This window comes from Aotus nancymaae, unplaced genomic scaffold, assembly GCF_030222135.1.
Source record: "Aotus nancymaae isolate 86718 unplaced genomic scaffold, 86718_ANA_hifiasm-v0.15.2.pri h1tg000059l, whole genome shotgun sequence".
NCBI classification, from domain to species: Eukaryota; Metazoa; Chordata; class Mammalia; order Primates; family Aotidae; genus Aotus; species Aotus nancymaae.
This window is the reverse complement of record NW_026988473.1, coordinates 14,108,277-14,224,221: the sequence shown is the minus strand read 5'-3', so window position 1 is coordinate 14,224,221 and position 115,945 is coordinate 14,108,277. Positions and strand designations below refer to the sequence as shown.

General features: G+C 43.9%; 4 protein-coding genes across 9 annotated transcripts; 2 read left to right on the top strand and 2 right to left on the bottom strand.

Annotated features, from left to right (window-relative positions):
- Window positions 1–1,825: 1,825 nt before the first annotated feature.
- AGBL2 (AGBL carboxypeptidase 2) lies at window positions 1,826–49,863 on the bottom strand. 5 transcript variants are annotated; one of them, XM_064364885.1, is made up of 18 exons: window positions 49,816–49,863; window positions 49,115–49,250; window positions 48,799–48,868; window positions 45,942–46,076; window positions 41,750–41,935; window positions 37,759–37,866; window positions 30,262–30,415; window positions 27,456–28,238; window positions 24,687–24,843; window positions 21,671–21,797; window positions 20,332–20,432; window positions 15,407–15,537; window positions 11,869–11,935; window positions 11,530–11,652; window positions 10,917–11,024; window positions 7,344–7,430; window positions 4,975–5,061; window positions 1,826–2,644 (listed from the first exon to the last, which is right to left on the bottom strand). In XM_064364885.1, exons 2-18 carry the CDS (start codon window positions 49,148–49,150, stop codon window positions 2,471–2,473), a joined length of 2,634 nt encoding a protein of 877 aa, XP_064220955.1. In that variant the 5' UTR covers window positions 49,151–49,250; window positions 49,816–49,863; the 3' UTR covers window positions 1,826–2,470. The 5 variants fall into 5 exon arrangements, with proteins under 5 accessions (XP_064220955.1, XP_064220954.1, XP_064220956.1 ...); XM_064364884.1 differs by lacking the exon at window positions 49,816–49,863 and adding an exon at window positions 49,392–49,800; XM_064364886.1 differs by lacking the exons at window positions 10,917–11,024; window positions 49,816–49,863 and adding an exon at window positions 49,392–49,800.
- Window positions 49,864–51,024: 1,161 nt separating this feature from the next.
- On the bottom strand, window positions 51,025–105,213 carry FNBP4 (formin binding protein 4). Of its 2 annotated transcripts, none has more exons than XM_012452584.3 (17): window positions 104,929–105,213; window positions 103,144–103,236; window positions 93,437–93,573; window positions 89,929–90,115; window positions 88,295–88,442; window positions 88,071–88,188; window positions 85,273–85,611; window positions 83,873–84,083; window positions 78,300–78,424; window positions 76,009–76,113; window positions 74,569–74,702; window positions 73,406–73,593; window positions 65,838–66,148; window positions 65,398–65,542; window positions 64,392–64,732; window positions 54,659–54,816; window positions 51,025–52,010 (listed from the first exon to the last, which is right to left on the bottom strand). In XM_012452584.3, the coding sequence occupies exons 1-17, from the start codon at window positions 105,158–105,160 to the stop codon at window positions 51,920–51,922; spliced, it is 3,063 nt and encodes a 1,020-aa protein (XP_012308007.2). In that variant the 5' UTR covers window positions 105,161–105,213; the 3' UTR covers window positions 51,025–51,919. The 2 variants fall into 2 exon arrangements, with proteins under 2 accessions (XP_012308007.2, XP_012308008.2); XM_012452585.3 differs by having other exon boundaries at window positions 104,935–105,213.
- On the top strand, window positions 57,910–58,279 carry LOC105717365 (large ribosomal subunit protein eL42-like). The gene has a single exon (XM_012452587.2). It carries the CDS (start codon window positions 57,922–57,924, stop codon window positions 58,234–58,236), a length of 315 nt encoding a protein of 104 aa, XP_012308010.1. The 5' UTR covers window positions 57,910–57,921; the 3' UTR covers window positions 58,237–58,279.
- On the top strand, window positions 94,968–95,292 carry LOC105717366 (cyclin-dependent kinases regulatory subunit 1-like). The gene has a single exon (XM_064364883.1). The coding sequence runs from the start codon at window positions 94,968–94,970 to the stop codon at window positions 95,205–95,207; it is 240 nt and encodes a 79-aa protein (XP_064220953.1). The 3' UTR covers window positions 95,208–95,292.
- Window positions 105,214–115,945: the final 10,732 nt, after the last annotated feature.

Sequence of the window (115,945 nt, the reverse complement as noted above, 5' to 3'; positions counted from 1 at the left end):
CTAAGAGTTGTTAAGCAACTGCCTCATGCCTCCCTGACCCCAGCCTGCGTGGGATTCAAACTCAGGTGTTTTAAATCTCATGTTGGTGGCTCTTTAACCCACTACAATGTTCTGAACCTACCAAAATGTCTGACTGGTTTGTTTTGCCTACTAGTCTTTGTTCTCCATCCAGATTTTAAGCACAGGGACAGGAGTGAAATCTTATGCATCACTGCATGCATTCTCCATAGTTCCTAAGTCAGTCACTGCTCAATGCATCTTTTTTTTTTTAAGACAGAGTCTCACTCTGTCACCCAGGCTGGAGTACAGTGATACGATCTCAGCTCACTGCAACCTCTGCCTCCTGAGCTAAAACGATCCTCCCACCCCGGCCTCCAGGGTAGCTGGGACTACAGGCATGTGCCACCATACCCAGCTAATTTATGTATTTTTTTTTTTGTTAGAGACAGGGTTTCACCACATTGCCCAGGCTGGTCTAATATTCCTGGGCTCAAGGGATCTATCTGCCTCAGCCCCGCAAAGTGCTGGGATTACAGGCATGAGCCACCATCCTGGCCTATCTCAGTTTCAAGAGGTGTTGTCAGCTCTCCAAAAACAGACAGATATGCTGCCACCAGATGGTGACAGGACCTTCATTAGGCCCTGTGGTCCAAAGAGTAAGGCTTCTTAAGAAACCATGTTCACAGGCCTGGCGGCTCACTGCAACCTCCGCCTCCTGGGTTCAAGCTATTCTCCTGCCTCAGCCTCCCGATTAGCTGGGATTACAGGCACATGCCACCATGCCCCGCTAATTTTTGTATTTTTACTAGAGATGGGGTTTTGCCATGTAGGGCAGGCTGGTTTTGAACTCCTGGCCTCAAGGGATCCACTCGCCTTGGCCCCCCAAAGGCATGAGCCACCGCACCGGGCTGAATTTCTGAACAACTTTCAAACAAGGTTTGCTTTTGCGATTAGTCTTTTAAAGATATCCTTTTAGGGATAGTAAGTGGAGTTTTGGCTGCTTTCTGGATACTTAAAATGCTGACTAATAGTTTTAGGAAGTAAGGTGTGGCATTGAAGAAGGCCATTTGCAAACCCCCTGTGTAAAGAGCATGGGCTGACATTTCCCTTAAAAAGACTCACGCATTGAGGGTAGCTGCATCTAGGAACTCTCTGTACTCTCTGCTCATTTTTCTGTAAAGCTAAAACTGTTCTAAAATACTTTTTAAATACTCAAACACTAGGATTGCAATAAAATTTGTGTTGTCATGTGGTTCTAATCACTAGTAATCCAGGTGGCTGAAAGTTTAAAAGTGATAATGAAAAATGTGCTAGAGGCCGGGCGCGGTGGCTCAAGCCTGTAATCCCAGCACTTTGGGAGGCCGAGGCGGGTGGATCACGAGGTCAGGAGATCGAGACCATCCTGGTCAACATGGTGAAACCCCGTCTCTACTAATACAAAAAAATTAGCTGGGCATGGTGGCGCGTGCCTGTAATCCCAGCTACTCAGGAGGCTGAGGAAGGAGAATTGCCTGAACCCAGGAGGCGGAGGTTGCGGTGAGCCGAGATCGCGCCATTGCACTCCAGCCTGGGTATCAAGAGCGAAACTCCGTCTCAAAAAAAAAAAAAAAAAAAAATGTGCTAGAAAACTTTCAATCCCATGTGATAGAAAACCTGGCATGAGCTGGAGTGACCCTCCTCTAAATGACTCCAGCGTGTTGACATGACAGGCTGTAGCTGGCAGACTATGCTTGGTGCTCAGGAGGGACTATTGGAAAGAAAAGGTGGATATAAAATATCTGTTCACATAAAATTATGCAGTTAGCCAATCAAAGGAAACAACTGGTTAGAGAGAAAGAATTTTCTTTTTTTTTTTTTGCTCACCTTCAACTGTCTTGATAGAGTTATAGAGAGAAAGAATTTTAATCAGCAGGTTAAAAAATTTACAAAACCTTGAACATAAGATATGCAACATTAAATTGTGAATAATACATGCATTGTTATTTCCATGTAGGAATACCTCATTCTGAGCAAACCTGACATATAGCAGTCAGACTGACCATTCATCACTGGAAAGCTTTGACACAAGACTTTTTTTTTAATATAGCACTTTCCCAAAATGTGTTTAACACAGAGTTTGATTTTTAAAAATTGATTTGTACATAATTTTAGAGAGAATAGCTATTGGTTAAAATGAGGAATATCTGTGCTGCCACAAGGTGTGCCATGAGAGCACACTTCAGTTCCTGATAAAGCATTTTTACACATCATAATGAAATTTTACTTTATGAAAAAACAGTTGAATTCATGAGGTATGCATCTTGATCACAACACAGAATGTAAGTACAAAGTGTAAGGTCAGTGCATGATGAGTACACAACACAGTACACCACTAGGAAATGCAGTTCCCAATCACACATCCCCCCCATTACAAAATGTGTCTAATCTCCAACACCCCGAGAAGTGCCTGTGTGGCATAGCCCAGGCTCACCTACGGGTATGTGTATATGTGCAAGGATGGGTATGCTGCCATGGCCACGCAGCCTCTCTTTGTGGCAGGATATCTGCTCCTTGGCCAGTTTGGCTTCACACCTGGAGCTGGCTCCTGGCTGGAGTTCATGGTTCTCTTTGGAGAGCGTGATACTGTAAAGCCTGGCTTCTTATTCTGTGCAAATAAGATTTTTAAAAAGTTGAATTCACTTTATTTCGCCATTTCTAAAGATGTAGTTAGGTTTGGGATTGGCTTTACAAGGAGTTGGTGAGAAGTATTTGCATTTCTTCCCCAAATATCAAAGTAGTTGACACTATTATAGAACAGAGGTGAACTGAGCATTTGTCCTGATCCTCAGCCAAATCACAGTCAACATGAGCAACACTTTTTTTTTTTTTGAGACGGAGTCTTGCTCTGTCACCCAAGCTGGAGTGCAATGGTGCAATCTCAGCTCACTGCAATCTCTGCCACCTGGGTTCAAGCAATTCTCCTGCCTCAGCCTCCTGAGTAGCTGGGACTATAGGCATGTGCCACCATGCCTGGCTATTTTTTTTTTTTTTGTATTTTTAGTAGAGACGAGGTTTCACCATATTGCCCAGGCTGCCCTCAAACTCCTGATGTCAAGTGATACTCCAGCCTCAGCCTCCCAAAGTGCTGGAATTACAGGCATGAGCCACCACACCTGGCCAACATGGGCAATATTTTAATTGCCCCAAGAAGCAGAAAGACTGCATTTTATAAGCTGTCTAGAAACATTAGAAAAACGGTCTATGAAGGTAGCAGACTGCCTCATTTTCTTCAATTCTGTTTATCTGACACGTTATAGAAGTTAAATACCCACATTTCTGTTACACAAATATCACACCAGAAAGAAAATACGAGGCAGGAGAATCTTGAGCCCAGCAGGTGGAGGCTACAGTGAGCCGAAATTGTGCCACTGCACTCCAGCCTAGCGATAGAGCAAGTCCCTGTCTCAAAAGAAAAAAAAAAAAAATTAAGAAAATGAAGTAGAGATAAAGGTTTGGATGACATTCATCCACTACACTGGATTTAATTGAATTCATGGTTATATGTTACAACCTAATTAGTATGTTGCAGTTCCGGGATATGGTTTTTGCTACTCATAGGCTTCCAGCAATGAATACTAAGTGAAGAAAGAGGACAAGCTCATTATTTATTAGTTTGTCAGGACTGAAACTCTTTAATTTGACTTTATTTAAGCCCATCTTTTCACTGCTCTTCATTTTCTGTTATACTATGGTGACTGGACTATCAGTCTTGTCACTCCTAGAGGATCTTATCTTCGTGTCTTTTAAGGGCCCTGCCCATCGTAGACAGTAGCTGACACTGATAGGTAAATGAGAGCATCAGTGCAAGAATTCCCAAGTAAGAGACTTGGAAAGACAGCAGGGACTCAGTCCATTGGGAGAACCATCCATTCTTTATCTAGTACACCTAACTCAATCCACTGATTCTCAACCTGGGTTTCACCCAGACACATGTGAATAAAACCATCCTGTAAACATACTCTGGGCTATTAGAAACAACAGCTTACTGGCTGTTTCTCCACCTCTTTTTTCCTCCCTTTCAGGGAATGCAAATGAGTATGACAAATGTTATTATATGGATAAATATGAATTCATTCAAACTTATTCTTTTTATTTTTCATATTTATTTATTTATTTATTTTTGAGACAGAGTCTCACTCTGCTGCCCAGGCTAAAGTGCAGTGGCACAACCTCAGCTCATTGCAACCTCTGCCTCCTGGGTTCAAGCGATTCTCCTGCCTCAGCCTCCCAAGTAGCTGGGATTACTAGTGTGTACCATCACACCCAGCCAATTTTTGCATTTTTAGTCTAGATGGGGTTTGGCCATGTTGGCCAGGCTGGTCTCAAACTCCTGACCTCAGGTGATCCACTCACCTCAGCCTCTTAAAGTGCTGGGATTACAGATGTGAGCCACCAAGCCCAGCCTAGACTTACTAAGTTTTTTTTTTTTTTTTTGAGATGGAGTTTTGCTCTTGTTGCCCAGGATGGAGTGCAATGCTGTGATCTCGGCTCACCACAACATCCGCCTCCTGGGTACAAGCAATTCTCCTGCCTCAGCCTCTCAAATAGCTGGGACTACAGCCATGTGCCACCATGCCTGGCTAGTAGAGACAGGGTTTCTCCATGTTGGCCAGGGTAGTCTCAAGCTCCTGACCCCAAATGATCCACCCACCTTGGCTTCTCAAAGTGCTGGGATTACAGGCATGAGCCACCGTGCCTGGCCTAAAACTTAGTCTTTTAAAAAAGCAAGTATTTCACAAATCTTGGTACTGAATGGTCAGTGGTAACTATAGCCTGAGGGTGCAAAATGCCTTAGATGTTCACCTGAGCAGAATAAATCTGAGAAGGTAAAACTGGACTGTGGATCACCACCCCTCCAAATCACATAATACACTTGAGAACTAATTAAAATTAATAGCTGGCCAATAAGTATATACAGTATACTAGGTAAAGTACCTGCATTTTCTCTTTATTCTTAGGCAGAATCAGGGTGGTCATTGATGGGTCCAGGGGGGTGTCTTTGTCTCTTCTATTGAAATTTGTCTAAAATAAATGAACATATCTTCAGTAAATTTTCCACGTGAACAAGTATGATTATAATGAATATGCATTATTTGCTTCTTTTTTTTGTTTGTTTGTTTTTTGAGACAGAGTTTCACTCTTGTTACCCAGGCTGGAGTGCAATGGCGTGATCTTGGCTCACCGCAACCTCCGCCTCCTAGGTTCAGGCAATTCTCCTGCCTCAGCCTCCTAAGTAGCTGGGATTACAGGCACGCGCCACCATGCCCAGCTAATTTTTTGTATTTTTAGTAGAGACGGGGTTTCACCATGTTGACCAGGATGGTCTCGATTTCTTGACCTCGTGATCCACCCGCCTCGGCCTCCCAAAGTACTGGGATTACAGGCATGAGCCACTGCGCCCGGCCTATTTGCTTATTTATATATGTTAATTCATTATGATAATCTCACACAAGAAGGCAGGCAAAACATAATTCAAAGAAGGAAAAATGATTCAAAGGGGGAAAAGTGACTAATTTACAAAGTGCCTATGATATGCCAGGTGCTTTGTACTTTCACACAAATTCATGAACCTTAGGATGTAGATATTATCATCTCAATATTTTAGATGCAAAAACTTAGTCTCAGGGTGGTCAGATGACTCACAGAATATTAAACAGTGAGGCAAGACAGACTTCAAAATTTGTGCTCTTGTCACCAGCTGTGCTCTGTGGAGATTCCCCAGTATCACACAGTGAGACTTCATTAATAGCACTGTTAACCATAGGGTAGTGTTTCACACAAGGAGGGTCCATTTTGCACCCTATCACCTGAGAATCAGCTACTATTGTACAAAACCTTTTAACCTTAAACTCCTGAACTCAAGTGATTCTACCACCTCAGCCTCCCAAGTACTAGGACTACAGGGGCAGGTTACCACATCCAGCCAAGTTTTAAAATTTTTTGTAGAGACAGGATCTTGCTATGTTGCTTAGGCTGGCCTCGACCTCCTGGCCTCAAGTGATGATCCTCCCACCTCAGTCTCCCAAAGTGCTGGGATTACAGGCGTGAGCTACTGTACCTGACCTCAAACCCCCCTGCCCACTTTTTTTTTTTTTTTTTATACAGGGTCTTGCTCTGTCACCCAGGCTGGGGTGCAGTGGCAGGATTACAGCTCACTGCAGCCTTGACCTTTCAGGCTCAATCAATCCTCCTACCTCAGTCTCCCAAGTAGCTAGGACTATAAGCATGCGCCACCATGTCTAGCTAATTTTTTTTTTTTTTTTGAGACAGAGTCTCACTCTGTCACCTAAGCTGGAGTGCAATGGCAAAATCTCAGCTCACTACAACCTCTGCCTCCTGGGTTCAAAAATTCTTGTGACTCAGCTTCCTGAGTAGCTGGGACTACATGCATGCATCACCACACCCAGCTAATTTTTATATTTTTAGTAGAGATGGGGTTTCACCATGTTGGCCAGGCTGGTCTCCTGGCCTCATGTGATCCGCCCACCTTGTCCTCCCAAAGCGTTGGAATTACAGGCGTGAGCCACTGTGCCTGATCAAACTTATTCTTTTAAAAAAGCAAATAACTGGTTGGGTGCGGTGGCTCACGCCTGTAATCCCAGCACTTTGGGAGGCTGAGGTGGGAGGATCACCTGAGGTCAGGAGTTCCAGGCCAGCCTGGTCAACGTGGAGAAACTCCGTCTTTACTAAAAATGCAAAATTAGCTGGGTGTGGTGGTGCATGCCTTTAATCCCAGCTACTCGGGAGGCTGAGGCAGGAGAATCGCCTGAACCCTGGAGGCAGAGGTTGCAGTGAGCCGAGATCGCGCCATTGCACTCCAGCCTGTGCAACAAGAGTGAAACTCTGTGAAAAAAACCCAGCAAATAATTCACAAACCTTGGTACTGAATGGTCAGTGGTAGCACTGCATGTGAAGCACACCTTACAATTCATGGCAACACTCGATGTGTTGTTAACCTCCTAAGGCTGAGAACAAGTGCCTCATTCCCTGTTACTTTCTTACATGACATGTTGCCATGGCATTTCAAAATAATGGCTGCCTAAAAAAATGTTCATTGAAATGAAATGTTCAATGGCAAGCTTTTAACTCTAGATGGGCTCCCTCCAGCCCTGGTATGTCCCAGGGGCCAGGTAGTTTGTAGCCTGAGGCTGCAAAATGCCTTAGATGTTCACCTGAGCAGAACAAATCTGTGAAGGTAAAACTGGACTGTGGATCACCGCCCCTCCAAATCATATAATACATTTGAGAACTAATTAAAATTAATTGCTGGCACATAAGTATATACAGTATATTGGGTCAAGTACCTGTATTCTCTCTTTATTCTTAGGCAGAATCAGGGTGACCATTGATGAGTCCAGGGGGGTGTCTTTGTCTCTTCTATTGAAATTTGTCTAAAATAAATGAACATATCCTCACTAAATTTTCCACTTGAACAAGTGTGATTACAGTGAATATACATTATTTGTTTGCTTCTTATTCATACATGTTGATTCATTATGATATTCTCACACAAGAGGACAGGCAAAACATAATTTAAAGAAGTAACAATTCGGAGAAAAAATGACTAATTTACTGAGTGCCTACCATATGCCAGGTGCTTTACACTTTCACACACTAATTCTTTCAACAACCACAGAATACAGATATTACCATCTCAGTATTTCAGATGCAGAAACTTAGTCCCAGGGTGGTCAGATCATGCACAGAATATTAAACAGTGGGGCTCAAATTTGAACTCAAGACAGTCTTCAAAATTTGTGCTTTTGCCACCAGCTGTGCTCTGTGGAGATTCCCCAGTATCGCATGGTGAGACCTCATTATAGTACTGTTTTTTGTTGTTTGTTTTTTTGAGACAGAGTCTCGCTCTGTCGGCCAGGCTGGAGTGCAGTGGCACGATTTGGCTCACTGCAATCTCTGTCTCCAGGCTCAAGCAATTCTCCTGCCTCAGCCTCCAAAGTAGCTGGGATTACAGGCATGTGCCACCATGCCCAGCTAATTTTTGTATTTTTAGTAGAGACGGGTTTCACTATGTTAGCCAGGTTGGTCTCAAACTCCTGACCTCAGGCAATCCGCTCGCCTCGGCCTCCCAAAGTGCTGGAATTATAGGCATGAGCCACTGCATCTGGCCCTGTTTTTTTTTGTTTTTTTTTTTGAGACGGAGTTTCACTCTTGTCACCCAGGCTAAAGTGCAATGGTGCGATCTCGGCTCACTGCAACCTCCACCTCTTGGACTCAAGTGATTCTCCCACCTCAGCCTCCCAAGTAGCTAAGACTACAGGGGTAAGCTACCACATGCAGGTAAGTTTTAAAATTTTTTGTAGAGATAGGATCTTGCTATGTTGCTTAGGCTGGTCTCGACCTCCTGTCCTCATGTGATCCTCCCACCTCAGCCTCCCAAAGTGCTGGGATTACAGGTGTGAGCTACAGTGTCTGACCTTGAACACCTTTTTTTTTTTTTTGAGATGTGGTCTTGCTCTGTTCCCAGGCTGGGGTGCAGTGGTAGGATCACAGCTCACTGCAGCCTTGACTTCTCAGGCTCAAGAGAGCCTCCTACCTTAGCCTCTCAAGTAGCTAGGACTATAAGCATGCACCACCATGTCTAGCTAATTTTCTTTTTTTTTTTATGTTTTATTTTTATTACTTTTTTAAACTCATGATATAAAGAATTTTTTTTTTCGAGATACAGTCTCGCTCTGTTACCCAGACTGGAGTGCAATGGTACAATCTCAGCTCACTGCAACCTCTGCCTCTTGGGTTCAAGCAATTCTTGTGACTCAGCTTCCTGAGTAGCTGGGACTACAGGCATGCAACACCACACCCAGCTAATTTTTGTATTTTTAGTAGAGATGGTTTTCACCATGTTAGCCAGGCTGGTCTTGAACTCCTGGCCTCATGTGATCTGCCTGCCTTGTCCTCCCAAAGTGCTGAGATTACATGTGTGAGCCACTGTGCCCAGTCATGTCTCGCTAATTTTTAAAAAAAATTTGTGTGGGCCGGGCGCGGTGGCTCAAGCCTGTAATCCCAGCACTTTGGGAGGCCGAGGCGGGTGGATCACGAGGTCAAGAGATCGAGACCATCCTGGTCAACATGGTGAAACCCCATCTCTACTAATACAAAAAATTAGCTGGGCATGGTGGCGCGTGCCTGTAATCCCAGCTACTCAGGAGGCTGAGGCAGGAGAATTGCCTGAACCCAGGAGGCGGAGGTTGCGGTGAGCCGAGATCGTGCCATTGCACTCCAGCCTGGGTAACAAGAGCGAAACTCTGTCTCAAAAAAAAAAAAAAAAAATTTGTGTGGAGATGGGGGTCTTGCTATATTGCCAGGGCTAGTCTCGAACTCCTAGACTCAAGTGATCCTCCTGCTTCAGCCTCCCAAAGTGCTGGGATTACAGGTTTGAGCCACCATGCCTGGACATCCAGGCTGGAGTACAGTGGTATGATCATGGCTCACTGCTGTCTCCAACTCTGGGCTTATGTGATCTGCCCACCTCAGTGTCCCAAGTAGGTGGGACTACAGGCATGCACCACCATGCCTAGCTAATTTTTATTGTTTGTAGAGATGAGATCTCACTATGTTGTACAGGGTGGCCTTGAACTCCTGGGGTCAAACAATCCTCCTGCCTCAGCCTTCTAAAGTATTGGGTTTGGCCAGGCATGGTGGCTAACACATGCAATCCCAGCACTTTGGGAGGCTGAGGCGGGCGGATCACCTGAGGTCAGGAGTTCGAAACCAGCCTGGCCAACATGGTGAAACTCCATCCACACTAAAAATACAAAAATTAGCCAGGTGTGGTGGCGGGTGCCTGTAATCCCAGCTAGTCAGGAGGCTGAGGCGGGAGAATCACTTGAACCTGGGAGGTGGAGGCTGTAGTGAGCTGATGAGATAGCACCACTTCACTCCAGCCTGGGTGACAGAGTGATACTCTGTCTCAAAAAAAAGAAACAAACAAATAAGAAAACACACAAAGTGTTAGGTTTACAGGCATCAGCCACCATGCCCGGCCAACCTATTTTTTTACATTAAAAAATCAAGGATTTTCTCCGGGAATGGTAGCTCATGCCTATAATCTCGGTACTTTGAGAAGCAGAGGTGGACATATTACTTGAATTTAGGAGTTTGAGACCAGCAGCCTGGGCAACATGGTGAAACCCTGTCTCTACTAAAAATACAAAAATTAGCCAAGCATGGTGATGGGCACCTGTAATCTCAGCTACTCCAGAAACTGAGGCACAAGAATCACTTGAACCCAGGAGGGAGAAGTTGCAGTAAGCCAAGATTGTGCCATTGCACTCCAGCCTGGGTAACAGAGCAAGACTCTGTCCCCAAAAAAAAAAAAAAAAATCAAGGATTTTATAGTCATAAAACTATAAAGTACTAAACATTGGTGGAGTGTCTCTTCTCTGTGTTGTCACTGCAACCTACTCTGTGATATAATTTCCTAATTACTTGTTGAAATCTCCACTGGAGTCTGAAGTCCCTGAGGCAGGGATAGTTATTTTGTTCAAGGTTGCATTCTTAGCATCCAGTAAAGGGACTGGCAGGCAGTAGGTACCCAGTAAAATTCATTTATTTATTTTAAAATAAAATTTGCTGATTGAATGGATGGGTGGGTAGATGGATAAAGAGATGGTAAGTCAGCCTATTCTTATGGCCTTGGTGTAAAATCACAAATCACCAATATTTGATTCCAGACTTCAGTCATGTCTAATCCAAAGCATTGTCAATGTCTTCCCCAATTTTAATGTTTTCTTGCTCCCAGTGGCACTGTCAGGTTAGGGTAACATAAATGGCTATAATATTTGTCACCCTGTGGGAGAGAGGTGCTAATTTCAGAAATTAGAGAATCTGTGTGACAAAGAGTTAAACAAAAATACTACCTCATTTAATCTCAGGTTTTCATTTTTCACTGGTAAAGAACTGGAATTCTCTGAGTTTTTGAAAAAGGTTGGCTGCTTTTGGAGAGTAGAAGCAAATCCTGCCCTTTCCTAGAAGGATTGAGTGAAAAGAGAATCTTTTTTTCAATTGATCTATTCAAAATTGATTTACTCAACAGCAAAACTTCTAGCTCTGAAAGCATTTTTGTCTTTAGAAAGCAGAGGGTATGGTGTGAGTGTGGCAGCTTGGAGAAAGATTGATGAGCTATCCAGGTGTCTTAGTCTGGACCAGGCCTGGCCCCCAGCCACCCATCTACTCCAGACTAGCTCTTGCCACTACCATTCCAGTACTTTGTCTTTCCTCTGGAAATTCAGACTTGGCTAAAACCCAGACTCCTATGCCAGAGTGTAGGAGAGCATCAGTAGGCCAAGGCCGAAACCTGCTCAGAGACATCCAGAGGGCCCTTGGAAGGGTTCTGAGGCCAAAACACAAAGTCTCCCCCTGCCCCAATCTCCATCCCCTTTTTGGTTTAGAGTAAACTTAACCCCCTTTCCTTCTCCCTCTATGGAATACTCTGTAACCAGAAAGTAGAAATAGCCAGCAAGTCTTTCTTACGGCGGTATCTTCCGTTAACTTTAACTTCTGCATCAAATTTTTTCTCTGATACTGCTCATTTCGCTGTTTCCTAGTCTGAAGTGACTTCTTTTTTTTCCTCTTAAGCATCTTCTTCTGATTCAGCTATTCCAGAAAGTAGACACTGGTCACTGAGGATTCCAGAACTAGGCCCACCCACAAGTGGCACTCTTCATACAACACTCAAGACACAGGCTAACTCAGTATGCAGCCTCGTGGTGTTGGTTTGGAGTGCTGGGATTACAGGCGTGAGCCACCGTGCCCAGCCATGTCATGATTTTTTTAAGGCTGCTATTTCTTGGGTATAAGAGTTCAGCTTACTTCATCTGCTATGTTTGCTAGGTGAACAGGAAGTCCATCTGAGAGAGAACTGTCAGAGCCACTGGTGCTGTTTCCAAAAGAAAAAAAGAAGAGGAAATTGCTGTCATTGATATGTCTAGAAAACATAACATTTACCACAGTAGCTGTATGGGACTAGGATTAAGAGATCTTCTAGTCTACTATATTATTTTCTTCCTTTTTTATATTTTTGGGATAGGGTCTCACTCTGTCACCCAGGCTGAAGTGCAGTATTGTGATCATAGCTCACTGGAGTCTTGAGCTCCTGGGCTCAAGAGATCCTCCCACCTCAATCTTCTGAGGAGCTGGGACTACAGGCTTGCACCGCCATGGCTGGCTAATTTTTAAAATTCTTGTAGACAAGAGATTGCCTGTGTTGTTTCCTAGGCTGGTCTTGAACTTTTGTGTTCAAGTGATCTTCTTGCCTCAGCCTCCTAAACTGCTGAGATTACAGGTATGAGCAACTGCAACTGCACCCAAACAATTACTAAGAATTCTTGATGGTCGGGCATGGTGGTGCATGCCTGTAATTTCAGCACTTTGGGAGGTCAAGATGAGTGGATCAGCTGAGGTCAGGAGTTTGAGACCACCCTGACTACATGGTGAAACCCCATCTCCACTAAATACAAAAAAATTAGCCAGGTGTGGTGACACGTGCCTGTAGTCCCAGCTACTTGGGAGGCTGAGGCAGGAGAATAGCTTAAACCTGGGAGGCAGAGATTGCAGTGAGTGGAGATCATGCCATTGCACTCCATCCTGGGCAACAAAAGTGAAACTCTGTCTCAAAATCTATATGGCAAAGCAAATACTGGCCAGATGGGCAAAATCACCCTTGGTGGAGGTTGTGAGAGGCCACAGGATTCTCAATGTGCAGGCCTACAGAACAGCAGAGGACTGTGATTTGTTTGAAAACGAGGGATCTTTCTGATTCACTCCTCTGTGGCTGGTACCAATTCAGAAAGTAATCCCAGCATTTTGGGAGGCCGAGATGGGTGAATCACAGGTAAGGAGTTCAAGACCAGCCTGGCCAACATGGTGAAACCCCATTTCTACTAAAAATTCAAAAATTAGCCGGGTATGGTGGTGGATGCCTATAATCCCAGTTACTCGGGAGGCTGAGGCAGGAGAATTGCCTGAACCCAGGAGGCGGACGTTGCAGTGAGCCGAGATCGTGCCATTGCACTCCAGCCTGGGTAACAAGAGCGAAACTCCGTCTCCAAAAAAAAAAAATAAAGTTGTATTGTCCAGCTGAAACCTCAGACTTGGACTTCTTCTCTATCTGCACTAACTTCCTTGAGATCCCACCCAGTTGTTGTTGTTGTTGTTTTTTGTCTAACTCTGTAGCCCAGGTTGGTGTGTAGTAGTGTAGCCATAGCTCACTGCAACCTTGAACTCCTGAGCTCAGCAATCCTCCTGCCTCAGCTTCTTGAGTAGCTAGGACTACAGATGCATGCCCCTACCCCTGCTAAGTTTTTTTTTTTTTTTTTTTTTTTTTGAGACAGAGTCTCACTTTGTCACTTAGACTGAAATGCAGTGGTGCAATCCTGGCACGTGGCAACCTCCACCTCTGGGGTTCAGGCGATCCTCCCTCCCTCCTCAGCCTCTAGAGTAGCTGGGATTACAGGCATGTGCCACCACATCCAGCTAATTTTTATATTTTTAGTAGAATGGGGTTTCACCATGTTGGCCAAGCTGGTCTTGAACTCCTGACCTCAAGTGATCCGCCTGCCTCGGCTTCCCAAAGTGCTGGGATTACAGGTGTGAGCCACCATGCCTGGCCCTCTGTTAAAGTTGAAATATCTACCTGGCTGGGCATGGTGGCTTCCGGTTGTAATCCCAGCAATTTGGGAGGCTGAGGTAGGTGGATCCCTTGAGTCCAGTAGTTAGAGACCAGCCTGGGCAACATGGCAAAACCTGTTCTCTATTAAAAAAATACAAAAATCAACTGGGTGTGATGGTACACACCTGCAGTCTCAGCTATTTGGGGAGCTGAGGCAGGAGGATTGCTTGAGCTCAGTAAGTTGAGGATGCAGTGAGCAGAGATTGCACCACTGCACTTCAGCCTGAGTGGAGAGCAAGACTCTGTCTCAAGAAAAAAAAGAAATCATCTATCCAATGATGACTCTCTCCACTGATCCACTGGACCTCTCCACTGACCTCCAGACCTATATATCCTACTGTTTGTTCAATAACTCCACTAAATATAAAATGGGCATTACAAACTTAACAAGCCTAATGTCAGACTCCTGATCTTCACTACCTCCCTATTTGCACTCCTTTAATCTTTCCCATCTCAGTTAAAGGCAACTCCATCCAACCAATCATGGAGTCATTCTCTTCTTCTTCTTTTTCTTTTTTGAGACGGAGTTTCGCTCTTGTTACCCAGGCTGGAGTGCAATGGCGCGATCTCGGCTCACTGCAACCTCTGCCTCCTGGGTTCAGGCAATTCTCCTGCCTCAGCCTCCCGAGTAGCTGGGATTACAGGCATGCGCCACCATGCCCAGCTAATTTTTTGTATTTTTAGTAGAGACGGGGTTTCACCATGTTGACCAGGATGGTCTTGATCTCTTGACCTCGTGATCTCCCTGCCTTGGCCTCCCAAAGTGCTGGGATTACATTTTTTTTTTTTTTCAATTATGGAGTCTTACTCTGTCGCCCAGGCTAAAGTGCAGTGGCGCCATCTTGGCTCACTGCAACCTCCACCTCCCGGGTTCAAGCAATTCTCCTGCCTCAGCCTCCTGAGTAGCTGGAATTACAGGCACGCGCCAATACATCCGGCTAATTTTTGTATTTTTAGTAAAGATGGGGTTTCACCATGTTGGTCAGGTTGGTCTTGAACTCTTGACCTCATGATCTGCCCGCCTCAGCCTCCCAAAGTGCTGGGAATACAGGCGTGAGCCACCGTGCCTGGCCCATTCTATTCTTTTCTCATGCCCCATATCCAATCATAGGCAAATCCTAATGTTTATAATTTCAAAATATAGCTAGAATCCAACCAATTCACACATCCCCCTGCAACTACTACTGGTATTCCAGTCTAAGCTGCTATTACCTTTTACCTGTATTATTGCAAGAGCCTCCTATGGACTCTCCCTGATTAGAACTTTCCTCTTTATGATGTATTTTTCACACAACAGCCAGTGTTCCTGTTGAAACTAAAACCTGTCACACCAGTTGCCTACAAGGCCCTACACAAACTGCCTGCCCAACTCCCTACTCCTTTCTAATGCCTAAAACAGAGGCTGGCAAAGAATATGCACTGTTTTGTTGTTGTTGATGTTTCTGAGCCTGTCCACAGGCTAGAGTGCAGTGGCATGATCTTGGCTCACTGTAGTCTTAACTTCCTGGGCTCAGGTGATCCTCCCACCTCAGCCTCTCCAGTAGCTGGGACTACAGGTGTGCACCACCAAGCCCAGCTAATTTTTAATTTTTTATAAAGACAAGATCTCACTATATCACCCAGGCTAACAACAAAGTATTAAAAATAAAATAAAATAAAACACTGGTTTTTCTTTGTTACCTGGATTCAATGTCAGACAAAGAGATACCACTCCAACTTCCTTCTAAATCTTTATCTTGTCCAAGTTTATTGAATTTCTTGTGGATTTTCTGTCGTAAAAGCTCCTTAAGCTCTGCTAGACACTGAGTGAACTATAAAAGTGAAAAAAAGAACTATTTTGACAATTCATTTTATTTATTTAATTTTTTTTTTTTTGAGATGGAGTTTCGCTCTTGTTGCCCAGGCTGGAGTGCAATGGTGCGATCTTGACTCACTGCAACCTCTGCCTCCTGGGTTCAAGCGATTCTCCTGCCTCAGCCTCCTACACAGCTGAAATTACAGGCATGTGCCACCACACCCAGCTAATTTTGTATTTTTAGTAGAGATGGGGTTTCACTATATTGGTCAGGCTGGTCTCGAATTCCTTACCTCAGGTGATCCATCCGCCTCGGCCTCCCAAATTGCTTGGATTACAGGGGTGAGCCATCGTGCCTGGTCCATTTTATTTATTCATCAAGTATTTACTAAGTAATGCTGAAAGGCATTTTATTTATTGCTGGGAACAAAAATATGAATAATCTGCATTCCTGCTATTAAGAACATGTTAACAGATAAATTACATAAGCTGGAGGAACAGATAAACATTTTTTTAGGGCAGAACATCAATGAGCACCTCTGTAGCCACTTTTCTCTGGCTATAGCCAACTTCTTTTTCTTTTTTCTGAGACAGAGTCTCACTCTGTTGCCAGGCTGGAGTACAGTGGCGCGATCTTGGTTCACTGCAACCTCCGCCTCCTGGGTTCAAGCGATTCTCCTGCCTCAGCCTCCCGAATAGCTGGGACTACAGTTGTGCACCATGATGATGCCCACCTAATTTTATTTTCTTTTTTTTGAGACAGAGTCTCGATCTTTTGCCCAGGCTGGAGTGCAGTGATGTGGTCTTAGCTCACTGCAACCTCTGCCTCCAGGGTTCAAGCAATTTTGCTTCAGCCTCCTGGGTAGCTGGGAATACAGGCACCTACCACCATGCCTGGCTACTTTTTTTTTTTTTTTGAGACAGAGTCTCCCTTTGTGGCCAGGTGCCAGGCTGGAGTGCAGTGGTGCAATCTCGGCTCACTGCAACCTCCACCTCTTGAGTTCAAGCAATTCTCCTGCCTTAGCCTCCCAAGTAGCTGGGACTACAGGCGTGCCACCATACCCAGCTAATTTTTGTATTTTTTTAGTACAGACGGGGTTTCACCATGTTGGCCAGGATGGTCTCGATCTCTTGACCTCGTGATCTGCCCGCCTTGGCCTCCCAAAGTGCTGGGATTACAGACGTAAGCCACCGTGCCTGGCCTATTTTATTTTTTTATTAATTAATTTTATTAGAGATGGGGTTTCATCGTGTTGGTCAGCTTATTTTCTTTTTTTTTAGAGACAGGATGTCACCCAGGCTGAAGTGCAGTGGCACAATCATGGCTCACTGCAGCCTTAACCTCCCAGGCTCAACCTCCCACCCCAGCCTCCCCAGTAGCTGGGATTACAAGCACATGCCACCACTTCTGGCTAATTTTTGCATTTTTTTGTAGAGACAGTCTCACTTTGTTGCTCAAGCTAATTTCCAACTTTTGGGCTCAAGTGATCACCTGCCTCAGCCTCCCAAAGTGCTGGGATTATAGGCATGAGCCACTGTACCCTACTCATTTTTATTTTTTTGCTTTTTGTTGCCTTTCAAAAGCATACCCTACTTATTTTATTTTATTTTTTGATGTAACAAGGAAGGAAAACTTAGAATGAGGTTGTTCAGATTTTGACCCATGGAAAATATGGTTTAACAGACTGTGCTGTGGTTAAATTTTCCTTTGAATATTTTCATTAAACAGTTGCATCTAGGGTAGAGCATATCCAGTGTTCTTGGGGTCAGCATTTCAGAAGGGGTATGAGAGATGAATTAGAGACCATGAGTACAGACTACCCCCCCTACTTTTTTTTTTATTTGAGACGGGATCTTGCTCTGTTGCTTAGGCTGGGGAGTTCACAGCTCACTGCAGTCTCTCAACCTCCTTGGCTCAGGTGATCCTTCCACCTCACTCTCCCGAATAACTGGGACTATAAGCATGTACTACCATGCTTGGCTAATTTTTTAAAATTCTTTTGTAGAGACTGGGTCCTAGTATGTTTCCCTGTCTGGTCTTGAACTCCTGTGTTCATGCGATTCTCCTGCCTCAGCTTCCCTAAGTGCTGGGATTATAACCAGCCCATACCCCTTTTTAAGAAGGCATGAGGCCAGGTGCAGTGGCTCATGCCTCCCAACAATTTGGGAGGCTGAGGTGGGAGGATGCTTGATCCCAGGAGTCCAAGACCAGCCTGCGGAACAGAGCAAGGCCACATCTCTACAAAAAATACAAAAATTAGCTTGGTATGGTGGTGTGCACCTGTGGTCCTAGCTTCTTGGGAGACTGAGGCAGGAGGATCACTTGGGTCCAGCAATTCCAAGTCTGCAGTAAGCTATGATCATGCCACTGTACTTTAGTCTGGGCAAGAGTGAGACCCTGTCTAAGACAAAAAAAAAAAAAAAAGAGAGAATGATAAAGGGAGACAGAAATAACCTGCTGGAGGCTGGGCGTGGTGGTTCATGCCTGTAATCCCAGCACTTTGGGAGGCTGAGGTGAGGTGGGGCGATCACCTGAGGAGTTTGAGATCAGCCTGGCCAACATGGTGAAACCCCGTCTCTACTAAAAATACAAACATTAGGGCTGAGCGTGGTGGCTCATGCCTGTAAACCCAGCACTTTGGGAGGCCAAGGCAGCTGGATTGCTTGAGGCCAGGAGTTCAAGACCAGCCTGGCCAATGTGGTGAAACCCCATCTCTACTAAAAATACAAAAATTAGCCAGGCAGGGTGGTGCACACCTGCAATCCCAGCTATGCAGGAGGCTGAGGTGGGAGAATTGCCTGAACCCTCTACTGCGCTCCAGCCTGGGTGACAGAATGAGACTCTATCAAAAAAACAAAACAAAACAAAACAAAAAAACAGAACGGAAAAAAGAATCTGCTGGAGAAACAAAGCTAAAGGAAACTTTTGTTTTGTTTGTGTTTAGGATAGGGGTAGCTGAGAACACCTGTAGCTGAGGGAAAGCAAAGAGAGAAAAAAATTGAGGATATAGATAAGAGAAGAAATGATAATAATCATGATTAGTTTTTTGTTTGTTTTTCAGGAAGACATAATTAATGAAGTGAGACCTCAGAAAAGCCGTAGGGGAAGTTGACAAGTACACACAGAGCAGGGCTAATTTTGGAGAAGAGAAAAGACACCTGTCTGGGCACAGTGGCTCACGCCTGTAATCCCAGAACTTTGGGAGGCCGAGGCTGATGGATCATCTAGGTCAGAAGTTCCAGCCCAGCCTGACCAATATGGTGAAACCCCACCTCTACTAAAAAAAAATCCAAAAATTAGCCGGTCGTGATAGCACACACATGTAATCCCAGCTAATCAGGAGGCTGAGGAGGGAGAATCCCATGAACCTGGCAGGCAGAGATTGCAGTGAGCTGAGATTACACCACTGCACTCCAGCCTAGAAGACAGAGGGAGACCCAGTCTCAAAAAAAAAAAAGAGAAAAGAAAAGACACCTGATTTTTTAAAATAAGAGAAAGGAAAGATAATTGGTGTTGTAGCTAGGCACAGTGGTTCATGCTTGTAATCCCAGCACTTTGAGAGGCTGAGGCAGGAGGATTACAAATCCAGGAGTTGGAGACCAGCCTGATAACAGAGAGAAACCCTGTCTCTATAAAAACTTAAAAATTAGCTGTGGGGCCGGGCGCGGTGGCTCACGCCTGTAATCCCAGCACTTTGGGAGGCCGAGGCGGGTGGATCACGAGGTCAAGAGATCGAGACCATCCTGGTCAACATGGTGAAACCCCATCTCTACTAAAAATACAAAAAATTAGCTGGGCACGGTGGCGCATGCCTGTAATCCCAGCTACTCAGGAGGCTGAGGCAGGAGAATTGCTTGAACCCAGGAGGCGGAGGTTGCGGTGAGCCGAGATTGTGCCATTGCACTCCAGCCTGGGTAACAAGAGCAAAACTCCGTCTCAAAAAAAAAAAAAAAATTAGCTGTGTGTGGTGGTGCACACTTGTGGTCTCAACTACTTGGGAGGCTAAGGTGTTGAGGCTGCAATAAACCATGATCATGCCATTGCACTTCAGCTTGGGTGACAGAGTGAAACCCTGTCTCAAAAAAAAAAAGAGGCAGCCGTGGTGGCTCACGCCTGTAATCCAAGCACTTTGGAGGCCAAGGCGGGTGGATCACCTGAGGTTGGGAGTTCAAGACCAGCCTGACCAACATGGTGAAACCCCGTCTTAAAAAAAAAAAATAAGAGTAAGTGTTGCCATAGGTAAGCTCAGAAGTGAGGGAGATGTGTTCTAAAGGACTGTCTCTATCTCCTTGGTGAATTATGAGGTCTTACCATTTGCAGACAGTGAGTAGGGTGGGGGCTTTCTTATTTTCTTTGATTATAAAAACTTCAGAAAACTAGTAAGAGGAAAATAAAGATTGCCTATAATTCCACTGGGCTCACTTTGGACCCATGTGAAACTGATCACAGCAGCATCACATTTTTTTTCTTTCTTTCTTTTTTTATTTTTCTGAGACAGAATCTCAGTCTTGCTCTGTCATCCAGGCTGGAGTGCAGTGGCTCGATATCAGCTCAGTGTAATCTCCGCCTCCCAGGTTCAAGCGATTCTCATGCCTCAGCCTCCTGAGAGCTGGATTACATGCATACATCACCATGCCCAGCTAATTTTTTGTGTTTTTATTAGAGATGGGGTTTTGCCATGTTGCCCAGGTTGGTCTTGAACTCCTGAGCTCAGGCAATCTGCCCTCCTCAGCCTCCCAAAGTGCTAGGATTACAGGCATGAGCCACCTTGCCTGGCCTGCACCCCATTTCTTGAAACCCCATTTTTACCTTGGTTTGGTCAGGATCACAAAGGTCCAGAAGGGTGTCACAGACATGATAACCTAAGGACTTTAGATCTTCAGTGGTAAAGTGGGTGCCTTTTTTACTACCTGGAAAAAAAAAACCCATAAAAATTTCCAATTAAATCTTAATGACTGAATGCAAATCTAATTTATGATTATCTTTTTAAAAATACCATCGCTGGCCGGACACAGTGGCTCACGCCTGTAACCCAGCACTTTGAGAGACCAAGGTAGGCCCTTTGTGGGAGCCTAGGAGCTCAAGACCAGCCTGGGCAACACAGTGAGACCTTGTCTCTACAAAAAATACAAAAATTAGCCTGACGCTGTGGCATGTGCCTATAGTCCCAGCTACTCAGAAGGCTGAGGCCGGAGGCTAAGGCAGGAGTATCACCTGAGCCAGGGAGGTAGAGGTTGCAGTGAGCTGAGATTGTGCCACTGTGATCCAGCCTGGGTAACAGAGGGAGACCCTGTCTCAAACAAACAAAACACCTCTGATTCTAGAATATTATGCTTCAGGAGAGTGTAGCTGTCCTAATTTTAGTTTGGTTCAGAAGAATCTTTGGCAACGAAAAAAATTACAATCATGATGGTTCTAATTACTGAGGTTTTTACTTTGTGTTAGGCACTATGGCAAGTGCTCTCCAAGCACCATCTCACTAGGTAGTAACTACAATGCAAGTACTATTATTACTGCCAGTAAAAGAAAAGTGAGGCTGGGCATGGTGGCTCATGCCTGTTGTCCCAGAACTTTGAGAGGCTGAGGCAGGAGGATTGCTTGAGCCAGGGAGTTTGAGACCAGCTTGGGCAACATAGGGAGATTTGTCTCTACAAAAAATTAAAAAATTAGCTAGGCACAGTAATGTGCACCTGAGTCCCAGCTACACGGGAGGCTGAGGTAGGAGAATCATTTGAGCCGGGGAGGTTGAGACTGCAGAGAGCCATGATCATGCCACTGTACTCTACCCTGGGTGAAAGAAACCCTGTCTCAGAAAAAAAGAAAAAGGAAGGAAGGAAGGAAAGAAGGAAGGAAGGAAGTTAGTTCAAAAAGGTTAGATAATTTACCCAAGAACACAAAACTTGTTAATGGAGCTGAAACTCAACCCCCTATCAGCCTGATTCCAGGTATTTAGCAACCACTATTCCATATGGCCCCATCAAATATTATATTTCACCTTCATATTTTATGCACTCAAATGTAGCATGTCTAGACAAAGAAATCCTCTAGATCCGTTATCTCCCCAGCATTCAAAGGCATTTCATCTCCCTGATGCTTTGCTTGGCTTTCTCTTGCCACGCTGGTCTAGGATACACAAAGGAGAACGTACCCAGGGTGGAGCCGCCAAAGGTAGACTCCATGGTGTAGCTGTTTAGGATTCCCATCCGCCACATCACAACTCGTCCTGTTCCTTCTTTGCATTTTTGGACCTTAAAATTACAACTGTGAAAAGAGAACTAAAAAGAAATCCAAATTTTCTGTTAATCATAAATTGGCCAATATGAAAGTCTAAGATTCATTAATATGATACAAGAATAGTTTCCTTGGGGTCCATGTATTATTTCTTAAAGCATGTTCCACAAAATACTAATTTGGAGGGATGTTAACAGGTATTACGGGGGAAAAAGGAGTTCTGTGGTCACATTAGGGAGATGAAGGGTTAACAAAACTAAACAGGCTTTCTCTGCAAGCCCTCTCAGCGTGTTTAATATGTGGACTGTAATCTTCCAAAGGGAAGAGAGTATATTTGCAAATTTATTTTCCAAACTTTTTTGCCCACGAACCCTTCCTTCCTGTTGTCCCCACCCCACTTCCCCAAGGAGAATTTTGCAGGACTAGGTTTCCTAGAATATCTGTTTGGCATTCAAGGCACTAGCCAACCTTTCTAACACTTATTTTCTGCCCCTCCCCAACTTGAACCCCTAAAACTAGTTGTGCTTATCTTCTCTCTATATGTGTATTCCTTACCCCTGTAATCTCTGCCTGGAACTCTCTCCCCCTTACACTAACCTTATCACTCGGAGTTTGATATCCTCCGTTATCTTTTATGATCCCTCAGCCCTTGTGTCTCACTTGGAGTTTGTAATATACACTTGGCACCTCTCCCTATTCACCCTATCCTGCTAAAAAGATTTTGCAGTTGGAAGGTATCTCATTGTCCAGTGATTTTTAAATTGTGCTCTGTGGAACCTAGGGTTCTATTGAGGAGCCTCAGGGCTTTTTTGCTTCAAAGAGTGAAGGAGCAAGAGGAGACAGGGTTCCCTGTTTCAGTTAGTTTGTTTTAGATATGGGTTCTGGCTGTCATTTCCCAAACAAAAAGATAACAGGGAAGAGAAAGAAACGAAGAAAAGGAAAAAAGAAAAGAAAGCAAGCGGCCGGGTGCGGTGGCTCAAGCCTGTAATCCCAGCACTTTGGGAGGCCGAGGCGGGTGGATCACGAGGTCAAGAGATCGAGACCGTCCCGGTCAACATGGTGAAACCCCGTCTCTACTAATACAAAAAAATTAGCTGGGCATGGTGGCACGTGCCTGTAATCCCAGCTACTCAGGAGGCTGTGGCAGAAGAATTGCCTGAACCCAGGAGGCGGAGGTTGCAGTGAGCCGAGATCACGCCATTGCCCTCCAGCCTGGGTAACAAGAGCGAAACTCCGTCTCAAAAAAAAAAAAAAACAAAAAAAAAAAAAAGAAAAGAAAGCAAGCAAGCAAGAAAGAGAGAAGAAAGCAAAAATGTAAGAAAGAAAGATGGCTGGGGGCGGTGGCTCACGCCTGTAATCCCAGCACTTTGGGAGGTGGAGGTGGGCGGATCACAAGGTCAGGATTTTGAGACCAGCCTGGCCAAGGTGGTGAAATCCCCTCTCTACTAAAAGTACAAAAAATAGCCGGGCATGGTGGCGCCTGCCTGTAGTCCCAGCTACTCAGGAGGCTAAGGCAGGAAAATCGTTTGAACCCGGGAGGTGGACGTTGCAGTGAGCCGAGCTCACACCACTGCACTCCGGCCTGGGCAACAGAGGGAGACAACAACAACAACAACAACAACAACAACAAAGGGCTGGGCGCGGTGGCTCACGCCTGTAATCACAACACTCTGGGAGGCCGAGGCGGCCAGATCACGAGGTCAAGAGATCGAGACCATCCTGGCCAACATCTTGAAACCCTGTCTCTACTAAAAAATACAAAAATTAGCTGGGCATGGTGGCACGTGCCTGTAGTCTCAGCTACTCGGGAGGCTGAGGCAGGAGAACTGCTTGAACCTGGGAGGCCGAGGTTGCAGTGAGCCGAGATGGCGCCACTGCACTCCAGCCTGGAGCCTGGCGACAAAGTGAGACTCTGTCGCAAAAAAAAAAAAAAAAAAAAGGAAGGAAAGAAAGATAAAGAAAGAAAGAGACACAGGGCGGGCATAGTGGCTCACGCCTGTAATCCCAGCTACTCAGGAGGCTGAGGCAGGAGACTAGCTTGAACCCAGGGGGCAGAGCTTGCAGTGAGCTGAGATCACGCCACTGCATTCTATCTTGGGTGACAGAGGGAGACTGTCTCAAAAAAAAAAAAAAAAAAAGAAAGAAAGAAAAGAGGAAGGAAGAAAAGCTTCCTCTTTTCTTTTTTTAAACAAATAAGAATGACAATACAAAATGTTAGTCTCATATATCTTTATGTTAAAAAACTTGTATTATCATTTAAATACTTTTCTAAGGCCAGGTGCAGTGGCTTGCACCTGTAATCCCAGCATGTTAGAAGGCTGAGGTGGAAGGGTTGCTTGAACCCAGGAGTTCAAGACCAGCCTGGGTAACATAGTGGGACCCCATCTCTGTGGGGGAAAAAAAACAACTTAAAAATATCCAAACTAGGCCAGGCAGGGTATGATGGCTCACTGCACCCAGCCTCACAGCAATTCTTAAAACCACGCTTTTCACCAGGCACGGTAGCTCACGCTTGTAATCCCAGCACTTTGGGAGGCAGAAATGGGTGGATCAAGAGGTCAGGAGTTCGAGACCAGACTGACCAACATGGTGAAACCCCATCTCTACTAAAAATACAAAATTAGCTGGGCATGATGGTATGCACCTGTAATCCCAGCTACTGGGGAGGCTGAGGCAGAAGACTAGCTTGAACCCAGGAGGCAGAAGTTGCAGTGAGCTATCTTGCCATTGCACTCCAGCCTGGACAACAGAGTGTGACTCCATGTCAAAACAAAACAAAACGTGATTTTCTAAATTCTTGAAGTCTAGGTTGCTGGGATTTACCAAAGATAATAAAAAAGAGATACAAAGTGCCAAATAAAACACTACATATAGGAAGTAGCGAGTTCCCTTTTCCCTAACTCAATGAACAGAAAATTACATTATGTGCTTACCTTATCTGGTGCATTTTTGCTTAACATTAAAGGAAAAACTCGTTCATGAAGCCAGTACTTGTGATTCTTGTTATTACAGCCATACAGGAAGATATTATTCTTACGACTGTGGCCATGGAAATCACAATACAACAGAACCTCTCTTTCTTCACGAAGTCTATTGAGGGGGCAAACAAAGGACTTAGTGGACACCCAAATGCACGCAAATAATTAAGGATCATGTGGCATCTCTGCCGTAAGGACAGTTGTTGATACCTTCCCTCCTAAGAAAATCTCAACTCCAATGGCCTTCAATGGACCCTATCTCCATTCTCAGCCATTGCAGAAAACATGTCACCAGCCTGCCTTGTCAGTCAGAAGGACTTGAAATGAAAAAATTTTTTTTTTCTTTTTTGAGACAGGGTCTTGCTCTGTTGCTCAGGCTGGAGTGTAGTGGCCTGACCATGCCTCACTTAGCCTTAATCTCCTGGGCTCAAGTCATCCGCCCACCCCCACTATCCAAATACCTCTTGGTAGGCCCCAGAGGGGATTATATCTCAACATGAGATTTGGACAGGGAAAAACACCCAAACTATATCACCCTGTGTCTACAAAAAACAAACAACAAAAAAAAGAAAGCTTGGTGTAGTGGCGTGTGCCTCTAGTCCCAGCTACTCTTGACCTCAAGTGATTCACCTGCCTTAGCCTCCCAAAGTGCTTGGATTACAGACATGAACCACCATGCCCAGCCAGGTATTTCTTTATAGCAATGCAAGTACAACCTAATACACAGGTCTCACTATGTTCCCCAGCTTGGTCTCCATCCCCTGGGCTCAAGTGATCCTCCCGCCTCGGCCTCTCAAAGTGCTGGGATTACAGGCATGAGTCACTGTGCCTGACCAGAAATGGCAATTTCTGATGTGGAAGGGGGTGGTGGGTAGCCTTGTGTAAGTTGACAAGGAAGTGGAAAAACAACCTATTGAGAAAAAGCCCACCATGGTGCAGACCTGTGAAGAAAGAGAAGGAGACAGAGAGTGGGCAGTTGCAGGAAAGAAAAAGAACCAAAGAAAGCCATGGTTCCTGACTTTTGAGGGCTCATTCCTACAAGGCTCAGCTCTTCTTTGTCTCATGATCACCCAGGACACCTATTCCAACTTTCCAAACATGTTCACTTTCTCCATGACGAGTATAATAACAACAATGCTACACATTTATAACGTGCCGCATAATACAGTAAATAGATCTTGTGATTATCTCAGTCCTCACAGTTACCACCCAAGGCAGGTATTATTATTCCCATTCTACAGATAGAAAAGCTGAAGCTCAAACACATTAAATAACTTAGCCAAGGTCGTAGAACCAACCAGCAGTAAAAACAAGTCTCAAACTGTAAAAACAAAAGTAAAAATAGTAAAAACGGAAGTCTCGAAGCAGTAGAAACAGCAGTCTCAAACTCACGCCTGACTCTGAAACATGTGCTCTTAGCTATTGTGCTTGCCATGGTGCGATCTCGGCTCACTGCAACGTCTGCCTCCCAGGTTCAAGTGAGTCTCCTGCCTCAGCCTCCCAAGTAGCTGGGATTACGGGCACCCACTACCATGCCTGGCTAATTTTTGTATTTTTAGTAGAGACAGGGTTTCACCATGTTGGCTAGGCTGGTCTTGAACTCCAGATCTCAGGTGATCTGCCCACCTTGTCCTCCCAAAGTGCTGGGATTACAAGTGTGAGCCACCACACCGGGCTCACATATTTTTATATGCTGTATTTTCATTTCCAGTGGGATGAAAGTTCCTTCAGTGTGGGCACTATTACATTACAGACTTCAATGCTTTTGTACAGGCTTGAAAACTGCTGACTGATTTTATGATTCTTTCTTTGTGATAGGCAATATAAGATGGTAAAAGGAATTTAGACTCTGGAACCAGAGAGCCTGCATTTAAATATCTATTCTTACTAGCATTATGACCTTAGGCAAATTACTTAACATATCCAGTTCTCAATTTTTTTTGAGACAGAGTCTCGCTCTGTCACCCAGGCTGAAGTGCAGTGGTGCGATCTCTGCTCACTGTAACCCTTACCTCCCTGGTTCAAGTGATTCTCCTGCCTCAGCCTCTTGAGTAGTTAGGATTACAGGCACCGCACCACGTCCAGCTAATATTTGTATTCTTAGTAGAGACTGGGTTTTGCCATGTTAGCCAGGCTGGTCTCGAACTCCTGACCCCAGGTGATCCACCCACCACAGCCTCCCAAAGTGCTGGGATTACAGGTGTGAGCCACCAAACCTAGCCTCGGTTCTCAATTTCTTTATCACACAACATGCAATATTGACTGTGCCTACCTCACAGGGTTAATGTGAAGATTAAATGAGTCATGTGTGTAATGTACCTAGCATACACCTTGCCCCTTCATGTGTATGCACTTACTAATTTTTAGTACTATTAATATTACACAAATCTCATCATGAAGACCTAAGAAATCCCCTGATCTCTGACTGTTTCCATTCAATTATTTCACTTACAAGTGAAATGACTCTTGCTGAAATGTTCCATGTCCAGTTTCAACCTAAAGATGAGACACGATTTAAAACTCTGAAAATTAAGAAAGCCACTTGACTACAAAGAGACTGGTAAGGGCTCTGTCTCCAAAGTCATACTCCATTCCTATAACAATAGAAGAGACCTCATACCCCATCAGGTAGGGATATCCGGTGCTAGCACTCATAACAGTCACAGAAAGATCAACAGATAAGAAGTCTCACCTTTTGAAAAGAAAAAAAAAAAAAAGTCTCACCTTTTGATCATGTTCCTGGTGTACCAAATACAAGGGAAAGACTCCTTCAGAATGGTTTTATAACGCCTGTTCAAATCCCTTCCAGCCAAGGAGCACCGATAATTCCCCACAATCACACCATCTGGATTTAACATGGGAAGCACCTTGAAGACAAAAATATCTCTGAGGAGCTGGGCATCTGGGGAGTTGCTAAGGATGAAGTCCAAAAAGCCTTTCATAACCCAGGAGCCATTACTTTCCCCAGGGTGGACTCTGGCACTCAAGACCACAGCTTTTTTTGCAGCTGCCTCTTGAGGGGTCTGGGATGGGTTGGTGATGGTGAGCAGGTAAACAGTATTTCCTGCTAGGCTCCTGCATAAAGTTCGGAGCTTGCAGAACTGGGACTGGATGGGGTTGTTCGCCACTGACAGGAGGTAGCATTGCAAATCAGTGTATGTATATGGGTAGAAGTGTGCAAAGAAGCAAGTGTCTTGGTCATATGGAAACTGAATGGTCCATGTGAGACAGTAGAAGGGCTGCTGCCCATCATCCGTGTTGTTTTTGTAGTACTTGATTTCATTTCCTTCTCTCCTCCAGCCAATATTGCGGGTGACGGCATCGAATTGGGAATACAAGAGTGGCTTCATTCCTACAGTATAAAGACTCTTGGGTTTTAGCAAGTTGACAATGGTGAAGCGATAGGTGGTGTCTTTTCTGGTGTTCTGAACACGAAAATAAAACCACTGAGTGTGTTTGTTTGTGTAGAGGTCGGTTCGCAAGGTAAGTTCATACTCATAGGTGTCTCTGTAATGGAGAAAATAGAACAATTCAGTAACCTTACACCCCGCCTTAAAAAACAAATTGGGAAAATGTTGTTTTCTCCTGGTAAAAACAGGTCTTATTACAACAGAAAAACCTGCTGTGTTAATCATTTATTCTCTGTATTCCCAGCACTTTGGGAGGCTGAGGTTGGTGGATCACGTGAGGTCAGGAATTCAAGACCAGCCTGGCTGACATAGTGAAACCCCATCACTACTAAAAATACACACACACACACACACACACACACACACACACACACACACAAAATTAGCCAGGCATGGTGTGGGCGCCTATAATCCCAGCTACTCGGGAGGCTGAGGCAGGAGAATCACTTGAACCCTGGAGACGGAGGTTGCAGTGAGCCGAGACCACACTATTGCACTCCAGCCTGGGCAACAAGAGCGAAACTCTGTCTCAAAAAAACAAACAAACAAAACAGTAAGGAGGTAAGCCAGTATGGTGATACACCCCTGAAGTCCCAGTTACTCTTGAGACTCAGGTGGGAAGATCATGTGAGGTCAGGAGTTCGAGGCTGTAGTGTACGATGATTGTACCTGTGAATAGCCAGTGAACTCTAGCATGGGCAACATAGTGAGACACTGTTGCTAAAAACAAATAAAATAAATAAGGAGGTATACCTGTGGTACAGCGATAGAAAAACACCTGAAATTTATGAAGTGGAAAAAAAAAACAATTTGACAATTTGCAAAACAATATGTACGTACCCCATTAACCAATTTTTACTTTAAAAATATATGATTTATATATATTACACATACACACACAGGAAAAAATTAAGGCATATATACCAAACTTAGTATTTGCTGCATCTGGCCAGGCGAGCTGGCTCACGCCTGTTATCCCAGAACTTTGGGAGGCCAAGGTGGGTGGATCATGAGGCCAGGAGATTGAGACCAGCCTGGTCAACATGATGAAACCCCGTCTCTGCTAAAAATACAAAAATTAGGTCAGGCTCGGTGGCTCATGCCTGTAATCCCAGCACTTTGGGAGGCTGAGGTGGGTGGATCACAAGGTCTGGAGTTCCAGAGGAGCCTGGCTAATGTGGTGAAACCCTGTCTCTACTAAAAATACAAAAAAAAATTAGCCAGGTGTGGTGGCACATGCCTGTAATCCCAGCTACTCCGGAGGCTGAGGCAGAAGAATTGCTTGAACCCGGGAGGCAGAGGTTTCAGTGAGCCGAGATTGCACCACTGCACTCCAGCCTGGGTGATACAGCAAGACTCTGTCTCAAAAAAAAAAAAAAAAATTTGCTGGGTGTGGTTGCGCGTGCCTGTAATCCCAGCTATTCGGGAGGCTGAGGCGGGACAATCACTTGAACCAGGGAGTCGGAGGTTGCAGTGAGCCGAGATCGTGCCACTGCACTCCAATCTGGAAAGAGCAAAAAAAAATTTTTTTGCTGCATCTAGGAAGTATTACTATAAGACTTTTTATGTGGGCCGGGCACGGTGGCTCAAGCCTGTAATCCCAGCACTTTGGGAGGCCGAGGCAGGTGGATCACGAGGTCAAGAGATCGAGACCATCCTGGTCAACATGGTGAAACCCCGTCTCTACTAATACAAAAAATTAGCTGGGCATGGTGGCGTGTGCCTGTAATCCCAGCTACTCAGGAGGCTGAGGCAGGAGAATTGCCTGAACCCAGGAGGCGGAGGTTGCGGTGAGCCGAGATTGCGCCATTGCACTCCAGCCTGGGTAACGAGCGAAACTCCGTCTCAAAAAAAAAAAAAAAAAAAAGACTTTTTATGTTACATATTTTTACTGATACAAATTTTAGGTGAGTTCTCATTTCCTTAATAAGCAAATAATTTAGAAAATATTTGCTTATTGGGGAAAAACATGAGTCATAATTACTCAATTTTTCTTCATCCCCATAACCATATCCCATCACTTCTTTCTTTTTTGCAAATACTCCTGATTCCTAATATCATTCCTGAAGGTTACCTTTTAGTCACTCCAATCATTATCCTTTTGGGAAACTGTTACTTACACTCTGACAGCTTTTTGCAGATTCCCACTCTCAAACCTTGATTCAAACAGTAGAGTATTATCTTCTGGTCCTTGCAACGTGACAGCAAGTTGCTTGATAATTCCTCGTTTGCCTCCCACTCTGGAACTGGTGAAATAGGAACCTTCTGTGGGCACTGTAGATAAAAGAGACATATTTAGGCTAGGTTCTACTTAGAATCTACTCATTCAGCAAATACTTACTGAGCCCCTCTACGTGGACAACACTATTCCAGATTAACAACAGTGAATTTTCTAATTTTCAACTATCTTTGTGGAGACTTTTAATTTTCAGTAAGTATTTCTTGGTCGGGCACAGTGGCTCATGCCTGTAATCCCAGCACTTTGGGAGGCCAAAGCAGGTGGATCACCTGAGGTCAGGAGTTTAAGAAGCCCCATCTCTACTAAAAATATAAAAATTAGCTGAGCATGGTGGCACAAGCCTGTAGTCCCAGCTACTTGGGAGGCTGAGGCAGGAGAATTGCTTGAACCTGGGAGGCAGAGGTTGCAGTGAGCCGAGATTATGCCACTGCACTCCAGCCTGGGCGACAAGAGTGAGACTTGGTCCCCACATCAAAAAAAATATTTCTTTGAAGTCCTTAGGTGTTTTAAAGCATTTCTTTTTTTTTTTTTTTTTTGAGACCAAGTTTCACTCCGTCGCCCAGGATGGAGCGCAGTGGCACAATCTCCACTCACTGCAACCTCTGCCTCCCAGGTTCGAGCAATTCTCCTGCCTCAGCCTCCCAAGTAGCTGGAACTACAGGCTTGTGCCACCACGCTCAGCTAATTTTTGTATTTTTAGTAGAGACGGGGCTTTGCCATGTTGGCCAGGCTGGTCTTGAACTCCTGACCTCAGGAGATCTGCCCACCTCAGCCTCCCAAAGTGCTGGGATTACAGTTGTGAGCCACTGCGCCTGGCCCAAAGCACTTCCTTTTGCTTCACAGCTACCCTCAGCATTTCAGATACTGCTTGTGCCCATCTAAACGCTAATTTAAGAGGCTGGGCATGGTGGCTCATGCCTGTAATTCCAGCAATTTGGGGGCTCAGGCAGGCAAATCACTTGAGCTCTGGAGTTTCAGACCAGCCTAGGCATCATAGTAAAACCCTGTCTTTACTAAAAATATGAAAAATTGGCCAGGCATGGTGGCACGTGCCTGTGGTCCCAGCTACCTGGGAGGCTGAGGTAGGAGGATCTCTTTAACCTGAGAGGTGGAGGTTGCAGTGAGGTGAGATCGTGCCACTGCACTCCAACCTGGGCAACAGAGTGAGATCCTGTCAAAAAAAAAGAAAAGAAAAGAAAACAAAGGGCCGGGCATGGTGGCTCATGCTGTAATCCCAGCACTTTGGGAGGCCGAGGTGAATGGATCATTTGAGGTCAGGAGTTCGAGGCCAACCTGGCCAACATGGTAAAAGCCTGTCTCTACTAAAAATACAAAATTAGCCGGGTGTGGTGGCACACGCCTGTAATCCCAGATACTTGGGAAGCTGAAGCAGAAGAATCCCTTGAGCCTGGGAGGTGAAAGTTGCGACAGGCTGAGAATGTGCCACTGAACTCCAACCTGGGCGACAAAGTGAGACCCTGATTCAAAAAACAAACAAAAAAAAAAGAGAGAAAAGAAAACAAAGAAATAAATAGACCCTCAATTAAAAGGACGTTGGCCGGCGCGGTGGCTCATGCCTGTAATTCTAGCACTTTGGGAGGCCAAGGCAGGTGGATCACAAGTTTAAGAGATCGAGACCATCCTGGCCAACATGGTGAAACCCTGTCTCTACTAAAAATACAAAAATTAGCTTGTGGTGCATGCCTGTAATCCCAGCTACTTGGGAGCCTGAGGCAGGAGAATCACTTGAACCCGGAGGTGGAGGCTGCAGTGAGCCGAGATCGCGCCACTGCAATCCGGCCTGGCAACAGAGCGAGACTCCATCTTAAAAAAAAATAAATACATAAAAAATTAAAAAATAAAAGGATGTGGAGGCCAGGCATGGTGGCTCATGCCTATAATCCCAACACTTTGAGAGGCTGAGGCAGGAGGAATGCTTGACGTCAGGAGTTCAAGACCAGCCTGGGCATAATGGTGAAACCCTGTCTCTACCAACAAATTTAAAAATTAGCCAGGCATGGTGGCACATGACTATAGTCTTAGCTATTCAGGAGGCTGAAGCAAGATGATCCCTTGAGCCCAGGAGTTTGAGGATACAATAAGCTATGATCCACCACTGTACTCTAGCCTGTGTAACAGAGCAACACCCTATCTGTTTGTTATTTTTTGAGACAGAGTCACGCTCTGTTGCCAGGCTGCATGATCTCAACTTACTGCAACCTCCACCTCCTGGCTTCAAGCAATTCTCCTGCCTCAGCCTCCTGAGCAGCTGGGACTACAGGTGCCCACCACCTCACCTGGCTAAGTTTTGTATTTTAGTAAAGATGAGGTTTTACCATGCTGGACAGGCTGATCTCGAACTCCGGACCTCAAGTTATCTGCCCACCTTCACCTCCCAAAGTGCCGGGATTACAGGTGTGAGCCACTGTGTCCGGCCTTTTTTTTATTTTTTGAGATGTTGTTTTGCTCTTATTGCCCAGGCTGGAGTGCAATGGTGCAATCTTGGCTCACCACAACCTCTACCTCCTGGGTTCAAGTGATTCTCCTGCCTCAGCCTCCTTAGTAGCTGGGACTACAGGCACGTGCCACCACATCTGGATAATTTTTGTATTTTTAGTAGAGACGGGGTTTCTCCATGTTGGTTGGGGTGGTCTCGAACTCCTGATCTCAGGTGATCTGTCTGCCTTGGCGTCCCATAGTGCTGGGATTACAGGTGTGAGCCACTAGGCCTGGCCAGGTTAATTTTTAAATATGGTATGAAGTAGGGATTCAACTTCATTCTTTTGAGTGTGGCTATACAGTTATCCCAACAGTATTTGTTAAAGAGACCATTCTTTCCCCAGTGAACAGTCTTGGCATCCTTGTCAAAAATGAATTGACCAAAAATATATGAATTTATTTTTGGACTCTCAGTTCTATTTCAGTGATCTATATGCCTACCCCTGTGCCAGGATTATACTGTTTGGATTCCTGTATGTTTGTAGTGTTTTGAAATTTAAAAATGTACGTATTCCAATTTTGTACTTCTTTTTCTGTATTGGCTATTCAGGGCCCTTTACAATTCCATATAAATTTGAGAATCAGCTTTTCAATTTCTGCATAAAAGATTTTTGGAAGTTGCTCTTTCAGAGCCATTAGAATTTAGATAGGGTCTGGGCATGGTGGCTCATGCCTGTAATCCCAGTACTTTGGGAGGTCAATGCAGGAGGATCACTTGAGACTTGAGGCCAGGAGTTCAAGACCACTCCGGGAAACACAGCAAGACCCTGTCTCCACAGAATTAAAAACAAAGAAACAAACAACAACAACAACAACAACAAAATGCCAGGCATGGTGGCAAACACCTGTAGTCCTAGCTACTCAGGAGGCTGAGGCAGGAGGATTCCTGAGCCTGGGGGGTCGAGGCTGTAGTGAGCCATGTTTGCGCCACTGCACTCTAGCCTGGATGACAAAGCAAGACCCTGTCTCAAAAAAAAAAAAGAAAGATAAAGACAAAGAATTAAAAAAAAAAAAAAATTTGGATAGGGACTGCATTTTAATCTGTAGATTTTCAGGTAATATTGCCATCTCCACAAAGTTAAATATTCTTGGCCAGATGTGATGGCTCACGCCTATAATCCCAGCACTTTGGGAGGCTAAGGCAGGTGGATCACCTGAGGTCAGGAGTTCGATAACAGCCTGGCCAACATGATAAAACACTGTCTCTACTAAAAATACAAAAATTAGCTAGGCATGGTGGTGGACGCCTGTAATCCCAGCTACTCAGGAGGTTGAAGCAGGAGAATCGCTAGAACCTGGGAGAAGGGGGTTGCAGTGAGCCGAGATTGCGCCATTGCACTTCAGCCTGGGTGACAAGAGTAAAACTCCGTCTCAAAAAAAATTAATTAAAAAAAAATTCTATCAATTCTAAATCTTCTGGGAAAATTAAAAAAACAAAACAAAACTAACTCTAACCCATGAACATGGAATGCTTTTCCATTTATCTAGGTCTTTAATTTCTTTCAGTGGTGGCTCATGCCTATAATCCCAGCACTTTGGGAGGCCAATGTGGGCGGATCATGAGGTCAGGAGTTCAAGACCAGCCTGGCCAACATGGTGAACCCCTACCTCTACTAAAGATACAAAAAAATAATCTGGGCATGGTAGTGTGAGCCTGTAATCCCAGCCACTTGAGACACAGAGGCAGGAGAATTGATTGACCCCAGGAGGTGGAGGTTGCAGTGAGCTGAGATCGTGCCACTGCACTCCAGCCTGGGCGACAAAAGTGAAACTCTGTCTCAAAAATAAAAATAAAAATAAAAATAAAAAACAGAGTTGAGGAGACAGGCATGGTGACTCATGCCTGTAATCCTAGCACTTCAGGAGGTCAAAGTGGGTAAATTGCTTGAGCACAGGAATTTGAGATCAGCCTGGGCAATGGTCAAACCCTTTCTCTACTAAAAATACAAACAATTAGCCGGGCATGGTGGTACACGCCTGTAGCCCCAGCTACTCAGGAGGCTAAGGTGGGATGATTCACTTGAGCCTGGAAGGTGGAGGCTACAATGAGCCATGTTCATTCTACCACACCCTAGCCTGGGTGACAGAGGGAGACCTGTCTAAACATTTAAAAAAAGAGTTGGGAAACATTCTTTCCTCTTCTGTTTTCAGAGTTGGTGAAATATTGGTATTGTTGGTATTATTATTAATTGGTAATATTATTAATATTACCAATATTGGTAATATTGGTATTATTTCATCTTTAAATGTTTAAATGTTTAACAGAATTCAAACAAACCAGCTGGGTGTGGTAAGCCCAGTACCGTGGGAGGCTGAGGGAGGCAGATCACTTGAGGCCAGAAGTTTGAGACTAGTCAACATGGTAAAACTCTGTCTGTACTAAAAATACAAAAAAAAAAAAAAAAAAAAAAAAGATTAGCTGGGCATGGTGGCACACACCTATAATCCCAGATACTCTGGAGGCTGAGCCACGAGAATTGCTTGAACCCAGAAGGTGGAGGTTGTAGTGAGTCCAGATCCTGTCACTGCACTCCAGCCTGGGTGACAGAGTGAGTGAGACCCTGACTCAAAAAAAAAAAAACAACAAAAAACAAAACAGAATTCAGACAAACCTTGTCAAGTCATTTGGGCCTGGGCCTGGGCCTGGCTTTTGTTTTGTTTTTTGAGATGGAGTCTCACTCTGTCACCCATGCTGGAGTGTAGTGGAACGACTTCGGCTCACTGTAACCTCTGCCTCCTAGGTTAAAGCGATTCTCCTGCCTCAGCCTCTTGAGTATCTGGGATTACAGGCGCACACCACCAGGCCTGGCTAAATTTTGTATTTTTAGTAGAGACAGGATTTCACCATGTTGCCCAGGCTGGTCTCGAACTCCTGACCTCAGGTGATCCACCTCCCTCAGCCTCTCAAAGTGCGGGGATTACAGGTGTAAGCCACCTTGCCAGGCCTACATTCCTATTTTATTTTATTTATTTATTTTGAGATGGGGTCTCACTCTGTGGTTCAGGCTGGAGTGCAGTAGCACGATCTTGGCTCACTGCAACCTCCACCTCCCAGGTTCAAGCGATTCTCTTGCCTCAGCTTCGAGAGTAGCTGGGACTACAGGCACGTGCCACCACATCCGGCTAATTTTTGTATTTTTAGTAGAGATGGGGTTTCACCATGTTAGCCAGGATGGTTTTGATCTCCTGACCTTGTGATCTGCCCGCTTGGCCTCCCAAAGTGCTGGGATTACAGGTGTGAGCCACCGTGCCAGGCCCTACATTCTCTCATTAATTACTACTTTCCTTCTGCTTGTTTTGGGTTTAGTTGGCTCTTATTTTTCCAATTTACTAAGGTAGAAGCTTAAGTAATTGATAAGCATTTTTTGTTTTAAAATATAGGCACTTAAAGCCATAAATATCCATAAATATCCCTGGCACTGGTTCATTTTGTTTTTGCATCCTATGACTTTTGATATGTTGTGGTTTTATTTTCGCAACATTCAAAATATTTTTGAAGTCTACTTGTGATTTCTTTAACCCACAGGCTATTTAGAAAGATGTTATTCAGTTTCCAAATATTTGTGGATATCTCAGATTTCATTCTGTTGTTGATTTCTAGCTTAATTTTATTTGGTCAGAGAATGTACTTTGTATGATTTTAATCCTTTTACAGGTATGAAGACTTGCTTTATGGCCTAGCATATGGTTTATCCTGGGGAATTGAACAGGTGCCCTTAGAAAGAATGTGTATGACTTCAGGGCCAGGCGCAGTGGCTCACACCTGTAATCCCAGCAGTTTGGGAGGCTGATGCAGGCGGATCACCTGACGTCATGAGTTTAAGACCAGCCTGGCCAACATGGTTGAAACCCTGTCTCTACTTAAAAAAAAATACGAAAATTAGCCAGGTGTGGTGGCAGGCACCTGTAATCCCAGCTACTCAGGAGGCTGAGGCAGGAGAATCGCTTGAACCCTGGAGGTGGAGGTTGCAGTGAACCGAGATCACACCACTATATTTCAGCCTGGGCGACAGAGCGAGACTCCATCTCAAAAAAAAAAAAAATGTGTGTGACTTCAGTAGGATTGGCGAAAAGAAAAGTGTGTATTTTGTTGTTGTTGGGTATGTTGTTCTGCATATTTCTATAAAAGACATATATTCAACCTCTAGAAGCTTAAAACTCAACGCAAGAAACTGAATTACTAAATGACAGTCATATGCACACAGAACAAAGTACTCACTAAAAGTACATTCAGGAGGTGGAGAAAAGAATAATAATCTCCCCAAAGATGATTCAACATCTGATTTTCAGGAGGGAGAATAACAAGGGAGAAGCTATCAAATGGACTTAGAACTATTAAGAATAATGTACTTTGATTTTAGAAAATTTTGGAAATTTTACAGCAGACTAGTTATGACTCCTCCTCCAGGCTCCCACTCAGGTTGGCCTGGAAATGAGTTTATCACTAAACCATGGATTTTTTAAATTTTATTTTATTATTTATTTATTTTTTTATTTTTTGAGTCGTAGTTTTACTCTTGTTATCCACGCTGGAGTGCAATGGCACGATCTCAGCTCACTGCAACCTCAACCTCTGCCTCCCGGGTTCAAGCAATTCTCCTGCCTCAGCCTCCCGAGTAGCTGGGACTACAGGCGCACGCCACCATGCCCAGCTAATTTTTTTTGTATTTTCAGTAGAGACGGGTTTCACCATGTTGACCAAGATGGTCTCGATCTCCTGACCTCATGATCCACTTGCCTCAGCCTCCCAAAGCGTTGGGATTATAGGCATGAGCCACCGCGCCCAGCCAACCATGGATTTTTAATTTTTATTATGGAAAATATGTTTATTATAACTTTGTCATGATTAACCACTCAGTGTTCAGCGTAATGACAATACCTGAATCTAATTGATAGACAACTGTTCCTTTTTTCTCTCCTACGATCTCTGGTAACTTTTCATTTCCTGTAGGTTGATATAAATATTCTGGTTGAGGTGGAGCCCACTCTGAAAGAAAACATTTTAAAGAGTACAAAATAAGAAATAATGTAAAAGGCACTATCAGAACTAACATAAAATAATAATAATAATAATTTTTCAAATGGCTAGTTTGGTTGAATCAAACCAAATTCCCACCCTAAATTTCCTGCTTGTTTATAAAATAATTATGTCCTGTTTCTTTCCATAAAGACTTATGAGGACACTTTTAACAAGAAGTATATAAAATGAAATAATAAACTATACGTAGAAGACCTAAAAATAAGTCAGAAAGGTCAAGATAGCTGCTGCGACAGATCTTGAAAATTTGGTCTTGAGCTTCCTTAAAGTCAGAAAAATATGTTTCAGCTATATAATTTTAATTACTATAGAGGAATAAGTCTATCAATTGTTTCAGAGGAAGTACAAGGCTTTTTTCTTAACATCAAATTAAAAAAAATTTCTTTGGCTGGGTGTGGTGGCTCATGCCCGTAATCCCAGCACTTTGAGAGGACAAAGTGGGTTGGATTACCTGACGTCAGGAGTTCGAGACCAGCCTGGCCAACATAGTGAAACCTCATCTTTACTAAAAATGCAAAAATTAGCTGGGTGTGGTGTGTGTCTGTAGTCCCAGATACCCGGGAGGCTGAGGCAGGAGAATAGCTTGAACTCAGGAGGCAGAGGTTGCAGTGAACTGAGATCATGCCACTACAATCAGCCTGGGTGACAGAGCAAGAATCTGTCCTTAAATAATTAATGAATTAATTATTTAAAAAAAGATTTCTTTTATGGAAATTGAACAACTTTTCAATATCATTTTTAATACAGCATCCACTGATGAATTCCAAGAGCATATAAAGATACAACTCAGTAAAACATTATATGAATTTCTTTTCTGAAAGATTATGGGAAGTGATGAAGTTTTGACAATTTAAACAATAAGGTGCTTGTTGTTAAGTTTCTCTGAAAAATTTTTAAAAATTGCTTTTTTTTTTTTTTTGAGATGGAGTTTCGCTCTTGTTACCCAGGCTGGAGTGCAATGGAGCGATCTCGGCTCGCCACAACCTCTGTCTCCTGGGTTCAGGCAATTCTCCTGCCTCAGCCTCCTGAGTAGCTGGGATTACAGGCACGCGCCACCATGCCCAGCTAATTTTTTGTATTTTTAGTAGAGACGGGGTTTCACCATGTTGACCAGGATGATCTCGATCTCTTGACCTCGTGATCCACCCGCCTCGGCCTCCCAAAGTGCTGGGATTACAGGTGTGAGCCACCGTGCCCGACCCCTAAAAATTGCTTTTTAAAAGACCTTATAGTTTAGTTAATTACCACAGCATTAACTTGGTTATTAAATTTCAGTTTCCTTTCTGTGGGTGGCCGCTCACACCTGTAATCTCAGCACTTTAGGAAGCCAGGAGGATCATTTGAGGCCAGGAGTCTGGCAGTAGTCTGGGCAACATAGTGAGACCATGTGTCTCTACAAAAAAACTTTTTAACGTGGTGGCGGGTGCCTATAATCCCAGCTACTTGGGAGGCTGAGGCAGGAGAATCGCTTGAACCCAGGAGGCGGAGGTTGCAGTGAGCTGAGACCCAGCAATTACACTCCAGCCTAGGCAACGAAGCGAGACTTCGTCTCAAAAGCAAAAAAAAACCCAAAAACCGAAAAACAAAACCAAAACCAAAAAACTTTTCAAAAATTAGCCAGGTGACTGGGTGCAGTAGGTCATATCTGTAATGACTTGAGGTCAGGAGTTCGAGACCACCCTGGGCAACATAGTAAAACCCTCTCTCTACTGAAAATACAAAAATTAGCCAGGCATGGTGGCACATGCCTGTAATCCCAGCTACTTGGAAGATTGAGGTAAGAGAACAGCTTGAGCCCAGGAAGTGGAGGTTGCAGTGAGCCAAGATCATGCCACTGCACGCCAGCCTGGGCAACTCCATTTTTTAGAATGGAGCAGACTCTTTTCATTCTAAAAAAAAAAAAAAAAAATTAGTGGCGCAAGCCTATAGTCCTAGCTACTCAGCAGGCTGAGTGGGGAGGATGCTTTGTGCCCAGGAGTTCAAGGCTGCGGTGAGCTATGATTGTACCACTGCACTCCAGTCTGAGTGACAAAGCAAGATCCTGTCTCAAAAACAAAATATTAAATTGATTCAAAATAAAATGTAAAGTAAAATAAACTCCACTTTTATTTTTTCCCTATGTTTTCACACTTGTCTCTTGTTTTGAATGCCCAATGTTCTAGGGTTGCCCAAGCATGCCATGCCCTTTTTTCTGTTTCTTCCAACTGAAATACTTTTCTTTGACCCTCTCAACTGGATCATTTCGAACTCATCCTTTAGATCTCAGCTTACATGTGAACTTCTTTTGAAAACCTATGCTGATCTCTAAGCTGGATTAGGTGTGCTCAGAGGGACCAAGCACTATGCAATTGTCTGGTAAAATGTTTAATTTCCCCACTAGTTTGTGAACTCTGGGTCCACAAACTCTCCACTTTGTTCATCACTATTATCTCTAGCACCAAGCACTGTACTTAGGATATGACAACGCATATGAATGAATACTATAAGCAGGGAGACAAGAAAATGAGGAACATCCAGTTGTTTATCCAGCAGTATAAAGGAGAGACATACATGATGTTTGCTAGACTTAATTGTTCTGGTAATTAGAGAAGTCCCCACTTTCTAATGCAACCACTTCCATAAATGCTTAATCCATAAAATGGATGCAGTACATTGTACCTGCTCCAAGAGCTCACAGATATGACTCACAATGTCATAAAAAAGTCTCCAAAATTCCAAAAAGAAAACTCCAATAAACTCAAATTATAATTTAAAACAGTAAAAACTATGTTATGGTATATGTAGTCTTCAATTATACCAAGGCTGATAAAACTACAACTCAACCAAATACATTAATACTGAGACAGGGTAGCTCCAATGGTTTTTTGTTTTTGTTTTCGTTTTTTTTTGAGATGGAGTCTCACTCTGTCACCAGGCTGGAGTGCAGTGGTGCAATCTTGGCTCACTGCAACCTCCGCCTCCCAGGTTCAAGCGATTCTCCTGCCTCAGCCTCCCAAGTAGCTGGGACTACAGGTGTGCACCACCATGCCTGGCTAATTTTTTGTATTTTTGGTAGAGACACGGTTTCACCGTGTTAGCCAGGATGGTCTTGATCTCCTGACCTCGTAATCCCCCTGCCTTGGCCTCTCAAAGTGCTGGGATTACAGGCGTGAGCCACTGTGCCCAGCCGCTCCTCTGTATTTTTAGATGAGATGTTATGATCTCCCCCCAAAAATAGAAAAAGGGGGAAAAAAAGCACTGAAACAGGTTAATCTAGAAAATAGATTTCAGTATTTTATATATTTGGCCTCTAGGAAGGTATCCTCCCGTTCCGAAAAACTTAGAAGTATTCTAGTTTACATTAGTGTAACTTGATTTGGTGAGTGTATATCACTTTCTCACAGTTCAATTTTTTCAGGGTGAATTAATAAATGTTGACCTAGGCCAGGTGCAGTGCTTCATGCCTATAATCCCAGCACTTTGGGAGGCCAAGGCGGATGAATCACTGAGTGTCAGGAGTTTGAGACCAGCCTGGCCATCATGGCGAAAACCCGACTCTACTAAAAAGACAAAAACTAGCTGGGCGTGGTGGTAGGTGCCTGTAATCCCAGCTACTTTGGAGGCTGAGGCAGGAGAATTGCTTAAACCTGGGAGGTGGGGGTTGCAGTGAGCAGAGATTTTTTCCACTGCACTCCAGTGTGGGTGACAGAGCGAGACTGTCTCAAATGAACAAATGAATGAATGAATGTTGACTCTGTCCTGCTTTATACTTAAGCACACAGGACTTAACATTCTCAGGTCTTGTAATAAAGTCAGGTAGAATGGCAAAACCACTACATATAAGTCATATTACCAATATGATGAATGTTTTCCTTGATGACCTCACATTCAGTTGGCCATCTTGGACCCTGCAGTGGCCTCTTGGTAGACAAAATGGAAAAGAGCTCTCGGGGTTCTCGAAGACGTGGGTTTACTTCATCCAACTCATCATAAAGAAGCTGTCTGCTCCTAAGACGTGGCGAACTCAGCATGTGTGAATCTGCCAAAGGGAAAGAGTAAGTAAACATCTACCTTTTCCTCCTTGGGAACTTTACTGCTCATCTATAACAATGAAACTACTTTAAGCATTATATTAAAATATTAGCACAGGTATACGATTCTATGACATGTTTCTCCTTCAAGAAGATTTAGTCCAGAATAACAGGTTCAAAATTATACAATGTTAAAATTCTGCACAGTCTATTATTAAATATTTAAATATAAAACTTAAGAGTAAATTAAAAACCTTTCTTTTTAAATTAAAGTTTATGGTCCAAGACATTTCAATAGTGGGTTACAATGAATAAAAAGTTACTTAATGTGTTTTATTACTTTTGTTTAGCTAGTGGCAAGAGAGGAAATTTCTTTTTATTTATTTATTTATTTATTTATTTATTTTTTTGAGATGGGGTTTCACCATGTTAGCCAGGATGGTCTTGATCTCCTGACCTGGTGATCCGCCCACCTCGGCCTTCCAAAGTGCTAGGATTACAGGCGTGAGCCACCACGCCCGGCCGAGAGGTAATTTCAATATATCCATTAGCATTTTAGAAAAAAATATATAGGCCGGGCGCGGTGGCTCAAGCCTGTAATCCCAGCACTTTGGGAGGCCGAGGCGGGTGGATCACGAGGTCAAGAGATCAAGACCATCCTGGTCAACACGGTGAAACCCCGTCTCTACTAAAAATACAAAAAATTAGCTGGGCATGGTGGCGCGTGCCTGTAATCCCAGCTACTCAGGAGGCTGAGGCAGGAGAATTGCCTGAACCCAGGAGGCGGAGGTTGCAGTGAGCCGAGATCGCGCCATTGCACTCCAGCCTGGGTAACAAGAGCGAAACTCCGTCTCAAAAAAAAAAAAAAAAAAGAAAAAAATATATGAAACTTTATCAACTATAGTGAGATAATCTACAGATTAAATTTCAGGGCCATAATATAACCATACAAAGGAACGACAGACATTAAACAAAGATGGAAAGAGGAAGGGGAGAGAAAGAGTGACATGGGGCAGAACAGAGGAGGAGAGCTCTTGGGAAAGAAAGAATGAGAAAAAAACAAAAGAAAGGCTTTCAGGGAGATGAAAAAGAAAGGAGGCTAGGCACGGTGGCTCACGCCTGTAATCCCAGCACTTTAGGAGGCTGAGGTGGGCGGATCACCTGACATCAGGAGTTCGAGACCAGCCTGGCCAACACGGTAAAACCCTGTCTCTACTAAAAATACAAAAATCAGGCTGGGCGCGGTGGCTCACGCCTGTAATCCCAGCACTTTGGGAGGCCGAGGCGGGTGGATCACGAGGTCAAGAGATCGAGACCATCCTGGTCAACATGGTGAAACCCCGTCTCTACTAAAAATACAAAAAATTAGCTGGGCATGGTGGTGCGTGCCTGTAATCCCAGCTACTCAGGAGGCTGAGGCAGGAGAATTGCCTGAACCCAGGAGGCGGAAGTTGTGGTGAGCCGAGATTATGCCATTGCACTCCAGCCTGGGTAACGAGAGTGAAACTCCGTCTCAAAAAAAAAAAAAAAATCAGCCAGGCGTGGTGGCGTATGCCTGTAATCCCAGCTACTCGGGAGGCTGAGGCAGGAGAATCACTTGAACCCGAGGTAGTGGTTACAGTGAGCTGAGGCTGGGCCATTGCACTCCAACCTGAGCAACAGAGTGAGATCCCGTCTCAAAAAAAAATTTACCTTAAAGATTTTCTCACAAAAGCTTGTCAAGATAGACATATAAAGCTGTTCATCACAGCAACGGTCAAATAATAAAAAAGTATCCTTGCAACAAAGATGACAGAAAAGAAAAAAGCAAGAAAAAATGCTCAGAAAACAAAAAGTGGAAACAGTCAAGACATCCATCAAAAATGGAGTTAAAATAATTGTGAAGGCTGGGCACAGTTGTTCACACTTGTAATCCTTCACTTTTCGAAGCTGAGGCAGGCGGACTGTCTGAGGTCAGGAGTTCGAGACTAGCCTGACCAACATGGTGAAACCCCATCTCTAAAAATAAACCTGTATTTTGGCATGCACCTGCAGTCCCAGCTATTCAGGAGCTGAGACAGGAGAATCGTGTGGACCTGGGAGGCAGAGGTTGCAGTGAGCCAAGACCAGGCCATTGCATTCTAGCCTGGGCAACAAGAGCAAAACTCCATCTCAAAAAAATAAAAATAAAAATAAATAATTGTGGGATGGGCGTAGCGGCTCACACCTGTAATCCAGCACTTTGTGAGGCCAAGGCAGGCAGATCACAAGGTCGGGAGTTCAAGACCAGCCTGGCCAGCATGGTAAAACACCGTCTCTACTAAAAATACAAAAAAATTGGCCAGGCTCGGTGGCTCACACCTGCAATACTAGCACTTTGGGAGGCCTAGGCAGGTGGATCACGAGGTCAGGAGACTGAGACCATCCTGGCCAACATGGTGAAACCCCATCTCTACTAAAAATACAAAAATTAGCTGGGCGTGGTGGCGCGCACCTATAGTCCCAGTTATTCAGGAGGCTGAGGCAGGAGAATTGCTTGAACCCAAGAGGTGGAGGTGGAGGTAAGCTGAGATCGTGCCACTGCACTCCAGCCTGGCGCCTGGCGACAGAGCGAGACTCTGTCTCAAAAAAAAAAAAAAATTTTGGGAAGCTGAGGCAGGAGAATTGTTTGAACCCAGGTGGCGGAGGCGGATTCAAACGTGAGACGAGATCACTCCATTGCAATCCAGCCTGGGTGACAGAGCAAGACTATCTCAAGGAAAAAAAGAAAAAAGAAAAATAAATAAAAATTGTGGAATACAATAGGTGCCCTTAAAAAGAATGGGATAAAGGCAAGAGAGCAAGATGCTGTCTCAAAAAAAAAAAAAAAAAAAAAGAACTGCTATGTGGAAAATTGGGGAGGGGGCAGCACAGAACAAGAAAAGCTAGGAGACAAATTAGGAGGCTCAATAATGGTAGCTTGGATGGGAGGTGGTAGGGCTGGGAGGATCGGGGGTGGAGGTTGGGGATAAGCAGGGGGTTGGTGGGGAATGTAGAGAAAAGAGGGATGGATCAATGTTTGGTTTGAGGGAGAAGTTCAACTGTATTTCTCCCCTTGGATTTTAGAAGAAACCTGTGTCTCTGCAGAAAAATTATTTTTGTGTAAGCTAGCTAGAACTGTTTTCCACTGCTCTTATGCAAAGAGCCTTAGTAAGCACATCCATCAAAACTGTGAAAATCCATGTATTACTTCTTCTTTTTTTTTTTTTTTTTTGAGACAGGGTCTTACTCTGTTGCCCAGGCTGGAATGCAGTGGCATAATCTAAGCTCACTGCAACCTCTGCCTCCTGGGTTCATACAATTCTCCTGCCTCAGCCTCCTGAGTAGCTGAGACCACAGGTGCCTGCTACCATGCCCAGCTAATTTTTGTATATTTTTGTAGAGACAGAGTTTTGCCATGTTGCTCAGACTGTTCTCAAGCTCCTGTGCTCAAGTGATCTGCCTGCCTCAGCTACCCAAACTGCTGGGATTACAGGTGTGAGCCACTATGCCAGGTGTATTACTCTTTTTTTATTTTTTTTTGAGACAGAATCTCATTTTGTCACCTAGGCTCCAGTGCAATTGCCCAGTCTTGGCTCACTGCAACCTCCGCCTCCTGGGTTCAAGGAATCCTCCTGCCTCAGCCTCCCAAGTAGCTGGTATTATAGGTGTGCGCCACCACACCCAGCTAATTTTTATATTTTTAGTAGATCTAGGGTTTTGCCCTGTTGGTCAGACTGGTCTCAAACTCCTGACCTCAAGTGATCCACCCACCTTAGCCTCCCAAAGTGCTGGGATTACAGGTATGAGCCACCATGCCTAGCCAGAAAATACAGTATTTTAATTTAAACCTGTAACCCAAATTAGATTTAGAGAGAAGTTTTGAATGGGGTGTTAGAAACAGAGGCCAAGGTTGCTCCCCGGCCTCTCCAATGTTAGACCAGGTTCTTCTGAATACTCAGGGGAGTTACTAGGCAGTGAGGTTCTAGGGGATCACACATACTGATTATTACTCACATAGAAGCTTCTCCTTTTGCAGGGTGTCTGGTATCAAATCATCTTTTTCCCCAAGAGAGCCATTCAACAGGTATCGAGGGTTATTCTTCTGAATATGCTGATTTGTTGCAGAGTTTGGTAAACTGCCTCTTTGAGCTAAAAATAGGCAATTTAATTAAAGTTATTGTAAGATTGACTCATCACTTCTAACATCTAGGTCAATACCAAGCCACTACTCCTTTTATCACCACCTACTACCACAGGCCTTTGCAATGAATACGTTGCATTTTTCAAAGAGCTTTCACATTCCAACTTATGTAAGTGAAGCATAATTATCCCCACCTTATGGCTGGCGAAATGCATGTAAAGAGGAGACTTGAGAGGTAGCCTGGTGTAGTAGAGTGAGAAAAAGCTTGGGAGGCAGAAAAATCCTGAAGCTACAAGGGCTTTGTTGGAACTCAGATAATGATAGCCCAGGGGTGGAAGGGTTGCTTGAGCCTCAAGTGGAGGCCACTGCCCTCCAGCCTGAGTGCAGAGCGAGATCCTGTCTTAAAAAAAAAAAAAAAAAAATTTGGCCCAAAGGTTTGGAACACTGGCATACTCAACACTGAACTAAATATAGAAAGGGTTCCAAGCCTCAACAACATAAAATTTACCCATGTAACAAACCTGCACATGTACCCTCTAATCTATAATAAAATTGAAAAAACAAAACAGAAAAGTCTTAGAAGCTGCCTCAGAATCAAGGACTTGCTGACCTCTCCTGTCTCCCCACTGCCCCAAGAGCAGGAAGGGACTCTCTCTGGAATTCCTTATTTGACTAAGGAAACTTCTTTCCAAAAGAAGAGCAGTTGTTTTAAGTTCCCTTCCCTAGGACATCAAATAACCAGTAAAGATGAACCACCAAAGAGGAGACTAAAAATTGGCACCACATCCAGAGAGACTTTTCATCAATTCTGAGGGCAACTCTGAGAGATTACCTGGGCAACTATTTGCATAAGACAATCTTTCTTCAGTGAAGCTCCTCCCCTCACTTTCTTGCCACCCCTCCCGGGAGCTCAGAGGAACTTTGTCCCAGGACATGGTTCTTGGAGCTCATTCCTTTCTCCTGAAAATCATTTACTACCCTTCACAATTGCCTGCACACCCCCCTCCCTGAATTTCTCTCTCCTTATTAAGAGGGTATTTAAACTTCAACAATCTGGCCCTACTTTGAGTCTCCTATTTGTGGGAATCACATGTCCACATACACATAAATTTGTATGCCTTTTTCTATTCGTCTGTCCATTACCGGTCAGTCAAACTTTCAGAGACACTGGAAGGAAAGCCTTCCCTCTGCCCCTACAGCTGCCAAGAGAGCCAAACCCAGGTGAAAGCAAGTATCAAAGTGGCAGTGGAGCAATGAAACCCAAAGCCACTTTATCCTAAGGGTATCTGCTGAATCTGGCAAACTAGAAATTTAATTTTCTTTTTCTTTTTCTGACACAGAGTCTCGTTTTGTCGCCGAGGCTAGAGTACAGTGGCGCAATCTTAGCTCACTGCAACCTCCACCTCCCGGCTTCAAGCAATTCTCTGCCTCAGCCTCTTGAGTAGCTGGGATTGCAGGTGTCTGTCACCATGCCCAACTAATTTTTTGTATTTTTTAGTAGAGATGGGGTTTCACCATCTTGGCCAGGCTGGTCTTGAACTCCTGACCTTGTGATCCATCTGCCTTGGCCTCCCAAAGTGCTGGGATTATAGGTGCATGCCACCACATCCAGCTAATTTTTTGTATTTTTAGTAGAGGTAGGGTTTCGCCATTGTTGGCCAGGCAGGTCTGGAACCCCTGGCTTCAAGTCATCTGCCCACTTAAGCCTCCGAAAGTGCTGAGATTACAGGTGTGAGCCATCGCGCGGTATCCCAGCATTTTGGGAGGCTGAGGCAGGAGGATCACTTGAGGTCAGGAGTTTGACCAGCCTGGCCAACAGGTGAAATCCTTTGTCTACTAAAAATACAAAAATTAGGACAGGCACGGTGGCCCATACCTGTAATCCCAGCACTTTGGGAGGCCAAGGGGGTGGATCACCTGAGGTCAGGAGTTGGAGACCAGCCTGACCCAACATGGCAAAACCTTGTCTCTAGTAAAACTACACAAAAAATGAGCCGGGCGTGGTGGTGGGCACCTGTAATCCCAGCTACTTGGGAGGCTGAGGCAGGAGAATTGCTTGAACCTGGGAGGTGGAGGTTGCAGTGAGCCGAAATTGTGCCACTGCACTCCAGCCTGGGCGAAAAGAGTGAGACTCCACCTCGGGAAAAAAAAAGGAGAAACAAAAATTAGCCGGGCATGGTGGCATGTGCCTGTAATCCCAGCTACTCAGGAGGCTGAGGCAGGATGATCGCTTGAACCTGGGAGGCAGAGGTTGCAATGAGCCAAGAGCACGCCACTGCACTCCATCCCGGGCAACAGAATGAGACTGCATCTCACAATAAAATAAAATGTCATAAGCTAATTGCAAAATGTATATAGGAAGGCAAAGACTCAAGAACAGCTGACGCTTTGGAAGAACAAGGTGGGAAGACATGTCTTTCCAGATACCAAAACTATTTTAAGGCCATATAGTAATTAAGAGACAGTGATACTGGTAAAGGATAGACAAACAGATCATTGGACTAGAGATTCCAGAAAGAGACCTTTGTATTAAGTGGTTCTGTCTACTTGACAGAGGTGACCCTGCAGATCAATGGGGAAAGGAAGTACTTTTCACTAAGGTAGAGGAAAAAGTATTTGTCAATTCAAAGTATTTATTAGTCTATCCAAGTGCAACCCTCCCAGTTAACAAAGCAATTTTCTCCTTGAGCCCAGGAAAAGTGATACTAGATAAGAACATGGTATTATTACCTTTAAAGTAGCCATAATATTGGAGGTGACGGTACATAAAGTCTTCATAGGGATCAGGAAGTCTGTGAGTCTGTGAAAGGAAGGGCCACTTCAATCAAGATGTTTTAAAACGATAAGACTCAACAAAAAGTACATGAGCGTTGTTTCAGAGGACTAAACTACACCCAGCGAACCACATTCCATACGAATTATTCTATCGTAGGGATCAAAATCTTCAGCTAGGAAAAGATGCCACCAGAACATCCCTTCTCATCTAGTATGGGATTTCTGTGGAGTTCCCTGAAGAAATTTGTGGCTTTCTGTGTTGTGTACCGACCTCCTGCTTTAGCTGTGTTTCCAAGGCTGGGAACATGTTACTTCTGCATGATGGGCTGAAGATTAGTCAGTGACGTTAGCATCCAGCTGCAAACGCTGCCCAATTTCCAAATAGGCAGGTGATTACACAGGAGAAGCTACAAAGCCAGAACATGACAAGTGAAAAAACTGCCAATACCTCCCTGCAACCCCCCAGCTCCCGCTTGACTTCAGAAAACCCTGCAAGCCCAGCTTCTCTTCAGCCAAACAAGGTGGTCACGTCGAGGCCGGAAGTGTACCTGAGACAGGGAGGACGGCAGGTCTTCCTGCCTCTTCTTCCCAGGTGCTGGTCTCATGCTTTCTTCTCCCTGAGAAGGGAGATGCTCGCCACAGCGAGTGAAAGAAATGGGGATGGGAGCACGCGGCAGAGTCGTCTCGGAGTAGATGGAAAAAGGTCAGGGGATCGGGAGAGTGGGCCCTGAAAACTCAATTTAAGGTTTAGAGGAACCTGGTCCGGGGCAGGTGGTGAGGGGGTTTCCAAAGGGTAGGAGGGAGAGGGGGAGCAGAAATTTCCCAAGAAGATGGGTGCTACCGCCTTCGCGCCCCGGCCTGTCCCGAGCAGCACGGATGGGTGCGGCAGAGAAGCCCGAGCGAGGCATGCGGCTACCACACTTAGGTACAAAGGCCAAGCCTTGTGCGGGAAAGGGGACAAATTCGCCTCACCTGTCTACCACCGCTTTCTGTGAGGGCCCAGGTAGCCTAGCAACCGCGAGCGGGAAGCGGAAGGAGGGCGGGGCTGCCGGGCGCTTCCGGGGAGCTAGGCCCCTCCTCCAGGGAGGGAGCGGGCAACCCCGGGAAAGTCAGCAATAAGCTTGGCGGGTGGCGGCGACTCGGACTCATTCTTCCCCTCATACATTACAGTCCCAGCTTGGGAATCGAAACCGCATTGATGAGTACAGTGCCAGCAGCCCTCAACATATTTCCAAGCTCGTTTCCTGTTGCTTAGCTTTAGATCATTCTTATGCATACTTTGCTCTAAGAGGGCTGCTGCTCCTCTCCTTTCACTTTATATTCTCTCCACTCTATAGCCAGAACGCAAAAATTACCTTCTACACTGAAAAACTTAAGAAACAAAGCTAGCAAATTCAAATCACACATTTTGGTTTTAAAAATTACATGCATAGAAATATACTACAATAAAATTCAGGCCGGGCGCGGTGGCTCAAGCCTGTAATCCCAGCACTTTGGGAGGCCGAGGCAGGTGGATCACGAGGTCAAGAAATCGAGACCATCCTGGTCAACATGGTTAAACCCCGTCTCTACTAAAAATACAAAAAATTAGCTGGGCATAGTGGCGCGTGCCTGTAATCCCAGCTACTCAGGAGGCTGAGGCAGAATTGCCTGAACCCGGGAGGCGGAGGTTGCGGTGAGCCGAGATCGTGCCATTCCAGCCTGGGTAACGAGCGAAACTCCGTCTCAAAAAAAATAAAAAATAAAATTCAAACACGTGTCTTTGGTTATCTTTTTACGAATATTAACCTGTTACTTTTGTCATCAGTGAGGAAAAAGCTATAAAGCACCTTTTATTCAAAATGTTAACCATATTACATCATTGCCAGCAATTAAGTAGGTCAAATATTATCTAACATAGCTATTGGATAATATGGCTATTATCCAATCTAGGTATTAGATAATATAGATATTATAAATGATATTAGACCCCAAAACTTAGGTCACAGAGCACCATCTGGTATTAGAAGCCTGTTTGTCTAAACTGGCCCCACCATTCCCCTACTCCCGACTCAAGATCTGCTGCTCTTTTCCCTGAAAGCACACACCTTACAATGTACATGCTTAGAAAAAAAAAAAACAAGTCCTGGTTACATAATGGGAATAACAGGCTTTGATGAGCAAAAGGATAACCCAACAGAATTATAAAAAAAAGCTTTATTAGTGCATATATACAAATTTACAAGGTCAGAAACTGGAGAAATACAAAGAGCTTTAAAACACAATTTGCCTTTTCCTCAGTTTAAAGTGACTTTTACCTGATTGTGATACAATACAAAGTACAGAATGGTAAACCACTTTTTAAATACTGGAATTTTATGGAGAATACATTCACATAAAGGAGGTGAATTTTGTTTTGAAACAGGGTTAAGACAATGGAGACATTAATACATAGAATGTCTTGTTACACCTACTGCCACATACTTGAGGGGAAATTCTCAAAATCAAGGATCTGAACACCTGCTGCCAATGCTGCTGTTTGTATGCCACCTAGTGTGCGAAATGAGCTACCAGTTCTAGAATTTACGAGAACTACTCTAAAGAGTGTGGCCATCTATCAGCACAAGGTAAACCACTTAGACCTCAGCATTTCAGGGGTGGCTGACTAGAGGAAGAGGCCAGAAAGAGATCCAGATAATCCCAGTCAAGCAAGGTAGAATGCAGAGCTGCCTTCTGAATTGCACTTGTTCTGGAGGAGAAGTTAATCCTTCACTTTTAAAAGTCAGGGAGTCCTCTACAGAGGTGTCATATTCATGAGCCACATGTTCTTCAAGACTGATGAGGTTAATGTACCTATGCTAAGTTTGCCAGTGTGAGAATAAATGCAGCATGGTCAAAGCAATTCCAATCACCTCACCCTTTAGCAAAACAGAAAAATTACATTTCACAGAAGTGAAATTTTGTATGCATACACTCTTGCCCAGGAAACTCATATGGTCTCCCCCATCACATTTGTAGTTTATTTGACAACAATAAAACTGGTTAAGACTTTGAACATAAAACAAATAATACAAAAAAAGTTTTAAAAACTTAAGAACTATGTGTTTGGAGCCATTTTCCTTCTCTTTAGTCTTGCTCTCCAATCTTCAGGAAGGGCTTCAAAATTAGCATTTCTCTCTGCCATGCCACTGTGAAAACAACACACAGATTATTTCACTGAAAAGAAAAATTAACAAAAGTATTCATTTCCTAACAAATAAACACCGAACTGAAACTGAAAACCTGATCATATGTTTATTAAACTGTTGTTTCTCAGCCAAATATCAGTATATTCTTCAATTTCTTCATTTTGATAGGTCAACCAAACACTTCCCCAATTTTATGTATATGTGTATGTGCTTTTTATTTATTTATTTAGAGATGGAGTTTCACTCTTGTTGCCCAGGCTGGAGTGCAATGGTGTGATCTCAGCTCACGGCAACCTCTGCCTCTTGGGTTCAAGCCATTCTCCTGCCTCAGCCTCCCAAGTAGCTGAAATTACAGGCATATGCTACCACACCCAGCTAATTTTGTATTTTTTTTAGTAGAGACAGGTTTCTCCATGTTGTGTCAAGCTGGTCTCAAACTCCTAACCTCAGGTGATCTGCCTGGCCTCCCAAAGTGTTGGGATTACAGGTGTGAGCCACCACACCCAGACTTAATTTATATAAATATATCTCCAGTAACCATTAAAGGCACACTGAAGGGATAAAATACATTCTATTTAAGTTTTTTCTTAGCCCACAGGAGTTAACACGATTCTTCAAGGCAGATATATCTAACCCTCAATCTACCATCAGAGACCTCTGGATCTAATGTTTTTGAGTTTCTCTTTCAAGTAGTATTATTTGTAAGGATTGAAATTCAAATTCTATCTTGCAATTAGCAGAATGAATGCACTAGATCTTTTAATAAAAAATAAGCTAGAACCTATCAGATATGAATTTGAAATCCAGTATTAGACAGCCATGTTCTAGGTTACACACTGACAACTAGATGTGTACAGTGAGTTGCAAAGAACGCTGACCATTTCATAATGTATACCTTCAAAACAGGGAAAACATGAAATAAAAAACTGTATTTGCTGGGTCTTAAGTCTTTAAAATTTCTAGAATTTTTGAGAAAGCCATCTTCCTGTCACAGCCTCCCAAGCATCTAAGACTACAGGTGTGAGCCACACAGTGCCCAGCCAACATGTGTTTTTTTTTATTTATTTTATTGAGACGGAGTCTTACCCTGTTGCAAAGGTTAGAGTGCAATGGCATGATCTCAGCTCATTGCAGCCTCCATCTCCCAGGTTCAAACGATTCTCCTGCCTCAGCCTTCTGAGTAGCTGGGATTAAAGGCACCCACTACTATGCCCAGCTAATTTTTATATTTTTAGTAGAGATGGAGTTTCACCATATCAGCCAGGCTGGTCTCAAACTCCTGACCTCGTGATCCTCCCACCTTGGCCTCCCAAAGTTCTGGGATTATGGGCAGGAGCCACCGCAACTAGCCCAACATGTGCTTTTATTGTAAAAAAATATTGGTGAGCTGGATGTGCTGATTCACACCTGTAATCCCAACACCCTGGGAGGCTGAGTAACAAGGATTACTTGAGGCCAGTTCTCCCTATCCTTTTTTTTTTTGAGACGGAGTTTCGCTCTTGTTACCCAGGCTGGAGTGCAATGGCGCGATCTCGGCTCACCGCAACCTCTGCCTCCCGGGTTCAGCCAATTCTCCTGCCTCAGCCTCCTGAGCAGCTGGGATTACAGGCACGCGCCACCATGCCCAGCTAATTTTTTGTATTTTTAGTAGAGACGGGGTTTCACCATGTTGACCAGGATGGTCTCGATCTCTTGACCTCGTGATCCACCCGCCTCGGCCTCCCAAAGTGCTGGGATTACAGGCGTGAGCCACTGCGCCCGGCCCTCCCTATCCTTTTTTTTTTGGAGTCTCGCTCTGTCGCCAGGTTGAAGTGCAGTGGTGTGATCTCCAGTCACTGCAACTTCAACCTCCCAAGGTTCAAGCGATTCTCTTGCCTCATCCTCCCAACTAGCTGGGACTACAGACATGTGCCACCACGCCCAGCTAATTTTTGTATTTTTAGTAGAGATGGGGTTTCACCATGTTGGCCAGGATGGTCTTGATCTCTTGACCACATGATCTGTCCACCTCGGCCTCCCAAAGTGCTAGGATTACAGGCATGAGCTACCTTGCCCGGACCTATCCTTTTATTTTAGTCAAACAAGGTAAAGAAGGATTTTTTTACCTAGTAGAGGTTCATTTAGTTCCTAGTGTGGTGTGCTCTCTCATTAACTTCTATTCTAGAACAAGTGCAATTCAAAGGCAGCTCTGTATTCTACCTTGCCTGACTGAGAAACAGGGATAGGGAAAAGACTTTAATTCTGAAAACTGTTTGTAAAAATTATTTGTAAATTTGTAAAATAAGTTAGTATGTATGTATGTGTGTATGTCTGCGTGTGTATGTCTATGAAAAAGCGTCCACTAGGGGGTGGGGAAGGGGGCAAAGAAAAAAGAAAAAGGGTCCACTGGATCTAGATGTAAATAATATACTGAGAGTTAAGACAGGCCTTTGCCTTAGACCAACAATCAACAGGACAAAGTTTTACAACTCTGGTATTTCTGATTTTGAAAAAAAGGCTAGACCATGATTTTTATAATGCAATAAAACATGTTTATAAATTAAAAACTTTTAGATAAATTTACAAGCTGTAATTTTAAGAGCATCTATTCTACTGTATCTTTAACAACCACAACCTACTCTACCCATCTGTGTTCCCTTTTCTTTTACCTAACCAGCTGCTGCTGTTTCCACTCTTCAATTCGCTTCTGTGCAGTTGATTCCCGATCCTCTTCACTGGAACTAGAATTGTCCTCTTCATCTAACTCACGCTGGATACTTTGCCACTTCTTTACCAAAGATGGCATTTTGGTCTTACTCTTCTTTGCCTATAACAAAGGTTAATGGTCAAAAGGAACAGAAAACATAAAATAAGGATAAGAGTCCTCTATAATGGAGGTCAGGATCCTTTTCCCAGTTCTAAGGAACATGCAGACTTTAAAATTAAAAGAAAGTAAATACCATTCTAAGGTTCTTGCCATAAACTTCTTACCAACTATAAATGAAAAGGCTTGGTTAAAAATCCATAAAGCTGGCTGGGCGCAGTGGCTCACGCCTATAATCCCAGCACTCTGGGAGGCCGAGGTGGGTGGATCACGAGGTCAAGAGATCGAGACCATCCTGGTCAACATGGTGAAACCCCGTCTCTACTAAAAATACAAAAACTAGCGGGTATGGTGGCGCATGCCTGTAGTCCCAGCTACTCGGGAGGCTGAGGCAGGAGAATTGCTTGAACCCGGGAGGCGGAGGTTGCGGTGAGCCGAGATCACGCCATTGCACTCCATCTAGCCTGGGTAACGAGCAAAACTCCGTCTCAAAAAAAAGAAATATATCACATTTACAAAGCTTTATGGATTTTTTTTTTTTTTGAGATGGAGTTTCGCTCGTTACCCAGGCTGGATGGAGTGCAATGGCGTGATCTCGGCTCACCGCAACCTCCGCTTCCCGGGTTCAAGCAATTCTCCTGCCTCAGCCTCCCAAGTAGCTGGGACTACAGGCGCGCGCCACCATGCCCAGCTAATTTTTTGTATTTTTAGTAGAGATGGGGTTTCACCTTGTTGACCAGGATGGTCTCGATCTCTTGACCTCGTGATCCACCCGCCTCGGCCTCCCAGAGTGCTGGGATTATAGGCGTGAGCCACTGTGCCCGGCCTGTAAATGTGATATTTTATAATATCAGGTCATAGAAACTTCCTTTACCTCCCTATCCTCTGCAATTCAAAATACTGCCTTTATTTCATCTTCTCAGAATTATAGTGTTCCTGTTTTCAAGTTTTAAATAGATGCAGTGTTCCTATCAAGTGATTAAAAAAAAAAGCTAAACAATAAAAGCAAAAGGAGCAACAAACTAAATTGCCATATTAACTAGGTGTGGTGGCAGGCATCTGTAGTCCCAGCTACTTAGGAGGCCGAGGCAGGAGAATCGCTTGAACCCAGGAGGCAGAGGTTGCAGTGAGCCAAGATCGCACGCCCCTGCACTCCAGCCTCGGCGACACAGTGGGACTCTGTCTCAAATTGCAACACTTTGGGAGGCCAAGGTGGGTAGATCACTTGAGGCCAGGAACATCCTGGCCAACATGACAAAAACCCAATTCTACTAAAAATATAAAAAATATCGCTGGGTGCATGGCTCATACCTGTAATCCCAGAACTTTGGGAGACCAAAGCAGGCGAATCAGCAGGTCAGGAGTTCGAGACCAGCCTGGCCAGCATGATGAAACCCCATCTCTACTAAAAATACAAAAAATTAGCTGGGTGTGGTGGCAGACGCCTGTAATCCCAGCTATTTGGGAGGCTGAGGCAAGAGAATCACTTGAACCTGGGAGGCAGACGTCGCAGGGAGCCAAGATTGCACTCCTGCACTCCAGCCCCAGTGACAGTGCAAGACTCCATCTCAAAAAAAAAAAAAAAAAAAAAAAGCCGGGCGTGGTGGCTCAAGCCTGTAATCCCAGCACTTTGGGAGGCCGAGGCAGGTGGATCACGAGGTCAAGAGATCGAGACCATCCTGGCCAACGTGGTGAAACCCCGTCTCTACTAGAAATACAAAAAATTAGCTGGGCATGGTGGCGCATGCCTGTAATCCCAGCTACTCAGGAGGCTGAGGCAGGAGAATTGCCTGAACCCGGGAGGCGGAGGTTGCGGTGAGCCGAGATCGCGCCATTGCACTCCAGCCTGGGTAACAGGAGCGAAACTCCGTCTCAAAAAAAAAAAATTAGCCTGGCATGGTGGTGCACATGCCTGTAGTCCCAGCTACTCAGAATGCAGAGGTTGCAGTGAGCCAAGATCATGCCACTGCACTCCAGCCTGGGTGACAGAGACTCTGTCTCCCTTCCCCTCACCAAAAAAAAAAAATCAATGATGCGGTTAGTTCTAAGAGAAGGTATAATGGTATAATATTTTTCTTTTTGCTTCCCTTCATTGTCTACATTGTCTATAATAAACATGCACTTTTTCCCTTTTCTTTGAGACAGTCTCACTCTTTTAGATAAATTTATCTGCAGCCCAGGCTGGAGTGCAGTAGTGTGATCATATCTCACTGCAACCTCCACCTCCCAGATTCAAGCGATTCTCCTGCCTCAGCCTCCGGAGTAGCTGGGATTACAGGCGTGTACCACCATGCTGGTTAATTTTTATAGTTTTAGTAGAGATGGGGTTTCACCGTGTTGGCCAGGCTGGTTTCAAACTCCTGACCTCAGGTAATTTACCCACTTCGGCCGCCCAAACTGCTGGGATTACAGGCATGAGCCACCATGCCTGGCCTTTCCCCAACGTGCTTTTTTTTTTGAGATGGAGTCTCATCCTGTTGCTAGGCTGAAGTGTAGCTGCACGATTTCGGCTCACTGCAACTTCTGCCTCCCAGGTTCAAGCAATTCTCCTGCCTCAGCCTCCAGAGTAGCTAGGACTATAGGCGCACGCTACCATACCTGGCTAATTTTTGTATTAGTAGAGACAGGGTTTCATCATTTTGGCCAGGCTTGTCTTGAATTCCTGACCTCAAATGATACACCCGCCTCAGTCTCCCAAAGTGCTGATATTACAGGCATGAGTCATTGGGCCTGGCCTAACATGTGCTGTCATAGTAAAAAAATATTTGTGAGCTGCGTGTGTGGTGGCTCACGCCTGTAATCCCAACACTTTGGGAAGCTGAGGCACAAGGATCACTTGAGGCCAGGAGTTTGACTAGTCTGGGCAACAAAGCAAATCCCTGTTCCTTCAAAAAAAAATTTTTTTAAGTTAGTTTAGTGTGGTGGCACAGGCTTGTAATCGCAGCTGCTTGGGAGGCTGAGGCAAGAAGATAACTTGAGCCCATGAGTTCGAGGCTGCAATGATTGTGCCACTATTCTCCTGCCTGGATAACAGAGTGAGACTCTGGGAGAAAAAGTGATTCTTTCAAAAATAGAATTGTTTTCCGTGCTGGTAGCACTCACGCAAACATGGTGAACGTTCCTAAAACCCGCCAGACTTTCTGTAAGAAGTGTGGCAAGCACCAACCCCACAAAGTGACACAGTACAAGAAGGGCAAGGATTCTCTGTATGCCCAGGGAAAGTGGCTCTATGACAGGAAGCAGAGTGGCTATGGTGGGCAAACTAAGCTGACTTTCCGGAAAAAGGCTAAAACTACAAAGAAGATCGTGCTAAAGTGCGTTGAGCCCAACTGCAGATCTAAGAGAATGCTGGCAATTAAAAGATGCAAGTATTTTGAATTGGGAGGAGATAAGAAGAGAAAGGGCCAAGTGATCCAGTTCTAAGTGACATCTTTTATGAAGACAATAAAATCTTGAGTTTTTGTTAAAAAAATAGAATTATATATCCAATATCCAACATATTAGCTTGCTTTGTCACTACTGTCACATTTCTGATCAAATAAGGCATCCTAGCAGAGGCTTTATGTTTTTAAAATAAAGAGGGCTTCTTAACTGCCTCACCTGAAATATCACAACCTGCCAAAGATAACAGTCTCTCCTCTTACTCATTTTTCAATTATCTTAAAAATACTTATCATAGGTATATTTTTCCCTTATCTATCTCCCAAGCCACCCCTTGCCAGAAGAAAAGTTCTACAAAAGCATTAAGGGTTTGTTTTTTTTTTTTGGTCTGTTTCATTTACTGCTAAATCCCAAGCCCCTAGGGAGAGCATCTGACAAATACATTACACATTGATAAAACCAATTTCTTTTCACTTTTTTTTTTTTTTTTTTTTGAGATAGAGTTTTACTGTTGTTGCCTAGGTTGGAATGCAGTGGTGCGATCTCAGCTCACTGCAACCTCCACCTCCTGGGTTCAAGCAATTCTCCTGCCTCAGTCTCTTGAAAAGTTTATCCTTATGTTTTTTAAGAGACACAGATGTGTGTTTGAAGACCTATCTGGGTCATGCTGGCTCAACAAGCAGGGACATATTTGAATACTGTACTCATGTGAGGACTGGGTGTGGGGGCCCAAGCTGATTTTCCTTCCAGCACTTGAGACAAACAGATTTCTTGAATAAGGTCCCTGCCCCCCTCAAGAAAATAAGCTGGACATTTCAATTTCTTTTTATATTTACTGACTCCCGGACAGACAGAGCAATATTCGCTGTGTTGCCCAGGCTGGAGTGCAGTGGCATGAGCATAGATCACTGTAGCCTCAAACATCTGGGCTCAAGTGATCCTCCCATCTCAGTCTCCTGAGTAGGTGGTGTGGGGACTACAGGCATGAACCACCTCACCTGGCAACATTGCTTTTTATCTATCTGGTAAGTATGTAAAAATGATGTATTATTTTAGCATTCTGGAATTTTGAAGTATTATTTACAGGACAATAAAAGCATGACTGGCTAAAATATTACTTATTGATTGGAGGTGGAATTACCTCTCTTGGAAGACTGGTGAGAACAGTGCCAGGGAAGGCTTCATAAAGGAAATGATTCTGAGCACTAGTTGTTCCTAATACTTAACTGTGTAAAGAATGAACAGTTGTGAAAACAGTGGAAGTAAAGGCATGGAAGTGGTAAACAGTACGTTAGCTCAGGAGAACTGCATCTGCTACAGTTAATAGCTTGACAATGATCTGTTCAAGACATTGTCCTATTGTCATTCTTGATTTTTATAGCATTTATTTATATCATTTCGAGATAATTTCTGGAACCATGAACCAACTTGGGCAACAAACAAGTGGTTCAATCCAGAAATATCCTATCAGTTTTTCTTTTTTATTTTTATGTTTAATAGAGATGGGGTTTTGCCATGTGGCCCAGGCTGGTCTTGAACTTCTGGCCTCATGTGATCTGCGTGCCTCAGCCTCTCAAAGTGCTGGTTTTATAGGTGTGAGCCACCACACCCAGCCCCTATCCTGTCATTTCTTGTGTAATTCAAGATTTACAGGGGCAAGCATGATGGCTCATGCTTGTAATCCCAGCACTTTGGCAGGCTGAGGTGGGAGGATCCCTTGAGTTCAAGAGTTTGAGACCAGCCTGACCAACATAATGAGACTTCATCTATCCCTATTTAAAAAAAAAAAAAAAAAAAAAAAAGCCAGGCACAGTGGTTCACACCTGTAATCCCAGCACTTTGGGAGGCCGAGGCAAGCGGATCACAAGGTCAGGAGTTTGAGACCAGCATGGCCAACATAGTGAAACACTGTCTCTACTAAAAATACAAAAAATTAGCTGGGTGTTGGGTGGCGGGCACCCGTAATTCCAGCTACTTGGAAGCTAAGGCAAGTGAACTGCTTGAACCGGGAGGCGGAGGTTGCAGTGAACTGAGATCATGCCATTACACTCCAGCTCCAGCAATAGTGTGAGACTCTATCTCAAAAAAAAAAAAAAAAAAATAATAATAATAATAATAATAATAATAAACTTCTGGACACACCACCAAAAATAGCAGAGTAGACAGCTCCATAAGCATCTCTTCAAAGAAACATCGAAAAATCAAGCAAAAACTGTCAGAATCAACTTCGTTAGCACTCTGGAAAACAGGCAAACAGTGGCCAAACTTAAAATACATTTTTTTTTTTTGAGACAGAGCCTCACTCTGTCTTCAGGCTGGAGTGCAGTGGCAAGATCTTGGCTCACTGTAACCTCCGACTCCCTGGTTCAAGGGATTCTCCTGCCTCAGCCTCCTCTCAAGTAGCTGGGACTACAGGCACGTGCCACCACGCCCAGCTAATTTTTGTAATTTTAGTAGAGATGGGGTTTCATCATGTTGGTCAGGATGGTCTTGATCTCCTGACCTCATGATCCACCCACCTCAGCCTCCCAAAGTGCTGGGATTACAGGCATGAGCCACCGGAAATACATTAAGATGGTCTTTTTCCATCAAGGCCAACTTAAAAGTATCAGGAAAGCTATGTGAAACATCCTAAAGCCCTTGAGTCTGTCCCATCCTTTGCTCTAGCTTGATGGTGACACTGAAGACTTCCTGCTTTCCCAGTATAAGCTCATGGCCCAATTCCAGAGTGCACAAAGCAGACCTTTTTAATTAAAGAATTGTTTGGTCAAGGCATGGTGGCTCACACATGTAATCCCAACACTTTGGGAGGCCAAGGTGGGTGGATCACCTGAGATCAGGAGTTTGACACCAAGCCTGCCCAACATGGTGAAACGCCATCTCCACTAAAAATATTTTAGGTTGGGCATGGTGACTCATGTCTGTAATCTCAGTACTTTGGGAGGCCAAGGCGGGTGGATCACCTGAGGTCAGGAGTTTGAGACCAGCCTGGCCAACATGGCGAAACCCTGCCTCTACTAAAAAAAAAAAAAAAATACAAAAATTAGCCAGGTGTGATGGCAGGTGCCTGTAATCCCAGGTATTGGGGAGGCTGAGGCAAGAGAATCGCTTAAACCCAGGAGGCGGAGGTTGTAGTGAGATCACGTCATTGCACTCCAGCCTGGGTGACAAGAGTGAAACTCCTCAAAACACAAACAAAAAAACAAGGAACCCAAATGAAGAGAGTCTAAGTGACTTATTTATGGAACACCATCAAGCAAACCAATATGCACATTACGGCACTTCAAAAAGAAAAAGAGAGGCAAGGAGAAAACTATTTGAAGAAATAATGACCAAAAACTTTCCAAATTTAAGGAAAAATATGGATATACATATCTAAGAACCTCAACAAACCCCAGTAAGATAAATCCAAAAAGGAGCACACCAAGACAGATATTCAAATTGTCAAAAGCCAAAGACAGGCCGGGTGCAGCCTGGGGAACAAGAGCTAAACTTCATCTCAAAAAACTCATGCCTATAATCCCAGCTTTTTCAGAAGCCAAGGCAGGGGGATCATTTGAGCCCAGGAGTTCAAGACCAACCTGGGGCACACGGTGAAACCCTGTTGCTACAAAAAATACAAAAATTAGCTGGACGTGGTGGCATCCTTCTATTCCTAGCTACTCAGGAGGGTGAGATGAGGGGGATCACTTGAACCCTGGAGTTTGAGACCAGCCTGGGCAACATAGTAAACCCTGTCTCGAAAGGCATCCCCTGTTCATGTATTGAAAGGTCTAAATTTTAAGACAGTAATACTACCCAAACAAGATGCAGATTAAACATAATCGCTATCAAAATTCCAATGGCTTTTTTTGCAGAAATAGGTCAGTCAGTCCTCAAATTCATGCGGAATTGCAAGACACCCTTAACTGCTAATATCGAAAAAGAAAAATAAAACTGAAAGACTCACACTTCCCAATTTCAAAACAAACTACAAGGCAGCAATAATCAAAAGACTATAATATTGGCACAGAAACAGGCATATAGATCAATGGCAAAACCCCATCTCTACAAAAAATAGCCAGACATGGAGGCTTGGGCCTGTAGTCCCAGCTGCTTGGGAAGCCAAGGTGGGCGGATTGCTTGAGGTCAGGAGTTCGAGATCAACCTGGGAAAAATGGCAAAACCCGTCTCTACTACAAATACAAAAATTAGCTGGGCGTGTTGGCACACTCCTATAATCCTAGCTACTTGGGAAGCTGAGGCAGGAGAATTGTTTGAACTCAGGAAGCAGAGGTTGCAATGAGCTGAGATCTCACTACTGCACTCCGGCCTGGGCAACAGAGTGAGATTGTCTCAAAAGAAGACACAAAACAATAACAACAACAACAACAACAAAAACCTTTTGTTTTTCAAAAGCCACCAGAAAAAGAAAGGACATACCACAGACTGGGAGAAAATATTTGCAAATCATACATACTATTAAGGTCTTATACCTAGAATATGCATAGAACTCTTACAATTCAACAACAAAAAGTCACACAACCCAATTCAAGAATGGGCAAAGGAACTGATGAGATATTTTTCAAAAGAAAGTAAACAAATGGCTAGTGAGAATTTGAGAAAATGTTCAACATTAAGTCATTGGAGAAATGAAATGAAATTAAATGAAAATCAGCCAGGCACGGTGGCTCACGCCTGTAATCCCAGCACTCTGCGGGGGCTAAAGCAGGAGAATCACTTGAACCCAGGAGGCGGAGGATGCAGTGAGCCGAGACCGTGCCATTGCACTCCAGCCTAGGCAGCAGAGCAAGAATCCGTCTCCAAATAAAAAAAGAGAGAGAGAAATGAAAATCAAAATCACAATGATACCACTTCACACCTAATATAAAAAAATACTGGATTTAAAAAACCAAAAAACAGGGCAGACTCTGTCTCAAAAATAAAAAAGAAGAAATGAAAATCAATATCACAATGAGATACCACTTCACAACCAGTATAAAAAACACTGCAATTAAAAAACCCAAAAAACAGGCCAGGCATGGTGGCTCACGCCTATAATCCCAGCATTTTGGGAGGCCGAGGTTGGCGGATGACCTGAGGTCAGGCATTCGAGACCAGTCTGCCAACATGGTAAAATCCCATCTCTACTAAAAATACAAAAATTAGCTGGGCATGGTAGCAGGCACATGTAGTTCCAACTATTCGGGAGGCTAAGGCATGAGAATTACTTGAAGCCGGGAGGTGGAGTTTGCAGTGAGCTGAGATCATGCCATTACATTCCAGCCTGGGGGACAAAAGCTCCATCTCAAAACAGAAACAAAAACCCAAAAAGAAAACATAAAAATGAGAAACAAATGTATTGGTATATACCCAAAAGAACTCAAAACAGGTAATCAATACTTGTATATGAATGCTCATAGCAGCATTATTCTTAAAAGCCAAAAGGTAGAAACAATCCAAATGTCCATCAACTATTGAATGGTAAATTGTGGTATATACATATACATACAGTAGAATATTACTTAGCATACTGATACATGCTACACAGATGAACCTCAAGAACATTATGCTAAGTGAAAGAGGCCAGGCCCAAAAGGTCATGTACTGCATGACTCCATTTACATGAAGTATTCAGAATCGGTAAATCCAGACACAGCAGATTGGTGTGGTAGTTCCTAAGTGTTGGGAGGAGATAATGGAGAATGACTGCTTAATGGATACAGGGTATTTGTTCTTTTGGGGTGATAAAAATGTATTGTAACTAGACAGAGATGGTGGTTATATAATATTGTGAATGTACTAAAACTGAAAAAGGTTGATTTTTTTTTTTTTTTTTTTTTTTAATTTGAGACAGAGTCTTGCTCTGTTGCCCAGGTTGGAGTGCAGTGGTGTGATCCTGGCTCACTGCAACCTCTACCTCCTGGGTTCAAATGAATTCTCCTGCCTCAGCTTCCTGAGTAGCTGGGATTACAAACGTGCGCCACCAGGACCAGCTAATTTTTGTATTTTTAGTAGAGACAGGGTTTCACCATCTTGAAAAGGCTGGTCTCTAACTCCTGACCTCAAGTGATCCACCTGCCTCAGCCTCCCAAAGTGCTGGGATTACAAGCGTCAGCAAACGTGCCTGGCCTGAAAATGGTTAATTTTATGTTATGTGAATATAACTTCAATAAAATTTTTAAAAATAAATTTTTAAAAAGGGAGATTTATTATACCTTGTCTTTCTTTCCTTTTTTTGTCTTTTCAGGTGGTGGCATTTTGGGAGCTGGTGGTGGTGGTGGAGGAGGAGGAGGTGGAGGTGGTGGTGGTTCTATAATGGCAGTGGTAGGCACAGCACCTCGGGCCTGGACTGGCTGCAACGAGGGAGCAGTCACTCCAATTGGGACAGAACATTCTGCATAACTCATAATTGCAGGTGCTGCCGCTAATCCAAGGTAATTTGACTGCAGGCTCATTCCTCTGGCCTGATGACCCATTCCTGCTGCTGGATGGCTAACTGGTATTGTCTGATGTCCAATTCCTGTCGCCTGGTTTCCAATCCCTGCTGCCTGGAGACCTAACACAGAAAACATAAAATGATACTATAAAAAGGACATCATGACAAGAACAGATCCAATGAATCCAATATACCCTTATCTAAAAAATACGGCCATATTTGCTAGTAGCAAAATATATTAATTTTGAATACCTTGGCATTAAACTACCTAAACATCAAAATCATCAATATACATAAATGTACCAAAGACAATCTGGAAGGATACATGCTGAACATTTTGTGTTTTTAAGACAGGGTCCTGCTCTGTTGCCCAGACTGGATGGAGTGCAGCAGGGTGATCACAGCTCATTGCAGCCACAACCTCCAAGGCTCAAGTGATCCTCCCACCTCAGTCTCCCAAGTAGCTGGGACTACAGGCGTGAAATACCATGCCTGGCTAATTTTTGTATTTTTTGTAGACAGGCTTTTGTCGTATTGCCCAGGCTGGTCTCCAACTCCTGAGCTCAAGCAATCCACTGGCCTCAGCTTCCCAAAATGCTGAGATTATAGATGTGAGCCACTGTGCATGGCCAATTAAACTGTTAAAAGTGTTTTTTTTGGAAGTAACATAAATGCAAACAGTCTTTGCAAAGAACCTTAACATTTCTTTAATTTTTATAGCATCTAATGCTGGGGGAAAAAAGAAACAATACATTGAGGAAAAACCATGCTTTAATCACAATTACCTGTAGCTATAGCTGACTGGCTATAGAGAACTGGAGAACTGCCAATGGTAGCTGACCTCTGAACCACTGCAGTACTAATTTCTGTAGCTTTCCTCTTTATCCCTTTAGTGGAAGAAGAACTAGGGATGGTGGAATCCACTGAACTCTGAAACACAAAAATTTGTGATCAGTGGTTGAAGGCCCTGGTTAAACATACGCCACCCCCTCTCCTTTTTTGAGACAGGGTCTCGTTCTGTTGCACAAGCTGCAGTGGTGAGATCATGACTCACTGTAATCTCCTGGGTTTAAGCAATCCTCCTGCCTTGACCTCTCAAAAGCACTAGGACTACAGGCATGAGCCACCGTGCCCAGCCTTTAAAACATACACTTCTAAAATAAAATATGGTGTCAAGCATGCTCCATCCTCAAAATCATTCAGAATGCCAAAGGATATTACTCACCTGGGTAGTTACAACTGTGGTTTGTACTGAAGGTTTTAAAGGGGTATCCTCCTCTGTTCCTGGGGCAGGGGGCTCCTCACTTCCCTCATCCTCCATCTCTACCTCCTGGATCTCACCATCTTCCACAGGAGGAGGTGGTGGAGGAGGGGGTGGAGGTGATTCTGGAGGTGGAGGTGGGGGTGGTGGCATTTCCAAGGGTAATGGAGGTTGAAGCACAGGAACATTTGACTGAAGGAGGGTCCAGAATGGAGTAAATGGCATGAGTGATGAAGAAGAAACTTGACCAGAAAAGGGTTCTTTACAAAGAGAACCTATGAAAACAGATAACAATCAGGAAAAAAGCAAGACAAAAACTCCCTGGCTTATATTCATAGAAATATTCAGCTGGTCAGTAAGACAAACATCTATAGGAACCTAACACAATGTACAAAATAGTATAGAATGCGGCGTCAAGCAGCAGGGAGTGGCTCCTTCCTAAAAATAAAATGTGGCCCACAGGCATCTATTCTATACTGATGTAACTAAAATATTCAACAACTCGGTTCAGAAATGACATCCATGGAAATATAAATTGATGAACCTCACAGTTGGCACCTTCTCCAACTGTGTTATACCTGTCTTGTCCTTTGGGTCCATATTTATGGACCCAAATATTACATTGACTCAATGAGAAATGCAGTCATCTGAATCTGTAGTTTGAAGTTTTTTATCTTAAACACTCACAAGCTTCAACATATACAAATAAAAGGCAACAGTCTGGAGTCTTTATTTCAAAAGTGAAGGAGTGAGTGAATAATGTACACCTGCAATAATTATTCCACGTACTTTTTTTTTTTTTTTTGAGACGGAGTTTTGCTCTTGTTGTCCAGGCTGGAGTGCAATGGTGCAATCTCGGCTCACTGTAACCTCTGCCTCCCAGGTTCAGGCGATTCTCCTGCCTCAGCCTCCTGAGTAGCTGGGATTACAGGCTCGAGCCACCATGCCTGGCTAATTTTTGCATTTTTTAGTAGAAACAGGGTTTCACCATGTTGATCAGGCTGGTCTTGAACTCCTGACCTCAGGTGATCCACCTGCCCTGGTCTCCCAAAGTGCTGGGATTTATAGGCGAGAGCCACTGCATCCAGCCTCCAAGTACTTTATTTTTTAGTGAGCTAGATAAAGTGAGTGAAGATGACCCAAAGTATTCATTCAAAACTCAGAAAAATTCTACCCATTGTGTTTAATTTGGGTTACTAAGTTTTAAAAATCCATTTGCAAGGTGCCACTGTCAACTATATTATTCCTTCACACCTTTGCATATATTACATTAATTTGTGAAATCACAGAGACACAAGTTAGGTAGGGCAATTTTTACTTTTGTGATGATAAAAGAGAAATGTAGGAAGATAAATCTTCAAAGTAGGAAATTCAGATTTTTAAAACTGCAGAGGTTTTTAAATTGCTGTTGCTGAAGTCTACATTACAAAATTGTAGCTGAAAAGCTGCAGGGTCAGCTTTTCTCAAACTGCAAAAGCCACCATTTTTTACTGTCCTTTCTCTGCTGGGAAAAACTTCAAAGATTAGAGAAAATAGGATATACTTACTTGTAGCCTTCCCCAGCCCTCTTTATCGTCAATAGGGAAGTTTCACAATATATGGGACTATTAGATATATATCCCAGGAATGTTGAAGGGGATTTTTCTCCCTAAAATCATAGAATTTAGGAGTAGAAGAGACATGAGAAATCATCTATTTCAACTTCCTCAATTAAAGGTAATGAAACCCAGGCAGGAACTAACTTGCCCAAGATCATATCAATGTTAGTGGCCAGGCCAGAACCAGAGCTCGAGCTCAAGTCTGATTCCTCATCTAATACTTCCTGTTTTACTAAGATGTCCTAGTGAAATACCAGAAATCCAAGAGCTTTAGACATCTCAGTTAAAAAAAAAAAAAAATCTCACTTCACCTGGAGTAGATACCCAGAAGAAGTCACCTGTTAAATTTCATGGTCAAAAGTGGGAGATTAAATGAAGCTCAATAATGAAAGACGCTAGGGCAAGAAGGCCATTGACACTGCTTGGCTCAAAATACACAATGACACTCAACAAGGTAAAATAAAGCAACATGAGCCATTTGGGTCTTGCTCTGTTGCCCAGGCTGGAGTGTAGGTGGTGCAATCATAGCTCACTCTAACCTCAAACACCTGGCTCAAGCGATCTTCCTGCCTCCTGAATTGCTAGGACTACAGGTGTGTACCACACCTGGCTAATTTTTAATTTTTTTTTAAAAGAGTCTCACTATGTTGCCCAAGCTGGCCACAAATAGAGTACTTCTACTTTTTATGGAACAGATAGACAGTACATTGTGTAAAAGACTCTAACGACATCATTCACATTGTCTCCAATTATTTTAAGATAGCTGCTTACTGCTACTTTTGGAAATGGACATTGAAAACAATTCACCAGAAGCATAAATGCAGTTTTCTGGGTGACTGGGCTTAAATGGCTCATTAAACTTTTCTATTTGGCCATATTTAATATTAAATTATGCATTTACTTTTAGACAAAAGTCGAGTATGGCCAAATAGTCTACATTATATAATAGTACACAAGGACTACATCTGAACTAAGGTAATAAACACTGAGGATTATTAACTTAAAGTAGATAAATATAAGTTTTTCTCTATTTTTTTCTTTCTTTTTAAAGGCTAGTCAAGTGAAGCAGTGGGAATGGAGTAGGAACAAAGTCTGTAACTGGTTGTGATCAATTAGTTGTAAATACCACTGCACTCAGAGCAGCCAGATTTTGAATTATTGTTAGATTATCTATAAGCATAATGCAATACCAACATGTTTATGATGGTGACATGCAGCTATGCAGAGGAACCGAAGGAGACAGAGCAGATTCAAGGTTAATAGTGGTGTATGACCTCCAATATGACCTCCAACAGAGCTAATTAGAATTAAGTAAACTCTGTAAATATGAGATTATAAATTTGATAAATTTAGACTTGATTAATTTAGCCACAAACAAGGAGCATTTTTAGAATATGTGAATCTAGTGTTTTTTTTCCTCTTCTTTTTTTTTGAGATAGTCTCACTCTTGCGGCTGGAGTAGGGTGGCATGATCTCGGCTCACTGCAACCTCCACCTCCCGGGTTCAAGCAGTTTTCCTGCCTCAGCCTCGTGAGTAGCTGGGAGTACAGATGCACACCACCACGCCCGACTAATTTTTGTATTTTTAGTAAGAGATGGGGTTTCGTCATGTTGGCCGGGTTGGTCTCAAACTCCTGACCTCAAGGTGATCTGCGAGTCTTAGTCTCCCAAAGTGTTGGGATTACAGTTGTGAGCTACCATGCCCAGCCTCTGCTTTTATATTTCATAAGCATTTCAAATTCCCATATACAATATGTCTCCCTCAAACCTTGTTATAAGGTCAGCTCATTACCCATCTCACATGAAAATAAATAAAAATACCTCAATCTCCAACTAAACTTATTCAAAACATAAAAGCTATGTCATAGTATTGACAATTATCACCTTTGCCTTACACACAAAGACCATTAGAAAATTCTGGTTTGAATATACATGGATGTCATATTACAATGATGCTCCTCCTTGCTTTTAAATTTAACCTAGTTGGTATTTTTGCTGTTTAAAAGAATATTTAAGTCTGAAGTCCAAGGAGAGATTAAAATGGTATACAAAGTTTTTATTATGTGCTAAAAGATTTAAAAGTTACAAGCTTAAAACTGAGTATGTTACGAGGATACAAATTATTATTATTTTTTTTTTCAGATAGAGTCTCACTCTGTTGCCCAGGCTGGAGTGCAGAGTGCAATCTCAGTTCACTGCAATTTCTGCCTACTGGGTTCAAGTGATTCTCCTGCCTCAGCCTCTCAAATAGCTGGGATTACAGGCATCCGCCACCACGAGTAGCTAATTTTTGTATTTTTAGTAGAGATGGGGTGTCACCATGCTGGCTGGTCTCGAACTCTTGACCTCAAGTGATCTGCGCACCTTGGCCTCCCAAAGTGCTGGGATTAGAGGCGTGAACTACCATGCCTAGCCAAAATTCTTAATTTTTTAAGACTCCCATTTTTCCTTTCTCTGTTTGAGATAGGATCTCATCTCACTTTGTTGTTCAAACTAGAGTACAGCAGTGTAAATATAGTTTACTGCAGCTTCAACTTCTCAGGCTCAAGTGATCCTTCCTACCTCAGCCTTCCAAGTAACTAGGATCACATACTCATGCCACCAAGCCAGGCCAATGGTTTGTAAAGATGGGGTCTTACCATGTTGCCAAGGCTGGTTTTGGATTCCTAAGCTCAAGTGATCCTCCTGCCTCAAACTCCCAAAGTACGGTGACATGAGTCACCGCATCTGCCTAAGAACCTTGTTTCTCTGGGCATCTTTTCTCTTTTCCTTTTTTTTTTTTTTCTTTGAGAGTTTCGCTCTGCCGTCCAGGCTGGAGTGCAATGGTGCAATCTTGGCTCACTGCAACCTCCACCTCCCAGGTTCAAGCAATTCTTGTGCCTCAGCCTCCCAAGTAGCTGCAATTACAGGCACCCACCACTGCACCCAGCTAATTTTTGTACTTTTAGTAGAGATGAGGTTTCACCACGTTGCCCAGGCTGGCCTTGAACTCCTGACTACAGGTGATCCACCCGCCTCAGCCTCCCAAAGTACTGGGATTACAGGCACGAACCACCGCACTAGCCTAAGCATCTTATTTCTACGTATAGAAAGCCTTCTTGAACCTGAAAGGTGGTGGTTGCAATGAGCCAATATCATGCCACTGCACTCCAGCCTAGGCAATGAGAGTGAAACTCCATCTCAAAAAGAAGAAGGCCTTCTTTAATTTCTCCCTCAAAGAGAAATTATTGTTTATTACTTTGAATCAAGAGCTCAGTTTAGCAATTTAAAGCAAGAAATTATACAAATTGTTCCATAGAGATTAAAAAGAAAATGCAGTTAAATTTCACCTAAGTGACATAACCTCAACATAATAGATATGTTGGGTATCTTGAGCCCAATTCATCTTTAGAATCCACTCCATCTTTAGACATATAATGTTAAATTCAAACACTGAGACAATAAATAAGGATTTAGAAAAATAATTACAACTTTGAAATTTCCTTGGCTTCTCACTAATTTTGCACCTCTTCCCCTGCTTTATTTTTGAGACAGGGTCTTGCTGTCGCTCAGGCTGGAGTGCAGTGGTACAATCATGGCTTACTGCAGCCTCAAAATCTTGGTATCAAGCAATCCTCCCACCTCAGCCTCCCAAACAGCTGGGACTACAGGCATGAGCCACTAACTATGCCTGGTTAATTTCTTAAAACAATTTTCTGAAGAGACAGGACATTGCTGTGTTTTGTTTCATCTTCTTTAAAAGATAGCTGGTTTTAGCCACTATTGTGCTGACTGAGAGCAAATATCATGTAAACTCTCTTTATAGGCTTAGAACAGTGTTGATTATCGCTCTTAAATCTCACGGACCTTAGTATAATAATTGGATTTTACTTTGATCAAGTTTATAATATGATTCTAGAGCTTCTCAATAAAGAGAGGCTTAAGAATATAATCTGTTTTCTCAGTGGCTTTTTCCTACAGTACCACTAGTTTTGTTTTAATTAAATAGGAATGCCTCAAGAGCCACCTTTTGCCAGACAGTACCCACCACCATATGTGTCATAAAGGGAGAAAACAGCTTAATACTTATCTAAAATGTTCAGAGAACATTCAGAATTGATAACAGTAGAATTTTCAACTTTGGAACACATAAGAAAGGGACATTGACAGTGGTCAGGAGTGGAGCCACCTATCCAGAACCACTATTAAGCCTCTTCAGTTCATTAACTACTAAAAAGCAAACAAAAATAACCAATGTATTATTAGATACGTCTATGACTGCTACCAAAAGAGAGGAAAAATATTCAAAAGAAAATCTCTTCATAAAAAAGGGAAGCAAAATACCCTGTAACTTGAGAAAATGCACTTCTAAAATGTGAAGTAGAATAAAATCAGCCTTTCACTATGTTGTAAAATGATCACTGGGGTTGTACATGACCTGCTGATGATTCCTAGGTTATTTAAGAAGTTAACAAAATCAGCTGGCACACAACCAGTTTCATTTGGTACATTACCAGTGCTTTTCTACTATGATCAGGGAGCCAGGAGAGTATAAGCACCAATTCTGGTAAGTATTAGACAAAATAATTAAGCTCTTAACTCTGTTATTGACAAATTTCACTTTTTAAAATTTTCAAAGGTCTATTACTTTAGAAACTACTCATAGACTCCTGCCTTCATATGCCATCAGTTTAACAAATAGCTACCAATTTTTACGATTAAAAGGTGGAAATTTCTTTACACATTGGAAAATTTTTAAAAACTAAAAATTAAAAAGTTGGTTAATTATAGTCTTGAGTATGCTTCATTATTATATTTGTCATTCCAGGAAAGAGAGATTGAGAGGGGGTAAACTTCTTTAATGATGTTGCAATCAAGTCGAGGCTCTTCTGAAGAGCTTTCAGATCCTCAGAGGAACTTTTTTTTGAGAAGGAGTTTCACTTTTTTCTTCTTTTTTTTTTTTGAGATGGAATTTTGCTTTTTTCTTTTTTTTGAGATGGTGTTTTGATTTTTTCCTCTTTTTTTTTGAGATGGAGTTTCACTCTTGTTGCCCAGGCTGGAGAGCAATGGTGCAATCTCAGCTCACGACAACCTCCGCCTCCGACGTTCAAGCGATTCTCCTGCCTCAGCCTCTCGAGTAGCTGCGATTACAGGCATGCACCACAACGCCCTGCTAATTTTGTATTTTTAGTAGAGACGAGGTTTCTCCATGTTGGTCAGGTTGGTCTCAAACTCCCAACCTCACAGGTGATCCGCCTACCTCTACTTCCCAAAGTGCTGGGATTACAAATTACAGGCATGAGCCACTGCGCCCAGCCGAAAGCCTATCTTTTAAAAAAATGTATGTAACAAAATTAAATTCTTCTCAGAGAACCTTAAAAATGGAATGAGCCATCCTATTTCCAATTGTTTTAGCCTAGAAGATTGCTGGTTATTTTTTAATGATCAACTATTTTGCTTTTCTTAAGTACTAATGGTATTTCTTCATATCATTTTGATTCGTACCAACCACACTTTTTGTAAGATTAGCGGAGGTGAGAAATGAGGTTGCAGTATGAATAGACTGTGTTTTACAGAAATGTAGAACAAATCTCAGCATGCCACAGATATTGACAGTTCAACTATCTAGTTCCTTAGCACTAATTAGCATTCCTGTTTTTGGAGACCCACAGCTTAGTCAGTGGCACGATAGAATGGTTATAAAACAATCTTTTAAAATCAAAATCTACTGGCTTATCTTTTCATTTTTGGGCATAGTTTTATACATGATAACACTAAGTATGCTGATTTCCAACCATAATAACTCATGCATTCCTTGTTTTAGTTCAAACCACTATTTCTCAATCGGAAACTTACATTATTATGATATAAAATCTTCTCTTTTAATGCTATAAATTAGTAAGTTTTTTCTCTAAAGTCATTTCTGCCCAATTAGTACAAGGTAAATTATCCCACCTGTGGAATTTTCAGAGGATTCTGTAGAATTTGATTCAGTGCCAGTTTTGTCTTTCAATGTCTGTTTCGCAAGAGTTTCGTCTCTACTTTCTTGTGCTTGGCTTTCATCTTCTTCCTCTTCACCATCTGGAAACTCCCACTGAGACTCGCCCGATTGTTCGTTTACATAGAAATACCGTCTATGATCCCTAAATTACAAGAAAGAAAACACATGTTTTAAAACCCATTCTCCTACAAAGACACTTCCATTCGGTCCTATCCCAGGACAGCAGTCTGCTCTCACAGGGACGAACCTCTTAACGGACTGCTATTCACAAAGGCAACAAAGAGCTTTGACAATTGAGACTGGAGAACCAAGGATAATTCAAAGCTATTTGCACTGCCAGCAACTCTGTGAATACAGCCCTGAACCCTCTCACTCCAACAGATGAGACTTAGAAACATTTTTCTTTTTTTTTTTGTTTTTTTGCCAATGCATAACAGGGCTTCAAGTTTCACTAATGAAGGGACTCAATCTCCTAGAACACTAATTTCCCTTCCAAAGAAGAGAACAACGAAGTTTGTGAAAGGTGACTCTTCCCCTCTTGGACCGTGGAATTCACATTTCATATTCTTGATATCAAACACAGTGAAAGCTAAAGAGAGGGAGAGGATCTGGGAGCTGAAAAATAAAAGAGCAAAGATTTCAAATAACGAAAAAAAAATCAAGAAAAGCCAAATATATAAAGAAATGTTTTCATCTGACCTGCTGGCAGAGGATAGTAATCTTGTTCTTCATTCACATCTTCAGCCACGAAGTTTTCCTTAACTTCACCGATGTTAATCAGGAGTAGTTGCTTCCAGAGGTCCTGTAAAGCGCACAGAGCTCTCGCATGCGCTTAACCCCCAAGCCCGCCCTACTCCGTGCAACACTCTGGAGAGTAAAAACCAGCTTTGTCCGTATCTTGGGAAAAAATCCGTTACATGGAACACTTTAAACATTGCTTTTGTTTCTCCAGTGTGGCTGGCCAAACTTTGTGCTTGCGGTGCTTTGCCTGCCCAGCACCGCTAACTGCAGCTGCTCTCAGTCTCCAGACAGGCTGTCATGTCGTCAGATGGTGGTGATCACAAATCATGTCTGAGATGTCAAAGGTGAAAGGTGAAAAGGGGAGAAGAGTGCGTACCTGTCCCAGTGGCAGGACCAGCCTTTAGGAGTGGCGTTTATTTCATACTGTTTTAGTTGTTCTGCTGCATCCTGAAGTTTTCGTTTAAGGTAGTTTCCATTAAGAGCCCCTTCCCGCCAGTCTGCAATTCGAGTCTGGAATAAACAGAGAAGTAAGTTAAAAACTTATTATATGTTGGGAGACACAGGCAAAGGGAACACAAGCCTTTTGCTCCAAGACTTTCTCCCTATGCTCTGGCAGAAGAGTAGACCAGAGAGGAAAAGAAAGTCCATCTTTAAGTACACAGCAGATTTCTGAAAAACGAAATTGGGCTCCAGTATATTTTTACACTACCAACTCTCCAGTATGTGTGAAAATGAGCAGTAGTAGTTTTGTCTTCCATTTTGGACTTATTAAGACTGGTTTCCCCAGTAGGTTTTTTTTTTTTTTTTGAGATGGAGTTTGGCTCTGTCATCCAGGCTGCAGTACAGTGGAGCAATCTCAGCTTACTGCAACATTTGCCTCCCGGGTTCAAGCAATTCTCCTGCCTCAGCTGCCCAAGTAGCTGAGACAACAGGTATGCACCACCATGCCCAAATAATTTTGTATTTTTTTTTTAATTGCACCTACTACTGAGTTGATTTTTTTAAAATTAATTTTGCATTTTTAGTAGAGATCAGGCTTCACCATATTAGCTAGGCTGGTCTCAAACTCCTGACCTCAGGTGATCCACCTGCCTCAGCCTCCCAAAGTGCTGGGATTATAGGTGTGAGGCACTGTGCCCAGCCGTGGGTTCAGCCTTTTTTCTTTAAGAGATGGAGTTTCACTCGTTGCCCAGGCTGGAGTGCAATGGCGCAATCTTGGCTCACTGCAACCTCTGCCTCTCAGGTTCAAGCGATTCTCCTGCCTCAGCTTCCCGAGTAGCCAAGTAGCTGGAATTACAGGTGACCACCACAACGCTGGCTAATTTTCTGTATTTTAAGTAGAGATGGGGTTTCACCACCATGGTGGCCAGCCTAGTTGCAAACTCAACTCCTAACCTCAGGTGATCCACCCACCTCAGCTTCCCAAAGTGCTGGGACTACAGGCATGAGCCACTGTGCCCAGCCAAGGGTTCAGTTCTTAAGGAAATCAGCCAGCTTCCTACAGGAGCTCCTTACCTCATCCTGCCCTGCCATTTTGTAAAGTATGCAGGTTACAAACAGGACTCAACTTTTCTTTTTAAACAGACTGATCATGCTTTAACAATTACAAAGTACCTTCAATATTACATGGTCTCATCTGACCATCAGAATATAATTTTGATTTGTGAGAAAAAAAGCTATTATTTCCTGGATTATTGGCTCAATTATGCTTCAAGGTTAAAAATTTAAATTTAGGTTTAAAATGTAAGACAGAGTCATAACACATATGGCATTTAATTCACACACTTACTGTTTATACCAAAAAAGGCTAACTTACCTCAGTCTGTAAGAGCAGCACATGAAAGTTGGAGATGGATTGTCTATTAATGCCTAGGAATTCAAATTTACTTGTCAGGGTATTTGCCAGTTCTCCAATCTGAAACTACAATGTAGAAAAGAAAAAAAGTGAAACCAGAATCCATAATATTTTCTGTATTATATACAATCCTTCATTAACACAGACATCAGAAATATGGGCCTGCCTATAAACAGCCTTCCCCCAACAGCTGTATTTAGTTATCCAGAATATAAAATTCTAATTTATAGTAACATAATAAACATAACAAAGTGACAAATAATGACAGAAGGTCCACAGGAATCAAATGCATATCTACATAATCATAATGCATTTTTTTATTATTTAAAATAATTTTTTTTTTAGATGAAGGTGCTGCTATTGCCCAGGATGCTCCTGAACTCCTGGTCTCAAGCCATCCTCCCGCATCAGTCTTCTAAAGTGCTGAGATTACAGATGTGAGCCACTGTGCCCAGCCCATCATAATGCATTCTAATACAACATGGAATTCAACAGTTCCAAATGGATCCCAATTTCGAAAAGCTAAACTCAAAGAGTAGAATTAGAATGGTGGTTGCCAGGGGCTGGAAAGAGGGGGATACGGGGAGATACTGGTCAAAGAATACAAGCTTTCAGTTATAAAATAAATTGTGGGGCCAGGAGTGGTGGCTCACACCTGTAATCCCAGCACTTTGGGAAGCTGATGCAGGAAAGTATGAAGTCAAGAGATGAAAACCATCTTGGCTAACATGGTGAAACCCCATCTTTACTGAAAATACAAAAATTAGCTGGGCATGGTGGCAAGCGCCTGTAGTCCCAGCTATTCGGGAGGCTGAGGCAGAATTGCTTGAACCCGGGAGGCAGAGGTTGCAGAGAGCCAAGGTCATGCTACTGCACTCCACTGCACTCTTGCCTGGAGAAAAAGCAAGACTCTGTCTCAAAAAAATAAATAAAATAAAATAAAATAAATTTGGGGAATCTAAAATACAGCATGGTGACTACAGTTAGCAATACTGTATTGTATACTTGAAATTTGTTAAGAGCATAGATTTTAAGTGTTATCCCCATATACACACACAAGACAACTCTGCAAGGTAAGGTGACATGTAAGTTAATTTACCTGGTCTGTGATAATCATATCATAATATATACATATAACAAATTATCACATAGTACATGGAAGATATTTATGTAGTCAATTACAGCTCAACAAAGCTGCAAAAAATAGATCCTGAATGATATAAATACCAGTATTGTCAAACTGCCATTTATCCATTAATTGCTTATATTAGCCACCTGCTGAAGGCTGAAACAAAATTAATTATCCCAGTCCCTTCTATTTGGTTGTTCCCAACAAGTAACTGGATACTCTTTCAAGTCAAAAGAATACGTTAAGTGGTTCTCCCAACAGACCACCCTTAAATAGCCAATACTTATTTGACCCAACTCTCCCATGAGATTAGGTTAGAAATGCAATTCGGATCTAGGCCCGGTGGCTCATGCCTGTAATCCTAGCACTTTGGGAGGCCGAGGCGGGAGGATCACGAGGTCAGGAGTTCGAGACCAGCCTGGCCAAAGTGAGGAAACCCCATCTCTGAAAGAAAAAAAAAAAAGCAATTCAATCTAAATTTGCCTTTGTGTAAAGGCAAGTATGTCACACAGGAATTAAATCTGTGACTTTTCTCCAAAACTAGAGAAGCCTATAAGCTACTGCTTCTCAAAGAGAGGCTTAATTTGAAGAAAGCATTTAAGCATTTAGAATTTTAAATAATTTCTCAGCATCAAGTCAGCCTTATAAGTCATTATTTCAGACTTAAACATGATCTTTTCACCTAACTAAGTAAACAATTTAGGTTTGGAAACAGTAAAGATTACTTTTACTACTTGCTAACACAAAGCAGTTTAATGACTGGCATTAAAAAAAAAATTGATGTGCCAGGCATGGTGGCTTATACCTTTAATCCCAGTACTGTGGGAGGCTGAGCTGGGTGGGTTACCTGAGGTCAGGAGTTCAAGACCAGCCTAACCAACATGATGAAACTCTGTCTCTACTAAAAACACAAAAAATAAGCCAGGCGTGGTGGCACACACCTGTAATCCCAGGTACCTGGGAGGCTGAGGAAGAAGAATTGCTTAAACCTGGGAGGTGGAGGTTGCAATGAGCCAAGACTGCACCACTGCACTCTGGCCTGGGCAACAGAGTGAGACTTCACCTAAAAAAATATATATAAACTTAAACAAAATTGTAAAGTTGCATTAAGTAATATACATACTTTCAAATCCTGTTCTTCTTCTACTTTTGGTGTTGTCTGTACTTTTATTTTCTCTGGAGATTCTTCTACTTCCACCTCTTTATCTGAATTCTCATCTATTTTTTCTGAATTTTCAGCACCAATTACTGTAAAAGAAAACATGGGAAATTAAACTGAAGTACCAATACTTAAAGAGCACTATATTTATCTTACCCCATAGCAGATACCTGCAAAAGATTATTAGTTCTTTTCCTCTCACCTGTTTTATTTACTTGTTAAAACCCTTGTAGCTAATCAGCCTACTGCCTTTATAAGCAACAAATCCAGGGCCAGGCGTGGTGCCTCATGCCTGTAATCCCAGCACTTTGGGAGGCCGAGGTGGGCGGTTCATGAGGTCAAGAGATCGGGACTGTCCTGGCCAACACAGTGAAACCCCATCTCTACTAAAATTACAAAAAATTAGTTGGGCATGGTGGCACACGCCTGTAGTCCCCGGCAGGAGAATCGCTTGAACCTGGGAGGTGAAGGTTGCAGTAAGACAAGATCGTGCCACTGCACTCCAGCCTGGGCAACAGTGTGAAACTGTCTCAAAACAAACAAACAAACAATCCTTTATAATCAACTTTCTTAAAATACATCTATAAATAAAATTTATTCTATCAAATTAATGTGTAGTTTCTGCTTTCCCTTTCTCCGTAAGATCTTTTCCAACCTTCTCTTTCAGAATACCACTGCTTCAATTACTTATAATAGCCAGACAGCAAGCCTGAGACATGTGACAATTCTTTAACATAGGTAAGGTGCTCAAAATCAGAGCATCATTATTATCATTATTATTTTTTAGAGACAGTCCCATTCTGTTGACCAGACTGGACTGCAGTGTCATGATATAGGCTCACTATAATCTCAATCTCCTACCCTCAAGGGATCCTTCCACCTCAGCCTCCCAAGTAGTAGAGACAAAGTCTCTCAGTGTTGCCAAGGTTGGTCTGGAACTCTTGGGCTCAAGTAATCCTCCTGCCTCAGCCTACCAAAATGCTGGGATTAAAGGTGTGAGCCAATGTATCTGGCCTAAAACTTTATATTAAGTCCTTAACCTTATAATATAATAGCCTGGATCTCCATTTATCTGATCATTAATATTCTCTCTTTATTATCAAATTGTCTGCACTAAAATCTTTTCATTAATCCCATTTATTAATTTTGAATGCCAATGTATATTCAAAGTCTTCTATCTGGTGATAGGAACAAGAATTTAACAATTTTAAGGATGGCTAGAGTTTAATACTAGAATGTTTTGGAGGGTAAGTAAGCAGGATCTGTTAAGTTAGAATGTACATACCCCTTTAAGCTAGCAATTTAACACTAGGAATCTTTACTGCTGTGAAACTAAGATGTGCATAATAAAATATATTCAACATGATGTTTACAAGTATTATTTATTGTGAAACAAAATGCATATAACAAAGAATAAAACCAGCTCAGTGAGGTGGCGCAAGCCTATGATTCCAGTACTTTGGGAGGGTGAGGCAGGAGCATTACTTGAGCCCAGGAATTCAAAGTTGCTTTATGATTATGTCAACTGCATTCCAGCCTGGGTGACAGTAAATTTCTTTCTCTTAAAAAAAAAAATTCAAGTAAATAGGCCAGTCACAGTGGCTCACGCCTGCAATCCCAGCACTTGTGGGAAGCAGAGATGGGCTGATCACCCGAGCTCAGGAGTTTGAGACCAGCCTGGCCAACATGGTGAAATCCTCCGTCTCTACTAAAAATACAAAAATTAGCTGGGCATGGTGGCGTATGCCTGTAATCTCAGCTACTTGGGAGGCTGACACAGGAGAATCCCTTGAACTTGGGAGGTGGAGATTGCAGTGAGCCAAGATCGTGCCACTGCAGTCTAGCTTGGGTGACAGAGTGAGACCCAGTCTCAAAAAAAAAAAAAATCAAGTAAATATAACACGGCGTATTAGAACATCAAAACACTGACCAGCCTGGCCAACATAGTGAAACCCTGTCTCAACTAAAAATGGCTTGTGCCTGTAGTCCCAGCTACTTGAGAGGCTGAGGCAGGAGAATCACCTGAACCCAGGAGACAGCAGTTGCAGTGAACCAAGATCACAGCAATCCAGCCTGGGCAACAGAGCAAGACTCCATCTCAAAACAAAACAAAAAAGAATATCAAAATATTAAACCACTACCCTCATGGTGTCAGTCATTATGTTCCTTTAGCTTCCTCATGGATAGCTCTTTAAGCACAATATAGATATATTCTTATATATATTTTTCCCCAGGACAGTCTCACTGTCACCCAGGCTGAAGTGCAGTGGCACGAACTCTGCTCACTGCAGCTTCCATCTCCTGGGTTCAAATGATTCTCCTGCCTCAGCCTCCCATGTAGCTGGGATTACAGGTGAGGACCACCATGCCCAGATAATTTTGTATTTTTAGTAGCAACAGGGTTTCACCATGTTGGCCAGGATGGTCTCAAAATCCTGACCTCAAAGTGATCTGCCTGCCTTGGCCTCCCAAAGTGCTGGGATTACAGAGGTGAGTCACCGCACCCAGCCAAAGCACAGTATTTTTGCTTATTTCTGCATTTATATACATAGAATATTAATATATGCATTTTTTCATGGCTTTTTTTGTTCAACATAACTGTTTTCCTTTCCTTTTTTTTTTTGTGATACGGAGTCTCACTATATTGCTGAAGCTGGAGTGCGGTGAGCCATCTCAGCTCACCACAATCTCTGACTCCCCAGTTCAAGCATTCTCCTGCCTCAGCCTCCCACCTTGGATTATAGGCATGCACTACCACACCCAGCTCATTTTGTAGTTTTGGTAGAGACAGGGTTTCATCATGTTAACCAGCCTGGTCTTGAACTCCGGACCTAGGGTGATCCACCCGCCTTGGCATCCCAAAGTGCTGGGATTACAGGTATGAGCCACTGTGCCCAGTCTGTTTTTTTCTTTTTCTTTTGAAGCAAGGTATTGCTGGATCACCTATGATGGAGTGTATTGATGTAATCATAGCTCACTGCTGCCTCAAACTTTTCAGGGACAGGGTCTTGCTACATTGTACAAGCTGGTCTTGATACCTGGCCTCCAAACAATCCTCCTGCTTTGCCCTCCCAAAGTAAATATTATTTTTCTATGATTAAAGCACACTGATACACATAATTATGGAACGCTAATTTTTTTTTTTTTTTTAAAGATGTGGTTTCACCATGATGGCCAGGTTGGTTTTGAACTCCTGACCTCAGGTGATCCACCCACCTAGGCCTCCCAAAGTGCTAGGATTACAGGCGTGAGCCACCACACCCGGCCTTTTTTTTTTTTTTGAGATGGAGTTTTTCACTCTTGTTGCCCAGGCTTGTTGCAATGGTACGGATTTCGGCTCACTGCAACCTCCACTTCCCAGGTTCAAGCAATTTTCCTGCCTCAGCCTCCTGAGTAGCTGGGACTACTGGCATGCACCACCACACCAGACTAAATTTTTTCATTTTTAGTAGAGATAGGGTTTCCCCATATTGGAAAGGCTAGTCTCAAACTCCCGACCTCAGGTGATCCACCTGTCTTGGCCTCCCAAAGTGCTGGGATTACAGGCATGAGCCACTGTGCCTGGTGGGAACATTCATTTTGTCACTGTTGCTTAGTATTCCTTTGTAAGAATACACCACAACTTTGATGGACATTTAAGTGCCCTATAGGGTTTTTTGTTCATAGTACAAATGCAGCAATTTTTTAGAGTGAAACATGGACACAATTTAAATGTCCATCACCAGTAACAAGGGTTAAATACACACTTCTATACCACTCAGTTTTAACCAATAAACAATGATTAATACAATTTTTAAGGCATGTAATTAAGTAAAAACTGTATGTTGCCTAACAATCTACATGCTCTCATATATGGTAAAATTTACATATATACACACAAACACACTCATACATACCTAACTATAAACACATATAAAGAAAATGGTCAGCCAGGCATGGTGGCTCACACCTGTAATCTCAGCACTTTGGGAGGCCAAGGCGGGTGGATCACCTGAAGTCAGGAGTTCGAGACCAGCCTGACCAACATGGTGAAACCCTATCTCTATTAGGGAAAAAAAAAAAAAAAAAGGTCTGGATGGACATACGTATATAAAGGATAGAGAAAATAGCCAGGCGCAGTAGCTCACGCCTGTAATCCTAGCACTTTGGATGGCCGAGGTGGGCAGATCACCTGAGGTTAGGAGTTTGAGACCAGTCTCGCTAAAATGGTGAAAATCATCTCTACTAAAAGCACAAAAATTAGGCTGGGCGCAGTGGCTCACGCCTGTAATCCTACCATTTTGGGAGGCCAAGGCAGATAGATCACCAGGTTGAGTCTGAGACCAGCCTGACCAACATGGTGAAACCCCGTCTCTACTGAAAAATACAAAAATTAGGTGGGTGTGGTGGTGGGCACCTGTAATCCCAGCTACTCAGGGGATTGAGGCAGGAGAATCGCTTGAACCCAGGAGGTGGAGATCACGCCACTATACACCAGCCTGGGCAACAAGAGCGAAACTCTGTTCTTAAAAAAAAAAAGAAAGAAAGAAAGAAAAAAAATTAGCTGGGCATGGTGGTGCATGCCTGTAATCCCAGCTACTTGGGAGGCTGAGGCAGAGAATCTCTTGAACCTGGAGGTGGAGGTTGCAATGAGCAGAGATTATACCACTGCACTCCAGCCTGGGGGACAGAGCGAGATTCCATCCCAAAAAAATGAAAGAAAGAAAAAGAATGGACCACAGGGGTAGAGAGAAATAATAATGAAAAGATAAATAGGATTTACAGAATTTTCCTTTATTCTCTTCTGAACTGCCAACTGAAAAGAAAAAAATTCGCTAGGCGTGATTGGCTCACACCTGTAATCCCAGCACTTTGGGAGGTGGAAGCAGGCCGATCACCTGAGGTCAGAAGTTCGAAACCAGCCTGGCTAACATGGCGAAACCCCTTCCCTACTAAAAATACAAAAAATTAGCCAGGCGTGGTGGTCGGCACCTGTAATCTCAGCTACTTGGGAGACCGAGGCAGGAGAATCTGGGAAGCAGAGTTTGCAGTGAGCCGAGATTACGCCATTGCACTCCAGCCTGGGCAAAAGTGTGGGACTGTCTCAAAAACAAAGGAGAATTTAGGTCAAATGGAGATTAAAATATTAGCTTTATCCAGGGGGATCTCTGAAAATAGACTGAAAAACGCAGCAGGATCTCTCTGACTTTACCATGAATAAAGGGTAAGGTCCTCGTTACCGTAAATGAAGACAACTTGGGTCCTCACGACATAACCAAAATCTCTATCCACCCACCCAGAGGCTGGACAATGTAGACAAAGAAAGAAGAAATGGGACTGGGCTCTGAATATAGCACCCAGCAGATGTCAGCCTCTTAGACTCTTACTCCTTTACAAGAAATAGAACAGGAAAAAGTAGAGCAGTAGACGGAAGCTTTCTTCCCACTATTTCTCCCAAAGGGTAGAAGTAAAATCTCCTGTTTTGTTAAAAACGAAAAAAGAGTTTCCTTCCCCTCTACATCTTTCAATTCTAAAGTTTAATGTAAAGCATAAATTACCAGTCTCTCCATTTTCTGGAGTATCTTGTCCAGTTTTACTAGAACTCCTGCTGGTAGATTCGGGACTGGTAGCTCGGACAAACATCTTCCATTTTCCTCTTTTAGACATAAGCCTACGCATTCCATCTTGAGATGCTGGCTGGCTGACATCAGAACGTGGACTAGACCCTGACACACTACCATCTCCTTCCTCCAAGGCTCGCAACTCTGCCTACAAAGAATGTGACAATTAAGTTAGTGTCATTAACTGCTTATCAATATGTCTAAGCAGAATAATAGCCATGACTATGTTGTTGAAATTTAAATCCTTTGAGAACAGGAAGCATTTTTTTCTTTTTTTGAGACGGAGTTTCGTTCTTATCGCCCAGGCTGCAGTGCAATGGCGTGATCTGGGCTCATCGCAACCTCCACCTCCCAGGTTCAAGCAATTCTCCGCCTTAGCCTCCCAGGTAGCCAGGATTACAGCCATGCACCACCACATCTAGCTAATATTGTATTTTTAGTAAGACGGAGTTTCTCCAAGTTGGTCAGGTTGTTCTCGAAGTCCTGACCTCAGGTAATCCGCCCACTTCTGCCTCCCAGAGTGCTGGGATTACAGGCGTAAGCCACTGTACCTAGCCAGAAGCAGATATTTATTTTTGGAGACAGGATCTTCCTCTGTTGCCCAGGCTGGAGTGCAGTGGCATGACCACGGCTCACTGCAGCTTCAATCTCCTGAGCTCAAGCTAACCTCCCACCTCAGCCTTCCAGGTAGCTGGGACTACAGACACATGTCATCACAAGTGTTTTTTCTTTTTTAATAAGAAATGATATCTGGGTATGTTTCTCACATTGGTCTCAACTGCTGAACTCAAGTGATCTCCTGCTCAGGCTCCCAAAATTTGGGGATTACAGACATGAGCCACTGCACTTGGCCTACTCAATTTTTTTTTTTTAATTTTATAAATTTTTTGTGGGTACAGAGTAGGTGTATTTATTTATGGGGTTTGAGATGTTCTGACACAAGCATGTAATGTGAAAAAAGCACATCATGGAGAATGGGATAACCATCCCCTCAAGCATTTATCCTTTGAATTACAAATAATCCAACTCCATTCTTTAAAGATATTTTAAAATATACAACTATTATTGACTACAGTCACCCTACTGTGCTATCAAATAGTAGGTCTTACTCATCCTATTTTTTTCTGGTACCCATTTTTAATGATTGTCAGCTATCAAAAGCATCATCAAGGACCAAAAACTTACAACTGTGTAGTTTAAAGTTTTTGCTGCATAAGCCTCAACACAACCAGATAATGGGATAAAAAAACAAAACCCCAATAATGCTTGTAAGTCAAGCACAATGATCCCTGAGTACTGAGGAAAAAACATATTTGAAATAACTTTGAAAAGCTTACTTTTTTCCTTTCCAAAACTAGCTCTAGTTCAAGGGTATCTTGTTCCTCTTCTTCCTCACTTTCTCCAGATTGGACAACACTGCAAAGATCCTCCTGAGAAGGGTCTTCTATATTGTCCAACATAATTTCCTGTGGCTTTACTATTGTCGTTGCTTCTTCTACTGTTGTACTTATTTCTTTTACTTCTGAAACTGGCTCTTCTTTACAAATTACTTTTCTTCTCCATCTCTCTTCTTCTTCTTTTATTCCCTCAGGCAATAAAGGAGCAAGTAGTGATGCTGCCACCCCTTTCTTCTCCTCCTCACTATTTGAGAGAGCCTGAATTCCTTCATTTACTTCCTATAAAGAACAAAATAATTTAGTCTCATTTAATTCTTAAAGAAATCTCACCTGTATATACATTCAATTGTTAATATTAACTGTTTTCAGTAGCTGAATACTGAGGATAAAAGCCACTTACTCCCAACAGGTAAGTATATATTTATATCATTACATATTACTTTAGAAAGACATTGATTGAATTAGAGCCTAGCTCTAGGTGGGATCCAAATATATCCTCCTTGCTATTCTCAGGATGTCAAAAGGCAGACAAGTATAAATAGAGATAGATTTAACATCAGTATTTTGTCAGTTCATCACATGACTGGATAAAGCTTTACCTTCTTTTGTATGATGAGAATTTTTTTTTTGTTTTGAGAGTCCCACTCTGTTGCCCAGGAGTGCAGTTGCGTGATCTCAAGTTACTGCAACTTCTGCCTCCCGGGTTCCAGCGATTCCCCTGACTCAGCTTCCCAAGTAGCCAAGATTACAGGAATGTGCCACCACACCCAGATTTTTTTTTTTTTTTTTTTTTTTTTTGAGACGAAGTCTCGCTCTCGTTGCCCAGACTGGAGTGCAATGGCAAGATATCAGCGCACTGCAACCTCTGCCTCCTGGGTTCAAGTAATTCCCCTGCCTCAGCCTCCTAAGTAGCTGGGATTACAGGTGTGTACCACCATGCTTGGCTAATTTTTTTTGCATTTTTAGTAGAGACAGGGTTTCACCATGTTGGCCAGGCTGGTCTTGAACTCCTGACCTCAGGTGATCTGCCCGCCTCTGCCTCTCAAGGTACTGGGATTACAGGCGTGAGCCACCACACCTGGCCTGATGAGAAAATGTAGTAGGTATGCCATGAAGGTGATTTAGACTAAAGCGAACTATTTCTGACCTCAAGTGATCTGCCCACCTTGGCTTCCAGAAGTGCTGGGATTACAGGTGTGAGCCACTGTGCCTAGCTCGATTGTATTATTTTAAAGTATTTTTTTTTTTAGCTAGATGCAGTAGCTCACACCTATAATGTAAGCACTTTGGGAGGCCAAAGCAGAAGGAGCTCAGGAGTTTTGAGACCTGTCTGGGCAACATGGTAAGACTTCATCTCTCAAAAATAAAAAAAAAGTCGAGCCAGGTGCGGTGGCTCACGCCTGTAATCCCAGCACTTTGGGAGGCCGAGGCGGGTGGATCACGAGGTCAAGAGATCGAGACCATCCTGGTCAACATGGTGAAACCCCGTCTCTACTAAAAAAAAGTACAAAAAAATTAGCTGGGCGTGGTGACGTGTGTCTGTAATCCCAGCTACTCAGGAGGCTGAAGCAAGAGAATTGCCTGAACCCAGGAGGCGGAGGTTGCGGTGAGCTGAGATCGCGCCATTGCACTCCAGCCTGGGTAACAAGAGCGAAACTCCGTCTCAAAAAAAAAAAAAAAAAAAAAGTCGGGTATGGTGGTGCATACATGTAGTCCCAGCAAGTCCCAGGCAGGATTGCTTGAGCTCGGGAGAGTAAATCTGCAGTTAGCCATGGCTGATCCACTGTACTCCAGCCTGGGTGACAGAGTCAGATCCCGTCTCAGAAATAAGTAAATAAAAAGGCCAGGCGCAGTGGCTCGCATCTGGAATCCCAGCTCTTCGGGAGTCTGAGGCAGGTGGCTCACTTGAGGTCAGGAGTTCAAGACCAGCCTGACCAATATGGTGAAACCCTGTCTCTACTAAAAAAATAGAAAAACTGCTGGGCGGTGGCTCACACCTGTAATCCCAGCACTTTGGAAGACCAAGGCAGACAGATATCTGAGATCAAGAGTTTGACACCAGCATGGCCAATATGGTGAAACTCGGTTTCTAATAAAAATACAAAAATTAACTGGGCTTGGTGGTGAGTGCCTATAATCCCAGCTACTCGGGAGGCTGAGGCAGGAGAATCACTTGAGCCAGGGAGGTGGAGGTTGCAGTGAGCTGAGACAGCGCGACTGCACTCCAGCCCGGGCAACAGAACTAGACTCCATATATCAAAAAAAAAAAAACCTGGGCGAGGTGGCTTACCCCTGTAATCCCAGCACTTTGGGTGGATCACAAGGTCAGAAGATCAAGACCAGCCTGGCCAACATGATGAAACCCGATCTCCACTAAAAATACAAAAATTAGCCGGGCACAGTGGCAAGTGAACTATAATCCCAGCTACTCAGAAGGCTGAGGCAGAATTGCTTGAACCTGGGCAGCAGACGTTGCAGCGAGCCGAGATCGTGCCAGTACACTCCAACCTGGGCAACAGAGCTAGACTCTGCCTCAAAACAAAACAAAACAAAAAACAGTGAACTGGGTAACTGCTATAAAGTACATAATATACAAAACAAATGAAGTGAAACTTTATGAAATGGATCCTATTTCACATATACGGTATAAAATATTAAGAGAAGGTTTCTATTCCTGTGCTCAAAGTAACGTTCGTTAGATTTGAAAATAAGCAAATGAAGTAAGTTTCAACACTGACCTTTTTAACTTCTCGCTTGGCTATGACTGGTCCACTTTTACTACCGGAAACAGAAATTTTCTCCTTAGTATATATGTCTGTATTTACCACAAAACTAGCTTCAGCACCTGGCGCAGAACTAAAAAAATATATACTTAGCAAGAGAAATACAAGACAAATACTATGAGCAAAAGATAAGACTTCAATTTCCTTCTAGGCAATTTCTTAGAAGAATTTATTCTTACCTGGGCTGGTAATGTTGTAATCCCTGTACCTGGGTGGCAAGATATTGGGGTAATTCCCAAGTCACTTCATTTGTTTGTGTGTTCCAATAATAATAGCATCCCGTGTTTTCATCCCAGACTTCCTGCCAATCTCCCATCTCAATTCCGACTAGAAGAAAATGAAACAAATTTTAAGCACAAATCCCTCTACAATTCTGGCTTATGTATAGGCTCAAAAGCCACAATCCCCTAACAGTTTCTCAAAACTTAGCACTGTTAACATTTTGGACTGATAAGTCTTTTTTGTCAGGGGGTGGGGGGGCCAATCCTATGTAGAGAATTTAGAAGTACCTCTGGCCTCTGTCCACTACAAACAGTAGCACTCCCAACCACCCTGCCTCCTACATGTGACAATAAAAAACATTGACAGACATTGTCAAATATTCTGTAGAAGAACCCCCCAATTCCAGTTGAGAACCACTGGTCTAACACCAAGAATTATTTTCTCAATACCTAACATTTAGAGTCACCTTTGCACACATAGTTTTTTAAAAACTATGGCCACAGTTTGTGGCCGGGTGTGGTGGCTCACACCTGTAATCCAAGCACTTTGGAGGCCAAGGAGGGCAGATCACCTGAGGTGGGGAGTCCAAGACCAGCCTGACTAACATGGTGAAACCCTGACTTAAAAAAAATATAATAATAAAATAAAAATAAAAATAAAAAAATTAAAAAGCAGTTTGCTTTTTTTAAAATGTACCGAAAATACTTTGAATATCATGGCTTTTCTTATTCGCCTGGCATAATCGGCTACTGGTTAAAAGGACAGGCAACTGGTTGAGCGCGGCGGCTCACGCCTGTAATCCCAGCACTTTGGGAGGCCGAGGCAGGCAGACCATGAGGTCAAGAATAGAGACCATCCTGGCCAACATGGTGAAATCCTGTCTCTACTAAAAATACAAAAATTAGCTGGGCGTGTTGGCATGTGCCTGTAGTCCCAGTTACTCAGGAGGCTGAGGCAGGAGAATTGCTTGAACCCGGGAGGCGGAGGTTGCAGTGAGCCAAGATCGCGCCATTGCACTCCAGCCTGGTGCCCGGGAATAGGGCAATACTCTGTCCCAAAAAGAAAAAGGGACAAGCAATTACTTTTTAAAAGAAAAATTACACCCTCCAAGTTTTCAGAGCCTACTATCCTACCCACCATCTTTGACATACTGTATTTAAAAAGACAGAGGTCTGGTGCAGTGGCTCAGGCCTGTAATCCCAGCATTTTGGGAGGCCAGGGCAGGTGGATCACCTGAGGTCAGTCAGGAGTTGGAGACCAGCCTAACCAAAACGGTGAAACCCCACCTCTACTAAAAAAGCAAAAATGAGCCAGGCGTGGTGGTGCACTCCTGTAATCCCAGCTACTAGGGAGGCTCAGGCAGGTGAATCACCTGAACCTGGGAGGCGGACACTGCAGCAAGCCGAGATCGCACCATTGCACTCCAGGCTGGGCAACAAGAGCAAAACTCCATCTCCAAAAAAATAAAAAGACAGAATCCTAAAGTCTAAGCTTAAAGCATCTAGGCTTTTATCTTTAGAAAAGTGAATGCCTAGAATCCCTTTGAAGACTGCACTTTAGATTTCTTTAAAAATCAAAGGATCAAGTTTACCTCCTGCCAGTGAACACTGAGTATCATACTGCCATCCAGATGTTTGGGTGGAGTCTGTTCCATTTGAAGTAGAGGAAGAAAGGGCAGATGTTGCTGCTTCCTTTGGCTCTGGTCGAGGTGGAGTTGGAGGTGGAGCAGAAGCTCCTACAGGAGCTGCAGGCTGAGGAGCTGTTATGGCATCGATCTCCTTCAGAATCAAAAGAGTAACAAATGCAATAACTATATCAAAAACAAGAAAATTAAGAAAATGGCAATTACTTTTTAAAAAATCTATACATGAGCCAGGCACAAGTGGCCCTGGAGCTTTGGGAAGCCAGGTTGGCGGATCACAAGGTCAGATTGAGAACATCTTGGCTAACACAGTGAAACTCCGTATCTACTAAAAATACAAAAAAATAGCTGGGTGCAGTGGCACATGCCTATAATCCCAGTTAAACGGGAGGCTGAGGCAGGAGAATTGCTTGAACTGGGAGGTAGAGGTTGCAGTGAGCCAAAATCACGCCACTGCACTCCAGCCTGGGCAAGAGAGAGAGAGTGCCTGAAAAAAAAAAAAAAAAAAAAAAATCCGGGCCGGGTGTGGTGGCTCACGCCTGTAATCCCAGCACTTTGGGAGGCGGAGGCGGGTAGATCACGAGGTCAAGAGATCGAGACCATCTTGGTCAACATGGTGAAACCCCGTCTCTACTAAAAATACAAAAAATTAGCTGGGCATGGTGGCACGTGCCTGTAATCCCAGCTACTCAGGAGGCTGAGGCAGGAGAATTGCCTGAACCCAGGAGGCGGAGGTTGCGGTGAGCCGAGATCGTGCCATTACACTACAGCCTGGGTAACAAGAGCGAAACTCCGTCTCAAAAAATAAATAAATAGGGCCGGGCGCGGTGGCTCACGCCTGTAATCCCAGCACTTCGGGAGGCCGAGACGGGTGGATCACGAGGTCAAGAGATCGAGACCATCCTGGTCAACATGGTGAAACCCCGTCTCTACTAAAAATACAAAAAATTAGCTGGGCATGGTGGCGTGTGCCTGTAATCCCAGCTACTCAGGAGGCTGAGGCAGGAGAATTGCCTGAACCCAGGAGGCGGAGGTTGTGGTGAGCCGAGATCGCGCCATTGCACTCCAGCCTGGGTAACAAGAGCGAAACTCCGTCTCAAAAAATAAATAAATAAATAAATAAATAAATAAATAAATAAATAAATAAATAAAATAAAATAAAAATCCACACACACATCGGGCACAGTCCTGTAGCCCCAGCACTTTGGGAGGCTGAGGAAGGTGGATCACTTGAGGTTAGGAATTCAAGAACAGCCTGACCAACATGGTGAAACCCCACTTCTACTAAAAATACAAAAATTAGGGGCCGGGCATGGTGTCTCACTCCTGTAATCCCAGCACTTTAGGAGGCTGAGGCGGGTGGATCACCTGAGGTCAGGAGTTCAAGATCAACCTGGCCAACACGGAGAAATCCCGTCTCTATTAAAAATACAAAAATTAGTCAGGTGTGGTGGCGGGCACCTATAGTCCCCAAAATTCAGAAGGCTGAGACAGGAGAATCGCTTGAACCCAGGAGACAGAGGTTGCAGTAAGCTGAGATTGCACCACTGGACTCCAGCCTGGGAGACAAAGTGAGATTCTGTCTCAAAGCAAAACAAAACAAAAAATAAAATAAAATTAGGCAGGGCACGGTGGCTCACACCTGTAATCCCAGCAATCTGGGAGGCCAAAGTGGGTAGATCACCTGAGGTCAGGAGTTCAAAACCAGCCTGGCCAACACGGTGAAAACATGTCTAAACTAAAAATACAAAAATTAGCCAGACGTGGTGATAGACGCCTGTAATCCCAGCTACTCAGGAGGCTGAGGCACGAGAATCACTCCAGTCCAAGAGACAGAGGTTGTAGTGAGCTGAGATCATAGTACTACATGCCAGCCTGGGTGACAGAGTGATTCTGTCAAAAAAAATAAAATAATAATAATAGTACAAATATCATCGGGCATGGTGGCACATGTCTTTATTCCCAGCTACTCAAGAGGCTGAGGTGAAAGAATTGCTTGAACCCGGGTGGCAGAGGTTGTAGTGGGCCAACATCATGCCAGCACACTCCAGCCTGGGTGACAGTGAGACCCTGTCTAAAGGGAGAAAAAAGAAAAATTCTACACACTCATTCTAAGCTCCTTAAATCAAAACTCTAATCTTAGAATCATACGAGCTTCCCAGTCTCTTCCAATTCTCCTTTCTTCTCCTTGAAAGCTTTACAAAAAGATAAGAGAGATGGTGGCTCATGCCCTATAATCCCAACACTTTTGGAGGCCAAGGTGGGTGGATCACCTGAGTTCAGGAGTTCAAGACCAGCCTAGTCAACATGGTAAAATCCCATCACTACTAAAAATACAAAAATTAGCTGGGCGTGGTGGCGCATGCCTGTAATCCCAGCTACTCAGGAGGCTGAGGTAGGAGAATCAATCACTTGAACCCGGGAGGTAGAAGTTGCAGTGAGTCGAGATTGTACCACTGCACTCTAGCCTGGGAAACAGAGTAAGACTTCATCTTGGAGAGAGAGAGCAGAGACAACCCGATGTGGTGGCTCACACCTGTAATTCCAGCACTTTGAAAGGCCAAGTTGGGGCCGGGCGCGGTGGCTCAAGCCTGTAATCCCAGCACTTTGGGAGGCCGAGGAGGGTGGATCATGAGGTCAAGAGATCGAGACCATCCTGGTCAACATGGTGAAACCCCGTCTCTACTAATACAAAAAATTAGCTGGGCACGGTGGCGCGTGCCTGTAATCCCAGCTACTCAGGAGGCTGAGGCAGGAGAATTGCCTGAACCCAGGAGGCGGAGGTTGCGGTGAGCCGAGATCGCGCCATTGCACTCCAGCCTGGGTATCAAGAGCGAAACTCCGCCTCAAAAAAAAAAAAAAAAAAAAAAAAAAAGAAAGGCCAAGTTGGGAGGATGACTTGAACCCAGAGGTTCAAGACTAGCCTGGGCAACACAGTGAGACCCCATCTCTCTTTTTTTTTTTTTTTTTTGAGACAGAGTTTCGCTCTTGTTACCCAAGCTGGAGTGCAAAGGTGTAATCTCAGCTTACTGCAACCTCCACCTCCCGGGTTCAAGCGATTCTCCTGCCTCAGCCTCCTGAGTAGATGAAATTACAGGTGTGCGCCACCACACCCTGCTATTTTTTTGTATTTTTAGTAGAAATGGGGTTTCACCATGTTAGCCAGGCTGGTCTCAAACTCCTGACCTCAGGTGATCCGCTCACCTCAGCCTACCAAAGTGCTGGGATTACAGACGTGAGCCACTGAGCCTGGCTGATCCAGTCTCTTTTTAAATTATACACACACACACACACACACACACACACACGAAAGTGAGATGGGGAGAAATAGAAGAGAGTTGGAGGGAGAGGGTGAAAGGAGGTGGACAACACTGAATTGACAAGTAGGATGACCACTTGAGATCCTGGTCCCAAAGTAGCTTTAATAACTAAAACCCCAAACCAAAGCACCACTAACCGCTAGGAAGTTGGCTAATGTACTATCAATATCAGTCGACTGGTTTCCATTTGTCTCTTTGGATTGTGCTGGCTTTTCGGAAACATCACTGTCATCATCATCACTGTCAGCATAAGCACCAAGTAAGCACAGACCGCCTAGAAACAAAAAGGAAAACAGTATTTGTAACAACAATGGCAATATGTCCTAGGAGTATCTAAGCAAAAGTATAACATGTATTTTTTTAACTTACTTACAAATTAGAACATAAGCCCAAAACTAATAATCACTGAACTATCACAGAACTATAAATTACATCGCATGGTTAAAGCTAGTAAAAACTATCTATAGCCGGGGGTGGTGGCTCACACCTATAATCCTAGCACTTTAGGAGGCTGAGGCAGGCAGATTGCCCAAGCTCAGGAGTTCGAGACCAGCCTAGGCAACAGGGTGAAACCCCATCTCCACTAAAAATACAAAAAAATTAGCTGGGTGTGGCAGCGTGTGCCTGTAGTCTCAGCTACCGGGGAGGCTGAGGGAGGAGAACTCCTTAAAACCGGGAGGCAAGGTTGCAGTGAGCTAAGATTGTGCCACTGTACTCCAGCCTAGGCAACAGAACAAGACTCCACCTCCAAAGAAATAAAAAAAACTTGATCTATGGGCCATGCACCACAGCTTATGTCTACAGTCTCAACTTCTTGGGTAGGTTCTGAGGCAGCAAGATCATCTGAGCCCAGGAGTTCGAGACCAGTCTTGAAAACATAGCGAGACCCTGTCTCTCCAAAACAAACAAAAATAAAAACAAAAGAAGAGAGAGAAGAATAAAAAATTAGCTGGGCGTGGGGCTGAGGTGGGAGAATAGCTTGAGCCTAGAAGGTTGAGGCTACACTGAGCAGGAACATCTCCACTGCACTCCAACCAGGGTGACAAAGTGAGACTGACCATGTCTCCAAACAACAACAACAAAAAGAACTAGAGAACAAGAAAATTAATCCGCACAGTTATTTCAATTTTCAATCTCACTCTCTCTTCCCAAATAGTACATAGTATATCCTGATTTTAGAATTTAGTGATTAAAGTGTTTACCTCAAAGTAAGCAAATTACAGTGTAACAGTTGAAACAAAGACTTTACAAAACAAAACAAATTAAAAAAAGAGAAAGACTTTCAAAGTTAGAAACAAAGCTTTGCAGTAGGACATGGTGGATCACACTCTTAATCCCGGCACTTTGGGAGGCCAAGGTGGGCAGATCACCTGAGGTCAGGAGTTCAAGACCAACCTGACCAACATAAAGAAACCCCATCTCTGCTAAAAATACAAAAAATTGGCAAGGCATGGTGGCACATGCCTGAGTCCCAGCTACTCAGGAGGCTGAGGCAGGAGAATCGCTTGAATCTGGGAGAAGGAGGTTGCAGTGAGCCGAAGTCGTGCCATTGCACTCCAGCCTGGGCAACAAGTGAAACTCTGTCTCAAAAAAAAAAAAAAAAAAGAAGCTGCTGGGAGTTGCTTGGAGGTTGGCGGCGCAGGGCTGAAGGTAGCAAACAGAGCGATCATGTCGCACAAACAAATTTACTATTCAGACAAATACGATGACGAGGAGTTTAAGTATCGGCATGTCATGCTGCCCAAAGACATAGCCAAGCTGGTCCCTAAAACCCATTTGATGTCTGAATCTGAATGGAGGAATCTTGGCGTTCAACAGAGTCAGGGTTGGGTCCATTATATGATCCATGAACCAGAACCTCACATCTTACTGTTCTGGTGCCCACTACCCAAGAAGCTGAAGAAATGAAGCTGGCAAGCCACTTTTCAGCCTCAAGCTTTACACAGCTGTCCTTACTTCCTAACATCTTTCTGATGACATTATTGTGTTGCCTTCTTGTTTTTCACTTTGATATTTAAAAGATGTTCAATACACTGTATAAATGTGCTGGTAACTGCTTTGCTTCTTGAGTAGAGCCACTACCACCAGAGCCCAGCCTGATGAGTGCTCTGTGGACCCACAGCCTCAGCTGAGTGTGACCCCAGAAGCCACGGCATGCTGTGTATCCAGAGCACACTTGGCAGATGGAGGAAGCATCTGAGATTAAGACCATCGCTGTTACAGGGATTGTGTAAACTTGTTTTTGTTTTTTTTTTATTTTATTTTATTTTATTTTATTTTATTTATTTATTTTTTTTCAGACGGAGTTTCGCTCTTGTTACCCAGGCTGGAGTGCAATGGCGCAATCTCGGCTCACCGCAACCTCCGCCTCCTGGGTTCGGGCAATTCTCCTGCCTCAGCCTCCTGAGTAGCTGGGATTACAGGCACACGCCACCATGCCCAGCTAATTTTTTGTATTTTTAGTAGAGACGGGGTTTCACCATGTTGACCAGGATGGTCTCGATCTCTTGACCTCGTGATCCACCCGCCTCGGCCTCCCAAAGTGCTGGGATTACAGGCTTGAGCCACCGCGCCCGGCCCTGTTTTTGTTTTTTTCTGCCGGGTGTTGGATGTATGGTGACTTGTGGATTTATTTTTCATTGTACTGGAAACTTTCCATTTTATTTAAGAAATCTGTTCATGTTATAAACCTTGATTAAAGAGGAAGTTTTTATAATCTTAAAAAAAAAAAGAAAAGAGGCCGGGCGCGGTGGCTCAAGCCTGTAATCCCAGCACTTTGGGAGGCCGAGGCGGGTGGATCACGAGGTCAAGAGATCGAGACCATCTGGTCAACATGGTGAAACCCCGTCTCTACTAATACAAAAAATTAGCTGGGCACGGTGGCGCGTGTCTGTAATCCCAGCTACTCAGGAGGCTGAGGCAGGAGAATTGCCCGAACCCAGGAGGCGGAGGTTGCGGTGAGCCGAGATCGCGCCATTGCACTCCAGCCTGGGTATCAAGAGCGAAACTCCGTCTCAAAAAAAAAAAAAGAAAAAAGAAAAGAAAGAAAAGCTTTTAATCAATGATTTTGCCTGAAACAGGAAGTGGCATGAATTAAAAATGGAGCTCAACATGGCTAAAACCAATTATTAACGTCTTCCTTAAACTCAAGTGGTATCAGGGATGGCCTCTGTAATGCTGCTATGTCATTTCCTTTTGGATCACCTGTGGTAAGATTACAATTAACTAAGCATATGTATGTCTCTATATATGTTATTTTACTATAAATACATAAAATGTTCGATTCTAGCTAGACTTTTTCAGCTATTACTTATACTAAATTTCACAGTACTGACACATTCTATACTCTCACTAAAAATTTGGTAAATGAACAGATTTATCGGAAAATAAAATTAGTTTTCTGTGTCATACATCCATACATAAACTCAAAGGTCACCTAAAAGTAAACATAAATTGTTTCATTAGTCATGTAAGAGTTCACATTCAATGCTTTAATACCATAATTCCTGCCTTCATTTTTTTCATTTTGTATGTAGTATGTAGGTAAGTTCTTAAATAGCAATTTCTTTTTTTTTTTTTTTTTGAGATGGAGTCTCATGCTGTCACCCAGGCTAGAGTGTGGTGGCGTGATCTTGGCTCACTGCAACCTCCACCTCCAGGATTCAAGCGATTTTCCTACCTCTTCCCCCCGAGTACCTAGGATTACAGGTGTGCATCACCACACCCCGCTCATTTTTGCATTTTTGGTACAGACGGAGTTTCACCATGTTGGCCTGGCTGCTCTTGAACTCCCAGCCTCAAGTGATCTGCCCACCTCGGCCTCCCAAAGTGCTGGGATTACAGGCGTGAGCTACCTTGCACAGCTTCTAAACACCAATTTCTGAAGTTTGATTTATTTATGTTTATATGTGTGCATGTTAAGAGACAGGGTCTTGCTCTATTGCCCAGGCTGGAAGCAGTGGATCACTGTAGTCTCAAACTCCTGGCCTCAAGTGATCCTATTCCCTCAGTAACCTGAGCGGATGACTAGAGGCACAACCTACCATTCCTGGCTAATTTTTTTAATTTTTTTATTTTTTGCAGAGATGGAATCTCCTGTTGCCCAGGCTGGTCTCAAACTCTTATCCTCATGTGATCCTCCTGCCTTGACCTCTCAAATTGTTAGACAAAATTATTCTTTTTTCTGAGACAGGGTATCACTTTGTCTGACATGAGTGAACTAGTGCGATCACAGCTCACTGCAGCCTCAACCTCCTGAGCTCAACCAATCCTCCCACCTGAGTCAGACTCCTGAATAGTTGGTACTACAGATGCACACCACCATGCCTGGCTAACTTTTGTAGAGGGGTTTTGCCATGCTGCCCAGGCTGGTCTCAAAATCCTAGGCACAAGCCATTCTCCTGCCTTAGCCACCCATATAGCTAGGAATACAGGTCTACGCCACCACATTTGGCTTTTTTGTTGTTTTTTTTTTTTAGTACAGATAAGATTTCATTCTGTTGCCCAGCTTGGCCTTGAACTCCTGAGCTCAGCCTACTAAAGTGCTAACACTACAGGTGTGGACCACTTTGCCTAACCACAAAATACAGGTGTGAGCCACCTCACCTGGCCACAAAATAGTATTTTAAACTGGCAAGAAAGATATTTACATGGATGTTCCTGGCTGGGTACAGTGGCTCACACTTGTAATCGCAGCACTCTGGGAGGCTGGGGATGGCAGATCACAGGGTCAGGAGATCAAGACCATCCTGGCCAACATGGTGAAACCCTGTCCCTACTAAAAATATAAAAATTGGCCAGGCGCAGTGGCTCACGCCTGTAATCCCAGCACTTTGGGAGGCCAAGGCAGGCGGATTACCTGAGGTCGGGAGTTCGAGACCAGCCTGATCAACCTGGAGAAACCCCATCTCTATTAAAAATAAAAAAAATTAGCCAGGCATGGTGGCACATGCCTCTAATTCCAGCTCCTCAGGAGGCTGAGGCAGGACAATTGCTTGAACCTGGGAGGCGGAGGTTGCAGTGAGCCGAGATCACGCCATTGTACTCCAGCCTGGATAAGAGAGCACAACTCCATCTCAAAAAAAAAAAAAAAAAAAAAAAAACCTAACTGGCTGTGGTGGTGCCCACCTGTAATCCCAGCTACTCAGGAGGCTTAGGCAGGAGAATTGCTTGAACCCAGGAGGTGGAGACTGCAGTGAGCCAAGATCGCACCACTGCATTCCAGCCTGGTGACAGAGTGAGATTCTGTCTCTAACAAACAAAAAAAATATTTACATAGACATTTCTTAGACAGTGTCTCTATTTTCTAGTTACCAAATACATTTTATTTCTCTTACTGTTTTGGAGTATGCTGGCCAACTTTCTTTTCTCTTTTTTTTGAGACAGTTTTGCTCCTCTTGCTCGGGCTGGAGTGCAGTGGCGCAATCTCAGCTCACTGCAAGCTCTACCTCCTGGGTTCAAGTGATTCTCTTGCCTCGGCCTCCCGAGTAGCTGGGATTACAGGTGCGTGCCACCATGCCTGGCTAAGCTTTTTTTGTATTTTTAGTAGAAATGGGGTTTCACCAGGTTGGCCAGGCTGGTCTCAAATTCCTGACCTCAAGTGATCTGCCTGCCTTGGCCTCCCAAAGTGCTGGGATTGCAGACATGAGCCACCGTGCCCAGCCCAAACAAAAGGTATTCAGCCTTGTAAGAACAAAACTACCAAAGGAGAAACTTCCATATGAAAAAATGGTACACTTTAGTATTTGGTACTGATAAATTCTGGAAAGGAGGATGGGAAATTATGTATTTTCTTTCTTTCTTTCTTTTTTATTTTTTTATTTTATTTTTTTTAGACCGAGTCTCACTCTATTGCCCAGGCTGGAGTGCAATGGTGCGATCTCGGCTCACTGCAACCTCTGCCTCCCAGGTTCAAGTAATTCTCCTGCCTCAGCCTCCTGAGTAGCTGGGATTACAGGCACACGCCACCACACTTGAATAATTTTTTTTTTAATTGCACTTTAGGTTTTGGGGTACATGTGAAGAACATGCAAGACTGTTGCATAGGTATGCACATGGCAGTGTGATTTGCTGCCTTCCTCTCCATCACCTATATCTGGCATTTCTCTCCATGCTCTGTCTCCCCAATTCCCCACCCCCATCTTTATTTATTTTTAATTTTTTTTTTTTGAGACTTATTCTTGCTCTGTCAGCCAGGCTGGAGTGCAATGGCGCAATCAATTACCACAACCTCTGCCTCCTGGGTTCAAGTGATTCTCCTGCCTCAGCCTCCTGGCTGGGCAGCAAACAATGCAGTTAGCTGGGATTGCGCCACTGCACTTCAGCCTGGGCAACAAGAGTAAAACTCTGTCTAAAAAAAAAAAAAATTATGTTCCTGGGCTGGGCATAGTGGCTTCTGCCTGTAATCCCAGCAGTTTGGGAGGCCAAGGTGGGAAGATCACGTGAACACTGAGTTGTAAGAACAAGTTCTAGATTACTACTAAGATGTGTTGCAGGCCGGGCATGGTGACTCACACCAGTAATCACAGCACTTTGGGAGTCTGAGGCAGGTTGATCACTTGAGGTCAGGAGTTCAAGACCACCCTGGCCAACATGGCGAAACCCTGTCTCTACTAAAAATATAAAAATTAGCTGGGCGTGGTGGCACACGCTTGTAGTCCCAGCTACTCGGGAGCCTGAGGCAGAAGAATCGCTTGAACCCAGGAGGCGGAGGTTGCAGTGAGCCGAGATTGTGCCACTGCACTCCAGCCTGGCGACGGAGCAAGACTCCATCTCAAAAAAAAAAATGGCCGGGCGTGGTGGTTCACACCTGTAATCCTAGCACTTTGGGAGGCCAAGGCGGGTAGATTGCCTGAGCTTAGGAGGTTGAGACCAGCCTGGGCAACAGGATGAAACCCTGTCTCTACTAAAATACAAAAAAAATTCACCAGGTATGGCAGCGTGCACCTATAGTCCCAGCTACTTGTGAGGCTGAGGCAGAAGAATTACTAGAACTTGGGAGGCAGAGGTTGCAGTGAGCTGAGATCGTGCCACTGCACTTGAGCCCGCGCAACAGAGCGAGACCTCATCTCTTTAAAAATATATATACATATATATATTTATACATTTTGTATATAATATATACTTTATATGTATGTGTGTGCATATATATATATTTATATGTAAAATGTATGCATAAATTAGTTGGGCGTGGTAGCACACGCACACCTGTAATCCCAGCTACTCAAGAGGCTGAGGCAGGAGAATCACTTCAGCCCAGGAGGCAGAGGTTGCAGTGAGCCAAGATCACGCAGCTGCACTCCAGCCTCGGCAACAAGATCAAAATTCCAACTCAAAAAAAAAAAAAAAAAGTCTGTTGCTACTTAAAGCCTGAGAAACCAGTCATTCTTCAGAGCCATAGTCTTTAGCAGTCTTTTTTTGAGAGGGATGTTGACCCGTCAAACCTCAACATTCTTACTTACCTTTGAGGGATGGTGGCACACAATTTCTGTACCAGCTAAACATATCAGGAAGTAAATTATGTCTTAGGTATATAACTGTTGGCTGGGCACGGTGGCTCACACCTGTAACCCCAGCACTTTGGGAGGCCAAGGCAGGTGGATCATCTGAGGTCACGAATTCAAGACCAGTCTGGCCAACATGGTGAAACCCTGTCTCTACTGAAAATACAAAAATTAGCTGGGTATGTAGCATGTGCCTGTAATCCCAGCTACTTGGGAGGCTGAGGCAGGAGAATCGCTGGAACCCGGAAGGCAGAGGCTGCAGTGAGCTGAGATCATGCCACTGCACTCCAGCCTGGGCAACAGAGCAAGATTTGGTCTCAAAAAAATAATAAACTAAAATACCTCTTATAGCTTGAATGTGCCCCTAAAAAGGATGTTTTGGGGAAAAAAAATTTTTTTTTTAATTAAAAAAAAAAGCCGGGCGCGGTGGCTCACGCCTGTAATCCCAGCACTTTGGGAGGCCGAGGCGGGTGGATCACGAGGTCAAGAGATCGAGACCATCCCAGTCAACATGGTGAAACCCCGTCTCTACTAAAAATACAAAAAATTAGCTGGGCATGGTGGCGCGTGTCTGTAATCCTAGCTACTCAGGAGGCTGAGGCAGGAGAATTGCCTGAACCCAGGAGGCGGAGGTTGTGGTGAGCCGAGATGGCGCCATTGCACTCCAGCCTGGGTAACAAGAGCGAAACTCCGCCTCAGAAAAAAAAAAGGATGTTTTGGAAATTTAATTCCCAATGCAACAGTGTTGGAAAGTGGGGGCCTAATGGAAGGTGTTTACATCTTGAGGGGACATTCAAACTACAGGAGTAATCAATGAAGTTTCTCCTAAAAACATTTAAATTTATATTTTATTTTATGTTTTTAATGTATTTATTTATTTAAGACAGGTTCTCACTGTGTCATCCAGGTTGGAGTACAGTGGTGTGACCTCAGTTCACTGCAACCTCTGCCTCCTGGGTTCTTGTGTCTCAGCCTCCTGAATAGCTGCAATTACAGGTGTGCACCACCACGTCTGGCTAATTTTTGTATTTTTAGTAGAAACAGGGCTTCACCATGTTGGTCAAGCTGGTCTTGAACTCCTGAAATCAGGTGATCTACCTGCCTCAGTCTACCAAAGGGCCAGGATTACAGGCATATACCACCACTCCTGGCTAAATTCTATATATTTTAAATGAGTGTTTAGTCTCAAATGAAATAACATATACATTTTGCAAATACAAAATGCTGTAATGTAGTTCTGAAACTTCTCACAACAAAATTTTAGCTTTCTAACCCACAATGGGGTGTGTGTGTGTTTTTTTAAGCGGCAAATGGTGGAGAGAGAGAAATAAGCATCTATCATTTTAAGTATCAAACAGTACAAAAAATAACGGGGCACGGTGGCTCATGCCTGTAATCCCAGCACTTTGGGAGACTGAGGCAGGCGGATCCCCTGAGGTTGGAAGTTCAAGACCAGCCTGATCAACATGGAGAAACCCCGTCTCTACTAAAAATACAAAAAAATTAGCCAGGCATGGTGGTGCATGCCTGTAATCCCAGCTACTCAGGAAGCTGAGGCAGAAGAGTCGTTTGAACCCAGGAGGCGGAGGTTGGAATAAGCTGAGATCGCGCCATTGCACTCAAGCCTGGGCAACAAGAGCAAACTTCTGACTCAAGAAAAAAAAATTACACAAAGTATTCTGAACTGAAAAGAAATTATTACCAATTATAGAGTATTTAATATTAAAACACATTTTACTCTTCCAAGATATATAGAGAAAATTAACATCCTTGGCACTATATCAGAACTTTATATACATCTGGAAATATCTCAGAGATAAAAGATCCATTTTACAGATGAATCAAGTGTTCAACCCAATTAGTAACTGCCCCAAGGTCTAAGTGTGAATGCCAGAGCGATGAATGAATTGAACCCAAGTATGTCTACAAAACCACTGTTGCAACTACAGTATTCCTTTGTACTTGAAAATACTTAATAAGATCAATTTCAGGTCCACCAACATTTGTTAGGCAACCAATCAAGGCAGACTGTTAGAAAAGGAATAGTAGTTGGCAGCCCTAATGAACACGCTAGTGGGAGGACCAGAAAACTAGTTATAAAATAGCATCAGGAAAAAAAAAAGTAGTAAAAAATATTTTGGGTACAGAAAAACAACAAATTTTGCACTGGTCAAAGCATATATCCCTCAGCATTCCCTCACAAACAAACAAATCTTCAATCATGGTTTTGGGAGTAATAATGCGAGCAACACTAAAGCAGTCAACAGAACATTTTAGGTAAACCCAGTTTGAATTTAATGAAAGATGTGAGAAAAAATGTAAGAAATAAAACAAAAGCATACCTGTTGCTTTAACGGCTGTGGGTCTGGTGGTCATGACTGGTTTTGGAGGATTCTGAACAATTCTAGGAACCTCCACCACCACTTCCTGTTCATCTGGATGTAAAAAAGAAAAAAAAAAAATGCAGTCAGACTCTGGACCAGAGAAAACATTAGAGGTGACAAATCAACCTTTGATTTAACCTTTCAGGTCTAGATTTCATCAACTTAAAAAAAAAAAAAAGTATATTTTGGCAGGGCTCGCACCTGTAATCCCAGCACTTTGGGAGGTGGAGGTAGGTAGATAACTTCAGATCAGGAGTTCAAGACCAGCCTGGCCAACATGTTGAACCCCATCTCTATTAAAAATGCCAAAAAAAAAAAAAAAAAAAACAGAAACAGGCGGGCGTGGTGGCGCTTGCCTTTAATCCCAGCTACTCAGAGACTGACGTAGGAGGATTGCTCGAGCCCAGGAGGTGGAGGTTACAGACACTCCAGCCTTGGCCACAGAGGGAGACTCCATCTCAAAAAATAAAAATAAAAAATAAGGACATTTCGCTGACCCAAATAATTGGGAGATGATAAACACGCAGTGCTGGAATTTTTTTTTTTTTTTTTTTTTTTGAGACAGAGTTTCGCTCTTGTTCCCAGGCTGGTCAAACTCCTGACCTCGAGTGATCCGCCTACCTTGGCCTCCCAAAGTGCTGGGATTACAGGCGTGAGCCACCATGCCCTGCAGTTCATCTGCCTAGAAACTTCAACATCAAGAGAAGACTCTGATCATGGTGAATAAAAATTATTAATATATATGCATGGCCGGGAGGTGGCTCTCGCTTATAACGATCGCTTGAGCCCTGGAGTTGGGAGACCAGCCCGGGCAACATGAAGAAACCACGTCTCTACTGAAAATACAAAAACTAGCTGGGCGTGGTGGCAGGGTCCTGTAGTGCCAGCTACCCAGGAGGCTGAGGCGGGAGGATCACTTGAACCCGGAGGCAGAGGTTGCAGTGAGCCCGAGATCGCGCCACTGCGCTCCAGCTGGGGCGACAGAGCGAGACCTTATCTCAAAAAAACAAAACTCTTAAAAAGTTACATCTGCAATACTTATACACACAAAAACAGTAAGTATTATCCAGGCTATGATAGGACCTGTACAAGAAACACCAAACACTGCTATTGCGGATTTTTTTGCAACTAACGACCCAGCATCAGTGATCTCTGAACACCTGGAAAGGTCGCGGCTCTTTCTGCGCCTAGCCCCGCAGTCACTTTTAATCCAAGACCATTCCGGTGAGAACCACACAAATACTTGGGAACCCACAAGCTTCATTTCTCCTGGACTTTTGCTAGTGTGGGGATACTTATTGGCTGGCATATTAAAAAGAATTTCTAAACGTGTTTGTCTCCGTTTCAACAAAACCGAAAGGAGGCAGATGACGTGTGGAAAAGCCTGATGCACAGTCACAGGCCGCGCACGCGGAAATTCATCCTCACATCAAGCCTCTGCGTAACCCAAAACCGACTCGGGGCGTTTGGGAGACTCAGGGTGCCCGAGCCTCCGTCGCGTTTCAAACGTTCCCGAGGCAACCCCTGCACCAGAGATGGCGCCTCAGGGTAGGCCCGAGCCGAGAGCGCAGAGCCCGGCCTGGTCCTTCTGCGGCCCGGAGCCCACGGTCGCCCCGCCCGCAGGCCCGCAGCAGACAGGCCTCGGAAGCCGACCTCGCCCGCCTCCCTCGCCAGGTCTGGCCAGGCGTCCTGAGGAGCCTAGGCCGCAAGCCCTGAGCTCGAGTTCCGGGGCCCCCCGCGCACCCTTGCCTTCTGAAGACGAGTCGTCCGGGGCTGCGACGGCAGTCACCGCGGTGGTGGTGGTCGTCGCCGCCGCCGGGGAGGGCTGGCTGGGGGCCGCTGCCGTCGAGTCCGGCTCAGTGTCCGGTTCCGGCTCCGGGTCCGGGTCCCGGCCCGGCGTGCTACCTCGAGGACCCGGCGGAGAGAGCTGCAGGATAGGCCTGCGGCCGGGTACCGCCCGGGACTTCTTCCCCATCGCGAGCCCAAGCGCGAGCAGCGAGCGTCGGGCGGCCGAGAGGGGCGGGCGCTGGGCGCTGCGACGCGTAATCAATATTCATACACCGCAACACCGCCTCCTACCCGGATCCGCTTTCAACCGGCGGAGCGCGCGCTCACGCAAGCGCCTCGTGCACTTCGGCGCTTCTGGCTCCTCCTCACCGGGAGAAAGGGCGGGCTTACCCATGGCGCTAGGCGATTGGCTGTTTTGACCCAGGGAAGGGACCGGTGGCCAATGGAAAAGGAAAAAGGGTGAGAGTCCAACCAATAGTGCGGAAGGGCCTGAATTAGAATGACTATCCACTTCCGTCGGATTCCACCCATGCGCTTTCCCTGAGCCTTTTCTTTACTCTCTTGTCCTCCATTTTGTGGCTATTCTCGGCTAAGTGTTCTGTGTTATTTGTCTTCTAGAAAGGTGTTCTGCTACGCCGGGCGCAGTGACTCACGCTGTAATCCCAGCACTTTGGGAGGCGGGGCCGAGGCGGATGGATCACGAGACCAGGAGTTCGAGACCAGCCTGGCCAAGATGTTGAAACCTCGACTCTACTAAAAATACAAAAAATTTAGCCTGGCGCGGTGGCAGGCGCCTGTAATCCCAGCTACTCGGGAGGCTGAGGCACGAGAATCGCTTGAACCCGGGCGGCAGAGGTTGCAGTGAGCCAAGATCGCCACTGCACTTCAGCATGGGCGACAGAGTGAGACTCTGTCTCAAAAAAAAAAAAAAAAAGGTGGGCTGCTTTCCGGGCCTTTCCCCAAGTTTCGCCCTGATTCTTGTAACTTACTGTGGGTATAGCATTGAACATTAGGACAGTGGCTCTTTTACGCTTTTATAATTTCTTAGAGCACACAAATAGATGTCTCATATTTTCTCGCTTATTAGCTGGGAAAAATCACGAGACAGTCTACTACCTACAAGGAAAAAGCCTAAAATTGTTGGGATGGAATACAGGAATGTTACCAGTCTTATCCCACTACTATCGTGAGCCTGTTTTAATTAACTCTTGCTTTAACACTCCCACCTCTCCGTCTCCTCTACCTCTGGAGCCAGCCACTTCGAGCATCACCTCTCTCACCTTTCTTTTGCACTGGCTGGAATAATTACTGCATCACATGATGAAAGTCATCCTCGAGGCGAAATGCAGGCGCAGTGCAGGCGTGACCTCTCCTGCTCAGCCCCTCCCTGGCACTTGACATCCTGTTGACATCTGTCTCGAATGCAAGTGGTATTTATTTTTATATCCGCAGCAGCTCAGTTCCCACTAAAAGTATCTACTTATTGAGCTCTATGTGTCAGTCACTAAGCGCTTTACACGAAGAACTGCATTTGATTCTCTTTTAAAATGATTATTTCTAATTTTATTTATGTATTATTTTATTTATATATATCTTTGAGACTGAGTCTCGCTCTGTCGCCAGGCTGGAGTGCAGTGGTGCAATCTCGGCTCACTGCAACTTCCACCTGCTGGGTTCAAGCGATCCTCCTGCCTCAGCGTTCCTGAGTAACTGGGATTACAGGCACGCACCTCCACGCCCGGCTAGTTTTTGTATTTTTAGTAGAGAAGGGGTTTCACCATCTTGGCCAGGATGGTCTCGATTTCTTGACCTCGTGATCTGCCTGCCTTGGCCTCCTGAAAGTGGTGGGATTACAGGCGTGAGCCACCACGCCCGGCCTTCTAATTTTATTTTAAAAGTGTCTTGCTGGCTGGACGGGGAGTCCATGTTGGAGTACACGATTTTACCTCACTGCAGCCTCGAACTCCTGGGCTCAAGCCATCCTCTTGCCTCAGCTTACATTGTATCTAGGACTACAGGTGTGTGCCACCATGCCTGGCTAATTTTTTAATTTTTGTTTTTTATACAGAGTCGCCCAGGTTGGAGTGCAGTGGCGTGATCTTGGCTCGCTGCAACCTCTACCTCGTAGGTTCAAGCAATTCTCCTACCTCGGCCTCCCAGGTAGCTGGGACTACAGGCGCTTGCCACCACCCCCATTAATTTTTGTACTTTTAGTATCACTGTAACCTCCACCTCCCAGGTTCAAGAGATTCTCCTGCCTCAGTCTCCCGAGTAGCTGAGATTACAGGCATCCACCACCATGCCCAGCTAATTTTTTGTATTTTTAGTAGAGACAGGGTTTCACAACGTTGTCCAGGCTGGTCTCAAACTCCTGGCCTCAGGTGATCCAACCTCCTTGACCTGCCAGAGTGCTGGAATTACAGGTGTTAGCCACCGCAGCTGGCTAATTATTTCATTTTTTTGTAGAGATAGGATCTCATTGTATTGCCCAGGCTTGGTCTCAAATTTCTGGCCTCAAGTGATCCTCCTGCCTTGGCCTCTAAAAGTTTTGGGATTACAGGTGTGAGCCACTGTCCCTGGCCTGCATTTGATTCTCACAACAACCACATAGGGTAGCTACTATTATCCCCAGTTTACAGATGTACTCTCAAATTGGTGGTTGAATGCAAAAGCCACTGGAGCAGCTGCTTGTCTGTTTTGTTCCTTGTATATGAAATATACTTTCTGGAACATAGAAGCACTCAGCAAATGTTTTTGAGTGAATATATACAAACTTGAAACAAGGAGCAAGACTTCATTCTTTTTTCTACCTATGGGAAGAGTTTCTGAATTAGGGTGTCCTGATTATACAGATTTCTGAAAATTTAAAAGGTAGAAGCAGGAAAGAATTTGCTGGGGTTTTGTTTTGTTTTGTTTTATTTTTGAGATGGAGTTTCACTCTTATTTATTTATTTATTTATTTAGACAGAGTCTCACTCCGTCACCAGGCGTCAGGCTGGAGTGCAGTGGCGCGACCTTGGCTCACTGCAACCTCCGCCTCCCAGGTTCAAGCAATTCTCCTGCCTCAGCCGCGCCACCACGCCCAGCTAATTTTTTTGTATTTTTAGTAGAGACGGGGTTTCACCATGTTGGCCAGGATGGTCTTGATCTCTTGACCTCGTGATTCGCCCACCTTGGCCTCCCAAAGTGCTGGGATTACAGGCGTGAGCCACCGCGCCCGGCCAAGTTTCACTCTTTTACCCAGGCTGGAGTGCAATGGTGCGATCTCAGCTCACTGCAACCTCCGCCTCCCAGGTTCAAGCGATTCTCCTGCCTCGGCCCCCAGAATAACTGAGATTATTGGCGCCCACCACCACAACCAGCTAATTTTTGTATTTTTAAGAGATGGGGTTTTGCCATGTTGGCCAGGCTGGTCTCAAACTCCTGACCTTAGGTGATCCGCCTGCCTCGGCCACGCAAAGTGCTAGGATTACAGGCACAAGCCACTGCACCCAGCCCCAAGAATTTGCTGTTTTTTTTGTTTTGTTTTTTTTAAAGATGGGGTTTCACCATGTTGGTCAGGCTGGTCTTGAACTCCTGACCTCAGGTGATCCACCTACCTTGGCCTCCAAAGTGCTTGGATTACAGGCGTAATCCACCACTCCTGGCCTAAGAATTTGCTGTTTTAAAGCTGTTAGCAGTTTTTTGATCTATTTATTGAGGAGAGAGGCAGTAAAATATGGAGTTTTGTATAGGGACTTTGAAGCCAAATATATGGATTGAAAACTTCTCTTCACACTTTTCAGATGTGAAGGCCTAGACAAGTTTCTTTTTTTTTTGAGATGGAGTTTCACTCTTGTTACCCAAGCTGGAGTGCAATGGCTCGATCTCGGCTCACCACAACCTCCGTCTCCTGGGTTCAAGCAATTCTCCTGCCTCAGCCTCCCAAGTAGCTGGGACTACAGGCATGCGCCACCATGCCCAGATAATTTTTGTATTTTTAGTAGAGACAGGGTTTCACCATGTTGACCAGGATGGTCTCGATCTCTTGACCTCGTGGTCCACCCGTCTCGGCCTCCCAAAGTGCTGGGATTATAGGCGTGAGCCACCGTGCCCGGCCTAGACAAGTTTCTTAACATCCCTAAACTTGTTTCTATAACCACAAAATGCATGAGTACCAGTATCCATAGGGTTGTTGTGAGCTACCATGCCTGGCTGCCAGTTTATTTTTTAAGTAAAGACAAGGCTTTGTTTTGTTTCCCAGGCCTCCCAAAGTGTTAGAATTACAGTTGTGATCCACTGCACCCAGCTTCCTTTTTTCAAAAAGCTCCTTAGGTTATTCTAATGCTTAGCCAGAGTTGATAACCATTGGCTTTTTTTTCTAGCTTTATTGAGGCATAATTGATAAAAAATTTTATATATTTAAAGTATATAATGTGATGATTTGATGTACATATATGTAGTGAAATGATGAGCACAGTCAGTTGTTCAGTAATATTTACAGGTGGCAACGTGGGGCACCGTGGTTCATGCCTGTAATCCCAGCACTTTGGGAGGCTGAGGTGGGTGGATCACCTGAGGTCAGGAGTTCAAGACCAATCTGACTTACATGGTGAAACCCCGTCTCTACTAAAAATACAAAAATTACGGGGGATGGAGACAGCAAATCACTGTGGCATGTATGTACCTATGCAATAATCCTGCAGGATGCAGGATGTGCACATGTACCCCACAGCCCAAAGTACAATAAAAAAAATACAAAAATTAGCTGGGTGTGATGGCACATGCCTGTAATCTCAGTTACTCAGGAGGCTGAGGCAGGAGACTCACTTGAACCCAGAAGGCAGAGGTTGCAGTGAACTGAGGTCGCGTCATTGCACTCCAGCCTGGGTGACAAGAGCAAAATTCTGTCTCAAAAAATAAATAAATAATAAAAATTTATAGGAGGCCATTGTTTTGGACTGAGCTCCTGTACTAGGCCCCAATAGGCCATACTAAAATGGAGTTACTCATGCTAGCGTTCCCTATCATTAAATTAAAATGAAGTTGTTTGGCTGGGCACGATGACTCATGCCTGTAATCCCAGCACTTTCGGGGGCTGAGGTGGGAAGATCACTTGAGCCCAGGATTTCAAGACCAGCCTGGGCAACATAGCAAGACTCCATCTCTATTTAAAAAAAAAATGAGGCCGGGCGCGGTGGCTCAAGCCTGTAATCCCTGCACTTTGGGAGGCCGAGGCGGGTGGATCACGAGGTCAAGAGATTGAGACCATCCTGGTCAATACGGTGAAACCCCGTCTCCACTAATACAAAAAAAAAAAAATTAGCTGGGCATGGTGGCGCGTGCCTGTAGTCCCAGCTACTCAGGAGGCTGAGGCAGGAGAATTGCCTGAACCCAGGAGGCGGAGGTTGCGGTGAGCCAAGATCGCGCCATTGCACTCCAGCCTGGGTAACAAGAGTGAAACTCCGTCTCAAAAAAAAAAAAAATGAGGCCTGGGACCAGGCGCGGTGGCTCACGCCTGTAATCCCAGCACTTTGGGAGGCCGAGGCGGGTGGATCACGAGGTCAAGACATCGAGACCATCCTGGTCAACATGGTGAAACCACGAGGTCAAGAGATCGAGACCATCCTGGTCAACATGGTGAAACTCCGTCTCTACTAAAAATACAAAAAATTAGCTGGGCATGCTGGCACATGCCTGTAATTCCAGCTACTCAGGAGGCTGAGGCAGGAGAATTGCCTGAACCCAGGAGGCAGAGGTTGCAGTGAGCTGAGATTGCGCCATTGCACTCCAGCCTGGGTAACAAGAGCGAACCTTCATCTCCAAAAAAAAAAAAAAAAAAAATGAGGCCTGACACAGTGGCTCACGCCTGTAATCCCAGCACTTTGGAAGGCAGAGGCGGGCAGCTCACGAGGTCAAGAGATTGAGACCATCCTGGCCAACATGGTGAAACCTTATCTCTACTAAAAGTACAAAAATTAGCTGAGCTTGGTGGCACACACCTTGTAGTCCTAGCTACTTGAGAGACTGAGGCAGGAGAATCACTTGTACTGGGGAGGCAGAGGTTGCAGTGAGACGAGACCATGCCACTGCACTCCAGTCTGGACAACAGAGCAAGACTCCATCTCAAAAACAAAAAAGAAAGAAAGAAAAAGAAGTTGTTTATGTTACCATCTGGGAAATCAGGAGACAGAGATAATACCCTAGTCCCCAAACAGGCCAGCTTTAGTCACCGTGATAAGGAAATCCCTTCTGTTTTAACCTTTACAAGGAAAGTAGCTTTGAAACTATCTCCAGCCTGAGCAACATAGCAAAACTTCATTACCTCTAAAAATAACAAAAATTCGCCTGTAGTTCCAGCTACTTGGTAGGCTGAGGTGGGAGAATCAGTTGAGCCCTGGAGGTCCAGGCTGTAGTCAGCCATGATTGGGCCACTGCAGTCCAGCTGAGGTGCCAGAGCGAGACCCTATCTGAAAAAAAAAAAAGGAAGCTACCAAGCTGTGTTTTGTTTTCTCCTTTCCTTAGCTCTTTTATTTCTCTAAGACCAACCTCCTCTGTTTAACTTGTTGGAACACTCATTCTATTTTATGGAATGAAGTGTTGCCCAATTCATTGGTGAAATGACCGCACCTGGCCTGATTTTTATTTTCCTGGACTCATTTCGCTGCACATGTCATTAAGAAATTAATCGAGGTAGGCTGGGCATAGTGGCTCACTCCTGTGATCTCAGCATTTTGAGAGGTGGAGGCGGGCAGATCAGAAGTTTGAGACCAGCCTGACCAACATGGTGAAACCTCGTCTCTAATAAAAATACAAAAAAAAAAAAAAAAAATTAGCTGGGAGTGGTGGTAGGCACCTGTAATCCCAGCTACTCAGGAGGTTGAGGCAGGAGAATTGGTTGAACCCAGGAGGTGGAGATTGCAGTGAGCCGAGCTTGCACCACCACACTCCAGCCTGGAAGACAGAGCAAGACTCTGTCTCAAGAAAAAAAAAAAGAAAGAAAGAAATTAATCCAGGTAATGGACATAACATAGGAATTTCATACTCGCTGGCGCCCACCTTCATCAGGGAAAGTAGAAAGGCCTATCACCCTGTTGAGAGTCTGAACTGCTCCCCAAAAAGACATAGGCCTATCCCCTTATAAAATGCTTTATGGATTGCCTTATCTACATTCTACTACTGATCTTCCTACATTTGAAACAAAAGATCAGTTTCTCAGAAATTATATACTTGGTGTATCTTCCACTTTCTCTTCCCTGAGAACAGGTCTTTTTGCACAGGTGCCACCCCTCGAGTTTCCAGTATACCAGCATCAGCCTAGGGACCACATCCTTGTCAAAAGTTGGAGAGAAGGAAAAGCTCAAACCAGCCTGGGAAAAACCTTACCTACTGCTCCTAACTATCAAAACTGCAATCCAGACAGCAGAAAGAGGACAGACCCATCACACCTGAGTCTAGAAAGCACCATCCCCTCCGGAGTCATAGGCCATAGTCCCAGGAAACCCTACCAAACTAATGCTAAGAAAAGTTTAACCCTCCTTCATTTATTTTATTACTCTTTCTTCTTTCCTTGTTCTACTGCTGACCACCCTGTTATTAAGGTAACCAGGTCACCTTTTCCTCAGACAATCACATTTAATGGCCTGTCTCGCCATACCTTGCGGGGATCTCCAAAACCAAAGGTAACTGGCCTCCTCAGAAAAATATCTCTGTGGTTCCAAAGTGACTTTTAACCTCCGTGACCCTTGCTTCATAGATACCAAGTCCCCCACATTTCTCAAATTTTAGGAACTAAACGAAGATGAGTTTCCAGGATGGTACTGTCCCTCCTAGATGATGTCCTATGGACCACTGAGGAACAAGGAGGAATTCCTTAAAGGGCTGCACCTCTCTAAAGCCATACCTCCATTTCACCAAAGAAAGTGTTCCTTCCAATTTTCAACAGTACCGCCAGCGCGGTGGCGCATGCTTGTAGTCCCAGCTACTCAAGAGGCTGAGGTGGGAGGATTGCTTGAGCCCAGGAGTTCTGGGCTGTAGTGTGCTATGCCGATCGGGTGTCCGCACTAAGTTCAGCATAAATATGGTGACCTCCCGGGAGCGGGGGACCACCAGGTTGCCTAAGGAGGGGTGAACCAGCTCAAGTCGGAGATGTAGCAGGTCAAAACTCCAGTGCTGATCAGTAGTGGGATTGCGCCTGTGAATAGCTACTGCACTCCAGCCTGGGCAACATAGCGAGACCCTGTCTCTTAAAAAAAAAAAAAAAACAGCCGGGCGCAGTGGTGCACGCCTGTAATCCTAGCACTTTGGGAGGCTGAGGTGGGTGGATCACCTGAGGTCAGGAGTTCAAGACCAGCCTGGCTATCATGGTGAAACTCCATCTTTAAAAAAAAAAAAACAGTAGGCCAGGTGTGGTGGCTCACGCCTATAATCCCAGCACTTTGGGAGGCCAAGGCAGGTGGATCACGAGGTCAAGAGATTGAGACCATCAACAGTACCAATGTGATCCAGGGCAGCTCTCTCTTCTTACCTCTACCTCTACTGACCCTGACCCCACTTTGGGTTGCTTCTATGGTACAAGAGCCAACTTGGCCGGTACAGACCTCATAAGGTCTTGCGAAATGCATTTTATTAATCCCTCATCCTTTTTATCCCCCTCCCCCTCTTCTCCTTTGGACCTCTTCTGATCAAACTGTCATCCTTTCTATGCCTAATAATAGGACCAAAGTAGACTTTGTAGAAGTAAATGATTTAAAATAAACTTTAGCAATAGAGATAAGATAACAGGATACAAATGCCTGGTTGGAATGGATCAAATATTCTGTCCCCATGTTAAACAAAAGCAATTGTTATGCTTGTATGCATGGCAGGCCAGAGGCCCAGATAGTCCCCTTTCCACTAGGATGATTCTTCAGTCAACCAAGGCATGGGCTGTATGGTAGCTCTTTTCCAAGATTTTACAGCCTAGGGTAACAAGTCATGACAAGCTCTCTCTCTGCTATATCCTGAAGTTCAACACCCTATAGGTCAGCCCCCGAGGGGCATCTAGTCTCCATCTCCCAACACTAAGTTCACTTCGTGTTTGTGATGACAAGGAGGAAACAGCTTTCTTTGGAGACCTGAAGAGATGCAGGGAGCTTAAGACTTTTCAAGAGCTTACCCTTGTTCATCCCTAGCAATGTACAGTGGCATTGTAGTGGACCTTTACTGGACACTCTGAGGCCAAGTAATTAGAGTGGTACTTGTGCTCTAGTTTCACCCTGGCATTTCATTAACCAGAGGAAGGAAAAATACAACATCGTAAAGCAAGAGAAGCCCCTTATGAGTCTTTCGATTCTCACGTTCATTTAGATGCAATTGGAGATCCATGAGGAGTACCAGATACATTTAAAGCCCGAGATCAAATAGCTGCAGGATTTGAGTCAATATTTTGGTAGGTGACAATATTTTTTGCAGAGACAAGGTCTCACTATGTTGCCCAGGCTGGTCTTGAATTCCTGGGCTCAAGTGATCCTCCCACCTTGGCTTCCCAAAGTGTTGGGATTATAGGCACGAGCGGATTTTAATCTTAATTCCAAAAGCTGATCTTTCTGAATTCATTTTAAGGCTCTGGCTTTCCAAGGTTACCTTCAGAGGTGGACTGTTCACAGATGTCTCAACTTTAGTAGGGTTACAATGAAGTCTTATGATTGTGCATTTGTTGATTTATCTGAATTTTATTTTATTTGGTTTTACTCCAAAGTGGGCGTACTTTGTACAATTCAATTCTAACTCTAAGCACCTGAATTTGGCTTTGGACTTCATTGGGTTCAGTCCTAATACTGACTTCAGCCATAAGGGAGAGCCCCAGTCCTCTGACACTTCTTTTTTTTTTTTTTGACATGGAGTCTCACTCTGTAGCCCAGGCTGGAGTGCAGTGGCATGATCTTGGCTTACCGCAATCTTTGCCTCCCAGGTTCAAGTGATTCTTGTTTCTCAGCCTCCCAAGTAGCTGGGATACAGGCACGTGCCACCACGCCCGGCTAATTTTTGTATTTTCAGTAGAGATGGGTTTTTGCTGTGTTGGCCAGGCTGGTCTCGAGCTCCTAACCTCAGGTGATCTGCTTGCCTCGGCCTTCTGAAATGCTGGGGTTACAGGCATGAGCCACTGTGCCCAGCCCCTTGGACACTTCTGACTGGCTACAAATTCAGGGCTTCCCAGGACCCTGTTTCTGTGATTCACTAGAACCGGTCAGAATGTAGGAAAGTGGCATACATATGCTTATGGGTTTACTGTAAAGGATAATGAATAGGGCAAGGTCTGGGAGGGAGCACAGAGCTTCCATGCTGCCTGTGGACTCAGGGCCTGTCACCCTCCTAGCACATCAATGCCTTTACCAACAGGGAAGCTCCACCAAATCTTGATGTCTAGAGTTTTGCTGGGGTTTCATTACATAGATGTAATTGATTAAATCATTGGCTGTGTGATTGAACTCAATTTCCAAGCTTCCTGGCCAGATGGGTAGGCCAGGCTGGTCTGAAACTCCTTGCCTCAAGTGATCTGCTGCTTTGGCCTCCCCAAGTGCTGGGATTACAGGTATGAGCCACTGTGCCTGGCCCAGGTGTATTCTTTACAGATACATTCTTTTTTCCTTTTTCTTTTTTTAAAGCCAGTTGTTCTGAATACAGATACATTCTTTATTTTACCTTGTGTGTTGTGGGGGAAGTTCACTTAACACATGAAGTGTCATTTATTGGAAGAAATATTTTTAGTCCAGTGATTGGCATAGGTCATTTGAACAATAAATTGGCTTTTTGATGATAGAGTTCTGTGCAGGCACCGAAAGGTATATTTTTTTGTGGCAAGGGGTTAATGATAAATGATGACTTATTTATATTAAAGGGTCTCCCTATTTTGAAAATAAATACAGAAGAATAGATATTTTTATGTATAGGCACCATTGGAAAGAACTGTGAAGATGAAAGAAAACTTTAGAAAACTTCTATAATATATTCT

What these genes read in the sequence shown, in the direction of transcription:
- AGBL2 (XM_064364885.1), bottom strand. Translation starts at nt 49,150, where the DNA reads ATGTTCCCAGCCTTGGAAACACAGCTAAAGCAGGAG. An exon ending in GGAAAACATTCATCATATTG is followed by an intron (nt 37,867 to 41,749) that starts GTAATATGACTT and finishes GTTTTCTTTCAG; the next exon opens with AGTGGGCTCCACCTCAACCA. An exon ending in GCAAAAATGCACCAGATAAG is followed by an intron (nt 21,798 to 24,686) that starts GTAAGCACATAA and finishes ATTTCTTTTTAG; the next exon opens with TTCTCTTTTCACAGTTGTAA.
- LOC105717365 (XM_012452587.2), top strand. Translation starts at nt 57,922, where the DNA reads ATGGTGAACGTTCCTAAAACCCGCCAGACTTTCTGTAAGAAGTGTGGC.
- LOC105717366 (XM_064364883.1), top strand. Translation starts at nt 94,968, where the DNA reads ATGTCGCACAAACAAATTTACTATTCAGACAAATACGATGACGAGGAG.
- FNBP4 (XM_012452584.3), bottom strand. Translation starts at nt 105,160, where the DNA reads ATGGGGAAGAAGTCCCGGGCGGTACCCGGCCGCAGGCCTATCCTGCAG. An exon ending in CATTAGCCAACTTCCTAGCG is followed by an intron (nt 90,116 to 93,436) that starts GTTAGTGGTGCT and finishes TTGATTCTGAAG; the next exon opens with GAGATCGATGCCATAACAGC. An exon ending in TCCAGAAAATGGAGAGACTG is followed by an intron (nt 78,425 to 83,872) that starts GTAATTTATGCT and finishes TTTCTTTTACAG; the next exon opens with TAATTGGTGCTGAAAATTCA.